Raw genomic sequence first — 143,156 nt, forward strand, 5'->3', positions numbered from 1 at the left:
TCACAAGGGAGAAATCTTAGGAAGAAGTCTTGAGTTCCTTTCGTGGAAAGTAGTTTCAGGATTCAAAGATGATCTGATTTGGAAGGGGGCCAGTTCCTACCTTTATCCTGTAAAAAGGGGCTGGCACGCGACTAAGTCCTGCCCTATGGGTGGGACTAGGAGGGGGGTGGTTACACCCACTTCCTTGGCGGGCTTTTCCCCAGCACAGGGTCTGGAGTGTCCCTGAAACTGGTTCAAGCCAGCCTATGCACAGTGAGCACCGGGGTGCCACGTGCAGTCACCTTCCTCTATAGCCCTGCCTACCTACAATACACAAAATCCTGTCTGGGACGGTGCTGGCACCGCCCCTGGCAGGAAACCCTTTGTCCTTATCTCCTGCTCTGGGAGGACTCCCAGCAGCAGGAGGGCAGACTTGTGTCTCGGTGGCAGCATCCATTTTGTGGAGCTGAGGCTATGGTTGACGTTAGGGGTTACATACATGTCGTGTCCCTCTAGAAGGGTGGAATGCTAACCCCGTCGCCAGAATTGGCGAGGGGTTAGTATTCCAATTCGTATGACACCTTACTCGACATGTTTTGATAAAGCGATACCAGAGTTGGCATATAACCGCGAGGATTATAATGCACTTAAGAGTATATGGTATGCGATATCATGGAAACGGCTAAGGGATGGATCCCGAAAGCCGCAGACAGGCTCAGCTCATGCCAGAGCACCATCTCACACGATTCCAAGCACTCTGCCTTCAGGATTGTTAAGGCCTGCCATAGGAGTGACTGATAGGAGATCTGTGTGTCCATTTTTAGGTTTTGCCTAGCGAAAGCTGCGCTCTGCGCAGCTTTTCGCGCAGGCGAAATCCTGTTGAGAACTGTAGTGTGGCTTTGGTTCGGCCCTCGTCATTGATTGGCTGGCTCCGTAAACGGAGCCTTGCCATTGGACGAGGGGCCTGTCCGTCAATGCCGGACCAGACACGGGGGCGTTCCCGACATTCTTTTCCTTTTGCCGACGTCACGCGACGCCGGGAACGCCCCCGAGTCTGGTCCGGCATTGCCGGCACTTCTACGTCTCTCCTGCCCCGTGTCGCATCTGTCCCCGGAGAAAAGCCGCCACCGAGACTATCATCGGGCTCGGGGCCCGCAACGTTTGTTTCCCCCCTTGGTTTTGGGGTTGCCAGCCTGCCTGCAAGTTCCTAAGGTATTGTTGATATCCCCCGCGGTGCGAGCCGCCCCTTCCCGCTGACTCGCACCGCTCTGTGTCTCTCTGCCTGCCTGCAGCTCCGCGCTGCGAGAGCGCTCCAGCCCCTCCCGCTGGAATCCTTTAGCGGTCGGGTCCAGCAGGCTGCAAACGAAGCCCCCGCCCGCGTGACTGAGGCGGCGCTGGGTCCTTGGGCCTTCCCTCCCCCTGGATAGCCCTGAGGTCGGTGGTTCCCCCCCGAGTGGGTCCTGTAGACCAGGGGGGCCATCCGCTCTACAAGACCCGACCGGGCCGTATTAAACGTGCTATTTGCGTGCCGGGCTATCTTAACTACCATCTTATATAATGATGACGGCTCCACTTGGGTTCTTAACTGTAAAGACCATGGTCTACTCGTATCAATTCATGTGAGTGACTGTCGGTTACGTAGTGGAGGGTCGCGTGACTAACGGCTCAGGGGTAGGGTGGTTACGGGAGGCTGTGTGTCGGGCGTGTATGGCTCGCGGGTATGGTGGGTCGTTTAACCGTGATTAAGCGGGGCAGAGGGCCGTACGACTGGCGGCTCCGTGGTATTTAGCGGTACGGAGAATCTTGTGACTACGGGTAGGGCTGGAACGGCAAGTGATGTGACTGGCGGGTTCGGAGGGTAGTGTGGGTACTGAAAGCCGTGACTGGCTGCTCCGGAGTAGGGCGGGTACGGAGTCGTGTGGCTAGAGGCTCCGAAGTAGGGCCAGTAGGGAGGGTCGTGTGGCTGGAGGCTCCGGGGGATTGCGTCGGGTGCGGGGTCGTGTGACCGGGAGTGGAGTTGGAACGGAGGATGGTGAGCCCGGTGGGTATGGGGGTAATGTGACAGGGATGGGGCGAGTACGGGGGTGGTGTGACTGGCGGCTCCGGGGTTTTGCGGCCCGTCCCGTTAGTCGTGTGAATGGCGGGGGGGTAGGGCGGGTGATCATGATGTGGGCGGTGTTGTAAGATGGCGCCGCCGCCATCTTGTGCAGCCCTGGCTCGAAAGGAAGTGACTGGTACACCAGGGCGTTGAGTGTAGGCCGGGGCAACAATCCGAGCACGGACCGTCCGACCTCTGCCTTGGACCAGCGAACACACATGGAGACCGCACTGCAGACTGGATCCTTCTCAAGAGCCTCAAAGGCTCATTAGAACTCGTCGCTGATACCCTGGGCTGACAGAGCCCCTCTCCACCCCCGCCTTGACCCATGTGACTGATGGTGATGGACATGTTCAGGGAGGCCGCCCTTGAGGGTATTGTGGCACGTGTACTGATTCCATCAAATTCCGCCATTGACACTGAAAGGTTGGGTATCGCTCTCGAGAAATATGTTCACTTAACATTTGCCGTTTGCAGGACTCTTAACGTGATCAGGCAATGTTGGGAACTGACTGCATCATCGTAGTAGAAGGTTGCCGATAAGCACAGTGGTGAATCCCAGGCTAGCTACTAAAAAGTACAATTAAAACCAATGACGTGTTCGTTGCCTTCAGAGTCCGGATCCGATAAAACTCTTAAACAAGTTAAGTTCTCTTATGTAGCTTTCAGCACCCACAAAGCATGAATCTTTTCGAAAAATGCAATGTTTAGACGCAGTGTCTCACTTAGTTTGCCTTCCCTTTTGGCTATCTAGGGCGATTAAAGGGAATAGAAACAACGGATATGACTAAAGGTTACTCAATCTGCCATGTTGTATAAAATGTGCACACGCCTTTACTAATTTTTCATGTTTTAAGGACTGATTCTTTAACAATAAAGAAATAAAAACAAATTGGATTTTTGACCTATTAACTGTTTGCGTGTATTATGTAGCTGAATGTGGCTGTCAATGCCAGTTTAATAACAATTTTTTCTTTCTTGGTTCCAGCAGCTCTGGTTTTTCAGGTGTACCTGAAAAGCAGCGTGTAACAGGTCAGGTTGGACGCCATTTGAATCCTGTTGTGCACATAGGGGCAGGGGATTCTTCTGGGAGTATTTTCCATATGGATTATTAAAGGTAAAGCACTCTGCTTTCTCCCCCACTCCATCTCATTAGCACCGGCTCAAGTGTTAATTGCAACTTTTTTCTTTTTTGGTTTAATTAGTTGGAATGTATCGATCCACCATGAGTCGGTGCACAGGTGTGCCGTCATTAAACTACCACTCTGGTAATCTCGTTGAATAATTTAGTAGAAGTTGTCGAGTGCTATTGGAGACACCTTCCATGATTAACGAATTGAGACAGGTAAAAAGAAATCCTCTTTGACCATTCATACTACTGTACAAAAAAAGCTACTGCAAGCTTGCACTTTTCCCCCCCATTGTTTTTAGGCTTCAGTTCTTAAAAAGCAACATGTAAGGTAAGCACGCCCTTCAAAGGCTACATTTATCCGTAGATTAAATAAGCTGCTGGAAGCACGACAGGCTTGAATTAAAACTCCCGAAACCAGCTGAATGATTGAAACCTGCACAACCCCCTCAATTGAAACGATTACTGTCAAATTATGCAGGAATGCGTTCATCTCAGTTTATTATCATTTAAAAATGTCGGCTTTGGATGATCAACTGCATCTTATTTGATATTTTCACAATAGGTTTTTGCAAATTACCTGGCTGTAGAATTACCAATTTTTTCCCGTATAATTGATACTTATTTTAACCATAAAGTTTGTAGATCATAAGGAAAATTTCACCTGGTTATTCAGCCAAACGCTTTATTCGAAAATTAGCAGGTCTCCTTTAGGTCCTTACTAATTTTTTTAGGATATTAAACTGCCACGATGCGATTAACCCCTTTCCCGGACAAGTATGGGTTACATTTTATGAAGTTAGGCACGTCGTACATTTATCTTTTTATTACCATAACCCCTTGAATTGTGCCGCCCCCCCTTCCATAATATCATTGGCAGTGCCAGTGTGCATATAGTATTAGGGCTGCCGTGTTTACCACTACTCCATGACCTGTAGTTAATGGTTTTCTAGCCCGGTCAAGTTGAACTCTCAGTTTAAGCTTTCATTTTGATGGTTGGATGGTCCCACAGTTACCTAGACCTAAATGGTAAGTGGTAATTTCAGTAGTGGGAAAGGCACCCAGTGGTAGGTGTCCGTTTGCAAAGAGCTGCCTGAAGTTACTGCCGATGGTAACCGTTCGAGGTCGGAATGACTTGTCAGGAGTTCATCAACAATATCATTGCTTCACACCAAATCCGCTTGCAAGTGGTAATCATTCTTTGTCAACAAGAAGCCCTGCTTCTAGAAACGTTCAAAGATGGGAGGGAAACCGGCCTGTTTTTGTAATTAACTTCTTCCTTTAAACTATGCAAATACAATGCAACCGCTCTAAACTCAAACCGAGATGCTTAACCATAAATCTTTTATGTGCATCAGCATGAAATAAGCGGTGCTTGACTTTTTGAAAAAATGTAGGTAATTTGACTAGTCCAAGTGAGGAAGTTTTAAAGCATCCAGAAACACTGCTTGCGTTCAGTGCAGAAATCAAGACGGCATACGTGGCTATTTGAGGCGCTGGTATGATAATAAAGTAATCATTATACAGATCAATTTCCACAAAAATATAGCTGTTAATTAGGGGGATCTTTCAGTCAATACCGTACCTTTAACTAGCCACATGCATTTTGATCGAATTTAAAGATATTGGTATGGCATCAATGAACGATTAAACTCCAATTACTATCTGATAGCTGTGTTCTGGTACTGTGGCAGCAATTAATAAAAAATGCACATTTGTGAGCTTCAAAGGGACAAACCTCAAGCGCATGCAGGTTTGAATGTAATCATTTGCCTTGGACTATTCAAAACTGAAGCCATTCAATTGCAGCTGTCACGTCGTATTGGTCTTATCGGGGGGGATTGAGTTGAATTTGAAAGTGCCTAGTTTTATAGATATTTTTGGGTTACTTGTATGATGCTCTACGCATACCGTTGCATCCAATCATGGCTGCTCCTGTTTTTTAACATCAGTGAACCAAGATGATGATGTTAGGTAGTGGAAACTGTCCAAACTGGGGTGCAGACAGCCCCTCTCACCTTTCAGCCTGGTACCACTGCACCAGCCGCACTACTTCCCTACTGACCGTTCTCCACTTCAGCCCCGTCTAAATTACAATTCCTGCTTGTGACCCTTTTGCCTGCTTGTGCATGTTTTCGTGACCCTGTTGCCTGCTTGTGCCTCCGTGTGCCCCTATTGCCTGCTTGTGCCTCCGTTTTCGTGCCCCTGTTGCCTGCTTGTGCTGTGTGGGTGTGTGTGGAAGGCTCTGTGTGGGTGTGTGGAGGGCTCTGTGTGGGGAGCTTTGTGTGGCTGTGTGTGGGGGGGGCTCTGTGTGGCTGTGTGTGTGGGGGGCTCTGTGTGGGTGTGTGTGGGGGGGCTCTGTGTGTGTTTGTGTGTGTCATTTGCGAGAGATAAAGCTAGTGGCATTGTAAATGACAATGCCATTTATTTATGTTAAAAAAAACATAAATAAAAATAATGTCAAGAGCAATGTCAATAGCTCTAACTTTAACAAAGGCAAAACCATTGCATTGTAAATGCTTGTTTAGGGTTAGATATAGGTATACTATTTCTAAAGCAAAGGGTGATTACACCACCTTGCCCCAGCTGTCAAGCAGCCAGTTGTGTCAGATTTGGATGGCCAGCCAGGGGTGGCATAATACATGCTGCAGCCCCTGGTAGGCCCTGGGTACACCTATGCCCTGGGTACCTAAGGTACACTGTACAGGGACTGATAAGGTGACTCAGTATCCAATTTAGATATGTACCTAAGGTACATGGAATCCATTTTACAGAGAGAGCAGTAGGCCTGGGGCCCTGAATAGCAGGGTCCCAGGTCAACTAAGTCAGAAAACCAGCAAAACACCAGGCAAAAAAGTTGGGGGCAACCATAGTCAGGGATCTACCTTCCTACACTGCTTCTGCCACCTCGAATCTCAGAGCTCCTTTGCTTCCGAGTCCCGGCAGACACTGGGACAGCAGCAGGCTCCGTGTGCAATCATGTTCTGAGCTCAGTGCTTGGATTGGTCTGAGCGGGCTGGTTTGACGCTCCCCTAAGGCACAGGGAGTCTGTGCTGTTGTACAATAGATCTGGGTTATCTGGGTTGGAGAAACCTAAATGAACATGTCTATTTGGACGGCCTAAGACGAACGACCAAACAGACATGCACAGTTAGTGGTGCACATCACTTCGCCCCCTCCCATGGCACAGCCCCGCCCATCCCCACACGCTGGCTCAGCCAGCAGCCAAAAAATAAAACAATATTGTTTGATTTTTCAGCTGCTGGCTGAGCCAGTGGGGCGACGCTCCTCAGGCATACCGAAGGAGTCGCTCCATTGCCCGGTGCAGAGGTGCATTATGGGATAGGTTGCATCTACACCGTGAAAGATTGCTAGTTTGGAATAGTGACTGGTGCACTGGCTGTGGGTCTAGATTTACTTGTTGGTCTTGTCCACAAACATAACCATATTTTGCTACTGCCTTAATTTTGTGCACAAATCTAGCAAAAAAGACCTTTAGGATAAAGGTTCCTGATAATGTCAGAGCGGGGGCCGCTAGTGCTGATTAGAGGGTATATATTTTCCCAAATTGAGGCCCTTGTTTGAAAAGCGACACTTTCAAGTAGGCCTCTCTTCGCAGCACACAAAAAGAAACGGTAGCAAAGGAAGGCTTTATATTCCAGAAGTAGCCGAGCAGACGCCCCCCCTCCTCCCCTCCTCGAAGACAAACAGAAGGCTTTGTGCATCCGGCCTGATTCATCCGGCAGAAGTTCTCTCAGCTCTTCTGAATTTAAAATGCGTTAGTGTCACTGGAGAGATTTACGCGATGACCTCATCCCGGAGACGTCCGCGCGCGCCGATTCCAGTCACTGGTGTCTTGCGTGCAAGGGTCACGCCAGCCGAGGAAACCTTTTGTCTGAATAGGTTTTCTGGCTCACAAAAATATTCGCCATTTTGGCACATTGTCAACTATAGTATACAGCCATGCCACGTAGATGCATTTTTGTACCATAAAGCCAAACATTTTAGGACAAGAGAGTGAGAGATTTTGGAGAGAAAAAAAAAGGTAGAATGTATTTTCACCATTGACTTCTATTGAAGCACAGGCAATCTCATATGTGAGCAGGGGCGTCGCTTCAAGGGGGGGTGCTAGGGGTGTTACACCCCCTCAATAAATATATATCCTAATACATAGTTGGTGCTTTCAGTCGGGTATGGTGAGGTGTCTGTCGGATTTCACCAGGAATTTTTACATAAAGACAAAAACACACAACTCTGTTTTTAAATTCCTCAAAAATGTTGGTTATTTTACAAAATATTGTGTTGTCTCTCACTTAGTGCCTCTACCAATCCGCACTCCTCTCCCTTTCCAATGCTCCTTAGGCTGCTCTCATCCACCCTGCTTATCGTATAATGTGTTTTAACATTATATGCCAGTGTGATTGTTGGAAAATATGAAGCTCACCCCCCCTCTCCCACCCAATCTTACTGACCAAGCTAAGCCCCTGGGTGGGTGACAGCTACATGAAGCCATTTTTGCTTCAAAAATCAGGAGTCTCCTGCCTGAATCAGATCTATCGGAATGTATGTTGTACATGCTTTTTTTGTAACACGTAGGCTGATAGATTCCCACTTTGTACTGCTGATGACTATGTTGTTGGCAGTTTATGGCTTAATCAGTGTGCCAGTGTTGGGCATCGAACAGTATATGTGCTTCATTTCTGCCAGTGATTGCTGGAAGGGAACGCCGCATACGTGTTATCAGACTCGATTCAAGTGAGAAACTCCAGATTAAAAATTACATTATTTTAGCTGCCACTCGCCAAAATGTGCCTTTGCTTCAAAATTTGTCAATGAGGAAAATTAAGTCCCCAGATTTTTTGTGTGAAAATCTCCATCTTTCCAGTTGCAAAACGTTGGCATGAGTGACCACAGCACTCATTTTTGGGGTCTGGATTTACTTATCATCCTCTGACATTGATGTAGAGCAACAGAGAGAAAGATGGAAATGGAAGGGAAAAAAAGCGGAAAAAAGGGAATCAACTGCAATCAAAAATGCAGGGTTTAAAAAAATGTGCAAGAGTGAGGAAAAGAGTCAGAAACTGCAGGTGACAGAAGAACCTGGAGTGAGGTGGCATCAAGGCTAGGCAGCCTTGGCATTCAGCAGCCCAGGCACTTGGCAGCTGTTTCAACAGGCTCTTAAGAAAATCTTCGGACGTCTGTACTTATTTTTATAGAGATCGACAAGCCAGGAAATTCATATGGCGAGCTGAGCCAAAACCAGGCTAGTGGTCTGGCTGGCCTCTAAGACATACTTGCAGCTCTGCGGGTGATATTTCAGGATATTATAGCCTGCAAAGCAACAATCACTTTAGCTGGAGACTTCCAGTATTTTTAACCTAAAAATTGCAAGCACTGATGAGATGCTAATTATTTGTGGTAATTTAAAACACTGAAATTGACATGAATTCTAAGGAGGGCATCTTTTTCTAAGGAGTGTATCTTTTTTTTTTTAGGGAAGAGATGTGGTGCAGCGGCCAGGACGGCTGACTTCGGAACACGGAGGCTCACGGTTCGATCCCCAGGGGCAGGTTAGCCCAGCACCTTGTGACTCTGGGCAATAGCTCGCTTAATCTTCCCGACGCCCCGCAGTGCCAGGACACCTCTCCAGAGGTAGCTGTGCACTTTACAAATGCTGGCATTTCATATTTCAAAGAAGCATTGGTTCGAGAGGAGAACTTTTCAATAGCTGTAATCTCAGAATGCAGGCTGGCCAGAGCACTCTGTTCAGTGTCAGAGCATCAGAACTGAAGAGGCACACACCTTTGAATATAGAAGGAAGGTGGAGCAGTGGGTGAAGAAGGGAGGCTGGGGAGATGGGCACATGTAAACCCTCCCCTTCCGAGGGTTCGAGGGCTTGTATTACAAACAGGGTACACTTTCTCAGTACGTGCCATGGCGCACCTTTAAACTGGTGCACCGGGCACAAACAGGGACAGTGCACCATATTTTGATGAATGGGCTGCCCTCAGGTCAGCCAAGAGCTCACGCTGCCCTGGGGCAGTGCATTCTAGTGAAATACAGAGTGGCTACTTCAACGCTGCTCCGTGTTTATCTGTGCAGGCGGCAACCCTTATGCACTTTGAAGAGGGACTAGAGATCTCCTTGCAGGTGGGTACAGCGAGAAACTGTACCTGCATGTAGGGGGATGTCTGGGGTGCCCAGGGGACCTCATTTCACTCCTCAAGAAGGCTGCCCTTATGGGGCTCACTTACAGTGCACCATCTATTGGTGGTGCAGTATCAGTGCAATCAGTGCAACTCCTAAGACTCTGCACCCACTTCTAATGGCAGAGACAAAATTCTTCCCTCGTTTGAATGGGGCCACGCACCCATGCACATGAGGGCATGCCCTCTCACAACAGCCTTAGGCTACATGTGCGCCAACGCTACCAGTATTACAGAAGAGGCTGCACAAGCATCCGTGACCCCTTCTGTAATACCAAAGTGCCCCAGAAGCGCACACAGAGGATGCACACGCCTGGGATATTTTCCATAATACAGCCCCAGGTCTCCATATTCCCCATTCTACCTGTCGTTCTGTCTCTCCTCCCAATCTCCATCCCTCTCTTATCTTCTCCCTCACTACCCTTTATGCCCTCATCCCTATCCCTTCCCGTCTCTCTCTTCTTCTTTCTCTCTCTCTCCTCTGCTCTCTCCTCTTCTGTCTCTCACTCATTCTAAGCTCCTTCCTCCCTTCCCTTCTGACATCCTTGTTTCTAACCCCTTTGTTTTCCTCTTCCCTTGCCCCTTTTGCTCTCCTTTCTGTCTGATCCTCAACTCCTCTTTCCTCTTGTCACTTTATCCTCTCTCCTCTTTCACCCTCTCCTTTTCTTTCATCCCTTTCCTCTCCTCTGTTTCTTCCTTATCTTCTATCCCTTCTCCCACCACCTCCGAAAAGTAAACACTATGCCAGGATCCAGACAGGCTCTGTGTATGGAAAAATCTGAAAGGGCACACTCAAAACAAACCGCATTTGGCGCAGGGCACACTGGCTCCCTTCCCACCTCTAGGCACCGGTGCCACTACACCGGCTGCACCACTGCTAGCCACAAGCCTGAAGGGTGGGGTTACACTCTCCAAATGAGAGTCAATTGAGATGTGTGCCTGCTTTCTGCCTTTTTGTTTATAAAATGCTGGAATCAGAGCATGACGCTTGCTTGGCATAAACAGTATATACAATCTAGTCTTTTGTGCCTATTACATACTTTTAGTTACATTTCGTGCTTTTGCTACTATTTGGTTTCCTTGTAATCTCCCTGCAGAGAAAACAATTACACGAAATTCATGCAATAAAGGTGAATCACATCTGGGAATCAATAATAGTATTAAACACAGACCAGATTGGGTCTTGGTACCCAAACATTGGGGACCAGTTCACAAAGATGTTGCTGGGAGTAGATGTGACGTACTCTCTTAATACTCCTGGCTTACTCCTGAGTTATAGCTGGGAACCAAACTGAGGCGGCATGGTGGGCAAAAAACAATGGATTTGGGATGCGGCCCAGAGCAATCGACAGTGGCTGAGATTAATCCAAGCATTCCATCCATCACTTTGTTTATTGATTCCCTGAGTGTGCGGTAAGCCAGGAACACTTGGTGAGGCACTTCCTCTGGACTTTCAGTTGGCGGCGGCTGCTGGCGTGCCCATTGACCAGTCAGTACAGTAGTTGATGTGTAGGTGTTTTGTTTGTTTATATTATGAGTGCTTTATATGTGCTGATACTGTCAGGTAGTCAGTACCTTCTGTAGTTTATTTTGAGAGCGAGAGTTCCTGCACTTCTCAGAAGAGGTGCAACACTTTTAATTGGATTAGCGGCACTTCTCAGAAACAAAGAAGTCCTCTGATTTAGGGTACCTGCACTTCTATTTCTTCCAATCCAGACCCTATATGTTGTTGATGGGCGCTATGCTGCTCGTGGAATAACCTCTACTATAACATATCCTGGACATAGTTTCAGTATGTTTTATTAATATCATCCATTTGCTCAAATCGCTTAGTCCAGTGGTGGCTGGCACAGGTAAGAGCGGTTGGGCAGGGCGATCGGGCAAGGGGAAGTCAATAGACAACGGGCTAGATAAGATTAAATAAAAATAAAAAAACTCTTACCTTGCGCTTACTGCACCGCTGAGTTCGTGAAGCGGCGAGCGCAAGGTAAGTGGTCTTATTTATTTATTTATTTAATTCTACCTATCCCGTCGTCTGTCGACTTCCCCCCCTGCTCTTACCTGTGCCGGCCGCCACTAGCCTATACCCTGTCCTCACTGGCCTAACGCAAAAGGAGACTTATCGCTCACCAATATTCATAGGCCTTAGGCTGAACTGGGGTACCCCTGAAGGGTGGGTGCCCCCCAGCCCTGCTGGGACTGCAGGGACCTTTGTTACACCCCGGTGTGACCTTGCATTTCATTTCTGTTATTCATGTTTAAATTGCCTTGTCACTGGGAGAACCTTCTAAGAGCTCCGAATACATCAGGAGTCGCCATATGGTAAAAATGCGATGGGGATTTCAGCTCCTTGCATCAGTCGAGGCCACGTGGCCCAGTCCTGGCGCGCGCGCCATCAGGCATCCCTCGGTCTCAAAATAAAAGTCACAGGGCGCAAATGGCCATTTCTTTCTGCCGCATCACGGCTAAACATACTTTGTCACACGTCCTTTCGGCGGATCCCTCGGATTCCGGCCGCCTCGCGCCCTCCACGCCCTCGGATCCGGTTTCGCGCGCTCCGGCCACGTGGGCGCCCGCGGATGGGACCAGGCCCGGCCGGCTGCTGGGGCTGCTTGTGGGGTCGCCATGGAAACCCCATCAGCCCGGGATTCAGGCGGACACATGGCCTAAGCTGTCGATTTATGCTCCCTCTCTTCTCTAGTCAGCTGTTTGCGGCCCAAAGAGACTGCACCGAGAGGAAGTCTCTGCTCCATATGAAAGAGCTTTTTAAAATTCATATGTGGGATAGTGTTTCTGCCACACCCTGCTAGCTCACCAAAAGAGCATACTAGAGGGGGGACACATTCCCCCATTGCAGCACTTAATTGGTGCTGGCGGTTGCAGCAGGGACATCTTAAGGATTTTGTGGGCCCTGGGCCAAACGTATTTGGGGGTTCCCTGTTTGGAACAGCTTTTAATTTATGATCCAATTTCAGCTCTTTCATACCCTCTTTAGCCAGGCCACTGACAGTGCACAGGCACACTCCTACACATTCTAAACTTGTTTACATGTAATATTCAGGGATAGTGATGTGTTTTCAATATTGTAACACAGCAGCAGCTCACTAATATTACTGCAAATAATCTCTGTGACACCCTCCCATTTTTCATATGTGAGATCCTGTTTGGTCTAAAAAAAACTTTTTTTATGGATGCTGCATGAAACATAAACACACAGGGGCAGATTTACAAGCCCCTTGCGCCACTTTTGTATCACTTTTCCCATGTTAAAAGTGAAGCAAAAGTGGCGTGAGGACCTTGTAAATCTGCCCCACTTCGTGCAAAATGTATGTAATAGACTCTCACACATCACCCACATTCAAAATAAATTAAAGCAGAATAGTCTGTTCAAGAATTATTCAAGGTCATCAGGACAAGACTCTCTGCAGGACAGAGCTGGCTCTGTAAGGGGGCCCCTGAAGTTTGGGTCAGTGGGCCAGAGTCCACTTTGCCCATGCTTTAAAACGTCTCTGGCATGCAGGTGGCGGGCACCAACACTCATTTTTTGGACTAGGACTCTTTTTTCTTCATCTTACTTTGACCCAGAAAAAAAAGAGAAAAGGTGGGCAGAAAATATGGGAAAACAGCAAGAAAGGGAAAACATAAGAATGAAAATCAACCCCCAAGAGTGAGCTAAAGAGGCAGGAAGTGAAAAGTGGTGGACGAGAGAGGCGTGGGGTGGATTCACAACCAGGCAGTCTTGACAGCTGGTCACCTCGACTGGCATTTGTAATCACTGGCAGCAAGCTCCAAAGAACACATTTGGGCCTATGCACTTATTTATGTATTCATTTATTTTTACAAATTAAGCCCAACTTTACCCTGAGTATGCTGCCCACAAGCTACTTCAAAATGAGACTGAAACTTAAAGAAAGCAATAGCAAAGTGGGCTGATATAAAGCACCTGTCTAGGTACATGGTTAATTATTTACAAAATCTAGCTAAAGTTGTCTCCTGCCGAGATCTAAAAAGGGGACCTTGCATAGATCATGGTGATAGACGTGAAAAAAGCACACCCACAACAGATGTCAGGAATTCTCAGATTCCTTATTGTAACCCCAAAAAGGTAAGCACCTAAGACTTAATCCATCTTCGTAAAGTTTCATCTCACAACACCTTGCAACTATGCATATGAACCCCTAACAAAGGTATGAACTAAGAAAGGACCCTGATCACTGAGAGAGCAACATGGCCACCTGTCTCTTAAAAAACTCAATCTGTGTGCATTCTGCAAGTCACAAGTTCCCATCTGTGCAGTGTTAACTCCAGCCTCTTCTCCTTCCAGGATGTAAAGTGAATATCACTGATTGCGGTAAAAGGAACACCTTTCATCATTGAAAAGAAATACATTATATATCAGTGTTTAAAGAAGGATGAGGAGAATGTTTGGTGTGTAATATGGGACAAGAGTGAAATCAAGACACCACTTAATCTTTGACCTGGGCACCCTGGACTTCGCTGGACTTTGCTCTGGGGCCAGAGACTGCAACTGGGAAGACTCCTTCTGCTCATGGTCTCGTCGCCCTGCTCGTCTGCTGCAACGTCTGTGCCTGTGCTCAATACAGGAACCTTCCAAGGTCTGTGGACATCCAAGACACCTGAAGGTATCTCCCTTGAAGTGAAGGAGTCACTTTCCTGCATCTGCAGGCACTTCAATGAAGCTGACCGGTCTGCTGATCCTGGGCTCCCATGGACTCCGAAAGGCTCAGCAACATAGGTGGTGGTACTTCACATCCCTTGTGGCCTGCCCTGTCCTCTCACCAAGTTTGAGGCCCAGTGTCCCTCGTCGGAGCCACAGAAACCGAACCCCTGTGCGTGGCGTCGACTTGCCGTTGCACAGGCTTGTTAACTTCCTTCCTCCAAAATCTTCAGCCTCCAAGTAGACCGAACCGCAAGCATCTCCTGTGACCAAGATCTTCATCCTCACCGCATCGCTTGCACCGTGGGGCAGCATCTTCAGTGAGCTGCTCAAGGTCCACTTGCAGCTTCAGTGCCTCCGACCTGTGGGGCCTCTTGAGGGTTTTCTTTGATTTCAGTGAGCTCCCCTGATTGCTTGTGGCTTGCCCTGACTCCCCCGCTTTTGGTAAGTCTCCTGGACCTTGCTGCTCCCGACACTGCACCTTTTTTTGCTTTCCATACTGGTTGCATTTGCCATGGCTGGTTGGTGTTCTTGCCGGACACCGACCCCTTAGCTCTCGACATCGGATGTGGAATAGCTCTTGAATGGCTCCTGGTCTTCCACAGCGTTGCTTGGTCTGCACAGCTGCAGCTTAAAGGTCACCATCAGCTCTCCTGCAACACCCAACATCGGTTGGCATTCGTCTTCTGTGCCTCCTGGTCAATCCATGGTGGTATAGACTCTGTCCCCTCTGCTTTCAGGTACTTCTCATCCTGAATCCACCTTTGGGTTCCACAGGACACTTTCACCTTCTCCAGCAGCAGCATCTTCCTGAAGTCATCTATTGAGTTTGACGGCGGTTTCTGAACCCACTTCACACCTATGCACCCGGCTTTCCAGGTGTAGGTATCCTGGTTCCTAGGGTATCCACGGGTGGGATGGCTCTCCAACCTTCTGTCTTCCACAGGGTTTCTTCACGGTCCACTGGGAAGGGTCCTTCTTTAAAATTGCAACTGCGACTTACCCATTGACTTGAATTGAGCATGCAGTTGTGTTTCCACACTGCACATGGCTTCCATGGGTTTCCTGGGTACTTACATTGGATGGTTCCAGCACTTCTACATCTTCTGGGTATAGTCTTGATTTGGGTCGTGGTTCGCTTTCCACTATTTTAGTATATGGTTTGGTCTCCCCCTGGCAACCACTGTGTATTCATACTACTTACCTGCATCATTTGCAAAGTATTGTGTTTATCTCCGGATATTTGTATGTGTTAGTGAGTATCTTATAATAAATATATCTGTTTTATAAATACACTGCGTGGTTCTTTTTCACTTAATCATTATCAATAAGATTACACTCTGGTAACACCAGCAGTTTTATACTCCTTCTGGACTAAACCTTAAGGCTGCTCTCCACAGCTACCACTTAGAGAGCTTTCTATGGTTGTCTAAGACCACTAAAATCACCATAAGGGTCGTCTGGATTGGTGCAGGCTGCCCACTTAAATAAGTGTGCACCATATATCAATCTAGCTTCTCACACCACATCAATAAACCACATCGTGTATTGACTTGCAGAGCCTAAAGCAGACACCCCTGACAGCACACCATTAATACACACAATGAAAGAAGTATGATAAAAGCAGTGTATAAATAATTCCAAGCAAGTCAGCAAACCATTACGAAGTGAGTGATGTTGAGATGATGGATGCATTACAGACAAGCACTGGTAAAACCAAAAGCTCTGGCTTACATTTTTAGTTCTGCCTAAAATATTGAAGAAAAGCCTGCTGCTGTGAAAAACAAAACAAAAACCATTGCTTTTGGAATGCAATGAATGTATGAGATATAGAATATAATGTGGGATTATGCAGTCTACTTTTGAGTTGTAAAATAGTCCCCCGCACATTGCAATGCAAGCACTCCATAAGAGATTAAATGATACTCCAAACAGCTAATAATATGAGATGATAGAGTGACAATACACTGGGTCAAGCCAAACCCCACTATCTTCTTGACTATTTTATGGTTTAAATGTATTTCTTTTTTTTATGAACAAGATACGCACATACCCTCTAGTGAAAGGTTGTTTAGTAGATAGTACTTTCTACCAGTATGTATGCAGTTTTGTTCAAAGCTGAAGAAAAAGGATTAAGGTGCCCTCACCATCACATGGTCGCCAATATTTTATGATTAATAACTACAAAACTCTTAAACCGGTGGCTTATCTAGACACCATGTTCTATATTTGTATGAAAAAACAACTAATGACATTGCGTTTTGGCAAATTTCCAACTTTAGCAGATGAACCATCTTGGAGGCATATTGAGTCAAAGGAATGTCGTCTCTGTGGTCACGAAAAGGAAGACTTAATTCATCTAATATGCCATTGCAAGAAGCTGCAACCCAAGCGTGTCGTCTTTCTGAAGAAAGCCTTCCTGGACAGAAGCATACGTTCATGTAGAACCGCCATTATTGGAGGCCTGGATCCAACTGACCCCCAAATCAACTGCAGAATGATAACGTTTTTGCAAGCTCACGAAAAACAATTGAAAGCAAGCGAGTCCTTACCAAGATAATCTCAATTAGGATGAAGGTTAAAAAAAAAAATTATTGCTATTTCAGATCCTTCAGACTTGTGGTTAAAAAGACAAAAAGTCTCTTACCAATACTGTGAAATATGTAAATACTGATTTATGAATTGCTTTTATACATTTTATGCTGAGTTCACGAAATGAAAGGAAATCTTATGAAAACTTGTTTTAAGCTAATGTTTGCTGAATGTCGTTTTATGTAAATCGTTACGGTTTTTATTAACTATACAATAAACAAATTATTATTATTATTACTGGTCGCCAATATTAGTTAATAATGTGTATGCTGCACTCCTAATTTTCGACGGGGTGATATACCAGTGTATAGCAGTTTTGATTAGAGTCTCATTGGCTGTAGAGGCTCTTGGTTTTTTGTTTGTTCTGGTAAAGATTTCTCTCCATTCTGATTCAGCTAATGTTCTTAATTCTTTTTCCGATGGAAGGATACATAATTTATAAAGTTTTGCTATTAGTTTTCTCTCATTCTGATTCTAATTCTAACCCTTGCTTTAGCGCTGCGTGCATAACGCTCCTCCTGCCTTGTAAATTTTAAAATATTGCTTTACTTCGTTTTTTATCTAGTTTGCGCCGAGCGCTTTGCGCTTTTAACATTATTTTGTTAGTACCGCTTAGGGGGAAATAAGGGAGCTCTCACCTGCACTGTAACTGCTGCACACCCACATTTTGTGGGACAGAAGGGACTCGGGGGCACTATAGTTTCATCGCGCCGGTTTCGAGCGCCATTTTGGAGTGGGGAGAAGGTCCTTCCACTCTGAGCGCCATCTTGGGTGAGGGAGAGACACTCGCCCTGCCAGGACCCACGCATTGGAGGAGGAGGTAATAATAGTAGGACTTCCCTCCTCGTCCTAGTCTGATTCTAACCCTTGCTTTAGCGCTGCGTGCATAACGCTCCTCCTGCCTTGTAAATTTTAAAATATTGCTTTACTTCGTTTTTTATCTAGTTTGCGCCGAGCGCTTCGCGCTTTTAACATTATATTGTTAGTACCGCTTAGGGGGAAATAGGGGAGCTCTCACCTGCACTGTAACTGCTGCACACCCACATTTTGTGGGACAGAAGGGACTCGGGGGCACTACAGTTTCATCGCGCCGGTTTCGAGCGCCATTTTGGAGTGGGGAGAAGGTCCTTCCACTCTGAGCGCCATCTTGGGTGAGGGAGAGACACTCACCCTGCCAGGACCCACGCGACACCCCGTCGGCCATATAAGATGGCCGCTAGATACGTGCGCAGCGACGGTGCGCAGCGGGGGCGCCGTAGGGGCGCCGGAGGTGCGCCAGAGGTAAGCCCGTTTGCGCCCGTTCGCGCAACGGACGCGCTTAGGGCCGCTACCTCTGGCCCCTCTGACCCATTTCGCACAGTTTATACTCGGGCTGAGCTACTTAGACTCAGACCATGTCAGGACCCGGTCAGGCCTTTAATCTCTAGGCCAATTTCTTGTGGCCTGCTTAATGTCAGATCCCTATGTAAGCACTACACGGAAATAGCATTCCTCATTGATTCGGAAAAACTCGATGTCCTCTTTCTCACAGAAACGTGGACGCGGGCGGATTGTGAGGTCGAGTTGGGCTTAGCCTGCCCTTCAGGCTATAAAATCAACCATACTCCGCGCCCACTCAATCGAGGAGGGGGAATCGGGTACATCTATAGAGACTCGCTGACCCTCTCCCAGCTAAAGATCCGTGAAGTACCAGGATTTGAACTGATGGGTTTTTCAGTTAAACAGCAGGAGGTGATCTGCTGCTCGGGTGTTTTATGTTATCGCCCCCCGGGACCGGCACCCTCCATATCTCTTCTCATTGATCTGATTTATGAACTCTCTAGCTCCCACTCCAAGCTATTGGTTCTTGGAGATTTTAATCTGTGGGCAGGTAGCTCGCTGGACAAGGCTTTTTTTTCCCTTAGTCAAGCCTGTACAGATATCAATTTAGAACAGCTGGTGAACGCTTCCACGCATCAAAAAGGCCACATCCTGGACTTAGTGTTTGCGGACCCACAGTGGGTATCATTAGTCGACATCAAGTGCCAGTATTGGACAGACCACTCGTTGATTATGTTCTCCCTCTGCTCTGAGAACCTCACCTCGCGTAAGGCCGGACTTCCCCTAGCTAAGCTAGAGAGACCTTGGTCCCGAATCCTTAAAACCTCTCCATTACCGAACATCCTAGGTAAGGATTTTAAGCTCGGCAACACAGCTGAAGAGAGTTATACCCTCTTCTGCCAGTCCATATCGAGCTCGCTGGATCAGCTGGCACCCCTTCGGAAGTCACGAGGAAGGGTGAACCGAGCCAGTCCATGGTACACGAGTGAATTACGCCAGCTTAAACTTGACTGTAAATGCGCAGAAAGGGTCTGGAGGAAACAGTATTTAGACTCTGAGAAGATGGTGTTTAGGTCTGCTATGCAAAAATACAAGGCTCAAATCAAGATGGCTAAGGCGACCTTTCTTGAGTCTACCTTGAATCAGGCTCCAGATAAGGCCCAGGCCCTCTTTAAAATCGTTAGAGACCTTGCCCACCCTATGTGTGTGGCTAGCGCAGTCCCGGCATCGCAAATTCTTTGTGACTCACTTGCGGATGCCTTTGAGGAGAAAATCTGTAAAATCTTAGCGGGTCTGCAGGATCCAGTTAATTCCACCACTGAGGCGGGAGCTCCGGAGGAGATGGCCAGTCGACCCCCGCAGAGGGTCGCTCACCTCTGTGTGGAAGCTCCGGCCACGCCCTCCAGTCGACCCCGTCCAGCGGATCAGCCCTCCAGCTTGGGAGCTTCGGCGTTGGAAGCCAGTCGATCCCAGCGGAGTAACTCCCCTTCCCCTCTTTTGGATTCGGCCCTCAGCTTGGGAGCTCCGGCGATGGAGGCCAGTCGATCCCAGCTGAGTGGCTCTTCCCCCTCAGCTTTGGAGTTGGCCCTCAGTCTGGGTGCTCCGGCCAGTGAGGCCAGTCGACCCCAGCTGAGTAGCTTCCCCTCTCCCTCCTTGGACTCGGCTCTCTGCTTGGGAGCTCCGGCGATTGTGGCCAGTCGACCCCAGCTGAGTAGCTTTTCTCCTTCCCCTCTGGAGCCGGCTATCAGCTTGGGAGCTCCGGCGACTGTGGCCAGTCGACCCCAGCTGAGTAGCCTTTCTCCTCCCTCTCTGGATCTGGCTATCAGCTTGGGAGCTCCGGCGTCTGTGGCCAGTCGACCCCAGCTGAGTGGCCTTTCTCCTTCCTCTCTGGATTTGGCTATCAGCTTGGGAGCTCCGGCGACTGTGGCCAGTGGACCCCAGCTGAGTAGCTTTTCTCCTCCCTCTCTGGATCTGGCTATCAGCTTGGGAGCTCCGGCGACTGTGGCCATTCGACCCCAGCTGAGTAGCTTTTCTCCTCCCTCTCTGGATCTGGCTATCAGCTTGGGAGCTCCGGCGTCTGTGGCCAGTCGACCCCAGCTGAGTAGCCTCTCTCCTCCCTCTCTGGATCCGGCTATCAGCTTGGGAGCTCCGGCGTCTGTGGCCAGTCGACCCCAGCTGAGTAGCCTCTCTCCTCCCTCTTTGGATCCGGCTATCAGCTTGGGAGCTCCGGCGATTGTGGCCAGTCGACCCCAGCTGAGTAGTTTTCCCCTCCCTTCTCTGGAGGAGTTTGGCAGTTTAGCCCTCACGATTTCATCTGGCTCGCCTCTGGATCCTCTTCCTGCAAAATTATGGAAGGTGTTCCAAGAGGATCTCTTTCAGCCCTTGCATGCCATCTGCTGCCAGTCGTTTGAAACAGGGACTGTACCAGGCTGTTGGAAGAAGGCAGTGGTTTCTCCGCTCTTAAAAAAACCTACGCTCGACCCTGGGTGCCTCTCTAACTACCGGCCAATTTCCCTGCTTCCTTTTCCGGTTAAAATCATGGAAAAGTTGGTTACCCGCACTCTGTCCGGCTTCTTAGAAGGGAACACCTGGTTGGATGAGACGCAATTCGGTTTTCGCCCTGCTCATGGGACGGAATCCGCGTTGGTGACCGTACTAGACAATCTGCGGGCGCGTGTCGACAGTGGTCGGGCAGCATTTTTGGTGCTGCTCGATATGTCGGCCGCGTTCGACACGGTCAGCCATCCTACCTTGATTTCGAGGTTGGAAGAATGCGGGGTCAAAGACAAGGCCAGGGACTGGTTAGTCTCCTACCTGGACAGCCGTCAGCACCGGGTTTCGATACCTCCCTTCAGCTCAGAGGAGCGGAGAGTGGGACAAGGAGTACCCCAGGGCTCAGCCATCAGCCCTATACTCTTTAATATCTACCTCCGCCCTCTAGTCCAGCTCATTAAATCATTTGGTATCTCCGCATTTAATTATGCGGATGATACCCAGCTGGTCTTTTCCCTGGAGGGACAGGATGCAGTCCCATTGGAGACTTTTCACCGGTGCATGCAGGCTACAGCTGAATGGCTCCGTCTGAATTCGTTACAGTTCAACGGAACCAAGACAGAGGTCTTGTATTGCTCCACTGACCGAGTTCCCCGAGATCTCCCTGTTGATTTTTGGCCCCCATCCTTTTCGGAGACGGTGTCAGCCGCACAATCGGCGCGCAATTTGGGCGTCATTTTTGGGCCCAACCTGCAGCTGGATCTGCACGTGAATAAGACCACCTCAACGTGTATGATGCTGATCCGCATGCTGCGTAAGGTTTTACCCCTTCTCCCTGAGCAAGCCAGACCAGAAGTAGTGCGAAGTACCATCTTAAGTCGACTCGACTACTGCAACGCACTGCTTCTGGAGGCCCCGTTAACACTTATGGCCAAGCTTCAAAGGGTGCAAAATATGGCTGCCAAACTCGCCCTTTCCCGCTCCTACCACAGCTCTTCCACGGCAGCGCTGCAGGAACTCCATTGGCTGCCGGTCCATTTACGCGTACGCTATAAAGCAGCATGTATTGTGTTCAGGGCGATTCATGGCCTGGGCCCAATTCCTCTGCGGCAAATGTTTGCCTGGTACCTTCCATCTCGAGCTCTGCGTTCCTCGTCGTCCAGGCTACTTGTTGTCCCGCGCTTCCAGAGAGTGAGGATGGGTGGTCGTTCGTTCAGAGTAGCGGCGGCCAAACTTTGGAACTCCCTGCCCCTATCCCTGAGAGGTCTTGAGGATCTTTCAGCCTTTAGAAAGGATCTGAAAACTTATCTTTTCCCTAGGGTGGGTTGAGCTATTGCTTTTGCTTGGATCATGGGTCAAAAGCGCCAGGATGCCCTTGGTGGTGACAGGCTGCGCTATATAAGTATACCACAATACCAATACCAATACAATACAATACCAATTCTCTTTTTATAGGATCTCTCGCTTGATCTGAGTTAAAGGTCTACAGGTGTTAGTTTTATTTTGGGTTTTCAAAACCCAATGTCTGATCTGGGTTTATCTAAATCATTCAGCTTCAGGGATATTATACTAGCGATTTAACATCTGAGAAGGATGCTTTGACACATCATCAGGGGTACCAGGCACAATGGGCCCGATACACAGAACTGACTTAAGACAAAATCCTAAACTTACTACTTTTGGTATTCACAGAAGTTAGGATTTTGTCTTAAGTTTGTCTTAAGACGAACTTAAGACAGACTTAAGACAGACTTAAGATAGGATTTTGTCTTAAGTTTGTCTTAAGTCTGTCTTAAGTCTGTCTTAAGTTTGTTTTAAGACAAACTAAAGACAAAATCCTAACTTCTGTGAATACCAAAAGTAGTAAGTTTAGGATTTTGTCTTAAGTTAGTTCTGTGAATCGGCCCCTATATAAATGCAAACCCTTCACTCTTCTATCCTTTGTCAACCCAAATAACAGACTCACATGTCCACCGCTACAATCAATATCATATTTCCATATATTAATGCACCACTAATCTTTTTTGGGTTCTGGAGTAGCGTACTACTCGCCGAAAGGCGCTTTAACACCTCATCAGGGATTGTAAGCGCTATATAAATGAAACTACTATTACAATTTGCAATCTTATCTTGCTCATCTCAACATAACCCCCTTCTTCCTACATCCTTTCTATCTCCATATTTAAAATGTTTGCTTTTCTACTACTTGTGTAAAGTCCAGCTTTCCACTGATGGGTGTCACGGTCACCAGAAAGGACATGAGATCCTTTACTATTGCAACTTTGTCCCACATTCCCAGGGTAACTCTTGTTACTAGAGACTAATATATTCCCCATGTTGTGTTTCCCCAGGAGCCATGGAGTCTCACCTACAGAAACTCTGCTATTAACTAATCCATGAAGTTCCAGAAGTTTCCTGTTCCGGGACGCATCTATTCTATGTAATTGTGCAGCCTGGTAGTATACCACTAAATTGGGGACCATCAGCTTACCTTCCCTGGTACCCTTTTTTTCCGCATCTTGCAGCTGGATAACCTGTGCCTCAACCCAGTCCAATATAATCGTTGAATTGTTTCTGTACTTTATGTAGTACTGTATTTGATGTTGGAATCAGAAGAGTTTGACAAAGGTAAAGGAAGTGCTGAAAAGTAGTCATTTCTATTGTCGCAATTCTCCTGCACCAGGATAGCTCCGCCATGTGCCACAGATGCAATTTTCGAACAATCTGTATCAGTGAATTATAATGTTTTTTTTACAGTTTTGGTCCTGTGAGGGGCCATCTGGATACCTAAGGAAGTGATTCCTGTATTGCACAATTTAAGTATGTGCTTTTCTTTAGGTCTTTATGGCTCGGCAGAATCCAGATGTTTAATATTTGTGATTTAAGTAAATTTACTTTAAAGCCCACAGCCAATCCGTAGCAGTCATGTTTCGCCACAAGCGCTGGCATGGAGCCCGGTGGATATGTCTTTGTTATCTCAAAGTTATCCGCTAACTTATGAGTGTACTTCCGCAGTTTCCCCCCTTGGAAGTTTTTATTACCAATGGTTCTTTCGGCTAGCAGGTTCTTCGTAAGAGCAAAGAACAGAGAGGGACAAAAGTCATCGCTCCCTCTGAGTGTTTTGATCTGGGTTGATGAGTTCACTTTAGTCCTGACCATGGCCAACGGGTTCTTGTAACAACTTGAGACTCAGCTTCAAAATCTGGCTCCCAACCCTCTAAGTATATTTTCAAAAACTAGTAACAATAGGCATTGCCAATAGCTGTGCTGTCAAGCCAGGCCTACGAAGGAGGAACCTCTAGGAGAAGGATACGAGCCCAACAGAGAACAGCTAGACACATCAGGAGACAGAACAAGCAACCCACCACCCCTTATTGATTTGGAGATTTGATTTAATTTGGAGATTTATATAGCGCACGAATGCCCAAGGGCGTCTAGGCACTGGTGCTGAAGGGACCCGGGAAGGTTGCCTATGAAAGAGTAAAAGTATAGTTTTACTTGTCAAAGAACCACGTTTTTAGTAATTTTCCGAAAGATAGCATTGTTGACTGTTTTTTATATCAGCCGGGAGCATGTTCCATGTTTTGACGGTCCCCAGGATGAAACTTTTTCCACTCCAGCGAGCTTTCTTAAACCTGGGGGTCGGTAAAAGTTTGCACTGTGACGATCCTAAGATTCTGGAGGGTACGTACCAGGTCAGGTGTTGCGTCAGGTATTGGGGATCAACACCGTGCAATGCCTTGAATGCTAAGCACTGAAATTGAAATGTTATAATTTTTTCAACTGGGAGCCAATGTACCGTTTCCGGTCCATGGGAAACTGGTTGGAATTTAGGAATATCCAGCAGCAGTCCCGCTGCCGCATTTTGAAGATGCTGCAGCTTAAGTAAGTGCTGCATTTGAATGCCCACATAAAGGGTATAACCATAGTCCAGTCTTGGCTGCCACTCACGATTACCAACTGCTACTGGAACAAGACTATCATAAATATTTAGACCTTCATGCCCATATAATGAAGGAGGATTCCTTGCTTCCTGGCAGGAGAAAAGTTCTCACCCCCAATGGAAACTAAGTAGGAGTCAAATAGATGCATCCATTTTTTTCCACCGTAGTCTGGGTTCTCGACTCTCAGACAGGACCTAACGAGGAGCACCCGCCCGATGATGAAGCATAAAATCCCCAGGGATGTGTGAAGGCAACAAGAAATAATCTTGTTGCCAGTCATTCATAAACTAGTTTAGCTCCTAGCACTTCTTTCTTTCTTTTCTTGACACTAGGTGTGCCTTACCAGGGACAGGTACCCACATTTTTGGTGGCAGCAGTGCAAGCTCTTGGGGCGCTTGAGTGGTTCTGTGACACTCCACAGTCCTTTGTTTTACAGTGCATTGAACTGGCCCTTACAAGAACTTTTTTTGAATACAGGAACCAGCTATACCTTCAAGTGTCAGGGACATCAATGGGGGCTACATTTGCTCCTAGTCTGGCCTGCATTTATGTTGGCCAGTTCGAGGACAATGTGATCCATCATGCCTCCAACCCCTTCAAAGAGATGTTTCTCTTTGGAGGAGGTATATTGATGATGTCCTCTGTATCTGGACTGGATCAGAGGACCTGCTACAAAAATTCCACATTGTGGAAGAGGTGTGGCACAGCGGCCAGGGTGCCTGACTCTGGACTACGGGGTTCACTGTTTGATCCCTGGTGCCGGTGGCAGATTAGCCCAGCACCATGTGACTCTGGGCAATAGCTTGCTTAATCTTCCCGAGGGCCCCCAGCACTGGGACACCACTTCGGAGGTAGCTGTGTGCTTTACAAATACTGGTATTTCATTCGTGACTTAGTGGAACAAAGCAGACAGTTGTTTGCTGTTCACGTGGACTTTCAGTCAGGCTGTCCACCAATGTCAATCAGAAGCCCACGGATAGAAATTCCTTGCTGCATTACCGCTCAATCCATCCTAGAGCGCTGCGCCATAACCTTCCTGGAGGACAGTTTTTGAGGTATCGCCGGAACTGTTCCTCTATGGAAAGGTTCATGGAGCAATCTGAAGAACTGGTGACCAAACTTAGAGATAGGGACTGCCCTGCTATAGTGATTAAGAGAGCCCGTAAATGTGCCTTGGTGTGTAGGTACAGCTTGCCATTCTCAAATTATTTTGTTGACAACTAATGTGTATATTGTTCATTCTAGTCCTGTCGTCAGAGTCCTCATCTCAGGCTTCTGTTTGCTCTAAAAAGTTATAGAAAAGGTTTAACTCACAGTATGGTTTGGTCCTGGATGTTGCCAAGCCTTTGTTCTATTTTCTTGAGTCTGACCACTCCTTCTTAAATTGTTTTCCCTTTGTTTCAGTTTACCTCCCATGAGGCTTTATATAATCCATGCTCCGCTCGTTTTGAAATCCCAATAGGTTGTACTTTCATAAGGCTGACAAAGTATTAAGCCTGGTCAGAATTCACAGAACTCCACGAAGTGATAAAAAAACTCTGCCAAGCTACGTGGAGTTCAGCGAGCCGCTGAGTGATTACTTTGCGATTTTCATACTAATTTTTAGTGCTGGGTGTTTCTCCCGCGCTGTAAAATCAGCATGAATGGCATCTTGCACAGTACCAGAGGATGCTGCTTCTTTCTGCCGCTCGAGTAGAACTACTCGAGTAGCAGCTTCCTCAACGCGAACAGAAGATTTCTCAACGCGAGCAGTAGCGACCATCGACGACCACCCGCAATGAGAAATCTTGCAGAGAAGTGGTCTAGCGTTCCATTTTCCTTGTACGTGCTCACCAACTTACCATTGGCAAGCGAGGAAAACCCTCTGCTACATGGAGCGGAGTTTTTTTTAACTCCGCGAGCTCCGCTGAGTGCAGAGTGTCAAAAACTCTGCAAACGGAATAGAGTTTAACGCCCAGACTTACAAACTAAACCAAGTGCACAGATACTGTTTTTTGTGATAGACAGTAATTTTGAGCAAGGACAAGAAAAAGTGGAGAGAATATAAAAAAAGGAAAAGAGACAAAGTGAAGAGAACATAGAATGAGTGTTGGTTTTTACATAGAAAATTCATATAAACGTATTTTCTACAAGCACTAGATGCTATTTTCATGATTTGTTACCATTAATTAGGCAGTCCCTTAATAAGTCATCCGTGTCCTCCACTACCTACTTTTATTCTGGGTGACTCTCAAAGGCCTACAGTTTTTCGGGATCTACCTATTGGTAAACTCTACACATAAAGTCTTTGAAATTGTGTTCTTTTCATGACCCGTTGGCTTATGTATTCTCTCCTCCCCTTTCCTTATGTTTGGCTTTTTGGGATACTTTCTGGCCTAAAGCTTTCAGTGGATTCCATCCTGGCCACTTGCTAATGTATACCTGAGATCTGAAAGCGGTATGAGAAATAATACGAAGAGACTGCCTAACTAATGAGGACAAATCATGAAAATAGTATTTAATGTTTTCACAAAATACGATTACATGAATTTCCTATGTAAAAACCAAAACAGTTCCTTTGGTCAAATTTACTTTTTCTTATGCTGGTATTTTTTGATCGCTCGTTTCTCTTTATTTAATTGTTGTGATGATTTTTGTAAAATTTCTACATTAGGAATATTATGTCCAATCTTGATTATCAATGTTACTTTCATGTCTCTTATGTTTATCACAACATTTTTATCTGTGCACTTGGTGTACTTTGTCAGCCTTGAGAAAGCCCTAGGCGTGCCAGCCATACGGGCGAAACACGTCAAATTTATCTCTCACATCAGGCTTAAATCCTAATGATCACAATAAATGCATTGGAATACTTCAAGAGGATTTGGACATTTATTCCTCAGAATAATGATTAGTTTTAGGTACAGTCTGTCGCTCTCAAATTATCCTGTGTTTTACTTGGTGGAAATTAGGGACGTATCCACCTGACAGGCTGTCCAACTGTTGCATCAATTTGAAAGGGTCCTGTCTCGTGTATGTAAAGAAAAACCTGGGCGTGACCCCTATTTTGATGAAATTACATTTGTAGTCAAGAAAGAAGAAGCAGGAACATAGCTGGTGTGATTTGCTGAGAAGATGTTCCAGGTCTCACTTAACTTTCTGGTGACAACAGCGTATTAGTCCTAGGCCTTCCTCCAAAGAATGATTTTGACCGAACATCCACCATTGTAGCTCATTTCCTAGATCAGTGGGTCTGTGGTCCGCGGACCTCGGGGGTCAACTTAGGGCATCCAAGGCTGTATAGAAAATTAAATAATATTAGCAGTCTAATAAAGTATACATAGATAAACCGGAAAATTGAAAATTTTAAAACATTCCAGAAATTTGAAACAATTTGAAATTGGAGGATAAAAATTAGGTTGGTATCCTTTGCTTGATGCCTTGGAGCTAAGCAAGTACAGCAAACACAATATAGTATGGGTGAATGATGGCCTCAATTGAAGCTCTGGGAAAAAGATAGCATGCATTTAGAGCAAAAAGACAAAGTGATATGCTAGAATTTAGCATATTGCTCGTCCTTTAGAATTAAATACCTAGGGCCTCATTTACTACAAAATGACGCGATTTTGCGGTGTAGAGCGGCGTCATTTTAAAAGCACAGGAATGCATCGTATTAACAACAATACGGCGCATCTATGTGCTTTACCCTGTGCTGGCACACAATTGACTGCCATGCGCCAGCGCAGGCACCCTTGCATCAGCGGCGTAGCTAGGGGGGGCGTGGGGGGCGGTCCGTCCTGGGCGGCACTATTTTGAGGGCGGCGGTCGCTGTACCGTACTTATAATGAATAAACCCTTAACTAAGGACACAGGCCTCCTCACGAGGGGAGGGGGCCCGTCAGGGGGTCAGCAGCGGTCAGACGAGCAGCGTCGTGCAGGCTCAGCTTCATGGCAGCTAAGTGGCAGCAGGGTGTAACTAAGAAAACAAGAGACAGGAATGTGCCATTAGGGCGACGCGGTGGCTGAAAGATCACTGTTCAGGGGGCTACCAAGGCGGAATGAAACGGCTGGAGAGGGTGGGCGATGAGACGCCATGGGGCGCGATTTACATAGCTCCCTATGCGCGCGCTGTGGGGAGATGAACGTGTCCCGTATGCCACAAAGAACCATTCCTCGCCCGTCCGCACGCAATACCTCTCCTGCTGCCTGGCTCAAATTAGGAAAGGCTGGCAGGTCTCCAGATAGGCCACAGGAAAATTAGGCTTATGCCCTGAGGTATTGGGTTTCTTTTAGAATACAGGGTGAAAACGCAAGGTGAAGGTACACAACGTATGGCTTTCTCCCTACACCCCAGCCAAGTATACGGTGAAAGGAAGGCGGGCTCCTTCCGTGCTGAGGTCACTCAGTCAGCTGACAGCTCTGTGTAGACCTCCAATGCCCCATCATCAATGACGTACCAAGCATAGCATGTGACCGATTCAACAAAAAACCAGGCCCTCTGATATCCCACTGGTCGAGATTAAAATCCAGCCACGACCTGGGTACAGTGGGCTTTGGGCACCCCTGGAACCGGTGGCCCAGCACCTACTGCCCTAACCACAGCAATGATGCCTCTCCTCTCTTTACCCCTTCACTCTTTCTTCCCTACCACCTTCCACTTCCATGTAATCCCCTCCCTCCATTTCCTTTTTGCACCAACGTCTACTCTTTCTGTGTTCTTCTTCCTCCGTTCTCTCCATCATCCTTATTTCTACATTTGTTCATGTTGCCTCTCTAGTCCCTTCTTCTGTGTCTTATCCCTTTCTCTCTCTCCATTTCCTCTCATTTCCACCCCTCACCGTCCCCTTTTACCCTCACTTATTACCCGGTTCTCTATTTTTCCTTTATTCCTTCCTACCTCCTTTCTCTCACCTCAATGTCTCGCATTTTCTTTCTCTCTCTGCCCTCTGTATTTGTTCTCCATCTCTCACGCTATGATCGATTACCCTCCTTCCTCCAGCTTTTGATTATTTATATCTTTTTTCGATTCATCTCCCATCCCATCGCTTTCAATATTATGTCCCTGCTTTCCTTTTCAGTCCTTTATTCTCGCGGTCCCAGCTTTTCTTTTTTACTCAGCTTAGTATCTCCTTTCTCCATCTCTCACTGGTATCTGGTATATTGTGCTTTAAGTCATAGACTCGGACCTCGTAGCACTTGAAATACATAAGGTGTTAACCACCACTCCTTACCAACCACCACCAGGAATCTATTCCTTTACGGTCTGGCTACACGCATCTGTAGTGACTGAATTAATCAATAAAATATCATAATGCAAACAAATGCATTTCCTACCGATTACTTTAACTTGGATTTATCTTTAAAAATACAGTGTGCCTTTATTTTATATGCTGTTACCTGAAGGTGAAGACAATCGAAACTTGGGACAGAATAAACATATTTTGTCCTTCCAGCTTTGTTTTGAACTTACTGCCCCTCCCAACCCTCTTCCCCATCATCCGGCCTGGTACTGCTCCAACTGTAGAACTCAAGTTAGTCTTGTGATCAGGTGCAAAGGAATCACCTATAGTATCCGGAAGGTGCTGCCAGGGGAATTGTGGTCAAACCCAGTGTGGTGGACCGGTCTGCAGACATTGCTGAGGTCATGGACGGGGCAGACAGGGGACAAGGGTCCTGAACAAGCTATGATGTTATGAGTGAGATGTCACACACAGGGCAGGTAGAACTGATGTAAGTTTTGGGTTTCCTTCTGCTTTTCCTTCAGCAGCATAGTTCGTGGGGGTGGTCCACCCAGGGCGGCACTATTTTGGGGATGCTGGCTGTATAGCCCTGGACAGTGTCATATCTGTGCATGTAACTTGCATGATCGAGGTAATTATTAGCGGCGATACTATGTTTCTCTCGGAGCTCTTTCAGGTGCTCGCTGTCCTTTTTCCCCAGCACCCCACCAGGGAGGCGGCAAACTGAAGGATAGTCCCGGGCGCCACAAGCTCTAGCTACACCTCTGCCTTGCATTATGTTGCAAGGGTGTCTGTGGTGCGGGGATGATTGTTATTGTGCAGGAAGGGATAAGTTCCTTCACAAAAACAATAATTGATGGCATTTTCCTTTTTCTATGCGGGCTTCAGAATGCAGCACGAATAGAAAGAGGAAAAACAAGGAGTAATAAAAGTATGTCTCCTCGTTGCGCCACTCCTACACCTCCCCTGGGGAGGCGTAGGATTCTGATGCATCCCGAGCTTTACAAAACGTTGTAAATCTGGGAATGTGTCTGGTTCCATAGATGCTGCGAGGGGACAACCACAGCTACATCCATGCAATGCCCCTTTCACCCAGAGTAATGCGTGAAAGGGGCCCGTATTTACAAGGCAATGAAAGTCACGCAGGGTGACTTTGCATGGCCTTGTAAATATGGGCAAGAATATTGCACCTAAGGTGTGTTAAAAAAAAAAGTGGTGCACGGGCAGCGCAATGGGCTTGTCAATTGGGCCCCAAATTTAGAAAAGCACAGACCTTCCAATTAAAATGTACATTTCTATGTTGCCATATTTATTTGTGAATTAAATAAAACATTTCATAATTTGTGCATTTATTTCTGTATTGTGTATTGTTTTGAAGGTCAGATTGTAGAAATTGCTCAGGCCGGGGTCTGTAGCTTCCAGTAATGACTCAGTGGGGGTCTCCAGATTGCAGTAATGATGCACTGAGGGTCCTGGAATTCCATTAATGATTCAGTGGTGATTCCCAAGAGTGAAAAGGATAAGAACTGCTTCCCTAGATTGCAGGACAAAACCAAAAGTTCTCACTGATGAATGAAGGATGAAGATGAAGATGCAGTTCAGTGACTGACATCTCTATCTTGGCAATGTTGAAAAAAAAGAGTTCCTTTTATGGGGGTTATTAAACTGATACAAGACAAAGATATGAAATGTGCAACAATCTTCCAAGCAAAAAGAAAAATGTGGGTTGAAGAGGAAATTAAAGGGTTCAAAAACATGCTTTAAGTGTCATCCCCAGGCCGTCTTCCTATTAAACACTGATTATATATGAGATAAAGTACCGCCTGCTTTACATTATAAGGATATTGCAAGTCGCCGAGAAGTTCCATGACCATAGAGAGGAATGAGTCCGAAGGCCGACGTACTTTATAAGTTTCAGGAACTCAGTATCATGTACTGCAGGGGTACTTTATTCTTTTTAATACATTGCCACATCATTACCTTTCCCACAAACCACTTAAATCCTTGGTGCATCGCATTTTCATTTGATTGCAAACACGAAGATTAAAATTACAATTTCTTGTGCAAAATTAAACACATCAAAAAGCTGTTTGTTGTTGCATAAAGACATTAGAAGCTGTTTCATGCAAGTCAGTTTTTTAAAGAAAGGCACAGTAGAAACATGCAAAGAGATTTTACATTTTCTATAATTACCCAAGGAGGGCAAAAATAAACATGTTGCCATAAATATCTGCTTCCTGCTTGTCACTGTACAGTTCGAAAAATAGAGCAGAAGAAACAAAAACAACGCTTCGTCTTCTTTCTTTAAACTGCTGCTTTAATTATGCTCTGTGACCTGGCCTGCCTTTCCCCTCCGCTTCTGGCAGCACACATGATGACATCAGAACTTAAATGTAATAAGTTATTACAGTTGAGTTCTTAGCCATTTCTTTATAATTGGCGGGGAAACATCGTTTTCCAACGGAACCGCTACAACGCGGTACCGTTACGACGCAGTTTTAACAACGAAAGTCGTTACAACGACTTTCGCTGGAGGGTGCTCTAGGATAGGGGATAGTTTAATTTACTATCCAACACCTTCCCTACTATCCACGGGGACTGGTGTTGGAATAGTGAATTAAACTATTCACTATCAGCGCCCCCCCAACGCAAGTCATTGTAACGACTTGCGTTGTTAAAACTGCGTCGTAAAGGGACGCGTTGTAACGGTACGCGTTGTACCGACATACATCCAATTGACGATAGGGTGCGTCACAAGTCACCGATTATGAACAAATTAGAAACATGCTGTATACAGGGATTGCAGAATTCCACGTATTATAAGATTATAATAAAATGAATTGCTCAACCACAGGACCAGACAAGCTTTATGGAAATGACAATGCGCTGGAATAACATCAGGCATCTTCTGACAGTGCAGGCGGCCCATCTACATAGCGAAGGTGAAGTAGTAACAATGATCGTCAACGCGGAAACCAGCTAGTGATTGCGCACCACATGGCGCTACATACAAGATATGGTGAAAAAGAGTGGGTTTCCACCCCAGTTACGTAATTTCCCTAAGATTTTACAAATGTTCCCATTGTCTCATGTGAGGGTAAACAGAGCGCTGTCATGGGCGTAGCCATCTGAGGTGCAGCCGGAGCATTGGCACTGGGGCACCAAAGGTCAGAGGGGTACCAGTGTACCCTGCATCAGTAGTTATTTTGGAGGGTACCTTGTCAGCACCCAGGGACCTGGCTTTGTGTTTACTCTTTGAGAAGGGATAGGGGTACAGAGGGAGATAAAGATGAAGTAAGAGGAAGAGGATAGAGAAGAGTATGTGAAAGGGAGGATTGAGAAGGGGATGGAGGTAAGGAAAGGCAGGTAGCATGGGGAACGTAGCGGTCCATGAGTAGGGGTGCAGATATTATGGGTACATCATGTGCAGTGACACCGTGGTCCAGGGATGTGTATGACTCACTGCACCCAAATCATACATTTAGTTTAAACTCACCTGGGGGCTCATTATCCTTGCTTGCATTAGGGCCCACACATCTATGCTTGGTGACTGGCCGCTTTGAGGAGATGGATCGACAGGGATGCACGCTCTCGACGGTTCTGTATGCAACGGCTACATATTCAACGTAATCGTCAAACCATGGATGCTAGCCCTTATGAAACTGGGCTCATGTTGCCATTGGTGTGTGTATGTGCATAAGCCATCTCAAGCAAGTCCAAGATAGTGGATTGCAAAATTCACTTTTTGGGATTGACCTGATGTAATTGAACCTGCTCCGGCCTAATTTTAAAACAGAAAGGCAAATTGTCATACTTGCTTCAGAACACATGAGACTATATTTTCTATTGACAAGCAAAAGAAATGTTTCAGGTGTGAGAACTTTATTCCTTCCCTAGATGTAGGGCAAATATTTTGATGTCTTTGCCCAACATGAGCACTAAGCTTATGCAGGCGTACCAACTACTAAGAGATTAGGAGGGCAGCAGTTTTGCTGGTCTGGGTGAGAAGTGAATGTGAAAAACTTAGTGGATATGAATCTCTTGCTTGGAACCAGTGTGAGGTTTTAAAGACAATGATAATGATATTTAATTAGTTTTTTAAATGGCCACAGGTTGCTTTTTGGAAAGTGCTATAAAAACCGTTGAGCATCCTTGAGAGGTGTATTTTCATGATGGATAAACTGAAACTCCCGCCACTGATAATGTGGTGCAATTACAAAGGGAATAATGGCAATTATGGAAAAGTATTAGGTAATTCTTCATAACACAGCATCATATCACCCATAATGCAATGGGCAAGTTGAACGTTTAAACAATGTTATGCAGTATAGGGTCAAAAAGACTTTATATAGATGGAAATCATGGGTGACCGTGTTGTAAGAGAGAATCTGTTAGAATTAGAAGCGGGACAATGCATATAGATTAAAAGCAAAACATTTGCCATTGTTTCCAATCAACTGTGTAATGTAATTGCTGTCAAACACATGAGGCCCGAAGAGCAAATTGGTCCTCCAATACCTGCTGCAAGGCTCTGTGGAAGCATCAGTGTCTACTATAATGTCATTCTGATATTCTTTTGGTTACGAGGGCCTTTTGTTAGATCTGGGTTTTAATGGAAGAAAAACACTGAAATAATAAAACATCTCGCCACACATTCATATACAGACAACAGCACTGTCTCTCTTGTATGTGATGTGAGTGGGAGATCCATATCTGAGACGGTCCACAGCTCACATCCTCTCTGCTCTCTTGAAATTTGCCAAGGGGTCTCTATTCCACTTTGGGACCCAGTATGGTGAGCATTATTGCCAATAAGTTTGGCTATTACGGTCATCTGATACACGGCACCTGTAATGCCTGGAGCACACTACACAAAACATTCCTTAATGATTTGGAGGATCAGATGTCGCAACTGACTATTGTAATGCTTTCATTTGTGATCAAATGTGGCTGCTGATTACAGCAGTGATTTTGTCCAGGGTGCAAATTCCGAGCTGGAAGTCACAGGTGTTGCGGATTCACAGTGTAAACAAGGATTGGCAAAGCGAAATTGTTTGGTCATGGCAAGCAAGCAACAGGTTTTTATACTTTATTTTGAAAGCATGTGAAATATCCAAAACAACTGGCAAAAATGTATAAAGATAAAGGAGTGGTGCAGCATTGGAAGCGTACCAGCCCCGGCAATGGCGAAAGGAAGTGCACTTCTTTTTATGGTGGCCATGCACCTATGATCAGGTTAAATGTCGTCACAGTGCAAAACAGCCAATGGATGAAGTGGGCTAATCCTTGTGTTCCAGAATCCTCTGGGCACATTACACTCCAGGCACTATTCAAGGAAACCGCTCATCGCTGGGCTGGATCTTTATATATTCTTTTACTTATCTTAGTTACGAGTCATACATTGATACTTTCTTAAGCCCTGACAGTCATATGACATAGTACGCTTTGGCTGGAGAGTGAGCATTGATTGGAAGTCTATAAAAGAAGACTGCTGAAGTGTTATATGTGGATCTGCACGGAACGCGGTTAATAAGAAAGTAAGTCACTAATTCTTACTGTGACAACAATAACTCTGCATTCTAGAAGGCCTGATAACTAATCCATATGTGTCTTGATTTAATCCACTTAGATTTTAATAACGTTTAAGCTGCTCCCGGGGAAGAAGGAAAGCCTGCAGTAGACTAGATTAAGTTCTGACATTAGGTGAGTTAGATCAATACGGGATTATAGTAAAAATAATCCAAACCAGGAGCTATAAGGATCGAGTATGGGTGTTTCTTGGTTAGTTGTTTTGACCACTAATTAAAATATGTTTGTATGTGGTCCTAACTAGGAGCCAACCAGTCTTTGACATTCCTCAGGTGGGAATTGGATTCACACAGCGATTTCCGAAATAGATTCCCCATCATCGCGAGGGGTTCATGAGTAAGTAAGCTTGCACCTATATTGGCATCATAGTAGGTTTGCAACCTTTAGCAAAGATTGAGTTGGGTGGATCCTTGATTTTCCTGACCACTAACTAAATGATAAATGTAGTTGTATACTAGGTGCGAATCAATCCATGGTATTTTCTAATTGGGAATTGGATCAATATAGCAATATCCCCTAACAGTTTTTCCACCATTGGAAGTGGTTTATTAGTAAGTAAGCTTTTACCTATATAGGGGTACCAAAGTATGTTTGCATTCGGAGGGTGAATGTAACTATGAGAGCGGAATTGGTTATTTTTTCTGAACAGTTTGCCATGCAGGCGTGTCGGGTGCTGCTGGGACCAAGCTGACTGTTGTGTTGGTATCAAAAAATCACGGATTTTACCCTTTTTCTTTTTTAAACTATGAAGTAGTTGGTTAAAGTTCTATATATGTTTTTTATAATATTTTCGTTGTTTAATACATGTGTTTATGTTGTAGATGTTTTTATTCAACAAGAGTACCCTATTCTGTAGTCTTGAGAAAGATGATTCAACCAGATAAACCATTGAAACGTGTCAACGTCAGTTTACCATAAATTCGCCAATCTTTTGTTACCCTAGATGTTGATGGGATGCAGCACGTCAAGGTTCATTTGAACAATTTGTAAAGACGGTTATGGTTCTTTATGACAAAGCTTAATGTCTGTTTTAACTCTCATGTTGTGTTTTTAATATTGTCTTATATTGTGTATGATAATATTGTATTCAAGACGAAAAAATCTTTTTTTGTTATATGTATGAAATGATCTTTTAACTCTTTGAAATATTTTTTATAAATTGGACTTACAGACGTAGGATCTGTAGATTTTTGTGTCAATTCATTGTGACAGTTGATTTGAGCAGTGACCCTCATGGATGGATGTTGGGCGATTGAGTTTTGTGTTTGGTGAAGTGGTTATGAGTAGCGCTTAATAAGTACTCCCAGAGGACACCGCCTTGTGTTTTTCAATTATCATTATTCCCGAATTTTGGCTCAATGAAACATTCTGTCACTGATCAAAGGGAGTGTCTAACTAGAAAAACTTGAAATCACATCTGGGATCCTAGTTCAACGAAACATGTCCACACTTGGTGTACAGACAATTGATATGGAGCCGGCTGGTTTTGAAACATGGACATTTTAGCAGAAGAGAAAATGATTAAAATGATCCCTGGGACCTTCTAAATTCAGGTCTTGCAATCCACTTTTGGTCCCAATACACCGTTGTTCATGTTTGCACCTACCTGTAGGACCAAACTGGAAACCTAAACCAGCCCTGGCGAAAATGTTCAAACCAGGCCCACAATGCTGGAAGTGGTGCCTAGACTGGTACGTGTTGGCTTTCATCGGATCATGTCAGTCCATCCAGCTCCGAATGCGCTAAATTTCAGCCTACCAGGAAAATGTCGGTGTGGAAGCGGTCCTTAACTTGGGGCTTAAATTTGTCCCTTGTAAACAGACCGATTATACAAAGCTTAAACTAGAAGCAATTGAGTTCTGCAGAAAGATCAGGCTTAAAGCCTTTTTTGCTAATCAACAACTAGCAGCAAATACTGAGGTAACTGGACTTAAAAATAAATCAAAATGTGTTCCCTCTCAGAATATCCCCAAACAAATATATGCCTTCGAGCAGACAATATTGTCATCCATAATAAAATGGAAAAAAACAAGAAGTATGTACAACAAAACATTAGCACGAAACAACGAGCGGCTATTAAAAGTTTGAAAGATGACACTTCTGTGATTATCAAACAGGCCGACAAAGGCGGAGCGGTGGTGATCTGGCCCCGCGAGATGTATTTAAATGAGGAATGGAAACAGGTACATAATAATACCTGGTATAGATAGGTTCAAGCAGACCCAGTCCAGCAAATACAGGAGATGATATCTGAAATCCTACATATAGGCAAAGAAGAAAGATTTTTGGGCCCTAAAGAATTTGACTTTTCAGTGAAAAAAATTCCCAGAACTCCGATTTTATATTTCTTGCCAAAAATTCATAAAAACCTCAATGAACCCCCCGGTAGGCCCATAGTCTCGGGGTGTGACTCTTGCCTAGAACCCATCTCAAAATACATAGACTTCTTCCTGAAGCCATTCTTGAAATAGGTACATTTGTATCTAAGGGATACCACAGACTTCCTTACGAAGGTGGAAGGGACTGCTTTTGATGAACAAACTGAAATAATGGTAACTATGGACGTTACATAGCTGTATACGCAGATCTCCCAAGACGAGGCGTTGGAAGTGATAGAACTATATCTCGATAGTAGAGAGAGACCCCATAGAGTTCCAACATCATTTATCTTAAAATTGGCCGAAATTGCCCTAAAAAAGAATTATTTCAAGTTTGAGGATCAATTTTTTATGCAGGTCAAAGGTACCGCTATGGGGTGTCCTTATGCCCCTGAAATGGCAGTACTGTACATGGCCCAATAGGGGAGAATGTTTGTGGAAACTAACAACCCCTTTAAAAATCAGATCAAACAACGGCTATGCTATATTGACGACATCTGGCTCCTGTGGCAAGGGAGCCAGGTGGAGTTACTAGCGTTCCATGAATGGTTAGATTCCAGACATGAGGATATCAAATTCTCCATACAATACAGTAAAACAACAATGACATTTCTTGATGTAGAGATTACATGTACAGTCAGTCAGTTGAAGGCATCTCTATACAAAAAAGAGACGGACAAGAATACAATTTTACACCATAAGAGCGCGCATCCAAGGAGTTTAAAATCAAACCTCCCTTATGGTCAACTCCTAAGAATTGGGAGAAATTGTACAGAAGTCAGGGATTATGAGAAACACGCGCACACATTTTGTAATGAGATGGCACAAAGGGAATACCCGAAAAAACGTCTAAGACATTCAATGAAAAGAGCGAGATTTACACCACGAGAATGCCTACTTCAGGTCAAATAGAACAGGAATTAGACAAACTGGTTTGTGTCACTACTTTTGGACCAGAGACACACAAAGTTAGACAGATGATACTTAAAAATTGGCACCTCCCTGAAGACCTAGAATTCCCCTTCCCAAAACTAATCTTTGCTTTAAAAAGAATCAAATTATAGGACAGCAGCTAGTTCGGGCTGACAGCACATTGCCAAACCAAAAAGCGACCTACTATCCAAATGGAATTTAAAACCATTGAAAGGTCACCACAAATGTGGCAATTGTGTGGCCTGTCCTAATACCATTGAAGGAAATGAATTCAACCACCAAGGCACTAAATGGAAACATTTGAGTTTCTCAAATTGTAAGACCAAAAACGTGGTATATGCCATAATATGCCCTTGTCAGAAAATCTACATAGGGAAGACAAATCAACAAGTGAATACAAGAATCACGCAACATAGCTGACGGATTAAGAAAAAGATCTCCACAGCCCCGATGGTAGAACATTTTATTGATAAATTCCACCGTGAAAATGAATTCAAATGTGCAGTTTTATTTACTATGAACATAACGAAACGTTCCCTTGATTTTGATTAAGTTTTACTTCAAAAAGAGGCGTACTTGATTTTGAAATTCAATAGTGCACAAACAGGGCTTAATAATTTGTCTGAAATATCAAGAATATGAATCACACATGTCTGTTGTGTAGTGCGACAGTGTAAAAAGAGCGTAGCTCGCCATAAGAATCATTGGAGCTACATTGATTCACCCTTTTAAAACTCACACCACATTTCAGCTAATTGGACAATGGGGTTCGATCTGAAAATGCCCGCTGATATTGTTTTGTAAGCAGCCATTTGTTCACTGGATTATTAAATGGTACACAATCCAGTTTTACCCAATAGGAAATATAACGAAGTAAAAGAAGTTCGAGACACACACATAACATCTTTGAGCCAAATACAACCGCTTTACAGATCACAGACTACGATTCCCATAATTCAACCGAGTAGCCTAAAAGGGGTCAAAAGTCAATTTCCAAAATGTCCGCTCTAAGCGTTTGAGAAGCAGCGAACCGCCCTGGGCACGACAGAAAGGTAATTCTTTACACCGAGCTAATTTTCTTCACCGAGCTGGCACTAAATGTAAGCCCAGGTTGGCATTATTAGTTACTCAAACAAACTTTTTTTCGCATTAGGAATCGTGGCAATAAAGAACACGACCCTCGTACACAATGCGATTTGCAACAATACTTACAGAAGGTAGGCGTGAGCATTGTGCGTCTTGAAAGACTCGGGGGAAGATGGAAAAACAATGTAGCAAGTAAGAGCTTTACAAATGTATCTTTCTTTCGCTAGCATATTGTTTTTAATCGACCGCAGCAAAGAAAAGAAATTTGACTTTTGAAATTCAAATACAGTAAGCGCGGCACAACAACCCATGAGGTACGTGTCACATTTTTGCATTCACTATTAAGAGCCTTGAAGTAACTTAGGGAAATTGGTACTAAATGAGAGCTTTTTTGATTCCTTGGTAGATGAACAAAACAAGGAATGTCGTCCAAGCTTGATGCTTTAAAGCAGCGATCACTGCTAGATGAAGTGGATTAAAACACTTGAGGTAGGCGCACAGCTCTGGGACAAACAATTAATTGACCAGACACCATTCCTATAAATGTTTTTTAAAGAAACATTTGCATGTTTTTTAGGAACTCAATCAGGTGGCCTCAAAATCTGGAAGTGAACCGAACAGTCATAATAGAGCCTGCAGCAAAACCAGGAAGGCTCCACTGCAATAAACTCAGGTATAACATCGAGTCCCACATAAAGTTAGTGTTAGGTATTGAAGAGAAGGCAGCTTCTTCAAATTGTAAATACATTTTTTTTACATCTTGTACAGAAAATAGAAACGCCCTGAAGAGAATCCGGGTAATCAGTTTCCTGGATTCGAAACGCGCTGCGGCGGTGCTCATCTCTGCAATCAGATTAGGAATCTGATTGCAGAGACGAGACCCACCACGACCCGATATCCTAAAGGTCTTGGCCACACAGAAACACCCTTCTGTGTTTGTTTTTCCCTTATCCAATCATGCCGTATCCCACGGCTTTGCTTACACCCGTTGACCGGGTTGGAACTATCGCCGGTTTTTAGCTCCCATACACCACGCCTGTGCAGCCCTGAAGAGTCACAGGTATCCCCCTGTTGGCGAAACACGTGTCGGCTGGCGTTGTATGTTCATGAAGATAATGTCTACATAAACAACGTGTTTATCACACAACCGGTGTCATCTTGATTTTCTGTAAATCGCTCAGTATTATTACTGTTTATCCTCACATGGGTGCACAGTACCTGTTAAACATCCTCATTCATGTTAGCTATATGATAACATTCATGTAAAATCGATTTAAGTACTTTCTTGGAAAATGGTGCAGGTGTCAGTAATGCAAAAAAAAAATGCCCAAGGCAAACCAAACACATTCTAAATGCTCTGTAAATCTAAAAGTTGGATGTAAAAAAGGGAAAGCATTGGCAGACACAAATATATATTAAGAATTAATACCTTTTTGAAAAAAGAAAGGTGTCCTATAAAGGGAACTTCACTGGATTATATTCAATAAAAGCTCTAGGTCACTGACTAACCTGAATAGCAATTTTGGAAGAGTAGCTATCTGTGTTTGATCACCTGCGTGATGGTAGAGCATACACGGCTCATTATGTGATATGTTGTGTAGAGGTATTTACCCACACTCTATCAATTTAGAGTATCTCCTAAATTGATGAAGGACCATCAAAGTTAGCATTTGTAGGTATTTTATTATAAGTCATAGTAGTGAGGCAAAAGAAGAAAAGGGAAAGGGAGCAAAATATGTCCGCCATCTGCTAGGAATGGACTGACTCACCAGAAATGATGCGTGGACCATCTATGGAAAAGCATTGCTTTAAATTTATCACCTCAATCAATGCTCATCCACATACACGAGTATTTAATTTCCAATTTTTTCACGGTGCCATTTTTCCCATCAAAAGTGTTACCTTTTTTTGTTTTGAATGGATGTTGATCACTTTCAAGACAGAAGAGTAAAAAAGCAAAGAAATGTGAAGCACAAAATGTTGATTGATTTAATATTCTATAATCAAGGCACAGAATAAACAGATCACTGTATATGCTCTGACTAGATCTTTGTCAGTCATAAGGCCAGGAGAATGTAGCATTCCACAATATGGTGAAGATGTGGCTGGAATCAAAGAAATGTTTCTGCAAAATGAGCATTGCAAGAGTGCAGTTGTGTCCATAATTTGTCCACATATGCGTGAGCCAACAAGGATTTTCAGGATAACCACTGTCTATGCAGCCATTTACCATTTGGATGATTCATTCCATGTAAATATACCTGATGCTGATATCTTGAATATCTAACATTACTACGGGCCTTGTGGATAAAAACTGGATATCCTCATATAAACAGTAATCACCACAAATGCGCATGGGTCCATTAGTCTTTGGAATAAGCACTGTATGTCATTCTGGCAAACTTCCTGTTGCCACTATTTCCAGTCCATGAACTAAAAATGACCAAACAGATTTATATCCATGATTAAGATGCAATAAATAAAATAAGTAGTTTCCAAATTTTGCAGCAAACCATTGGTTTCAATGAAGAAATGTAGAGTTGTTCTCATAGCAGGAAACGCCCAGGCAGCTTATAAATACTTCAGTGTTGATACATTAAACAGAGTATGGTAGAACGTTCACTCATTTCTGTGAAAGAAGGTTGGTGAAGCAAGAATATCAGTGTGCAACATTATATCATAGCTTTCTTCAAACAGAAAAATGAGCCACGAAAACTCCATCAAATATAATGTACAATTATGCTCAGATTTTGCATTTCTCGTACTGGAATCGAAAAAAAAAAAGTGTAAGTTATAAGAAAGACAAAAAACTCATGAAACTGATGCAGGAATATTATAATCAATTGTGAAAGAGTAAAAAAGATGTATCATTTTAAAAATGAAATCACATTTCCATAAAAAATAAATAAACATCAAATAAACATAACCCTGCAATATCACCATGATCTTTCAATAAATCACAGGGATCTGAACTATTATTTTGAATTGATCTTTTAGTTTTGATCCAATAAAAAATGTTAGTCAAGACATTCAAATAAAAAATAGCAACTGCAGTACCGTCAAAACGATGGGTGTCTCTCTAGAAATTATAGTTTTTATGTGAAAGTAAGCGGCAAGCAAAAGAAATAGGATGGAGTTTGTTCCATTGACGATAAAAACATATCACATAATGGCAAATGATGTATGGAGACCATTGACTGTTTAGGTCTCTGATTCAGAAGGTTTAATTTAGAGTGTATTAATCTGGAAAGGTTCAGAGCCATCTTAAACGTCATTGAAATAATCATTCAGATTTCAAAAAAACTTCTAGATTTGGATCTTATTTAATATTTGGAATTATATCTACAGGTGTCTATACCCATGTGTCTCATTTCTAATCCCCTAATGTTTTCCTTCCTCCTCCATTATGAATCTTTCTTTCAGCCAGATTCTTTTCCAGAACCCAAAGTGGATCATCGTTTCACTGATGCTTTCCTTCTGGATCCTGATTCTTTTTGATTGCTAGTGCAAATTCATTTTATGTCAAACAGGATAAGTGTGAATGTTTTTCATGAGCAAATACAGATTCCAAGTATCAGTTGTTTTATCAGTTTACAAAATATCTCTCTTTCGCTCAACAAAAAATTGACTCAATGTTCACATCTGTATAAGTTGATTGAATGAGGTGCATATTTCTTGGTTAAAAATGAATGTTGAAAACTGATAAAAAAGATAGTTTTCTCTAGTATGTAAATATTTGGACTGTATTTCAGATTGTCATTACACTCAGTGAATGTTGGATTGATTATTCAAGGAATAATATTGTGTCCTTTCTCTTACCCACATATCAAAATGCAGTATGATTGGATGAACGTTTTAATCGTCATCTGAAGACCATGCTTCAACATTATGTTTTAAACCTTTTGCATCTGATATTTTTTCAAATGTGTCTTTTTGTTGCTGATCTGCTGCTATGTGGAGTTGTCCATCCTCAAAAGATAGTGTGTTGGAGATGGTTTGAAAAAAGTCATCCATGTTCTTCTCTTTAGCGGAATTGGCATTTCCATTTCGATCTTCTACGGGCGTTGGACCTTCCTCTGAGGACATCATGTGTTCCTCTTTCAGTCTTGCATTTTCCTTTTCATTTGATGGTCCAAGTAGTTGCTGAAAAAGACTCTGGCTCATAGCTGCCTTGGAAAAGGAGAACTCCTTTTCATCAGATTCTTGTATTAACTTGTTCTGCTCTAATGAGTCACTGTCAGGTTGAATTTGTATGCCACTTTCTATGTTTTCTTCACTATCTTGATTAATGAAGTCTACGTCTTGACATTCATCAATGCTCGAGTGGCCATTTTGCATTTCTCTCTTAATCTCCGGCAGGTCATTTATGTCAGTCACACTGAATAATCCATTAGGATCATCACTGCTTTCTTCCAAGAAAGGAGATTTTTCTGTGAAACGTAAAGGGTTCAACAAGAAATGTTCAGGATTTATGGGAAACAACTCTTTAAATTGATCTCTCATAGGTTCATCACTTAAAACATCTGCTGAGCCAATGCTCTGCTCACTTGTTCCTGTGTGTGTCTCAGAAGACCAGTCTTCAGCTTGTGATGGATGTTCAACATTTTTAGGGAGGTCTGAAATGTCAGCAACATATTGTATTTCTTCTTGGGTGGATATCACTTGTTCTGACTCCTTCACTGGCACAGAGTCTTCCCCGAATCCATATTCTAGTGAGTCTGTCAAGGCATGCACTGCAAGGCTCTCATTAGTTTCACAAGCAACTCTTTCTATTTCTGAGCCACAGCTACTAAGGACTTCATCTTCAGAACCATATGCTGCTTTTGTCACATTTGGGGATTCTTCGTCAGAGGAAACAGAGTCGTCACTCTCTATACTTCTAATTTCTGGATTTTGGCTAAAACCGAGTGGTTGGTCATCTTCTAAACTTCTGATCTCCTCACTGAAACACGTAGAAATGTCCTTGGAATCAACAGTTGCAACACTACTAGCACTGCTAAGTCCATGCTCACTCCCAGTCACACCTTCTAAGACATATAAAGAATCTGAGGAGAGGATGGTATTTTCTTCAGACTTTGGGATAAATTCTGCATCCTCATAATCAAACCTTTGTTTGTATATGTCTCTCATTTCACTTGCTTCAATTACTTGTTCAATGCGTTCATGTGATTCAAATTCACTTCCTTCAATAACTTGCTTGCCATCTTCCTGTGATACAGCCTCACTCTCGTTAGTTATTTGTTGGGTGTGTTCAAGGGATCCTTGTTCACTTTTTTCAATTACTTTGTGGACATGTTCTTGTAGTTCATCTTCACTTCCTTCAATAACTTGCTGTTCATTTTTATGTGACTCATCCTCACTTTTGTTAGTTACTTGTTGGACATGTTCAAGTTCATTTCCTTCAATCAACTGTTCAACATGCTTATGCGATTCAAATCCCCTTCCTTCATTAAATTGTTGATCATGTTCACCCGATTCTTCCTTGCTCTCTTTAGTTATTTGTTGAATGGCGTCATTTAATACCTGTTCACTTCCTTCAATTACTTGTTCGATGTATTCATCCTCATTGTCTTTAAATACTTGATTGATATGTTCACGTGGTCCATCTTCACTTTCTTTAATTACATGCTCAACATGGTCATGGGATTCAACTTTACTTTCTTCAATTACTTTATTAATATGTTCATGCGGTTCAAATTCATTTTCATTAATTGCTTTGTTAATTTCTTCATCTAATTGAGCTTGAGTCACCTCTTTAATTACCTGTTCAACGTGTTCATGTGATTCCAAATCTACATTCTCAAGCTGATGATCATCCTTTTCTGATGGTGTGAATTCATTTATTGGTGTTTGAGTTAAAGGTTCTGTATCATCTCTGTCATCACTTTCAAACTTTTCTTGGTACTTTCTTTGTTCTACGCTTTCTACAATGGCATTTTCAGATGCTACAGCGATATCATCAAGACTTTCTTCTTCTTGCTTTGACATTGCAACTGTACTTGTTATCATTTCTGATCCAAACTCTTCAGTTTCTGTTTCACTACTTTTAAAAGTTTCCTGGTCTGTAGCTTCCATTTCATTGTCTATAACAGCATAACATCCTTCATTGACCTCTTTGGCATTCTCAAGTGATTCAATAACTACACCTTCAGCATTCCCCTTAGAGGACTCCAATAATGTGTCTGCATTTAAAGATATTTCCGATGTAAGTTTTTCATGCTCTGTTTCTTCGGAGTAAAGGCTGTCTTGTACCTCTGTAAGATTAACTTTGTTAAGAGATTCACTTTCTTCACTTATGTCTTCATCTTCCTCATTTGATTCAATAGCTACATCCTGGTTTGATATTGTACCTGTATGTGATGGTGAGTCTTGTTCCATTCGTTCCTCGCATTCAAATGCTTGCTGATCCACTTTGTTCATATCTTGTGTTGTGAGGGTTTCACTTTTATCATATTCTTCAACTAAGTGCTCAGGTAATTCATCAGCTAGGTCCTCAAAGTACTCCTCACTCTGCTTTGATGCAGTGACGGCAAGTCCTGATTCAAGGACTTGTGTCTTTGCTTCACCATATTCAAACTTTTCTTGATGCAGCTCTTCCATCTCGCTTACTAGGATAGCTTCACTTTCTTCCATTGCCTCTTTAGCACAAGTCAATGATTCTTCAGTTACTTCTTCAAAGTGCTCCTCAACTTGCTTTAACATTGTGTCTGCATTTGTTGGGGTTGCGGTTTTATAAGTAGTTATTTCTGTAGGCTCACATTCATCCAATATTTCTTGGTCATTTCGAACTTGTGCTGAGAGAGCACTTTGCTGAAAATCATCTATCAACCCTTTGTCTTCTGAATCAATAACTTGTTGGTTGGAAATAGTCAACACACTTGCTTCTAGACTTTCTAAACTTTTCTCCAAAAGAATGTCCACCTTCTGTGTGTCATTTTCTGTTTCTGTGGTTGTTTGGTTTAAGTTGGCCTCTTCTGACTGTGGCGTGCCTGTCAAGGAAAATGAAAGCTCATTTTCAGATGGAACGCATTTGATGCTAGTTTCTTCATCATGGCAAGCATCTCCTTCTTTGTGAATGTGTGACAACACTTCTGGGGAATCCTGTACATCCAAATTCAGGATTCTTGTCTCATCAACTTGATTGGGAACTGGTGTAGTATCTGGGAACGGTTCCTCCAACCCATATAATTTGTCATTTTCTATTTTGTTTGTGTCTACGTTGCATGTTTCATTTTGGGACAAATCTTGTAAAAACACATTCTGTGAGTCAACTGAATTTTCTGAATATTGAGTTTGCATGTGATAAGCTTCTGGTTCACTGTTAAACCTTTCCAACATTTCCTGTTCTTCATCAGACTCCTGCTGTTCAACACCAGGGCCTCCAACCTCATGAGGATCAGGGTAGACTCTTGTCTCATCCTCGAAGAAACTGTGATTTGAGATTTCTTCAGATTCAGTGGCAAATATATTTGCTTCTTCATTCTGCTCTTCACCTGTACCCGAAGTATGTTCTGGTACAACTTTTTGAACAAGGTCTTTGTTAAAGTCCATATCTTGCTCACTCAAATCCATTGCCTGATCCACATTCAAGAATTCTGTTTCCTTTTCAACATGAGTCAATGTTTCTAAAGATTCCTGTGTCTCCAAATCTAGCCCTTCTGTATCTTCATCGTAGGTTGGCAGTGGTGTAGTGTCTTCTATGGTATCCTCCAACAGACATTCTTTGTTCTCCACACCTAATTTGTATACATCACTTGTTTCACTATCGAATATTTTCTGTGATATCCCATGTTGTGTGTCAATATAATCTCCAGAAGATGTATATTCACTTTGTGTTTGATATACCCCAGGTGACTTCTCCCAGCTTTCTAACCTTACTTGTTCTTCAGCTGTTTCCAGGAGTTCACTACCTGAGGGAATTTCAGTGATCTGCTCATCAAAAGGTTCAGCAATTGCTCCATAGTCATCCTCTCCGGTTTCGCTGTATGATGTTTCTTTACATAGTAGGTTTCTGTCTTCCAGTTGCAATTCATTTGCATCCAATAATTCATCTGATGCATCTTTTTGAAAAAGGGCGTTTTCAAATTCCATATCTTGGCCGAGTGGGCTCTGCTCATTTGGATTTTGAATCTTTATGTCCACTTCAGTGTTTGTGGTAAGGTCAGACAGATCTGATTCTAATTTGCTTTCCAATTCAGGACTACTTTCTTTCTTTTCAGTACTTGCAATGTCATTGCTCCATGTTGGTTCTTCAGATATATCCTCATTAAGAGTTTCGGTCTTGCAATGGTCTTCATTACTCTCAATCTTGCTGGTGAAGTCGCTTTCGTCTGGGTAGGGCCCTCTTTGACTGATAACTTCGTCTTCTTGTTCCACCCCCATGGCTGGCAGGAAAGAGATACTTTCCTTGACTTCCAGATCCTCAGGACTGATATTATCTTGCTCAAAAGTACTTTTGATCACAACTTCAGTTTCCTTTTCTAAATCACTCACTCTTGCATTTACGTTCTCTTCTTGCATAGCATTTTCAGTTGCTGTAAGGGTTTCGTGCTTCCACATACCATGCTCACTGTCTCTGTTCACCTCTTCTTCAGTTCCAAATTCACCCATGTCTGTGTTTTCAATTTGGGCAACATTTTCTCTCAAACCTAAATTCTCATTAACTCTCACACTAAGAATCTCATACTCTGTTACCATGTCCATCCCTTCATCATTTTCTTGATCTTCAGTCAGGTCTTCTGTATCAGTTAACATGTCTTCCTCTCTTTCTCCATGCTCAAGCATTAGCTGGTCTGCCACTTGCCCCTGGGTGTCACTAGGAATGATTTCTGTAAGTTCTGCATCTTCAGTAGATAGTGATTCAGTCTTAAAAAACATACTCTCCTGAACATCAGACACAACGTCGTAATCTTCTGTGTCCTCTGCAGCACTGGCAAGGTCCTGCAGGTTCTCCTCTTCAGTCATTTGTAAAATTCTTGTTTCTGTAGCCATGGTATCTGGTCCTAGACTATCAAATTCTTCAGCTTTATGTGTTGGCTCATCAAAAAGGTTTTTCTGAATAGTCACGTTAATATCCTCACTATTTTCTTGGGTCGGTGTTTGCAATAGTGCCTCCTCACGCGTTTCTTCTTCCACACATGGGATTTTGACTGCACTTGGAATGTCAGAGGCTTGGATCTCTCCCTCTAATCTCAGTTCATCTAGATCATCCTCTGTACCTATCAAAAGAGTACTTGTGACATCATTCTGCTTCACAGTATCTTTATCATCAGTTGCTTCTTCTAGATATAGTGCTTGCTCAGAGGAAAGATAAATCTGGGCTTTGTTCTCTACCTCTTCACAAGGTTCAGATGTCTCCTCCTTTTCCTCTTCCTTTATTCGGGTATCCATGTGGGGAGGGCCATGACTATCAGATTCCAATGGATGAGAGTCAACAGAAGGGATGTCGAAAGTGACACCCATGCCTTTGAGAAGACTGGGTTCAGTTTTATTCACGTATATTTTACCTGCATCAATATCTGTAACTTCAATTTTTTCTTCTGTCGCTTCTAATGTTTCTGTAAGTAACTCATGTGTGAAGTCTAGTTCTGGGATTGTAGGTTCTTCATTTCTGTGATGTTCCTCAGCAATGAAATCATTATCTGTTTGTTTCCTATGTAGTTCCTCTCTGACTATCTCCTCTGATTCTTTCTTATCATGTATTTTCTCATTATCCTGTTCCTTTCGCTTGATGTGGGAATCGGAAACTATATTGGTGTGTACAGAGATGTCAGACTTCAGTTCTTCAGAGGGACGTTCAATGGATTTAGATAAACCTGATGATATTGATTTTGACAAAGTTTCCACTTTGATGTCTTCAGAAGGCTTATTGTTCCTCAGTTTGGACTCTGTTGTAAGCTTTGCGGGACCAGCACCATTGGTATATGATAGGTTTTGAGACTGGACGAGGTTGGTTCTTGGAACCTCAACACTGATCGAATGCGGGCTTTTTGATAGTGTGGTCTTTTTCACATTTAGGAAACTGGACTGATTCTTTGGCAGGAATGCTTTATTTTCACCGTGTAGCACTGGTGAGCTGTACCGTGAATCCCTGGTGGCATATTTCCGGACATCAGGAGTCATTTCAAGGAATGGACTGCTACTATAATCCGATTTGGAATCTGAAAAACAAAATGTATAATGAAACAGTGTTTGTACTGAAATTCTAAATCACATTTCATTGTCACATGCTTCCCACTTTACTGACAATCACAAAACAAACAACTGGAGACACTACAACAGTATCAGCGTGTCACTTTTGGCCATTTCAGAGCACTGTGAGGCAATGGCAAGTGTGGCTTAGATTGCTGAAGTGAATATTGAGGAAACAGAAAAGCAGAGAGGAAGATATGAAAGTAAATATGAAGGCAGATGGGACAGGGCAAAAGTGGAAATATGAAGAAAGAGAAACAGTGTGTGATAAAGAAGCACAAGGGGTAAATGGAAATTGAGGTTATGAAAATGGTTGGAGAAGGTCACAGAAACCTGAGGAATGCAAGGAAATGGAGAAGTTTGGGTAGAGGGAGAATGTAAGTAAGGAAGAAGTATAACATAAGAGTCAGCATGTGGGGAAAGATCAGGAAATGTGGGGAAAGAGAAGGAAATGTGGCGAAAGTAGAATAACTATCTATATGTAAAGAAATATGAGGGAGCGGCCTCAGGTGGAAGATTCAAAATTATTTTAATGTCAAGAAAAGCATAAATAATAGGAAATAAAGGAGAAATGCCAGTACAATTTAGGAGAAGCAGTTAAGGGAATACACATAATTAATGCTAATATTGTGGTGAGTGGGTGGAAAGGATTTGGTGCAGGGGTGGGAGTATACATTAGGAGAACAGCTGTGCGTCAGAATATCTTAAAGCAGGAGAAAGGGAAGTACAAATTGGGAAAGGAAACTAAGTGACTATACAAATGTTATGCTAACAAAATAGGGAGAGTGAGTGGAGAACATACAGTGAAGGAATGGAAGTACAAATTAGGGAACAGTTCAATTTTGGAATATCTTCATCAATATTGTTGACAGAAATATCACTCAATTTAGTGTAAATTTTCTCTAATTAGCTACAATAGGGTGATATTTTGGAAAATGATACTTAGGCCATCATATTTCTGTTAGATTATGTTTTTGTTGTGATATTAGGTATGGTCCCACATTTAGGAGTGTAAGATTAAAGTAAATTGGGGCAAAAGTGTTAGACTCGGAGAGCAGGACATGGCATGGTGGGAATAGAAATAAAGAAGGCAAGTGAAACATAAATTAGAATACACAGAAAATGCAGAAAAGTTTACGGATAACAGAATATTTCCTTGCAGCCCAGATACTTTGCTTATACTGGTCTGGATTATAAATGAACATGTGGAAAAAAAATACATTTAAAACTCTTGACATTTCAAGGAAGCATAACTCACAAAGAGGTTTGAGCCTTTCCCTAAAATACTGGTGTAAACTACTGGCCTCCTTGAATGCACGACAACTTACTAGGAAGAGCGAAAAGGAGGATCTTGAACCTCCCTTAAGTGAATGTAAAATATTATTTCACCAAGAAACAAGACTTAGGGGCCGATTAGGATGGCGGACGGACTTGCGTCCGTCCGCCACCCTTGAGGAGGAGGGAACGTCCGCAGGGGCTGCGGCGTTCCCTCCGTGCTGATTAGGATGTGACCGCCAGGGTGGTGGTCACATCCTCTATATTTAACATTGCGGCGGGTGCAGCTTCAAGCTGCACCCGCCGCAATGTTAAAAAAGCATGTGTTACATTTACATGCACAAAGCGGCAGGCACCGCACGGTGCCTGCTGCTTTGTGCACGCAAATGCAGGGGGGTACCATAGGTACCCCCCATGTGCACCCCCCACCCCCCATTCACCCAGGGGGCCCGCAACGGGCCCCCAAAGTGAATGTCCGTATGCTTTTCCATGGCGGAAAAGCCGCCGTGGAAAAGCAGTTTTACACAACCATCATAATATGGCGGACGGTGTCTCATAGACACCGCCTGCCATGTTATAGCTTTTCCGCCGCGGTCGGAAGCCGACCACAGCGGAAAAGCGGCGGACGGAATTCCAGACCCACCAGCCATCCTAATTTGGCGGTGGGTCTTTGGTGACTCCGCAGAGGATTTTCCGTCTCCTCCGGGCCGGAGGTGGCTTCCGCCGGCCCGGAGGAGGCGGAAAATCCTCCATCCTAATCGGCCCCTAAGTATGTTGCTAACCCTCAGTGGATGTTCAATCTTTACAAGGTTGACAACAACAGGGGGTGGACATTCACCCATCGAAACGAGTCTGCACTCTTAGTTCCAGTACAAGTACATTAAAACACATTTTCGTTGAGTAGCAGGACCCATATTCTGTGACATAATTGACTTAGAAGGCAGTAAATGGAGCACAAAGGTATAGCACCTTCTTGATGGGTCTGCATCTCAGAGAATAAGGGCCATCTTGGGTCTGTCACTTTCCTGAAGAACATTTGATAAATATAAGACACATTTCCAGAAACATCCCTGTTCCCGAGAGAATTTAAATGCCAAGATCCTCTCCTCATACAAGAATCAGGAATCATCATTTGATTTTCTCTATGAAGCAATAGGAGGTGAAAACGGTGAGCGATACGAATATTATCCAATAGTGTTACAAGGCTCTGTTAAAGGAATCTGAAAAAACATTTTCCAAAAGATAGACTTGTATGATGTACTTGTAGATACTGAAAAATCAATTGCCTGATCAATCACATTTGTCTATTTGTGAAAGATATCGACAGATGTGAGAACTTTTGAAGGCCTTCCAAGGGACGGGAGTGTTCACCTCCGCGTAATGAGCGGAGTTCATGTGGGGTCTATAGGTCAAGTGAATTGAAGACAAAAAGAAGATTGAGTAAGATGAACAAACTGCTGAAGAAGCAGCAGTCTCTAGAAGAATAAGGACAGTTAAGTAGCGTAGTTTTAAGCCTGGACTTTTTCTCAAGAGGAAGTTAGAGCACAAAACCTGTTGTCGATCCCATCCATGGAGATAGGGCGATTATAGAAGGCCCTCATTGATGTGAAATGCAGTGTCAGCAAATGAGTAGAAACATGTTGCATGCATAATGAAGAACAATGGATTCTAATAACCCTTTTTACTATAAAAATATAAACAAAAAAATAAAAATTTTAATATGGAAAAAACAAGGCTGGCAAAACATGGGGCGTGGAAGTCGATGCACGAGGCACATAGGATAGGAGATACCATGACATCTAATCCTAGTCTCAGATGGTATCTAGACCTTATTCAACATGTATCTGATGTAGGAGGACTAGTCCCAGTTTCACATGCCCTTTACGCTGTACCCTCTATAGATGAATTAACAAAGACTTATACCGACTAGATTTAGATTTTCTTCAGCTAAAGGCTATTGTATAAGAGCAAGAAATATGATTAATAGAAATATTATATTTGCCATGGTTACTGCATCTGCACCATGAAAGGTTCAGAGTCAGTGGAGGCAGAAGGGCCTTATTGTAGGACAGATGGATGAATGATTAATAGAATTATTGCTTTCATATAGACATGACATCAGGGTAGACCATGTCCAGATAGCAGCGTTTACCGAAGTAGGTGGACGGCAGCGAGTCGCTGGGTAGTAAATGACATGCAGCGTGAAGACTAAGCCTTGCTGCTTATCTATGGTGCATATCCAAATACCGGTATGATATTGGGCTCCGGTTGAGCTACTAGGAGCTTTTTACGACACGGTATGAAACCGTACGTTTTTTACAAAGAAAAAAAACTTCACAATTTTTGATTTTCTTTTCACATTCATATCCTCACGGCGCGGACGTGCCTTAGCGAGCATGGACCCCCGGGGGATTACACTTAATTGGTCCTGATGAAAGCTGCGCCAAAAAGGGCATATTGACAGCAGAAACATGTTGACCTCGTTCTTTAGGAAACAGTGATTTTTACATTAAACATCACAGTCTCCCCACCTGTTTTTAACGTGACCAACAGACCTACGAATAAAGTTTTTTGAGGCACTGTTGGGCTCTTTTAACTTTTCACTCAACTCACTGAGCACACACCACCGACATCACAATCAACCTGCTCCGCTGCAATCGCAGGCGTTGAAGCACACAGGGGAGATGTTCGGTCTCCCTCGTGGGAACCCCATGATGAAGCATGTCATCACTAGGGTGAGTGAGGGTACTTTTTACAAATAGAATTATTCCTCTTACCAATAGAGTTGTCTGCCTTTTTCTATTTATTTGTTTTCTCACCAGCACACAGTGATTCGACTGATTGTCACTCTTTTGTTGTTGATATATCAGGGTAGACCATTCAGCCCAGCCAGTGACATGAGTGGGGAACAGGTTTGGCTGAGACAGCTCAAAGTCCAGTCACTGTATGGAAACTGCACTAGCATAGTGCGTGCTTGTGTGTTGATCTATTGTGAAATACTCCATTGACCAATTTCTGACTATACCCTTTTTAGTAAGAACATTTCATCAAATTGATTAAATGAAAATGCTGGCCAGAGTCTGTGGTTACTTAGGTATTGAAAACAGCTAGGAATTTCATCTGTCTAGTGACTTCCAAAGATGTTTAAATTGTTACTTACAATTTTTGAGCCACCTGAAGACATGGCTCCTTTTAGAAAGAGCTTCCGGCTAATCACCTTTTACGTAAAGACATCCATAAGAGATAAATAATGCAGTTCAGAGGTAGTGATAACCTACTTTTTTGACTTAGTTATGTTTTCCTATGTTGATTTCTTCTACTGAAGAACTTTCTCCATGATTTAATTGAGTATTTCGGAATGGTCTTTTTTTTTGTGCAGCTTCCAGTCGCAGTGGTAGACGGGCGTGTAAGATTCACATCCCAAAATGGAGCCAACATTTTGCATGCATGTCAAAGTATGCGTTCACAGGGAGAGAGTTTAGAGAGCATGAGAAATACTTTAGCTCTGGAAAGCCACTGGGGCAAGCTTTATTCTTCATCTTCCCCTGTTCCCTACATTTGCATACATTGGTGAGATCATACATTTTGAGATTGGTGTGTGTCCCAGTTAGTTTATCCTAGACCGAAATGCTCTCCAAAATTTCACGTCCAATAGTTCTCACAGGGAGCAACAGCCTTTGTTGAAACAGTTGGAACAAAAACATCTTAATAATTCCCAATCTACCTAAGCCAGGTTTTCATAATTTCATTTTGTATATTATATAAGTGTCCCAGATGCTTGCTGGTTAATGCACTGGTGCTGAATCTTGAGGTCTGTGTTTCATTCTGCTTTCCACAATGGAGTGGAGAAGTGTGGCTCAGGGGTTAGAGGCAGCAGACCCGGAAGCTGAGATCGGGCCTGGACCAGGGTTCAATTCCCCGCCTCGGCGGGTCTTGGGCTAAAAATTCCACGGACTTGATAATTCTCGCCCCGGTGCCTCCTCGACTCACGGGTTCACACTCTGCGACTCTGGGCAATAGCTTGCTTAATCTCCACAATGGCCCCTCGCGGCGGGATGCCTGACTTTCACCTTGTGGAAACCTTCTATCTCACAGGGGAATACCAGGAAGGGTTCCCTAAGCAAGCGCCGGGAAACCCACTGCGGGTAGCTGTGCGCTATATAAGCTCAACTACATACATACATACATACATTTGACCAAAAATATGGACTCTTGGAGAAATCCCTTCCCTTTCTTGTGCCTCAGTGTCCTTGACTTGTCCCTAACTTGTAAAACTGAGCGTGCTATCAATGCACTAAACACTGGGATAAAACTCAACACAAATAATATTTTTAGGTAATGTTTTTGGCAGCAGCACTAAAATGGCAAAGACCTTATACACCTAAAATATGTCACATAAACCTCTTGCAAAGTGTTGGGGTGATTAGAAGTGGTCACAGAGGTAGAACACCGCCCACAATTAATATTCCCCACTGCCTTGCAGGAATCTTTAAGCTTTCACAGCAACCGTTCACAAGCAACAGAATTCTCCATCTAAAATAACCTTTTGCGAGGGGTTTCCCAATAAAATCTTCTTTTAAAAATATGTGTACTCACACAATTTCTATTTTTTAGTTGCAAATTTGGAAAGAATCTGGAAATTACTAATTGACAACAAAATTCACAAATCAGAGAAAGAAATTCATCAGATACAGCCTCTTCATCAAGAACAGGGGATCATCTTACCTCTGAAGGGAGAGGCCTGTTTGCTGTCGGTGAAGGGCATTAGCAGTCTGGTGCTCTCAGCTTCAAGAAGTGTCCTGTGAGACAGAAACAGAGGAAAGATTAGGAAGGACAGAGGAGAAAGTGCATTTTCCATCATTGATCATGCCTATTCCCAAATCTCAGCAATTCAGTCAACACTCTACAGTTGTAATTTATTTTCCACTTTGATGTCAGATGAATGCATGTGATGAAACAATTTTTTATAGGATAAGAGACCTCTTTAGCACTTAATTAACTCCTTGAATTGAGCTGTAAAGCAAATAAATGTAGAATTTCTCAGAGATGCTCTTTGAGCAGAAAGATACGATTAGCGGACGTGACAACCGTCAGATTCTTTGACTACCTGATGGCATCAGGGACAAATCCTTGCATGACGTTTGACATGGAGTACAACATGTGACATACAGGAGCCTGGAACCCTGATGACATCACGACAAATGATAAAACTGTGGTTGATGAAAAGTCCTTCACTGAGGATAACATTGACATGATAGCAACAAAGATTCATGTAAGCTAAGGTTTTTTTTGGTTACCGACCCTTCTTGTACGATGATATTGCCATTATATCATGGATCTGCTTTCACGTGTCAAGATCTTTGTCGTTGCACAACAGGACCACAGCCATCTTATACCCAGATAATGCCTGCATACGCTTGGGCGCGTTTATTTTGCTAGTGTAGGTCAGTGGTCGCCCCATCCTACCTTTGACCTATTGGCATATTATGCAAGGATTAAAATCACTTTAAGGCATGGGTGCTACAATTATTTGCCAAGGTGTCATGTCTCATCAGTGCAAATACTTCATGGGATAAGCATGTTGGAATGACAGGTCTGATGGTCTCTGCCATTTTGTACCAAGGTGCAGAAATTATGTGGTACGCGGGCTCGTGTCCGCATCTGCCTCCGCCTGACCCACTCGTGTTTTTAGGGTTCCAGTTTGGTGGTAAGAAAGACTAGGGCCTGACCAGACCGGGAGAGAGCAAGAGGTCTTGTCTCTCTGCTTTTCTACCTTCTCTCTGGTGAAAGAGTGGTAAAGATGGATGGGCAGAGGAAAAGCATTTATTGCTCGCCTCCCAGCAGAACAGGAGGCTATGAGTGGGAGGAACATACCGTACATATTTTTAACCTATATTATACCCCTCAGGAGTGGCCCCTGCAGGTAACAGCAGTGGGGCAGGGTGGGGGGGATTCGACATATGATGACAAGGGAATTTTTGTATTTCTTTATTTTTCCCATGTTGTCTTATGTCGAATCCCCCCCACCCTGCCCCACTGCTCTTACCTGCAAAGGCCGCTCCTGACACCTCTACATTCATGGCTCTTCATTGGCTGCAGATGGTTCTCAGCAGCAAACCACTAAAAATTGTGCGATTACAATAAAGAAATAAACAATTGAAGACAGCAGGTGATTATTAAAGAGCCCCAGCTACCCTCTCCAGCATCGCCTCCCCTTTAACAAAAAGTCCCAGGGGTAGCCACAAAGATAGCAAAAGCAGTCTTAAAGATTGCAATTGAAACCTCAAAGAGCCTCCAATTGATGTTTATTTATCTTGCTGCTTGTAAGTGGCTCATGTGAACATTAGCTCCAAGAAAATTATTTGTTCCTGGCTGCAATCTTGCATTAATATTGACTATTGCCTTTTGCATATTTTGCATAATTTTGTGTTTTTATGATTTTAAAGGGGTTTTTTTGCATGTGGGAGACTGGTTTGAATAGCAGCTATCTCAAGTTGTATACACAAGTTTATTAAAAGTTGTCTACCATAGAATGTCGGTAATTGACCAGATTGCCAATATGCATATATAGACTTTTTTAGAACGTGTAGTCAATTTTGTCAAGAGCCTTGCTATGTGACATTACATAATCAATTGATCAGTGAACCATCCACAGTGCCTTCAATCTATTTGCTTGAGTTCTGTGTGAAAATCCATATCTCTTTAAACATATTTGGTTCTAAAAAGGGTTTTACTTCCAGCTGCTTACTGCCTTTTGCTTTTAATGAAAAACACGACAAGGGAGGCGCTTTCACATGTTCTATGATTGCCCTGTGATTGGTCCCTTTTGGACAAAAGTGGGAAAGACATTGGATAGTGTTTTAAAAGTAAACATTGGATTGAATTGGGTGAGGGTAATATTTGGGTTGGATTCGGAAACTACTAATGAGCTCAGTGAGGAACAGATCGCCTTATTTTTCACTCTAATTATTATTGCTCACAGAGAAATGTGTATGCTGTGGAAAGATCCAGCCCCCCCACTGCATGATAAATGGCTACAGTCTGTTCTAAAAACTGTACGGCTAGAGTTGGGGGCTATACATAATAGAAATACCATAGTTTGGCACCCACTTTGGGAATGGGCACTCGAGCAGAGGTTGGTATCCGATTCCGAGATTGTCCAATGATTACACCGGGCCCCGGGATAAAGGGGTAGCCAGGTCGGCTTCGGGTGCAGCAAGGACTCCGACCCTGGGCGCACAAGAGAGAACAAAGGGTTGCTGGTGTCTTTCTTTTGCAAGTGCCAATGGTGAGATGAGGACAATAAAAAAAAAAAAGGGAGGCGCTTTCCTTATTTTAAAAAAAATCATATTACACAATTATCTTATGCAGGTCAAATGATCAACACAATCTGAGCGATCTTTAGTGTGCAGCTGAAAAAAATTAATACTGCTTACTAGGCCTGGGCGGTAAATTCTGTTCCGCTCGTGAAATTTGCGGAATTTGGGTATTCGCGTTCCGCGGAGAACACGAAATTGCCAACAATTACGCGATCCGCGGCTTCGCAGAATTTTTTGCTTGTTTGTACTTTCCCCAAGCACGCAAACAGCATTCGCAAACAGGAAAAAAAGCATCACAAATGGGCGTAACAAGCAATTCCTCGTGTTTACGGAACTTTTGCGTACATGCAAAGTTTTTTTACAGTTTCGCAGAGCTTTGCTTAGCGCGACTACGCAAATTCCGCCCACCCCTACTGCATACACGTAATATTAAACAAAACGTATACCCAATTTTAATAGTGTTTCTAGTTTTCCATATGTAGCACATACACATGTATAAAGCAAGTCCTGTTTTCTATAAGCAGGTTAAGACAAAGATGACTTAACACCTCCTGTATTCTGGGGTTTGCATCTCTTGTTTTCCTATGAAGCTGTGCCAGAAATGTTACATCAGATATCAAAATCTTGAATCAATAAAAAAAAATTAAAACACACTTCAGCAGCATGTTGTAATACTTAATCAATATCATTAACTCCAAATGATCCCTGGTTTGAACTAACAAAAGACAAAATCCTGAGTTTTGTAGACGATGAGGGTAATATTGAACAAGCTTTCATAAGATGTTTTACTTTATTTAGAGATTGCTAGTAAGGGGGCATTCAGCTCAAATTACTGAATGCCACATATGTCAAATTCATAAGATTCCTCAATTTTAAATGAGGGTCTACTGCTGAGTTTTTGACATCAGAGCCTCAACTGGGTCCACTATTAGAAGCATCATGCTAGGTTCTCAACCACCGCATGTCCACAATCTCCAACAGGTTTGTAAGATCTTTACGTGTTAATGCAGGACTTCCGAAGTTGATAGGAACATTAAAAAATTCAAATGTCCCACATGTGTTAGAAAACCCTGCCAACACATAAGTGATATTCTTTTTTGGTTTTTCAGAAGAAAAAAAACAGAAAATTCTGGCTTTATTTATGAAAAATTGTCAATAGGCAGCAATGTGACATTGCCGTGTGACTCGAGGTACTCTCACACACTTGTTGAGAGCTCTTTCAATAACAATTCCCCACTCTTACAGCAGGGTATTCTTAAAAGAATTTCCCCCTGAGTTCTAAATGAGATCCATTATTCAGTAGATGTGGAAATTGGTTATTGAGAAGGCAAAGCCAAAACAGACGTTGAGGATACTCATATCAACTTATAGGACATCACGGAACTCAACAACCCTAAACAAGTGGCAAACATAATAGAAAAGAAGTTAGATAGCGACAATGCAAAACTGGTGGCCTGTGTAAAACTACTGGAACATACCACTGAAGCTTATTATAAAGACATTACACTCTGCCTTAGATCAATTAATTCATCAATCGCAGGATTAGTACATTTGGAGTTGGGATTGGGAGTATCCTGTCCCAAACTTTTATCTGGGTCCTTCTTTAGATGCTTCACAGGTTCATTGGTTAGTTGCAGGCTGTGTATTTAATTTGTCCTGTGTTTGCAGGTGCCGGAGATCCCCGCACATTTTTTGGAAACCAGGACCTATTATTTTTCACCAGGCTTTAATCTAGAGCAAGATAGAAAGGAACAACATGGACAAAGAAGGTGACAAAGGGAGATAGCATAACAGTGAAAAGGGAGAAAGCGGAGATGAAAATTGATGTGCGAGAGTATGATAAAGAGGGATGGTGGAAATAAGGGCTAAGAGATGGGATCCAGACGAGGGAACCTTTGTATTTACCAAGTACAACATTTAGCAATGCTGGTGGTGGGTCCTAATATAAACATCTTTAAGATCTTAATTTACTAAATTCCTTGAAATCCTGAGGTTACTATCCTAGTAGGATATACCGTTTGCAAGCCATGGGCATCCCACCACCATCATTTTTACACTAATTATGACCCATGAAAACTAAGTATGGGCGATTGAGTGTCAGTGCTATCACTGCTGTGCATATCAGTACTGCTAATAATAATGCACTGGCAAGAATCTGATTGGATATGAGCTGAACCGACCCTATTTAAATATTTGCCATGCGTAGGCTTCCAAAATGAACTCACGTGGAAATCTTCAGGCTTCCAACTAGGAGAGCTGATCAAACTTTGTGACAGTGGAAATATGGAACTCGCCTGATTGAGAAGTATGTTTCATCAAGATCAAATTTACAGCTTGAATCCCACAATCGAGACAAATTCCTCAACTATAGGTTTCTGACCCGCTACCTTTTCCATTTAGTTGATCGTGTCACAGGCTGAGTGCAGACAAGTTTTACTCAATTTCTAATCATAAGTCTCTACAACTCTTATTTCTTTCTTCTTTCTTGTTAGAGACGTCCATTTTCCTTGTCTGATTTTGAACTACCGTAATCAAATTTCTGGCTATTACTATTATATAATTATGTTTCTTAATAATGTTAACAGAAGCATTCCTATTGTTATTAGTGATAATATTATTATCAGTAATAGTATTAAATCAGTTGTCATGTGAGAGCGGTAGTGTAACAGAATGGTATAATGGTATCCTTTTTACTCTCATGACTAAATACATATATATATTTATATATTTATATACATATATATATATATATATATATATATATATATATATATATATATATATATATATATATATAGTTGTTTATGCAACTAATTATTGATAGATGCTTCTCGAATTAATATTGACATATTAAGAGAGGATGTGGCTTAACGGCTAGAGTGGTCATTCTTGGAGCTAGGGAACTGGGTTCAAGACTCAGCAGGGACGCTTAACATCCTGTGATTCTGTGCAAATCACTTAATCTCCCCATGCCTAACAAAAATGAATGTGTCCATCTGTAATCCAATTGCTGCTCATCTAAAGTGCTTTCATACCTTCTGGTCTAGTTTGCGCTATATAATACTCCAAAAATAAAGAAAAACATGTCTATAAAGACAACTGAATAACTGCAGGCCAAACATTGATAGGATAGGGGGTACAGTTGGCCTACTCCCAGGTAGTGACTATTTACCTGCAAAGATCATGAAAACATTGTTGCATTGTGGGTTTCTAAAAGGGATCATGAGTCATCTCAAACCAAAACGGATGTATGACGTTACAATGCATACTTTTACAACGTATGCCTTTACAACAAAAAATTTACAACGCAACATCCTTTACAATGCATTCCATTACAACGCATGCCATTACAACGAATTTCCAAAAACTACCATTACAACGCATTCCATTACAACACATACTACCTTTACAATGCATACCATTACAACGCATACCATTACATTGCATGTATAGTAAGTATTGGATAGTGTAGGGGTAAAAAATACTATTCTAACTCCAGGGGGTGCAACAGTAGGGTAAGTGTTGGATAGTGTAAGGGTACTATGCGGTGTGATGGTATGCGTTGTAATGGTATGCGTTGTAATGACATGCGTTGTGATGGTATGCGTTGTAATGACTGCGTTGTAATGACATGCGTTGTAATGGATCTTGAATTGTAAAAGTTGCGTTGTAAAGGTTATTTCCCACCAAAACTTATACTTCAAAGAAAAAAGCTGTGTCCTTCACCCAACACTAGGTGGCAGGAGTGGGCAAAAGCATATGATGTGCAGCTGCACATGCTACACACAGCTGTACTTGAAGAACAGCCTCTGCTCACGTCGCAAAGTAAAGGGCTTGACGGCAGACAAGTAGTCACCAAGAAGGTTCTACACCAAGCAATGTGATCACTGCACACTACAACCGGAGCAGCGTTGAGAGACACTGCATCGGGCAAGGCAATGCGGAATTACCTTAGTGGCAGATGCAGTAGCATATCAAAGAGGATGAGATGGAACATTCATACGTACCCATTAACTATACACCAGAACTGATGTGACAACAATGTTGGCTTGTGGACCTCTTTGCTCTTGGTGGTCTGAGGCTGTTGTTCTCTTAGCCCAGTGGCAACTTTAACTTACTTAATCCCTTTATTATCATTTTGATTTTCTGCTACAAATGAACTGTTGTTGAATACAATGACTTTTCTTGTCTGAAAGACTAGGGGCCCTATTAGGATGGCGGACGGACGCAGGTCCGTCCACCACCCCCGAGGAAGAGGGACCGTCCGCATCGGCAGCGGCGGTCCCTCCATGGAAATTAGGATGTGACCGCCACCCTGGCGGTCACATCCCCTATATTTAACATTGCGGCGGATGCTGCTTCAAGCAGCACCCGCCGCAAGGTTAAAATGTGCATGTTGACCTTTGCATGCATGAAGCGGCAGGCAACACGTGGTGCCTGCCACTTCGTGCACGCAAAGGTCAACATGCACATGTGCAACCCCCCACCCCCCCTTCACCCCTGGGGGCCCGCAACGGTCCCCCAAAGAAAAGACCATAGGCCTTTCCACGGCGGAAATGCCGCAGTGGAAAGGCATAGGACCGCCGCCATCCTAATATGCCTGGCGGTGTCTGATAGACACCGCCAGCCATGTTAGAGCTTTTCCGCCGCGGTCGGAAGGCGACCGCGGCAGAAGAGCTGCGGACGGAAAAAATATCCCCCAGACATCCTAATCTGACGGGGAGTATTTTTTCAGTCCGCAGCGGTTAATCCGCATCCTCCGGGCCGGCGGTGGCTTCCACCGGCCCGGAGGATGCGGATTATCCGCGAACATAACCGGCCCCTTAGTTCTGCAGTGGAGAAATGTAGGATAAAAAAATATACATATACTGAGTTATTTGGATTGACCCGTCTGCTTCTACATTACTTATTGTGGATTGTGGTCAAGGCTAGTTCTACTGATAATGCATCGCACTTGTGGATCTTTGCTTGTGCTGAGGTTTCGGCTTTAAGTTTTACTGTTTTAAGACTTCATATTTTTACTGCTCTTCCTATGCATGAAGAATTTGGGGCTCGTGTAGAATTGGAGGCAGGCCATCGAACAACCATCATGGTGTAGAGAGCTCCTACTGTTGTATAGCTCCTATATATCCATATTTCGTGTTAAGTTAGCATAGGTACATTTCAGATTTAAACGCCATTTTTCCTTTCTTGCAACTTCTGCACACGACCCTTAATTGTTGACTTAGCTTTCAACCTAGTGGTTTGCCGTGGTGAATGTGAGAATAATATGTTATTGCTCTGATATCTGCTTTGTTTAATAAAACATGTCTGCACGGAGAGTGCTGAAGTTTCAGGAGCAACACGATATGGAATTGTTATGAGGTCTGATCTCCACGCCTTCATAGTCATAACACAAGTGCAGCCTTTGCCAACTTGGGCTTGAGGCGGGATTGATATTGCTTTGCACGAGAATTGTTAACACACTTGATGCGGTGCACATGCAGAGAGAGCTGGTGTATGCTGATGTGATTCCTTCATGCTAGGACACTAAGGTATGGGCCCGCCCTAAAACAACCCAAAGAGACCTTCTTAGATAATAATATAATATATGTGTTAGGGAGGGTGAGATATAAGTGTTGTTAACTCTTATTCATTACAGCATGTTAACATGCTGTCACCATTCGCTTTTTATGTCTTAGTAACTATGCTGATAATTTTGCTACTGATAATAAGTATACTTGTATTATCAAAGATACTGCGCCTGAGAAGACGGCATTAGTAAATAAACATTTCAAATGCACATGTGTCTTCTTTACTCCATGTTCTGGTTTGTAATGATAATATAACGAAAGAGTGTTCATGAGTCCCACGTACCCTGAGGTACTGTAAGTTCATGTTCTGGTTTGTCTAAACATTGGGTGTTTGATATGTCCAATGAGACACTGTAGCTAGCTCGGTAAGGGGTGAGTTGGTTGCTAAGGTAAGTTTTGGGACATCCTAATTTGCCGAGGTTCCACTCCTCTGTGCACAGTTCTGTGTGAGTACAGAAACCCTGCAACATGGCGCCCAACGGTTTCGGTGGTCTTATATCATGACACTCGAGTAGTTTATCATTCATGCCTTAACCCCTTCACATCCGTTTCCGGAAAACGGGGTGTTGGTGAAACCTACCTATTTTTTGAAATAGGTCTTTATTCAAGCTTGATTCTTCCTTAAACGGTTTCTTTGAATTACTACCCAGTTGTGCTACAAAGTATTCTTTGTGTTTTCTTGTTTCCAATTCTGTGATGGCGGCAGCGGTGGCTATTGCGCAGCATAGTCGCGTAGCGATACGCAACCATCTTCAGACGTACCAGGTCCCAGTAGATGGGATGGCTGTGATTTTCGTGGTGAGTGCGGATCCGGCGTTTCCTTACGAGTTGTTTTACTCTTGGGTTACGTTTCCGGCTGTGGACGCTAATTCTGGTTTGTACCACTCCTACACCGCCTCGGATGTCCCGGCTGAATATACGCCATACAGGGCATTGGAAATACCTATTGATCATTGGCAGCATCGAGTTTGGTTTGATGGCGCCCTCCCCCACTCTTTGTCCCGTGCGAGGTTAGGTCCACTCTCAATTCCAGGTACTAATTGGCCTGCGTTGGGTGGCTTTACCCCGCACCCGAATCACGGGGCTTGTACCCTGGCAGAAATTCGCCGGCTACATGTAGTTTCCATTTCCGTGATTCGTGCATTAGTGCAATACATCGGTCGACATCTTCCTGGTGGTCCCCAGGGGGGTGCGGCCGCTCCCTTGGAACGAGGCGGAATGCGTCTCAATCCAGTGATGGTAAATTCGGTTTTTGGTGCGCGTCCTGTTGACAACGATGACTTCCCATTCTGGCTAGCAGAGAAGTTTGATCAACTGGAAGCGGTTTTTCCGAATTCCACTCCTGCTGATAAACATAGAATGTTGACGATTACTCTCCCGAAGGATATTACTCCTGAACTTGCTGACTGTGACAGCTGGGGAAAAACATTTGCGGCAGTTTATACAAGGTGCTTCGGCACCCCGTCTATGACTGCCCTGCCTGAAATCGTTCGACGTGTTCAGAATGATCACGGTCCAGAGGCAGCGGTTGAATTGGGTATGCGCCTGTGTGGTTCTTTTGAGATTGTAAGTGATCTCATTCTCTCCAATGTTAAAGGAGATGCAGTTAACTTTCAGGTGTCGAATGCTTTGGCTGCTCTGCCCGATGCCGACAAACCCCGCCAGTTAGCAAAGATTGTGGTGGCCGCTTATAAAACGATTGGCCGCACGAGTAGAGGTCTGAAATATTTTCCAGTGAAGGAGAAAAAACAACCACAGGGGCAGTCTGCAGTGACAGATGCCCAGCCAAAGTCCAAGAAACAAAATTGGCCTAAAAAACAGACACAGGGGAAGCAGACAATGCAGACTCAGGGTTCTTTTCCTGCAATAGAAGCTCCTGCGCCATCCGAAAAAGTTTATGATTTGCGCGACCGCGCGATGATTAAATCACCTGATCGTTTTCAGGTTTCTGATCAACGCTCTCCTCGTTCCTTTCAGGACGCATCGGCACAGAAAACCGGTGGAGGAGGAGGGGGTGGACGTGGACGTGGTGGCCAACAAGGACGTGGTCAGTCCCGCCAGACGGACGGCGCAGTGAAGCAGGAGGATTCTACGCCTAGGCGTCCGCAGTTTGCGAAAAAGAAAGTCGCAGCCTTAACAGCGCATCGATATGCCACAGATAGTGAGAACGCGGCTTCGGAATCTGACGTGGGCTCTGACCTTGCTGGACAGCGCGGCGGAGATAACAATAGTCAGAGAGGCGCTGCGTCCACTACTGAGGGTGACAGCGACTGATGTCTACGTTGTGATAGAAACAGCGGATACGAGACTTGCTCCCCCTGAAAGACTATATGAAATCGTCCTGTTAATTGAAGGTGACATACAGCGTACCGTTAAAGGTGTATTTTGGGAGAATCTGTCTTCCACATATGATATTTTACTTTCGGAGGCTGACTGGCCCCCACCTTTTGTGCTCGCGGCGCCGCGAGGGGAGGAGGTAATCCTACCCAGTTTCGCGAACACTGTCTCGAAAGAGCATGCGCAGCATTTTGCAGAAGAGTGGGCTCGGGCTCTCGCGCCGGCTCTGTACCGTAACCAATGTGGTTGGGATAAATTGTCGCCTTGCCACGAAATTCCGTTGCGGTCTCAGCCGCAGCCTCAACCTCAATATCCCATTCGACGTGAAGCAAAATCTTCCGTCGCAGTAATCCTTGAACAATTGGAATATCAGGGAGTTATTGAAACGTGTGTGTCACCGATGAATAATCCCCTTTTTACTGTGAATAAACCTGACGGATCATATCGTTTGGTTTTGGATTACCGGCATTTGAACTCGCATTGCCGTAACTGTGCAGTACAGAATACCCACGGCTCTGCCCTAGTGGATAGTCTCGTGCGTAAGCGTTTCAAGACAACGCTTGACATATCCAATGGTTTTTATGCCCACAGATTGGACAGCTTTAGCTCCCAATGGACCAGTTTTACAAGCGCTGGAGTCCAAAAGCAATTCCGGCGTCTTCCAATGGGCTACAAGAATAGTCCTGGTGTATTTACCGCTCGAATTGTCTCTATTCTGGAGGCACTCGACCCTGATGCTTTTTCGTATGTGGATGATATATATCTCACAGACGACGATATTTGGGAGCATCTGTGTCGTGTGAATTCTCTTGTTTGCAACTTCGCAGACATGGGTTACAAATTCAACTTTGCAAAATCGCACATTGCTGAACATACAGTGTTGTTTTTGGGCTATGAGCTCAACAATGAAGGTAGAGGTTTGGCTCCTCACTTCTTGGAGAAGTGCGCACAATTGCGCGCACCAACAACACTGAAGAAATTACAATCCTTACTGGGCTTTTTGAATTTCGGCAGAACTTACATTCCGGAATATGCCCAACGTGTCAAGCCTCTGTATGCTTTGATACAACCAACTTTCTCAAAATCATGCTGGCTGCCTGAGCATTCAGCCATTTTGCAATCCTTGCAGGCTGATCTGCTCGCTTCTAAATATTTACTGACTCGTGATAACCACACCAACCTGGTAATAAGAATAATTCCTGGGACGGTGGGTTTCACCTACCTCACTTTTAATGAAGGTGACACAGTACCTATTGCTTACAAGTCACACTTGTACACCTCGGCTGAGATGCGGTTTCCCACCATAGAAAAGGTTTTAACTGCTGTACAGATGGCAATTCTGAAAGAACGTGCTCTGTCACAGGGGAAACGCATGCTAGTGGTAACACCCTGTCCTCATTTGGAGGCAGTCACGAAAGCCAGTGTACCAAATTCAAAGGCTTTGCACCCTCGGTGGATTCAGTGGGCTGCGTCATTGTCATCCGCAGATGTCATGTTTATTTTTGACGCCTCCTTACGGTCACAGGAGTACTTGCAGTATGAATTCGTTCATCCTGCTCCTCTGGCGATGCGACCTTTGGAGGACTTCCATTGCATCATTTACACTGATGGGTCGGCGCAGGTTGCGCATGGCTCTAAACATGCCTACGTTTCCGCATGCGCCATTGTGGTCGGTGCTATGTTGAATGACGAGTTCATTTCCAGGGAGGTACACACGTTGCCCCTGGGCGATTGCACTGCACAATTAGCAGAGCTTCGTGCTCTATTACTAGCTTTGGAGTACGCAGATCAAAGTGTTACTACTCTAATTGTAAGTGATTCTTACTACTGTGTCCAGTCTTACAATGAAAACTTGTTCTTTTGGATTCAAAATGACTTTCGTGATTCCAAGGGTAGCACAATAAAACATAAAATGATCTGGGTTCGAGTGGCAGAGCTTAAGGCTATGTTGCCACTCGTTTATGTGATTCATACTCTCGGTCATCAGCGCGTGGGAGTACACGCTCTTGGCAACTCGCTTGCTGATGAAGCGGCGAAATCAGCAGTATCTACATACTTAGTTGCAGCGGTTACTAGGTCTAAAACCAAGATTGATAGCGACATCTTGGCAGCGGTTGCTGCCTCTGAGAAGGGAAGTAAACATCCTTCGGGATTCCCTTCGAAGTATAAATACCACTTAAGTCCCGAAAAGGTTCCTTTTGTGACAATTCCTGATGTTGGGGAACGGCTGATTCCCAACTCGGATCGCAGAACAGACTTGATTACAGCGGCTCATGAAGGTGTGGCGTCTGCGCATGCGGGCGTCTCAGCCACTGTAACGCAACTACAACAACGTTTCTGGTGGCGGGGACTGTACAAACAGACGCGTGATTATGTCCTTCTTTGTGACATATGCCAGCAGATTAAACCTTCAACTGCTACGCGTCCGCCTCAGACTCAGTTGTACATTTCTAATAAACCACTAGGCTGTGTTTATTTAGATCACTGCGGTCCATTTTCATCTGATACTGCGTATAAATACATCTTAGTAGCAGTTGACTCATGCACACGCTTTGTGTGGTTATGGCCACATCGCAGCGCTGATTCCCGGACTGTCATCAGAGATTTGCGTATCTTTATAGGGATTTTTGCCTGTGGTACCTTCCATTCGGATCAGGGTCCGGCTTTCGCCTCTAAGGCGTATAAGGATGCCATGACTTCGATGGGGGTCCAAGTCAAGTTTTCGTCACCCTACAGACCCGAGGGTAATAGTGTAGTTGAACGAATGAACCGTGATTTAAAGCAATCTTTGACAGCCCGAGTTATAGGCACTGGCAGAAACTGGCTGGCCCACCTCTATGGCGTGCAGCGTGCTCTTAATAATCTCCCTAGAAGGTCTCTGGGTGGGCGGACCCCATACGAAATGCTCTTTGGCATCAAGATGTTCGTCCCTGACCTTGACGGTCTAGACTCAGTGGTTCGCGCCACTTCCTTTGACGCAGATGAACATTGCAATATTTTACAGAATCTACAAAAGACGAGAGACACTCTTGCAAAGGAACATTTGCCCTCCACATCGGATGATGCGTTGCAGATCCCGGTAGTTGGCTGGCTACCCCAAGTTGGAGAACTGGTTCGAGAGAAGATCGACAACAAGAAAGAGTTTGGTCCCTCCTATCGAGCTCCAGTCCCAGTGCTTGGAGTGAAGGGCACAAGAACAGTCATTCTACCACCACTTCCAGGTCGTAAGGAAAACAGGTTTATTTCTATTGACAATGTCAAGATACACAGAGTGGCCGATTCTTCTTAGCATGACACCGGCTGTTTCCTGTCCTTCCATTGTGAGAAATTCAATTATGCCCACTGCTTCTAATAATGAACCTGAGGTGGCCATCGAATTACCTGCTATTTCCAGTCCATTATTGAATAACTTACCAGGAACTAATCTTGATGAGACAGACTATACATACCCCACTGATTTGTCCATGCCTGACCTGCAAGCTCGTTTAGCCACGGAATCCAGATTTTCATTTGACTCTGCTTCCCTTGCCTCGAAAAAACCCTCTAAAATTGCAGTATATGCCAGCCTGTTTAAAAAACATTTTTTGATACCTCCTTGGATATACATTTGGCTGGTCCTTTTTTCAGTTTACCTTTTTATGTCAATTGGTTTTGTGTTTTATTTTTTTCGGATTATGAATGGACACTATGTCGAGGAGAGAACTTGCATTACTCATTTAAATGGAACTTTGGCCCCACTTTCCTCTTCACATTCTACACACAGATTAAAAAGAGACTTGTCTTTGGTTAACATCACAGCATGGCCTGTTCTGGATGGAATCGCGTGGGATGCAGTTCGTTTTCAGATTCATGGCCCAACGGAAGTCGTTAATGTTCCTAATGTACTAAGAGTTAATATGGGGGATGTGGTGAAACAAAACATTCGTTCTGATGATTGGGATTTTAATGCTGTGGAAAGTTTGTTTTCTGATTTGAAATATTATGCTGCTTTTGATGCTGAGGATTTATATTTAGAATCTGCTAATTATGGTGAATTGTTCTGTTACCAACATTATGGCAATCACTTCTTACACAAGACATCTTCCCGTAGGGATGCGGTTAATTTTACTCAGTGGGAACATTGCCCAGCACCAAAACAAGGGAGTTCAGAAACGTTTCTTAAAAAGTATACTTATTTCACTGACTTTAATCAGTCCAATCCCGAGTCATTTTATTTTAAATTTAACAAACAGCCACTGTCCAAGGTTCGACTTACAAATACAAAATTGTTGTATTCAAAGGCCTTCCTGGATAAATTAGTTGCTGGAGGGTATGAGTTATGGAAGGATACCATAGACCTTAAATCAGTTTGGGGCTCAAGGGCCTGGCAGGTACAAGGCACTGAGGCTTTGCACCGTGCATGTCTCATCCCAAATCATATGTGGTTTTTAAATGAAACCATTTCCCAGACCACGTGCTTTGGATTGGCTACATCTAAAAGGTTAAACACCCCGTCTTTCCCGGAGTTGGAGGAATATGAGAATTGGAGTAATTTTACTAAATTGTCCATTAGAGAAATACAGGCTCTGCTTCTGAATTCCTCCTTTAACATTTCCAGTATGAATCCCAAGGGTTGGCTGCTTTGGCACCGTAGTGCTGATGCTTGCCAAAAAAGATTTTTAAATATAACTGACGGTTTTAAGACTGTTAGATCTGATCCCCGTTTTGATTTGAGTCATACTGTCACCTCTTACTCTGTTGGCAAGTTGTGTCAAGCTTGGCTGAAACATTCAACTTTACCTGCGGTTAAGTATCACCTTTCCAAACTGAATGCAGACGTGGATTTGAATGATTTCATTAAGGGCCCAGCTAGTGGCAGGTCGAAACGCTGGTTATATGGTGTTTACAATGAAATTTGGAAACTCTCACAAATTGAGGCTGCTTCACGCCTTAGGGCTATTGATCAGGCAAATCTTGAGAAAGTTCTTGCAGTTGTTGACAATAGCATTAACGTGCTTTCCTCAAGAATTTACACATTGGATAATATTGTGTCGTCTGTTGTTGATATTGTACATGATGAAGTATCTGTATTATACCATGGTCAAAATCAATTACGTTCAATCATGCAGTTTGCGTGGACACTTCAGACTCTGAAAATGGGTAAAGTTCCCTGGGGATACATGAACGTTTCTTCTTTATTTGCACCGTTTAATTTGACAGACAAACAACGCTTGCTTTCAATGCGTGATGCTTCCTTTTCCATGCTACATATTGAAAGGTTGGAATCTTTACCTTTTTCTGTGGCAGAATCCACCGCTGCTACGTGGCTTATCCACGGTTTAATAACACTGCCTTTTGCTTTATATAAGTTTTCAAATTGTATGAAATATGTGCCAATAGGTCGTTTTGAACCCTTAGGTAGCGGTTTTCTTCATGAGGTCTGGTCACTCCCATACACATACAGATGTTTCAAGGATGACCAAGAGGTTTATCTAACAGGGGATGAGTGCACTGAGACGCCAGATCATTCTTTAATGTGCAGACACATACAGTTACACGGTTCATGTAATAAGGACCGCCCGAATATGGCTTGCGTTTTACAGGGCACGCCAGTTCCTGCTATCATCCCCACGTTTAAGTTGTTAGAGAATGGTAGTTATTTAATGCTCAATAATGAAAACTGTTGTGGTTTAATTAAAGGTATAGCTTTCATAGTAACAGTTAGTGAGCGAGTTATTTGCTGCAGAAATGTTCTTTATCCTCCCACACGTGAACATAGGGAGTCTTCCATTTGGCCACAGATACCGACCTTGGGAGCAGAATTCAGCGGCATGGCTAGAATAAGAGCTCTATTGTCCCAGAAAGAGGTGGCCTTGAGCTCGGCCCGTGAAACTTTCGTGCTTCACATTGCTAACACCCGCACGGAGGTTCAGGCTCTTTTAAACACTGATTTGCCCTTGCATTTCGGAGCCATGGTCCGTTCTATCTTTAACGCATCCTCCACAACGGGCCTAGCACATTTTTTTAAAGTTGTTAGCGGTGGTCTCGTGACTTCCTTTGAGAAGATTTTTGGAGTCATCCCTGCTTTCTTCCATTCTATTTTTTCTTCCTTATTTGGAGGGTTCCCGTTTTTACTTGCTTTAGCGGCAGGCGCATTGGTGGTTTTCTGCCTTTTTAAATATGGATGCCCTTCCTGTGCAAGACCACGCACAGCTACTACTGACGCGGTTTCGCAACCGCATGCTTGATTATTATGGCACACTGCCGTTGGCGACTCTAAGCACGGCGTTTGGATTATCTTTTCGGTTCTCCTATTTCACCTGTGTCCAGCCTGTATTTCGCTGCCTGACCTGTGATTTCCTTTGGGCCATTGATTTGTGTCTCTGCGGACCAGCATCTTCTGACGTCGATTTTGATCAACTGATGAGTCCTATCATTGCTCACGAGTTGGTTTGTTCTGACGAAAGGATTATGGCCTTGGCGGTGGCACATGGACTAATGGGTCCCTGGGATGTGTTGTCGGCAGCGCGAAATTTCTTGGAACAAAGTTTTCTTGAAAACCCACCGAGCTGTCCTCTGATGGTTATAGAGGATCCGGTGCTGGAAGATCACGTATGTTCCTTTCATCTTTTAAACTGGATGGCTGAACTGTTTTCGGATGAGGACAGTGACTTCCTCCTTGAGGCTGTTGCAGCTTACTTTTCATATACGGTCTTATCATAGACACTGCCTCAGATTGGCATGCTGATTGATAGCATTTCCTTGATTTTATTGACTTTTGGTCAAGACATTTTATTTTTGCTTGCCTATTGGCTTGAGCCACATTATATTTGTGGGCTAATTTTTAGCATTAGTTTTTATAATTGAATTTTTATTCATGCTCGTTTTTAAATGGATTCTGCTCTCATGTGATGGCACTTCTGTTACCTTATTTAGTCCGTTCTCGGATCATGGGGGGGTGTTGTATAGCTCCTATATATCCATATTTCGTGTTAAGTTAGCATAGGTACATTTCAGATTTAAACGCCATTTTTCCTTTCTTGCAACTTCTGCACACGACCCTTAATTGTTGACTTAGCTTTCAACCTAGTGGTTTGCCGTGGTGAATGTGAGAATAATATGTTATTGCTCTGATATCTGCTTTGTTTAATAAAACATGTCTGCACGGAGAGTGCTGAAGTTTCAGGAGCAACACGATATGGAATTGTTATGAGGTCTGATCTCCACGCCTTCATAGTCATAACACAAGTGCAGCCTTTGCCAACTTGGGCTTGAGGCGGGATTGATATTGCTTTGCACGAGAATTGTTAACACACTTGATGCGGTGCACATGCAGAGAGAGCTGGTGTATGCTGATGTGATTCCTTCATGCTAGGACACTAAGGTATGGGCCCGCCCTAAAACAACCCAAAGAGACCTTCTTAGATAATAATATAATATATGTGTTAGGGAGGGTGAGATATAAGTGTTGTTAACTCTTATTCATTACAGCATGTTAACATGCTGTCACCATTCGCTTTTTATGTCTTAGTAACTATGCTGATAATTTTGCTACTGATAATAAGTATACTTGTATTATCAAAGATACTGCGCCTGAGAAGACGGCATTAGTAAATAAACATTTCAAATGCACATGTGTCTTCTTTACTCCATGTTCTGGTTTGTAATGATAATATAACGAAAGAGTGTTCATGAGTCCCACGTACCCTGAGGTACTGTAAGTTCATGTTCTGGTTTGTCTAAACATTGGGTGTTTGATATGTCCAATGAGACACTGTAGCTAGCTCGGTAAGGGGTGAGTTGGTTGCTAAGGTAAGTTTTGGGACATCCTAATTTGCCGAGGTTCCACTCCTCTGTGCACAGTTCTGTGTGAGTACAGAAACCCTGCAACACTACCCCTTTCCAGCAGCGACGCCATGTTTAAACTTGGAAGCCAAGCAGGCAAACTTCCCGTCCCCGCCCCACGCTGCTCCCAAACACTTTGCCAGGGCTCCCTGTAGGGGGTCTGGGTGAACCCTGACCATTGACTATGACCTGTGGCACGGGGGACCTTTCCGGACATTGAATTTCAGTGTCAAAGGACAGGATCTCATTGCCCAGGTATCAAAGCTCAGTGTCAGGGGAAACATCCTTTACGACGCAACTTTTACCACGCAGTACCTTTACAACACAGGATTTACAACGCAAGTCATTACAACGACTTGCGCTGGAGGGCGCTGTAGGATAGGGAATAGTTTAATTTACTATCCAAAACCTTCCCTACTATCCACGGGGACTGGAGTTGGAATAGTAAATTAAACTATTCCACTATCCAGCGGCCACCAACGCAAGTCGTTGTAACGACTTGCGTTGTAAAACCTGCGTTGTAAAGGCATGCGTGGTAAAAGCATGCGTTGTAATGACATACATCCAGTGTCAGAGCCCAAAACCTCACTAAATGGATACAGGCTTTCAACACTATGAGACTGATCAATGGCAGTGACAGAGTAGGACTTCAGGCATGAGCGCCAAGGTGAACTTCAGAGCCCGGGATCGCAGGACTTGATGAGACTCAAGTTCATAAAAAAAGAAAAGAGTAACTAGATGTAACATGAGACAGCTATCCAGGAAAAAAATCCCCTCGTGGACCGAAAGGAGGTTACGGACTACTGGAATGGACTTGGTGCCCAACCCAAAATGGCTGCCTGAATACCGTAAAAGAGGACCACCGCCCCGAATGTGCTTCCTGCCATCTCACCAAACAAAAAATATGGCTGCCAAAATGTGTGGGCTGCCGGCCATCACCGTCAGGCTGTTGATTGAAAGGATTTGGCTGCACATCAATAAAAGACAGCTGGCCATAGAAGTTCTCGGCTCATCAAAAGGGGCTCGGGCTCACCGAAAGGGGGTTTTGCTGCCTACGGACAGGGCTCGATAGTCAATAAGAAGCGGGGATTTGTGACCCATGAGAGACCAGTTAACGTATAGGAGGTGGTTGCAGGCTCTCAAGTGGGGCTTCTGCTCACCAAAAGGAATTTTACTTTCTTTTTTTTTTTTCTTTTGCTAAACCGATCATGGTGGTCACAAAAACAGTATCTGCTGCCAATGGAACGGAGTTCACTGCTCAGCTACGAATAGGACACGTTACAACGCAAACTTTTACAATGCATGTCTTTACAATGCAGTTTTTACATCGCAACATCCATTACAACTCATGATTTTACATTGCATGCCATCACAACGCATTTTTAGAAACTACACTTACAACACATTCTATTACAACACATACCATTACAATGCATACCATTACTGCGCATAACACTTTTAGGGCAACAGTAGTGTAAGTGTTGGATAGCATAGGGGTAAAAATCACTATTCCCACTCCAGTGAGTGCAACAGTAGGGTAAGTGTTGGATAGGGTAGGGGTAAAAATTACTATTTCCCATTACTTACCTTATAATGCATTGTAATGGCATGCGTTGTAGTTGCATGTGCGGTAATGGCATGCGTTTTAGTGACTTGCACTGTAATGGCTGCGTTGTAATGGCATGCGATGTAAAGGATGTTGCGTTGTAATGACTGCGTTGTAAAGGTAGTGCGTTGTAATGACTGCGTTGTAATGGTTGTTTCCCCTCAGCTGCAAATAATGGAAGTTTTCTACACGGAGGTGGGCGAGTAAAGGCAATGTGGAGAGCAAACCAATTCATAGGTCAAAGAAAAGGGAAAAACAAGCAGATCACCACTGCACCCTTAAAGCACCACCTACTCTAAGGCCGGATACTGGGGGCGTAGAACCAGAACGAGAGGGGCTGTCCCTTGGAGGGCAATGAGTCAAGATGTCCACTGGACCATAACCAGAACCACTGAAATTATGTGGCAGGATGGATGGTAAAATAAGCAGCCATGTCCACTTGACCATAATCAGGACCACTGGAATTATGCGGCAGGATGGGTGGTAAAATAAGCAGCTATGTCCACTTGACCATAATCAGGACCACTGGAATTATGTGGCAGGATGGGTGGTAAAATAAGCAGCTATGTCCACTTGACCATAATCAGGACCACTGGAATTATGCGGCAGGATGGATGGTAAAATAAGCAGCCATGTCCACTTGACCATAATCAGGACCACTGGAATTATGCGGCAGGATGGATGGTAAAATAAGCAGCCATGTCCACTTGACCATAATCAGGACCACTGGAACTATGCGGCAGGATGGATGGTAAAATAGGCAGCCATGTCCACTTGACCATAATCAAGACCACTGGAATTATGCGGCAGGAGGGATGGTAAAATAAGCAGCCATGTCCACTTGACCATAATCAGGACCACTGGAATTATGCGGCAGGATGGATGGTGAAATAAGCAGCCATGTTCACTTTACCATAATCAGGACCACTGGAATTATGCGGCAGGATGGATGGTAAAATAAGCAGCCATGTCCACTTGACCATAATCAGGACCACTGGAATTATGCGGCAGGATGGATGGTAAAATAAGCAGCCAGGAAGAACAAATTTACATTGACCTTGATGCACAACCTTGTTTTTCCAGTGGTCCTGACCATGATGCAGAGATGAAGTGGCCTTCTTAGCCAGAATGTCATCTTTGGAGTGTGCATCTTCAATGAAAGAGCTGAGCGAAATGTCTCCTCTTGATGACGTAGCAAGCACAGCAGGGGGGAAGATCTCATCACCGCAGCTCGGGGTGGCCTGCTAGACCCCAACAGAGGCTTTCTTTTAGTACCCAACCAAAGGGACAGCAGAAGCCCATTTACCACGCTTTCAGTAGGGTCAAGGCACCCTTTCGGCCCAGAGCCTTCAAGGCTTCCTTCTTGTGAATGGAACTCACACACAGTTGCGGACTTGGGGTGGTGCGACCGGTGCCACGGCACTGGGCGTCAAGATATGGGTGCGCCATGTGCACTATCACCAAAATGAGTGCCTTTCATTTCTACAACGTCATTCGTCATAAAAGTAAACAACGGACAACAGCGCTCACACTGTTCTGAACCAACTTCAAAGAGCGGTACGCAAAACACATTTGGACCTTGGGTTGAGACCTCACTCATAACAGGCTATGGGGCAGATTTACAAGAAAGTGACGCATTTGTAGAGATGCGTCAATTTCCCTGTGCCACTCTGAAAAACACTTGCGCCACCATGGATGCGCCGTATTTACAATATGGCGTACCATGGCGCAAGGATTGACAGATGCGTCAGAAATTCTGACGCATCTGTTGGGGCCAAAGTCATGCATTGCCAGTGGCGTCCCAGAAGTGGCGCAGTGAAATGTTGTAGCTTTCACTGCGTCACTTCTACAAGGCTTTTTTTGCGTGGGAACGCCCACCCTGCATACATTATACCTGACGCAGGTATAATGTGACGCAGGGCTTTACAACGTGACGCATCTCCCTAGATGAGTCACGTTGTAAATGGGCTGCATTTTTATGCCGCCGCTGCGTCTCGAAAAGTGATGCAACGGTGGCGCAAAAATTACAAAAGGGGCTTGTAAATCTGCCCCTTTATATGTGAAACCAGTAAGAGCATTTCCAGGGAATTCTAGAGTGTTCGGGGAGAAATCTCACCAAATATCCCCCCTCACTTTCAGTATCATGGTTAACTGAGCGGTGGTCTTTCCAAAACACTTGCACCTGGCCAATTTGGAAAGTTTCAAGTTATCATCTTCAAAAAGATGAAAGGCTGAGTTGACCTGGCCACAATTCAAACCGGAGACCTAAAGGTCAAAGTGCAGATGGAAATATGGCCTTGTGCTTAACGCAACAAGCCACGCGGCTGGAAAAATTAAGGGACATGTTCTCCCTATTTTTATAGTAGCCATATTTTGATATTTATGGTCTCTGGAAAGGATTACATTTCTGCACAAGGGAACAGCTGTGAACGGATTCCAAGCAGCGCTCTATAGAAGTCTAAAAGGCTATTTGGAAAGTCCCAGGCACTTTTAACTTTTTTCGAAATCCCACAGGCCTATCCTTTTCATTTTTTTTTTCTTTCTTTTTTTTTTTTTTGCAGACAATCACCTCGCTGGCTCACCTCCCCCGCATGACTCATTCACACACCGCCCCTGCTTGTGCTCCCAGGCCCTTGAGATGTGTCACTCTCCCCCATAATGGGATTAATGCCCGGTGACACCAAAGGCCGGCTGACATAATGACCGGTCCTGGCGCGGGCCGTTCCCAAAACCCTTCCTCAAACCCGGCGCCATTCTCATGCAAATCAGCCAACGTCCTGCCTTTGTGCGGCGCCATCTGGAGCGCCGCGGCGCGGGGGACGTGTGTGTTTTAATAAAAAAGAGGCGGAGGGGAGGCAAAGTTTTAAGAAAGTTCCCATGGAGAGGAAGGAATGAAGGATGAAGAAAGGGGTGGGGGGCAAGCGCGAAGTGTGGGGACACACAAGGCATGGGGCTGTGCCTGCAGAAAGAGTTCAGACTTTTCTTTCTTTTTTTTTTTTAAATCCCTTTAATTCGTTTCTCTTTTTTTCTCTCCCCCACACGGAGGAAACTTTTTAAACTGATTTGTTTCCTGAATGGACTGATCCTGTACGCAGGGCCTATTTCCCTGTGGGCCGCTTCCGTCGCCTTTGATGCTTTGGTTTCACAGTTTCACTAATCATATTTAAACACACACATTAATCACCAAGGGCCATATGTATCATGCAAATTCGCAATCGCAAAGGCCGAAATTCGCAGAATTTCGTCCTTTGCGATTGCGAATTTGCTAAATGGAATGTATGAAGCAACAGCCTGATTCATCAATCTCCCGTTTTGCGAGCCCCTAATAGCGATTCATAAGGAATCGCTATTAAGGACTTGCAAAACGGGATTCATGTAGGAATTGCAAAAAATATTGCGATTCCTACATGTTCCTTATTTGCGATTAGCAAATTGCTAATCGCAAATAAGGAATAACTCCCCATTCATTCCTATGGGCCTACAGGCCTACAGGCCCATAGGAATGAATGGGGAGTTATTCCTTATTTGCGAGTAGCAATTTGCTAATCGCAAATAAGGATGCGATTTCAAGGGTGCCAGGGGTGTCCAAAGGACACCCTGTAGCACCCCTGAAATGTAATCTACATTGGTGTTGCGCAAAGGACATGTGTGTGTGTAACATGCAACTTAGAAAAATGCATTTAAATGCAATTTTCTAAGTTTTTGCTATTTACCACGAGGTCTGACCTCTCGGTAAATAGCGGCCCAAAATTGCAATTTCGCAATTTTAAAATGATTCATGAATTGCATTTAAGGAATCTCAAATAGAGATTCCTTAAATGCAATTCTTCGCAAATGTGCGAATTCTTTAATAGCGAATTTACGGCCTGATTCATCAACGGGCCGTTTTGCGAGCCCCTAATAGCGATTCATAGCGAATCGCTATTGAGGACTCGCAAAACGGTATTCATGTAGGAATTGCTAAATAAATAGCGATTCCTACACATTCCTTATTTGCGAGTAACAATTTGCTACTCGCAAATAAGGAATAACTCCCCATTCATTCCTATGGGCCAAAAGGCCCATAGGAATGAATGGGGAGTATCCCTTATTTGCGAGTAGCAATTTGCTACTCGCAAATAAGATAGCGATTTTAAGGGTGCCACGGGTGTCCAAAGGACACCCTGTAGCACCCCTTAAATGCACATTTGAACAGGTGTTGCGCACCCACATGTCCAAAGGACATGTGTGTGTGTAACATGCAAAAGAAAAAAATGCACTAAAGTGCTTTTTACACTATTTTCGCAATTTACCACCAAGTCAGACTTGGTGGTAAATTGAGACCAAATATTGCGATTTCTAATTGGTTGAAGAATTGCATTTAAGGAATCTCTATTAGAGATTCCTTAAATCCAATTCCTCGCAAATATGCGATTTCGGTAATAGTGATTTTTGCATTTGGGATGATGAATCCCAAATGCAAAAATCGCACTTGCAAAGGGCCAGATTCTCAGAATCTGGCCCTTTGCGAGCGCAAATCAGCTTGATGAATCAGGCTGTTAGCATTTGGGATGATGAATCCCAAATGCAAAAATTGCACTCGCAAAAGGCAAGATTCTGAGAATCTTGCCCTTTGCAAGTGCAATTTAGCTAGATGAATAAGGGCCATATGTATCATCAAACTATTTTGCATTTCCTAAATAGCGAATTTTAAGGAATCGCTATTTAGGAAATGCAAAACGGTATGTATGTACAAAATCCCTTTTCAATAGCGAATCCTTAGCATTCCTAATTTGCGATTAGCAAATTGCTAATCGCAAATTACCCATTCATTTCCATGGGCCAGGAGGCCCATAGGAATGAAAGTGCAATTTGCGATTAGCAATTTGCTAATCGCAAATTAGGAATTTTTCCAAGGGTGCAGGGGTGTCTCAAGAACACCCTGCTGCACCCCTGAAAAAGACATTTGGGGGCATATGGCGCACATACATGCCCTAAGGGCATGTATGGGCGTCATATGGCACCTTTTGTTTTTTGGAAAAAAGCTTTTTGAAAAGAATTCGCAAATTACCACCAACTAGAAGTTGGTGGTAATTTGCGAATCCTTAATGGCATTTTTTGCATATTTTTTGTTTGATACATTGCATTTAAGGAATCGCAAAATGTGCGATTCCTTAAGTGCAATCGCAAAATAAGGAATAGCAAATTTTGCTATTCCTTATTTTGCATCAAACATGTTTGATACATACCATTTGTCTAATTAGCATTCGCAAAGGCCGAAATTCGCAGAATTTAGGCCTTTGCGAATGCTAATTAGCTTGATACATATGGCCCTAAGGCTGATAAACTGGTACAAAATAAGGAATCACAAAATTTGCGATTCCTTATTTTGCAATTGCATTTAAGGAATCGCAAATTTTGTGATTCCTTAAATGCAATGTATGTAGCAAAAAAAATTAGCAAAATGCCCTTAAGGAATCGCAAATTACTACCAACTTCTAGTTGGTGGTAAGTTGCGAATTCCTAGAAAAATTCACATTTTTGCATTTTTCAAAGTGCCATGTGATGCACATACATGTCCTTAGGGCATGTATGTGCGCCACATGTGCACCCATGCATATTTCAGGGGTGCAACAGGTTGTCCTTTGGACACCCCTGCACCCTTGAAATTATTCTCCATTTGCGATTAGCAAATTGCGAATCGCAAATTGAGAATAACTTCCCATTCATTTCTATGGGCCTCCTGGCCCATAGAAATGAATGAGAAAGTATTCCTTTAATGCGATTCGCAATTTGCTAATCACAATTAAGGAATCGCAAGAAAAAAGCGATTTTGTACATACATACCCATTTGCGATTCTCAAACAGCGAATGGGTATCTTGATACATATGGCCCCAACATCACAAAAAGAAGAAAAATCCCGTTTTCTCCCATGTAACCAAGAGAATATGCCAGTTAGTTCGCTCACTTCAGAGGTCTGCACGGAGCGCTGAGTATTGTAGCCTGGTTGTTCTCACAAAAGAAAGAATATTCCAAAATGGCCCAGTTACTTACCGGTAATCTTCATTACTCCGAGTGTTGACTTTCTAGCCACACAAGCTCACTTCCTAACTCTGGTGGCGAGGAAGACTTACGAGGAGGTAATGCCCCGGTTACTTACCAGTAATCTTCATTACTCAGGGTATTGACTTCCTCCCACATGAGTTACGAAGTGAGCTTTTTACGGCAGTTACTTTTTCGCCAGTTACGGCTTGGCCACCGTGACCAAGCCGTAACTGGCGAAACGCGTCGGTAGGCAGTTGCCACTTTTGCCTTAATAAACATCTTTCAGCATCCAGAAGTATCCTGCGTTGTTTTCTTCCGAAGAGGGGAAACTTTGTAAGCAATTACTTTGGGTGACCGGCACCCGCGCAGGATCGCAGCAGAGGTAGACGCCGGGAGCAACCGGAGAACTGTGTACGTAATATATATATATATATATATATATATATATATATATATATATATATATATATATATATGAACAAAAACACCCAACTCCCACATGGAATCCACGGAAAGCAGGCACGGACACGAAGTGGCATTGGATTCAGCATTTATTTCAGTGCAGGTCGCCCTCAATCATGAGCACAAGGAGAGACACGTTTCAGCCTTCAAGAGGCTTTTGTCAATCGAGTTTGGCAATGCATAGTTCATACATTAAATAGCCCATCCCACTAGCCCTGTTGGTAAACATGGAAGACATACTATGGTGTGTGTATTCCCATATTAGCTTAAATACAACATGCTCACGTTGCCTAAAAATCTTAATAAACATAAATGTAGGAAAGACGCAACATACTAATATAAACTGCACAGTGCATTAACCAAAGTTGCAAAGTTACCTAGTAAAACAGACAAAATATACGATGAAGCATGTATAACAGTAAAACCACTGCTCAGTGGGATGCATGCGGGCATTAAAACTGTTCAGCCAAACTAACACCCAGTGTTGCCAATATGTTCTAAAATTGTCAAAAATAGTTTTAAAACTGCTGCCGCACATACTCATAGTAGTCCATATACATATATATATATATATATATATATATATATATATATATATATATATATATATATATATATATATATATATATATATATAATATCCCACAAGAAAATTCAAGTATCTTAACAATGTGAAAAACAAGACCTCCAAACGAAATACAGGTGAAGCAGCTCTTTTAATTTCAGCAGGTAAGTTCCAGTGATAAAGCATTACGAATTTCAAGCCCCCATGCTCTTAATGATATGCACAAAAGAGGGTCAGTTACGGTTTTAAATACACTGCCAGTGAAGAAGGACTTGGAGTACAAATGCCATGTTAGTTAAAATGTCACTGTTAGCACGAGTATCAATGTTTACCAAAGGCATAGAGCCATCCAATGTATCTGGGAGGAGGCTGATAAACAAGTGGAAAAGAAGAGGACCCATCACCATGGAAGCCACAAGTGGGGGTGGACAAAGGGAGTGCTGCTGCCTGAGTGATTGATGGGACCTTTAATGAACAGAGGTCTGCTGGCACTTGTGTGTCCCAGAACTCATTAACTCTGAGAAGGGCCTGAACCTAGACTATTCTGACTCCCACATTTGCAGTTTTTCATCCCTGCTTGGTCTCTTTGTTACTTTTCTCCTATTTTTCACTTCCTACTGCTTTCTTCCTCTTCTACCTATCTCTATCTTGCTCTCGATCAAAGTCTGATGGTAAAAAAAAAAAAAAAAAAGTTCAATGACCACCTGCAGCCACCACTGTCACAAATAAAGCACACACAAAAGTCTAATGTGATATCAGATCTTCTGGCCCCACATCCAACAATCACTCACCCCAACAGACTATAGAATTTTATACAGCGAATAACGCTGCATCAGGACAGGAGGATGACTACCAGGTAACAATACAACCAGATCTTGATATACTGAGACAACAGGTAAAAATGCACTCTGAACAAAGAGCAAGCAATACCTTCCTTTCACCATCTAAAACACAAACACCCTACTCTCTGAACCCATTCCCCACCGCGCCCACCATGTCGCACCTTGGTGTTTCTTTAGATCAACTTTTCCTTTTATTTCCTTTCACGTAGTCACCCTTATTTTTTGTGACCAACCAAAAAGATGGTCATGCCAGTGAGGATTTGCTTTTGATTCCCTGAAAAACGGGACCTACATACCAATAGCAAACAGAATGTGCCCAATGATAAAACAAGCATTGGCAAAGCCAACAGGCCAAAGGCTGCCAGCCTTCTGGCATTGGCAAAGCTTGCTTTTTTCATACTTTTTGCAAAACTCTATTGTTAGGGAGCGCTCATCAATCTAAAAAAAAATATTGGCTAAAACTATGAAATTGTTTTTTAAGTCTCAAAAAGCAGACTTTGTCATAGTGGTCCTTGGCAGTTAATAGGTGTACTTTGAGAGTGGATGCGCTCCTTTAGAAAAGGCAGGATTTCGTCACTCACAGTGGGTGGGCTGAACCATTACCCATTTGGTATGCTGCAGTGGGCGGAAGAATAATGTGACCAATGGATGAAGAGGTTAGGCTGAAAGGGTAATTTGGGAGCCGCCGCCCGTGCAGGTAAGAGCATTGGGGCCGGGTGAGGGGGAGGATTTCGACGGATGACAACAAGGGAAAATTAAATAAATAATTAATTTTCTTTCGGCGTCTATCACTAACAGCCAGTTGGTAAAACAAATTCCAAGGAACCTGCATCTTCCACATGAAACGCGCTTGATCTGTCATCACTGAGAAGAGCAATGAGCTTCCTCCTTCAAACATTACAATGAGGCATGCTTAAAATGATCCAGAAAATGGACTTGTAAAACTTTGCATAAAGTACTTTTAGATAGCTCGATTGATCGATCGATCGATCGATAGATAGATAGATAGATAGATGCTGTGTAATACAATTTGACACCATTTTGAAATAGTGCATTATTCTTTAAATTGGCTACAACAGGGGGGAGTGCAAAAGAAAGTTGTGAATTTGTTTTTGTTTAATCTGTTTAATTGATTATTAAAATAAGTGTTTCTTTATGTTGCGGGGGCACAAAAAACATAAAATGTTAATGATTTAAAAAGATGTTCTCCAAACTAGAAGTGCTGTTGTCAGAAGGAATTACACTGCATATACAAGTCCCATTTACTCGAATATGTATCAAATGTACATTTCTGAAATCTTCCCACAAGTCAATCTATTGTGAACTTTCTTCTCCTTTGTCTGCAGGTGATGGACCAGACTCAGGTGGTGAAGTGTGTTGGTAGGTAGCGAGATCCCAGTTTTAAGAGGTTCATGACAATGGAAGGCAATGGGGATGTAGTGATGGAATGCGTGAGTTCGCATAGCATGAATCAGGGGATTTTGTGGTAAAGCTTGAGGGATCCAGGGAATCAGAAGAGAAGAAGAATTGCCTGGGGGTGTCATCTGGTTGCATCAGGTACAAGATTGTTTCATGGGGGTGATCAAATGACATGAGATGTGGTGTGGCGACTAGACTTGTGGTCTGCTCCGATATTGACACTTTGAGGGCCGTACAACTGGATTGATGGCTGTGGTTGGAGACTGGTAGGTGGGGTTCTGGTGCAACCAAATGGTTCAGGGTGCAATATAATGGATAGTGGTGTAATCTGACAGCAGGACTAGTTGCCTGATGTTATGAGAGAAGAGTTACAGGCAAGACCAATAAATAAAAGACAATAAGGGGGTATGGATTCTAGAGGTGCTGTGTGTTGATACGTTTCAGCACTCCATTCATCATCTCCTTGTGTTTGCTGTGTGTTGATGAGTAGGTGGTGGTAAAATCTGGTGGAATAAAACACCAGCAGGTATAAAGGCCTGATCACGTAAGATAAGTTTCTGGTGTGTGTAGGGTCATGAGCCTGGAAAGGAACTCCGTTGGATGGAGATGACTTTTCATGGCTGGAGGCCTAAACTGGTAGCTGAAGGGACAGTCTAATGAAAGTATGAATTTCTAAGAAACCTGGGGTCTGGTTTTGTAGCAGGAGGTGAGATCCATTGGCTGTTGGCTGATTATGTTGTCTGGTGGCTAGAAGTGGGGTTTGGACCAAAATCCAAGGATGGGATGGGGCATGGGCACGCTGGTGGCTGAAATGGCGATTTGGTGGCTTGGGCACCACCTGAAGCTTTCATTGAAGTCTAGAGGTTGAAAGCATGACCGGGTGGCTTATGTGTTGCGAAGAAATAGCACAGGATTCCTTTTGGTGGCACTTAGGCTCGCATTCTGAGGTCATTGATGATACGATGCAGTGTTCTTGTATTCTGAATTAACAACTCAACAGGGGTCAGTAATTCCAAGACGCCGAATAGTTCAGCATTCCAAGTTATATCCTGAAAAGGTTCTTAGCAATGGAGAATTACCAGGTGAAATCAGTGTTTGTGAACCTGGTATGTGCAATTATTCCTGAAAATGGGAAGACAAAGGCAAGGCTCAAAGGACTCTTACCTGTAAGTGGCCACCTCCAGGCTGAGGGACATTTTCAAGTGCATGAGCTGCTGTCGGTCTTCAAGGACGTGTGCGATCTGAACCCTCAAGCCCTGCTTCTCCTTCTCCAAGGATTCAATGTCCAACTAGGAGTGAACGAAACAAGACAAAAAGAAGCGACTGCATGAGACTTCTGGATCTAAAACATATGTCTACCTTGATTTCCATGTACCTGGAGTGTTCGCGATAAGGAGACACAGCTTGCAAACATGGCAAGGTAAAGCATTTGAGGAGAAAGGGAATATACATAAAAGATTATCCCAAATACACAATAGAATCAACATGATTTAAATTAGATTCTAAAACAAATTCTGAGGAGAGATTTAAAATGCAGCCACATTTGGCCAGTGGTCAATTACAGGGAAACTTCCAGTAAACATAAAGTTCCATCCCCCTTTCCGGAGTACCCAGGATTTGGTTTCCATCTTCTAAAGTACAAGGGAAGAGAGAAATGACGTTTAAAGATAATGCGTACCATGGCTGCAACCATCTGAGCAAACCACCATTTTTACTGTATCCGTCTTTCCTGATGGCGGCTAGAGCTCACTCAAAGCCACTAGGCCTAGGGATTGAAGAGTCTAATGGGTTTAAATTTGGCGCGGAAATTGAACCACAAAAACTGGTGGTGATCCCACCCACCACACCTGATTTTCCACCGCCTCATTTAAAGTAAGGGAACATCTGGGTTTCCTATGAAGGAATCTTAGTTGGCTCAGCCACCTGAAACCCTTGACCTGGCAGCCCTTCCCTTACAGAACCAGTGATTCATAGAGGCTGTTCCACTGCCCTGTATGGGACATAGAGACTGCCACTGGGAAACTAAACCATAGGGGAAACAAATATTGCCCCCGACCGGCAGAGAGACCTTCCTGAGTATCACGGCCACTGTTTGTTTCTCCAACATTTTCCAACTTGGGGAGGTTTGTTTGAGAAAATTATAAAACACTCAGAGTAGGCCAAAATATGGTGTTCAATAAACATTCCGCATTCAACTACAAATTCTATAGCCATTGAGAAAATAAATTAGTCCAACCAGTGTCTAGCTAGTATATATCAGCACTTGTTTCCCAGGTGTGAACTCCAATGCCTAACCTAATCTAATGTTAGTCAAACAGTGATAAAGGGGAAAAGGTAATGGATAAAAATAATAAAGAAATAAAGGTGAAAGACAGAAAGAAGACAAGTCTACAATAGTGGAGCCTCTTTAAAAGTGATGTCATTAAATCTATTGACCACACTTTGAGGGATAGTTCAACATGTTTCAACGTTTGCGTTTCTTTTTCTGGTCTTAAGCAAAAATATATTCGGGAAATATCCTGTAAAAGCCACAAATGGTGAGATCAATTACTTTATTTGTTTAAAAAAAGTTTCCCATGGAACATTTTTGAGAATATAAAAAAATAATTACAAAAGCACAAATGAAAATATTGTTAATATCCTTTCAAGTTTCCAGAACATATCCTTAAGACTGTCACCAATCCCTGCAGATTTTCCTCTAAACTTTGAGTCTTTGTAAATTCCGAATCAAGCTGATGATGCTACATCAAGAAGGAATTTTCCAGGTTGTTGGAAATTTCAGGACACCGAATGATCGATACCCAAAGTGTCTAGTTTTTTGAAAATCACAGGGTCTGGAAATCATTTTAAATTAGTTTATTTCCTTCCTATAGGGTTAGGGTCCATTGTATTATTTTCAAATCCGTGTAGGTTATTATCATTATCGCCTTTAAGAAAACTTAAATTATGCTTTTTAGCTCATACATTTGAGGTGCCCTGAAAAGAGTTATCCTTTAGTGTTAACTTTTCATAGGAATTATGGACAAACAGAAAATTTACTCTCATTAGCCTGATGCAAAAATATAAAATGGTCAAGTGCCAGAAATAGAGTTTGTGGTCAGATTGGCCCAAGGGTCTTCACGGATGCTCTCTCCCAGTTCTTCGAGTAAGAATGGGTCGCATTGAGAACGGCCTTTGTGGTCGAGGCCGATAATGTCTTGAATGCCGCTCTCAGTGACGTCAACGCAGTGCCTATTTCTGGTCCATGATTCCTTTAGAGAGCTGGAGGCCAACAGATTAGGCCGAGACTGATGACAAGCCGAGGATGTGTTACTAGCCAAGCGCCTAGGTCATAACCGCTTTGAGTGGCTACTATCCAAGGGATCAGTGTTGTGTCAGAGATACAATGGGGCTCTGGGCCTCCAGGCGCCAGCCCGATAAACACTGAGAAAATGATCTCAAAATAACCACAATCAAGTGTGAGTTAAGATCTGCTACACTGAGTAACTTGTTTTCAGAAATAAGAGTCAGTTAAGCAACTAAATGTAAGACATGTCTAAGAGAGTATTTTAATTAATTTGTAAAACCTAACAAGTTCATATCTTGTTTAAAAAAATTAGAAGAAAAATCTACATTAATGTGAAGTGGTCTAGTATATTGGTGTCCAAGATAGGTCCAGGTGGGCTGGAATCCTGGCAGACACTCAGGATGTTCATGTAGTTTGAGTTACTTACAATTACTGTAAATGGAACTCACATACATTGTTAGCGGTGACCCTGAAAAGCTGGTACGCATCTGACACTCTTAGATCTATGTGGATGCCTTCTTTCGAGATCCTGGCTCTGGAAGCATATCAACTACTTAACCCTGACATGCCCTAAACCGGTCAAAACATGCCTGTGATGGTTCAATAACTCTGAGGGATGATGACTGTTTGTCAAATTTAGAGTGACACTGCCTTTAGATTGCAATGTTATTGTGAGCTTTGATTTGGAAAGGTTGAATGTAAATTGTGGGCAATTTGCAATTTTGTGTTTGTATTTTAGTGGATTTGTGAAGCGCTTTTGACAAAGTTGAATACCTAAATTACATAAATGTGGCAATTAATTACAAATAAAATGAGTGAGTGGTGGGTAGCACCCTTCAACGTGTAGGGTCACAGCGGGGTGAGAAGAGCTATATAAATAAATTACAAAACAATATTGTAGAATAGAGTTAATGCAGAGCATCAGAGTGGAGAAGCAAGAAAGTGTTCATTGAAAAGGCTGTGTGAAGGGAAAAGAGACAGAGTGGACTGACTGGTCAGGGAAGGAGCGAGTGGCGAAATGGGAAAAAAGTGAAAACTAGATTGGGCTTAAGAAAAGCAAGGAATAGCACAATAATTGAAAAGCAGATGGAGATTAAAAGAAGAGGTATGCATTTAAAAAAGTGAGGCTGGATGTGTAATTAGATAATGGTCACACTTAGAGGTAAAAAGGGGACCTTAAGAGAAGGGGGACACCAGAGAGATGCTATTTAATGCGCTCGGTGTAGGGAAGTCTGAAAAGAGCTCAGTAAAAGACAGACAAGAGGAGGTGAAGATTATCCTATTCAGGAAAACCAATAAATAGGGAGAAAATGCAACCAACATGAGACAAATAGGATTGGTGTCACTACAACGCATGCTTTTACCACGCATGCCTTTACAACGCGGTTTTTACCACGCAGTCCATTACAACGCATAGTGCTTTGGGGCGCTGGATAGTGAATTATTTAATTTACTATTCCAACTCCAGTCCCCGTGGATAGCAGGGAAGGTGTTGGATAGTATATTAAATACATTCCCTATCCTAGAGCGCCCCCCAGCGCATTGCGTTGTAATGGTTTGCGTGGTAAAAGTTGCGATGTAATGGTAGTGCGTTGTAAAAAATTCGTTGTAACCGTGCTACACCGACAAATAGGAATAAGAATTTGGGTGTTTGGAAAATAATGATGATGCATTTTTCAAAATGTTGAATAATTTATATTTACAAGCCTTTTCTGGCGCATTGTTTGGTTGAATGTTTATGGTATTAAATAGGATTTCACTTTTCCACTGAATTATATTTTTTGAAAATACTATTATCAGTTCCCTATGACTATTTGTTCATCTATTCCACTGCCGGATGCAGGACAAAGGGCTTCTCTCTTGTAACTGCCCTAAGAGGCACTCAGATTAATTTTACAACGTGGCCTGCAGAACTCTGACCTTTCAAAGCCGTATATGCCCTCCAGGCCCTATGAAACAGGCGCCATTAGCTAATGCATTTGCTAATTTACTCCCACGAGCTCCCCTTACAATGGTGAGCCAGTAAATGGCATTTACAAAAATTTTTAAAAAAACGTAAGTACTTTTTTTGCTGACCTGCTGTGTTTCAGACCCTACAATCAGCCCTCATGAGCGCCTAATTTCAATTAAGCAGGTGACCACCTGGCTTGCAGACATTTAGCACGTGAAGGGTTAAACGTGTGCCTCGTTATCCCCGTGGAGGCGATCGAACCGCTGTGAGGCTGCCTCGGTGGTACCCAGCTGCAGCATCACTGGTGGGCGGAGAACAGATGCGCCCGGAAAAATTGAATTAGGAGCCATAACCGAATTAGCCCTTTTAGCCATGGAAGGAAGTAACAGGCTGTGATGGATTGCACTGTCTGTGGTTGCAGAAGGGAGCAGGCTAGAGTTTATTTATTTACTTCCCTCTTGCCTAGCGCCAAGCATTTCTGCCCGAAGCCACTTCAAGGAGCTAGCTTTTAAATATGAGTGGATATTTGTCCTAAAAGTTCATGAGGTCGCTTAGTGGGGAAAGGAGTCTATTCGTCCCACTGTTGGTCTCATGAATATCAATATACAAAAGGGAGCAGGATAGCAGAAGAGGCATCATGCACCCTTTGACCCGTGATGTCATCGCAGGATTGACCTCTTGTCTGATCCTATATCCATCAGCAGCCGATTCACATCTAATGGGTTTGGAAATTAACAAGGAGCGGTCACCACAGACCATGAATATTGGTTTTAATACAATGCCGCTGATGCCTACTTGACCCCTAAGCCCAGTGGGAGCCCGGCCCGTGACGGGGTACTCTAGGGCACGCATCACGTACCCTTCGTTGATGTTCTTGCTTGGTCTTTCCTAGAGTTATGGCGCCTCCCCTCGAGGCTTTCGAAGGGAAGGTTGTCGGGTTGGGCTAAGAGCACTCAAGAGTCGTGGTTGTGGTCCTTGAACTCCAAAGGCAGCTCCTCCATCTTGTAACCACAGATTACATGCATGTGGACCAGTGCTTAATTTGAGCCGGTGGTTTCCAGTACTCGGCACCAGCACTTAATTGGCAACACCAGGACTTATGACAGTCTACCACATGGTGGCGCTGTGTAGCTAATTTAGGGATGAGGACAACAACAGTTGTTTATTCGTTCAATATTCAGTAAACACAACTCATACCTGCAGCCCAAGCCATTCTTATAGGATTCGGGGCATGGAATAGTCGGATTTGTCACACTCGTAGGAGTATGATGGTTAATGGTTGTGTTTGGACTGTCACTGGCAGTGCTAGCAGGCGCAATAGGTGCTCCAAGCTGCAGTTGCCTCCTGACGAGGGTCCTGGCACTTATTGTTTTTACAAATTAAGCCCTGAGGATCAACTTGAAAGGCCCTGGTGGTACATGATTTGTGGCAGGCTTAGTGTATATTGATACCTAAAATATTGATCTACGTAAATACCTGACCTAAATATCGGACACTAAAATAGCATGAAAGTCACTACATATAGGTGGGTATAGGTTTACTATTCTCAACTCCACTTCAATGCATGTTGACAATCTTCTAGGTACACAGACGTGGAGGTATGGAAAAATCAATATTTTTGTTGTCGATATTCTTACAGCTCCGACTTGGCAGGTATCCAACACACATTGCTCATACTGTGAGGGATTGTGAAACTTGATACTGTCTCCACGGGTTTTAATGATGTAAGTGACTTTAATGTGGCGTCTTGTGTTCTGCTTGTCCATCAACTCTCAAGGTGAGGAAAGTGGATATTCAATGTTTGATTCTGATCTTTTTCAAAGACGAAGAGTGGTTTTGGAGATGGTATTGATCGTTGGCCCTCGCTTCGCAGGCTTTCTATGTAAACTGATAATAACAAGGACATGGTATACCTATAGGGAGTAGATATAGGTAAATATGAGAGCTATGGTACATGATGGCAGAGAAGAGAGAAAGCTTAGATTCTATCTGGCACCACGGTCACGGCTACATGTTGTCGCCCTGGTCAAACCCCATCATCTTTTGGTGTCTTAGTTCCATCATCTGTAAAAATGTGTTACAGTGGTATTAAGTTGTAAATAAAAAGTGCTTAATGCATATGCTTATGGGTCACTATCAAGTGCATTCATCTCTAGCAAAAGTTGGATATAGGTGTCTCTATCATGAAAAAATTCTTAGGTAAAAGTCAAGGTGGACATTATCGGGATAAAGGAGACAACAGCATAGGACGGACTGGTTCCATCTGATGTTGGCTATTTGAAGAGCGCAACTTATGCTGTAGTATATTATTTTGAACTAAAATCGCAGAACGATGAGGAGGAGAGGTTGTCAAGTGTCAGGGTATCCGATGAAGAACAAAGAGATCCCAATTCTACTTTAGACATCTCAACTGAAGTAAATCGTTTTTTTCCAGATAAATCATTCAAAGGGTGAATCCTTCAGTTGTGTACTTTCAGTCGCAAACAGTATTACCGGATATTGCGTTGCTTCTTGGTCGTTATCCGGGGGTGTCCCATCCCGTTCCATCAGTTTAGGCATCCACACAGGTACCGTACTGATGAGGACTCAATTTCTTTTTTACTGGCTCATGAAAGAGTCATCCTAAAATATGTTTAGCTGAGTCCACAAAGTCTGCTTGAAAGCCAGAACCACAGTTCTGTGGCGTTCTGGGAATTGGCTCCTATTTGTGAAGGTCTGCGTTTTCAGTAGTTACACATAGGTTGAACTAATCGTATAGATTCCCCTGGTAGGAAACATCTCTCAGATCCACTTTAAATTTTACTGCAAACTGTCTCTTCACTTTTAGTCTACTTAATATGAACTGTCATAACACTGCTACCCGCTAAATTGCGGTGACAGTGATCCCCAGTTGGCTTAAGGGAGGAACCGTCATGTGGCCAAAGAAGGGCTTGGAAGCCTTGGTCAACAACTTGGCATGACCAACCTATCTCATCGAAACATCTCCCACGCCATGTACATCAAAAGGTATGCAGACCTCTAGCATTGACAGATAGCTGGGGAGGCAGAGGCAGAGAGCCTGGAGACCTAAATACAAGTGGGTCATTAAATTCCAAAATGGGTGGTGATTCCTGCCACAGTGGGTAATAGTAATGTTTTATTAACAGTGCTTAGAAACAGCAGAAGTGTAGTATGAAGCAAAACAAGTTATTAGCATATGTAAGCAAAACGAGCATTTGACCTGCCTGCATGGAGTGGGGATTTCATTAATTGTAAGTGGGTCGGCGGTGTTATTGTCGCCAACCACCTGATGAGGTCTCTTTGAGCCTAGCAACCCAGGTGAAGACTTTTTGGACGATGCATCAAGAAGGGCTAAGAACTGTGTCAGAGCAACCATCTTCTTATGAATACCTGGAACCATGATTATGGCCTAAGCGTCAGGAATACCTGATCTATTCAGAGATGAAGTGCTGATGTCATGAAGAAGTCTCATCCAGTTGTCCATCAAGCCGAAACATCAATAGTGTTAGGCTGCTTCACTTGATGGGTTCTTGCAATCATTCAAATCCTCTTTTCTTCTCTCTAGCTTCTGATATCACTGTCGCAGCAGATCAGCATCTTCACTCCTCAAGACTTCTACTTCATACAACACAAACTATAACCTGATTATATTCCCCATAGGCCAAGTCTATGTCACTCTAAGAAAACGTACGTTCTGAGCTCTCAGTTCCTCATACAATTCATGTTTCTTGATGTGCATGTTGGTACTTGCTGTCCTGTATTGAGAATAGAAATAACCACATTCCCGTACCAAAATGCAAAGAGAAAATCCCAAGCCGGATGTGGACATGTGGAACTTGAGAGCTCTGTAAGGTACTCATGCTCTGATCCCCCATATAGGTTTAAGTCATGGGAGCTTTATGCAAGCAAGCATACTATGGGGGGAGATTTCCACAGTTTGACACACAGAGTGACCTGGCTGAAGGGTCCAAGATGGCTGAGTGCATGACATCATGACCATCAACGGCACCTCCTCAAGAGCAGAGGAGCGTCGCCCCGCCTGCTGCGAGTGCAGAAGACACACACAAATAAATAAAATGGCATGGCAATACCATTTTATTGCCATGACATTTTATTTCTCCGCCTGCTCGAGTGAGTGAGGGCAGGGGCTGGGCTGAATCTTGCGGTAGCAGGATTACAACTGCCACTGAAGTGCGCATGTCGGGTTGACCGGCTGACTTGCTACAGCCAGTCCGACATGTGTACTGTAGACCCAGCCACCCCTGGCTGTGAAACAGGCAGCGGATTTCTGACACAGGCCCTCAGCCTCAAATTGAGCACTGGGTTAGCTTGCTCCCACCAATCCTGGAGCTGCTCTCATGCTGATGAGAGCAGCTCCAGGATTGGATAGATTGGTGTTCCACTGGGTAGGAAGTAAGTCCTTTCACTCCTGTTTGTGGATGCCAAGGATGAAGGGCCACACCAGGAGAGACGCATCGGGGAAACCACGTGTGTGGTGAGGAGTTTGGCACCATCGTGCCTCACCATATGTTAATATAGCTATCCACCCCTGATCATGACGCTGCCAATGTCCAGGCTTGACCTTTGACTGAGCTCACAGAACTAAAACAAAGAGGATCAGGGAACAGGAGATCACTAGAAGACAGACCAGAAGCAAAGGTTGGATTGTATTCGAGATGTTTCAGGACTGTAGTGGGGGAAAAAGAAGAGCCCGGATTGGATCGCGCACCTCACGATTTTTCATGGTTGGGAATTTTTGTGCCTTGTATTGGGGTCTTAGATGTGTGTTTTTTCCTGTCTGGTTTCCGGGTCCTGAAGCACCAGTTCAGATTCTTTCACTCGACTGTGCTGAGGTATATCATGGTTTATTTTTCCATAATCGTGTGCCCGATAGGGTTATCGTGGACAAAACAAATTTCAATGTTCAAGACCAAAGAACATTGTAATCTGGGTATTCGCGAGATTTTTGTTTTTTAAAGTCACTGGATTTGGTTTCTTAATATTCTCTGCTGGTCAAAATTGAGGAAACCCTAAGAAACATATGACCATCTGTGGTTTAAGACATCAGAGCTACAAGGACAGCACGTTAGGTGCTGGTAACCAGGTAAACTCCCCTAACCCTTGGGATTCAACAGGTAAGCCATCCATCGAATGACAAGGAGCAGGCGGCCCAAGTGGGCTAGGTGGGTGACATGGAAGAAAGGATGCATTGTTCTAGCTTCATACCTTCATGTGTACATGACCGACCAATCCGGTAGGTGTCGCTAACATGCCTACTAGTTTTAATATCTTAATATGCAAGAGTGACCGAAAGGTCCGGTCCCAAAGGATTTACCAGGATATTTAGTTTCACCAAGTCACAAGGTTACACTCAGGGTCTGTTAGGGACACTGGGACGCTATTCTTCTAATGCAACTAGGCCGCTCATGACACCAAGGGCATGTTGAGAGTCAGATGCCACGAAGAAAACCTACAATAGAGCTTTTTCTGGCATCGCCCCTCGAATTTGGAACTCTCTCCCGCCTGAATTAAGAATGATCCCTTCAACTACATCTTTCAAGAAAGAAGTCAAAATTTGTATTCATGAACAAATTTCTAGAATAGTCCTACAGAAGTCCTTTCTACGAGCATATGTTCTCTTATCCTTTATGCATATAGACTATGTTTATTGTTTTGTATTTTTTTACCTTCGTTCACTTGTAAAGCGCTTTGATACCCGTGAGGGTCATGTTCGGCTTCTATAAAAAAATTCGAAGAAGTAAGTATAGGTTCTTGTGCGAAGAAGGACATGTGACCATCCACATTGAACATTATGAGGCCGGGTCGAGTAGTGGTAGGTTACCTTGGGTACCACTCGGCCACCAGAGTATACGGAAGGTTCAGTTGCATAGATGGTGATACCATCCATAGCAGGTGCTCAGTAATATAAAAGTGATATCTTGAAAAATGTAATCCGATCTGATCTCCAACTGTGATGACCTGAAGACAACTTTGAGCAGAAATAGAGTTTCTACCTACTTGCCTCCGTTGACACAGGGTGCATAGAAAGGAGAGGGTTATAGACTGAAACATAACAAAGGAGAAAGTGAAATAATGAACAGAAGGTGGGGAAGTAAGAGGGAGGGACAGGGTGGGGCACGGGATGAGAGTTGTTGGGAAGAGGCAGTCAGGGACCAAGGATGTTTGTTTAGAGGCATGATCCAAAGCCATTCAGTTCTGATATGCCATTGTAAGCAAGGCTTATCACCATCCTTCAATCAACAGGATAATACTATGTTCTGTTAATATTTATTAGACGCAACTCCTCTTTTCATTGAATTGCTGCTGCATTGGTATTCTCCCACTGTTGCAGCAGTGCATCTTCCAGACCTGAAACAGGAGCAGAGATTCTCCAACATCCTAGGCTTAGTCCAAGTCTTGAGTGGACCAGGAACTAACCAGACTCCTCCTCTGAGCTGAGATTCAGAGCAGAACAAATAGAAGGAGCCGGTTAAGTAATGACAGCCCTATCCAGTGAGTGACAGCAAATATATGAGACTGGACGGACGACAGTGTCTACACCTAGGAGTTCAACAGGATCCAGCCACAGGTAAAAGAACAGAGGACATGAATATGACATTAGTTCGCACAAATCACTGCCCTTGAGTGTACAGCGGTCCTATTGAACCATGGGTGGAAAAAGGGAAGAATCCCTCATTGCTCTGAGCCACAAGACCATTGTGATGACAAATCAGTGACAAGCAAGAAAACAAAGAATGGAGGTAGGATGCCACAAAAGACCATACAGGAAGGACTCCAACCTCAACAGAGAATATATAGATACCTCTGGTCCCACTCTAGGTGGAGTGTCTTCTGGACCTGCTAACATCCTCCACGCTAGGCCCTAAGCAGCTGTGCCATATTCAAGCCTAGCATCTTCCATGTTAGGTTCTAAGCAGCTGTGCATTAACCATAGGTTAGCATCCTCCATGCTAGGCCCTAAGTGCTGTGCAATACCCATAGGCTAGCATCCTCCATGTTAGGTTCTAAGCATCTGTGCATTAACCATAGGCTAGCATCCTCCATGTTAGGTTCTAAGCAGCTGTGCATTAACCATAGGCTAGCATCCTCCATGCTAGGCCCTGAGCAGCTGTGCATTAACCATAGGCTAGCATCCTCCGTGTTAGGTTCTAAGCATCTGTGCATTAACCATAGGCTAGCATCCTCCATGTTAGGTTCTAAGCAGCTGTGCATTAACCATAGGCTAGCATCCTCCATACTAGGATCTAAGCAACTGTGCATTAACCATAGGCTAGCATTCTCTATACTGTGATCTAAGAAGCTGTGCATTAACCATAGGCTAGCATCCTCCATGCTAGGGCCTAAGCAGCTGCGCATTAGACGTAGGCTAGCATCCTCCATACTAGGCTCTAAGCTGCTGTGCATTAACCATAGGCTAGCATCCTCCATGTTAGGTTCTAAGCAGCTGTGCATTAGACGTAGGCTAGCATCCTCCATACTAGGCTCTAAGCTGCTGTGCATTAACCATAGGCTAGCATCCTCCATACTAGGCTCTAAGCTGCTGTGCATTAACCATAGGCGAGCATCCTCCATACTAGGCTCTAAGCAGCTGTGCATTAACCATAGGCGAGCATCCTCCATACTAGGCTCTAAGCAGCTGTGCATTAACCATAGGCTAGCATCCTCCATGTTAGGTTCTAAGCAGCTGTGCATTAACCATAGGCTAGCATCCTCCATACAAGGCTCTAAGCTGCTGTGCATTAGACGTAGGCTAGTATCCTCCATACTAGGCTCTAAGCAGCTGTGCATTCGACGTAGGCTAGCATCCTCCATACTAGGCTCTAAGCAGCTGTGCATTAACCATAGGCTAGCATCCTCCATACTAGGCTCTAAACTGCTGTGCATTAACCATAGGCTAGCATCCTCCATGTTAGGTTCTAAGCATCTGTGCATTAACCATAGGCTAGCATCCTCCATGCTAGGCCCTGGGCAGCTGTACCATATTCAAAGGCTAGCATCCTCCATGCTAGGCTGTAAGCAGCTGTGCAATATTCAACGTCTAGCATACTCCATGCTAGTCCCTAAGCAGCTGTGCATTAACCGTAGGCTAGCATCCTCAATGCTAGGCTCTAAGTAGCTGTGCAATAATCAAAGTCTAGCATCTTCCATGCTCAGCCATAAGCAGCTGTGTATTACCCATAGATTAGCATCCTCCATGCTAGGCTCCAAGCAGCTGTGCATTAGACATAGGCTAGCATCGTCCATGTTAGGCTCTAAGCAGCTGTGCCATATTCAAGCCTAGCATCCTCCATGCTAGGCTCTAAGCAGTTGTGCATTAACCATAGGCTAGCATCCTCCGTTTTAGGTTCTAAGCATCTGTGCATTAACCGTAGGCTAGCATCCTCCATGCTAGGCTCTAAGCAGCTGTACATTAGACGTAGGCTAGCATCCTCCATGCTAGGCTCTAAGCAGCTGTGCATTAGACGTAGGCTAGCATCCTCCATGCTAGGCCCTAAGCAGCTGTGCATTACCCATAGACTAGCATCCTCCATGCTACGCCCTAAGCAGCTGTGCAATAATCAAAGTCTAGCATCCTCCCTGCTAGGCTCTAAGCAGCTGTGCAATAATCAAAGTCTAGCATCCTCCATGCTAGGCTCTAAGCAGCTGTGCAATAATCTAAGTCTAGCATCCTCCCTGCTAGGCACTAAGCAGCTGTGCAATAATCAAAGTCAAGCATCCTCCATGCTCAGCCCTAAGCAGCTGTGCATTAGACGTAGGCTAGCATCCTCCATGCTAGGCTCTAAGCAGCTGTGCATTAGACGTAGGCTAGCATCCTCCATGCTAGGCTCTAAGCAGCTGTGCATTAACCATAGGCTAGCATCCTCCATGCTAGGGCCTAAGCAGCTGTGCATTAACCACAGGCTAGCATCCTCCATGCTATGCTCTAAGCAGCTGTGCATTAGACGCAGGGTAGCATCCTCCATGCTAGGCTCTAAGCAGCTGTGCATTAACCATAGGCTAGCATCCTCCATGCTAGGGCCCAAGCAGCTGTGCATTAACCATAGGCTAGCATCCTCCATGCTCAGCCCTAAGCAGCTGTGCATTACCATAGATTAGCATCCTCCATGTTAGGTTCTAAGCAGCTGTGCCATATTCAAGCCTAGCATCCTCCATGCTAGGCTCTAAGCAGCTGTGCATTAGACGTAGGCTAGCATCCTCCATGCTAGGCTCTAAGCAGCGGTGCATTAGACGTAGGCTAGCATCCTCCATGCTAGGCCCTAAGCAGCTGTGCATTAGACGTAGGCTAGCATCCTCCATGCTAGGCTCTAAGCAGCGGTGCATTAGACGTAGGCTAGCATCCTCCCTGCTAGGCTCTAAGCAGCTGTGCATTACCCATAGGCTAGCATCCTCCATGTTAGGTTCTAAGCAGCTGTGCATGAACCATAGGCAGCACCCTCCATGCTAGGCCCTGAGCAGCTGTGCATTAACCGTAGGCTAGCATCCCTCATGCTAGGCTCTAAGCAGCTGTGCACTAGACGTAGGCTACCATCCTCCATGCTAGGCTCTAAGCAGCTGTGCATTAGACGTAGGCTAGCATCCTCCATGCTAGGCCCTAAGCAGCTGTGCATTACCCATAGACTAGCATCCTCCATGCTAAGCCCTAAGCTGCTGTGCATGAACCATAGGCTAGCATCCTCCATGCTAGGCTCTAAGCAACTATGCATTAGACATAGGCTAGCATCGTCCATGTTAGGCTCTAAGCAGCTGTGCCATATTCAAACCTAGCATCCTCCATGCTAGGCTCTAAGCACTTGTGCATTAACCATAGGCTAACATCCTCCATGTTAGGTTCTAAGCATCTGTGCATTAACCGTAGGCTAGCATCCTCCATGCTAGGCTCTAAGCAGCTGTACATCAGACGTAGGCTAGCATCCTCCATGCTAGGCTCTAAGCAGCTGTGCATTAGACGTAGGCTAGCATCCTCCATGCTAGGCCCTAAGCAGCTGTGCATTACCCATAGACTAGCATCCTCCATGCTAAGCCCTAAGCTGCTGTGCATGAACCATAGGCTAGCATCCTCCATGCTAGGCCCTAAGCAGCTGTGCATGAACCATAGGCTAGCATCCTCCATGCTAGGCCCTAAGCAGCTGTGCATTACCCATAGACTAGCATCCTCCATGCTCAGCCCTAAGTAGCTGTGCATTACCCATAGGCTAGCATCCTCCATGCTAGGCTCTAAGCAGCTGTGCTTTAGACGTAGGCTAACCTCCTCCCTGCTAGGCTCTAAGCAGCTGTACAATAATCAAAGTCTAGCATCCTCCCTGCTAGGCTCTAAGTAGCTGTGCAATAATCAAAGTCTAGCATCTTCCATGCTCAGCCATAAGCAGCTGTGCATTTCCCATAGATTAGCATCCTCCATGCTAGGCTCTAAGCAGCTGTACATTAGACGTAGGCTAGCATCCTCCATGCTAGGCTCTAAGCAGCTGTGCATTAGACGTAGGCTAGCATCCTCCATGCTAGGCCCTAAGCAGCTGTGCATTACCCATAGACTAGCATCCTCCATGCTACGCCCTAAGCAGCTGTGCAATAATCAAAGTCTAGCATCCTCCCTGCTAGGCTCTAAGCAGCTGTGCAATAATCAAAGTCTAGCATCCTCCATGCTAGGCTCTAAGCAGCTGTGCAATAATCTAAGTCTAGCATCCTCCCTGCTAGGCACTAAGCAGCTGTGCAATAATCAAAGTCAAGCATCCTCCATGCTCAGCCCTAAGCAGCTGTGCATTAGACGTAGGCTAGCATCCTCCATGCTAGGCTCTAAGCAGCTGTGCATTAGACGTAGGCTAGCATCCTCCATGCTAGGCTCTAAGCAGCTGTGCATTAACCATAGGCTAGCATCCTCCATGCTAGGGCCTAAGCAGCTGTGCATTAACGACAGGCTAGCATCCTCCATGCTAGGCTCTAAGCATCTGTGCATTAGACGCAGGGTAGCATCCTCCATGCTAGGCTCTAAGCAGCTGTGCATTAACCATAGGCTAGCATCCTCCATGCTAGGGCCCAAGCAGCTGTGCATTAACCATAGGCTAGCATCCTCCATGCTCAGCCCTAAGCAGCTGTGCATTACCATAGATTAGCATCCTCCATGTTAGTTTCTAAGCAGCTGTGCCATATTCAAGCCTAGCATCCTCCATGCTAGGCTCTAAGCAGCTGTGCATTCGACGTAGGCTAGCATCCTCCATGCTAGGCTCTAAGCAGCGGTGCATTAGACGTAGGCTAGCATCCTCCATGCTAGGCCCTAAGCAGCTGTGCATTAGACGTAGGCTAGCATCCTCCATGCTAGGCTCTAAGCAGCGGTGCATTAGACGTAGGCTAGCATCCTCCCTGCTAGGCTCTAAGCAGCTGTGCATTACCCATAGGCTAGCATCCTCCATGTTAGGTTCTAAGCAGCTGTGCATGAACCATAGGCAGCATCCTCCATGCTAGGCCCTGAGCAGCTGTGCATTAACCGTAGGCTAGCATCCCTCATGCTAGGCTCTAAGCAGCTGTGCACTAGACGTAGGCTACCATCCTCCATGCTAGGCTCTAAGCAGCTGTGCATTAGACGTAGGCTAGCATCCTCCATGCTAGGCCCTAAGCAGCTGTGCATTACCCATAGACTAGCATCCTCCATGCTAAGCCCTAAGCTGCTGTGCATGAACCATAGGCTAGCATCCTCCATGCTAGGCTCTAAGCAACTGTGCATTAGACATAGGCTAGCATCGTCCATGTTAGGCTCTAAGCAGCTGTGCCATATTCAAACCTAGCATCCTCCATGCTAGGCTCTAAGCAGTTGTGCATTAACCATAGGCTAACATCCTCCATGTTAGGTTCTAAGCATCTGTGCATTAACCGTAGGCTAGCATCCTCCATGCTAGGCTCTAAGCAGCGGTGCATTAGACGTAGGCTAGCATCCTCCCTGCTAGGCTCTAAGCAGCTGTGCATTACCCATAGGCTAGCATCCTCCATGTTAGGTTCTAAGCAGCTGTGCATGAACCATAGGCAGCATCCTCCATGCTAGGCCCTGAGCAGCTGTGCATTAACCGTAGGCTAGCATCCCTCATGCTAGGCTCTAAGCAGCTGTGCACTAGACGTAGGCTACCATCCTCCATGCTAGGCTCTAAGCAGCTGTGCATTAGACGTAGGCTAGCATCCTCCATGCTAGGCCCTAAGCAGCTGTGCATTACCCATAGACTAGCATCCTCCATGCTAAGCCCTAAGCTGCTGTGCATGAACCATAGGCTAGCATCCTCCATGCTAGGCTCTAAGCAACTGTGCAATAGACATAAGCTAGCATCGTCCATGTTAGGCTCTAAGCAGCTGTGCCATATTCAAACCTAGCATCCTCCATGCTAGGCTCTAAGCAGTTGTGCATTAACCATAGGCTAACATCCTCCATGTTAGGTTCTAAGCATCTGTGCATTAACCGTAGGCTAGCATCCTCCATGCTAGGCTCTAAGCAGCTGTGCATTAGACGTAGGCTAGCATCCTCCATGCTAGGCCCTAAGCAGCTGTGCATTACCCATAGACTAGCATCCTCCATGCTAAGCCCTAAGCTGCTGTGCATGAACCATAGGCTAGCATCCTCCATGCTAGGCCCTAAGCAGCTGTGCATGAACCATAGGCTAGCATCCTCCATGCTAGGCCCTAAGCAATTGTGCATTACCCATAGACTAGCATCCTCCATGCTCAGCCCTAAGTAGCTGTGCATTACCCATAGGCTAGCATCCTCCATGCTAGGCTCTAAGCAGCTGTGCTTTAGACGTAGGCTAACCTCCTCCCTGCTAGGCTCTAAGCAGCTGTGCAATAATCAAAGTCTAGCATCCTCCATGCTAGGCTCTAAGCAGCTGTGCAATAATCTAAGTCAAGCATCCTCCATGCTCAGCCCTAAGCAGCTGTGCATTAGACGTAGGCTAGCATCCTCCATGCTAGGCTCTAAGCAGCTGTGCATTAGACGTAGGCTAGCATCCTCCATGCTAGGCTCTAAGCAGCTGTGCATTAACCATAGGCTAGCAACCTCCATGCTAGGGCCTAAGCAGCTGTGCATCAACCGTAGGCTAGCATCCTCCATGCTAGGCTATAAGCAGCTGTGCATTAACCATAGGCTAGCATCCTCCATGCTAGGGCCTAAGCAGCTGTGCATTAACCGTAGGCTAGCATCCTCCATGCTAGGCTCTAAGCAGCTGTGCATTAGACGCAGGGTAGCATCCTCCATGCTAGGCTCTAAGCAGCTGTGCATTAACCATAGGCTAGCATCCTCCATGCTAGGGCCTAAGCAGCTGTGCATTACCCATAGATTAGCATCCTCCATGCTAGGCTCTAAGCAGCTGTACATTAGACGTAGGCTAGCATCCTCCATGCTAGGCTCTAAGCAGCTGTGCATTAGACGTAGGCTAGCATCCTCCATGCTAGGCCCTAAGCAGCTGTGCATTACCCATAGACTAGCATCCTCCATGCTACGCCCTAAGCAGCTGTGCAATAATCAAAGTCTAGCATCCTCCCTGCTAGGCTCTAAGCAGCTGTGCAATAATCTAAGTCTAGCATCCTCCCTGCTAGGCTCTAAGCAGCTGTGCAATAATCTAAGTCTAGCATCCTCCATGTTCAGCCCTAAGCAGCTGTGCATTAGACGTAGGCTAGCATCCTCCATGCTAGGCTCTAAGCAGCTGTGCATTAGACGTAGGCTAGCATCCTCCATGCTAGGCTCTAAGCAGCTGTGCATTAACCATAGGCTAGCATCCTCCATGCTAGGGCCTAAGCAGCTGTGCATTAACCACAGGCTAGCATCCTCCATGCTAGGCTCTAAGCAGCTGTGCATTAGACGCAGGGTAGCATCCTCCATGCTAGGCTCTAAGCAGCTGTGCATTAACCATAGGCTAGCATCCTCCATGCTAGGGCCCAAGCAGCTGTGCATTAACCATAGGCTAGCATCCTCCATGCTCAGCCCTAAGCAGCTGTGCATTACCATAGATTAGCATCCTCCATGTTAGGTTCTAAGCAGCTGTGCCATATTCAAGCCTAGCATCCTCCATGCTAGGCTCTAAGCAGCTGTGCATTAGACGTAGGCTAGCATCCTCCATGCTAGGCTCTAAGCAGCGGTGCATTAGACGTAGGCTAGCATCCTCCATGCTAGGCCCTAAGCAGCTGTGCATTAGACGTAGGCTAGCATCCTCCATGCTAGGCTCTAAGCAGCGGTGCATTAGACGTAGGCTAGCATCCTCCCTGCTAGGCTCTAAGCAGCTGTGCATTACCCATAGGCTAGCATCCTCCATGTTAGGTTCTAAGCAGCTGTGCATGAACCATAGGCAGCATCCTCCATGCTAGGCCCTGAGCAGCTGTGCATTAACCGTAGGCTAGCATCCCTCATGCTAGGCTCTAAGCAGCTGTGCACTAGACGTAGGCTACCATCTTCCATGCTAGGCTCTAAGCAGCTGTGCATTAGACGTAGGCTAGCATCCTCCATGCTAGGCCCTAAGCAGCTGTGCATTACCCATAGACTAGCATCCTCCATGCTAAGCCCTAAGCTGCTGTGCATGAACCATAGGCTAGCATCCTCCATGCTAGGCTCTAAGCAACTGTGCATTAGACATAGGCTAGCATCGTCCATGTTAGGCTCTAAGCAGCTGTGCCATATTCAAACCTAGCATCCTCCATGCTAGGCTCTAAGCAGTTGTGCATTAACCATAGGCTAACATCCTCCATGTTAGGTTCTAAGCATCTGTGCATTAACCGTAGGCTAGCATCCTCCATGCTAGGCCCTAATCAGCTGTGCATTACCCATAGACTAGCATCCTCCATGCTAAGCCCTAAGCTGCTGTGCATGAACCATAGGCTAGCATCCTCCATGCTAGGCCCTAAGCAGCTGTGCATGATCCATAGGCTAGCATCCTCCATGCTAGGCCCTAAGCAATTGTGCATTACCCATAGACTAGCATCCTCCATGCTCAGCCCTAAGTAGCTGTGCATTACCCATAGGCTAGCATCCTCCATGCTAGGCTCTAAGCAGCTGTGCTTTAGACGTAGGCTAACCTCCTCCCTGCTAGGCTCTAAGCAGCTGTACAATAATCAAAGTCTAGCATCCTCCCTGCTAGGCTCTAAGCAGCTGTGCAATAATCAAAGTCTAGCATCCTCCCTGCTAGGCTCTAAGCAGCTGTGCAATAATCAAAGTCTAGCATCCTCCATGCTAGGCTCTAAGCAGCTGTGCAATAATCTAAGTCTAGCATCCTCCCTGCTAGGCACTAAGCAGCAGTGCAATAATCAAAGTCAAGCATCCTCCATGCTCAGCCCTAAGCAGCTGTGCATTAGACGTAGGCTAGCATCCTCCATGCTAGGCTCTAAGCAGCTGTGCATTAGACGTAGGCTAGCATCCTCCATGCTAGGCTCTAAGCAGCTGTGCATTAACCATAGGCTAGCATCCTCCATGTTAGGTTCTAAGCATCTGTGCATGAACCATAGGCTAGCATCCTCCATGCTAGGCTCTAAGCAGTTGTGCATTAACCATAGGCTAGCATCCTCCATGCTAGGTTCTAAGCAGCTGTGCATGAACCATAGGCAGCATCCTCCATGCCAGGCTCTAAGCAGCTGTGCATTAACCGTAGGCTAGCATCCTCCATGCCAGGCCCTAGGCAGCGGTGCATTAGACGTAGGCTAGCATCCTCCATGCTAGGCTCTAAGCAGCTGTGCATTACCCATAGGCTAGCATCCTCCATGTTAGGTTCTAAGCATCTGTGCATTAACCATAGGCTAGCATCCTCCATGTTAGGTTCTAAGCAGCTGTGCATTAACCATAGGCTAGCATCCTCCATACTGGGATCTAAGCAGCTGTGCATTAACCGTAGGCTAGCATCCTCCATGTTAGGTTCTAAGCAGCTGTGCATTAACCATAGGCTAGCATCCTCCATACTGGGATCTAAGCAGCTGTGCATTAACCGTAGGCTAGCATCCTCCATACTGGGATCTAAGCAGCTGTGCATTAACCGTAGGCTAGCATCCTCCATGTTAGGTTCTAAGCAGCTGTGCATTAGACGTAGGCTAGCATCCTCCATGCTAGGCTCTAAGCAGCTGTGCATTAGACGTAGGCTAGCATCCTCCATGCTAGGCTCTAAGCAGCTGTGCATTAGAAGTAGGCTAGCATCCTCCATGCTAGGCCCTGAGCAGCTGTGCATTAACCGTAGGCTAGCATCCTCCATGCTAGGCTCTAAGCAGCTGTGCATTACCCATAGGCTAGCATCCTCCATGTTAGGTTCTAAGCATCTGTGCATTAACCATAGGCTAGCATCCTCCATGTTAGGTTCTAAGCAGCTGTGCATTAACCATAGGCTAGCATCCTCCATACTGGGATCTAAGCAGCTGTGCATTAACCGTAGGCTAGCATCCTCCATGTTAGGTTCTAAGCAGCTGTGCATTAACCATAGGCTAGCATCCTCCATACTGGGATCTAAGCAGCTGTGCATTAACCGTAGGCTAGAATCCTCCATACTGGGATCTAAGCAGCTGTGCATTAACCGTAGGCTAGCATCCTCCATGTTAGGTTCTAAGCAGCTGTGCATTAGACGTAGGCTAGCATCCTCCATGCTAGGCTCTAAGCAGCTGTGCATTAGACGTAGGCTAGCATCCTCCATGCTAGGCTCTAAGCAGCTGTGCATTAGAAGTAGGCTAGCATCCTCCATGCTAGGCCCTGAGCAGCTGTGCATTAACCGTAGGCTAGCATCCTCCATGCTAGGCTCTAAGCAGCTGTGCAATAATCATAGGTCCTCTTCACCTACCTTTGGGTTGATTTTTGCTATTCTCCCAAACCTTTCTTCCTGTACTTCTTCCAAGTCCACCCCACACTCTTATCCTCCACCCTAATGTAACATTACACGAATGCAAATACGTGTGGTGCATGTTATGTAGCATATAAACTGTACTATGTTTCTTTATTTAAGGTGCTAGGCACCATTCAGTAACTAGTACCTAAATGTCGACGCATATTCGAATTTTGTTCTTGTGAACTGTATAGTTACACTCTTCATCAGTTGTAGTAAATATACTCTCCCTCCTGAATAAATATAAAGTTCAAAAGTACAAAATATAAGTACAAAATAGTTTACAATACTTTTCAGAGGCAGGTACTGGAAGACTGAAAAGACCACGGCCCAGACTTACCACGATTTTGCTTCGGGTTGCCCCTTTCCTTTTTTACAAAGCCCCAACGCAAAATCTATTTTTGGTATTTACGAAGATACGGGAAGCGCGAATTTCGTGTCTTTGCTTGGTTTTGTAAAAAGAAAAATACCCCAAGGAAGCTTATAGAACTGCCTTGCAGTACTTTCCGTCTGGATACATTACATGGGTGTTCCTGTGCATTCACACACGTTTTCTGATGTAAACCCATATTTACTAAAGTCAGTAAACCTGGGTGTGTCCCAAAATGGTGCACCTACCCAAGGCTGGAGTAACAAGGAAAAATATCCTTATCCTTATTTCCCTTATGGTACTTCCTCTTTGCATGTGTCCATTCCTAAACAAAAACTATTCTGACCACAACACAGGCACTTTTCCATTGTGGTGCCATGGTGCCTTCATTGGCGCTTGGCAGCCATTAGTGCAGCAACGGTTTCTTCGTGAGGGCGAAAAGGCATCACCCCCCACCCACTGTGGCGCTAAACGTGGAAAATAAAATGACAATTATATGATTTCATTGCCTTTTTACTTTTAAAGTTTAGCAGCGCAGCAGCCTGCAGCCGGGATTAGTGGGGGTGTCTCCTCTACTGCTGATTGGTAGCAGAAGAGGACTAGCGAGCAGGATGGACCCTCCAAAGTGCGCATGTCACTTTGGCCGGCTCTCTTGAGTCGGCCAAAGTGACATGCGCACCTTGCAGCTCTCCACTCAGCTGTCTTAGACAGTTGGGTGGAGGCAAAACATGGTCCTAAAGGGTCTGAAAGAGCGTCCAGGCAGTACGCTCCATCCAATCCTGGTGCTACTCTCATGCTGGTGAGAGTAGCGTCAGGATTGGTTAGTGGAACTTCCTGGAGTCTGGAGCTCGCGGAGCAGACAGAAGAGGGACCGAAGAGGACGTCGGACATGCAGCAGGCAAGGTAACTGGGTTTAGTTTTTGGGTCTCGCGCCTAGCGTTGCAGTGCGCAGCAGTGCGCGTGCAACGTGAGACCTCTTTCTGCTCTCTCCCTTTGATGCAATGCAGCGCTGCAACTCCCCTTGCTGTGCTGCATTGCAATAAAGTTTAGTAAATCTGCCTCGTCATGTTTGCCACCTGATGAGCAATTGCACCACACAGGAAGAGCATCTTGAAATTACTGACAAAGTTATTTTAGGACAGACAATCACCCCATAAAATGGGGCTCTTTCTGGTTCTGCCTGCCTTCAGTTCTAGCTGTCTGCTGCAAACGCTAATGTGATCAATACATGGCCACAGCACTTTGCGGATGATTACACTGTGCTGCTTACTTTAGGTAAGTAGTTCCTTGCTGCATACGTCACAAGCACACATTTATCAGCAGCAGAAGTAACTTTTCAGTCCTGGCAGGAGCATCGCACCAGAGGCTTATAGTCGCCACGCTCCATTCCAGTGGCAGCAGCTCTCCCAGTGGTGTAATACAGGCCCCCGCGGTGCGCGAGCCCCCTCAGCACTGTTCTCTGGACGGAGAGCTCCTGATGTCGTCCGGAGGGGGGGCCTCCACCTACCTTTCACAGGCTCCCCTCAAGTTTCATTACGCCAGTGAGCTCTCCCCAGGTGACACTCCTCACAACGTGCAGGGAAAACAGGTTGGCTTTGCCAATACTGTTTCCTGGTGGGGCTGGTAGACAGGGCCACGCGCCTGTGGTCATTGAAATCAATACTGCCTCTATGGCTACTGCACGCTAATGAATGGACCCTCAGGCCCCACTGACACCTCAGTGAAGAGTGTGAACTGCTATAACTTTCCTCTTGTGAATGTTTTTGTGACGGTTCAGTCTCCCCTTCAAAACGAGCAGCGACCGCTGCATAATGGCGAGGTCAGGCCGCAGCTACACCACCTCTAGGAAAACCCCTAAAAAATGCGCTTTTATTGGTAGATTGGGAGAGCTCCAGTGGACAAATGTTATTTGACATGGAATACCAAGCGGTATAAGTTACAATACGTTTTGTTATCCCTTTCTTTTTCATCAAGGGTGGGGCAGAGACGACACGCCCTCTAATACTCCTCTTCCTTCTATTTGATTTTACCATCTTATTTTTTTGCAGTTTTATACAGCACAAACTCGACCCGAAGGTATTGGAGCGCTTTACATGAGCCCTAGTTACTTTCCACATGGGTACATTCATTTTTGTTAGGTACGGGGAGATTACTGATTTGCCCTGAATCACAGGATGTTGAGCCACCGCCAGACTCGAACCTGGTACCCCTGCTTCAAAGTCAGCAGCTCTGGCCCTTACGTCACACCCCCTCGTCAGTTTATCAGTAGGGGTAACAGGAAAGGCAGCTCCCTTCTCAAACTGGCCTTGACCTTGATGGGCCGGGTGACCCTCTCCCGCCAGTAATATCAGTCTGAGGCAGTGTGATCTACAATATTTACATCGCCTACAGTAGGTAATGCACACAGGCATCACGGATTTAAATACAAATATATTACCTGGTAGCATTCTACATCTGCCAAATGTGTGAGTGAAGTCAAGCAGGGGACAATGCAGGGACGAAGGGAGGAAGTAGAGGTGGAAAAGAGCCTGCAGAACTGAGGCAGAGACAGGAAGTGGAGGGAGATGGAAGACAGAGGCGTGAGGTGGATGCTAAACTAAGCACGCGCCCGGCATCCTTGGCCTGCTTAACACTGACAATGGCGGGTCTTGATTCCACCGCAGGCTGCTTTCCTGCACCAATCCTGGCTTCCTTTCTCTTTAACGACCTCCACAAACTGGCACACAGGCCCGGACAGGCCATAGCGGGCACCGGGCAATCCCCCGGGCAAAATCGGCCCTGTACCAAAATCGGCCGAAAACCGGCCCCGGCAAAGAGCTCGGCGGCACCTCCAACACCCCCTAGTGGGGAGGGGGGGGCGGCCGAGCACTTTGGGCTGCCCCCCCCCCCCCAGGGCCGGTTGTGGTTCCCAGTCCGGCCCTGCTGGCATCGTAGCATGGACCCCAAATGTACCCAACTACGCAGAACTTCAAGTCCAGGTGCTAGTATTCCCAAATTATCCTCGATCAATATAGCACTGGCCGCTTAAATTATGCGACAGGGAGCACCAAATTATGCGACAGGATTGACTAAATTATGCGGCACGGGAAAACAAATTATGCTGCATAATGCAGCACAGTTTTTGATACTATTGCTTCAGCCAGCGTGCTGCTGTGTTCCTTAATCACTGTAAGTGCCTAAAGCCAATTGGGTGTGGCAATTCAAGATGCTATGAAAAGTTTTAATTAAATTTAGTTTATTGTAAGAGCAGCTAATGTGCACCAGATGGGTGGCTAGACAGGGAGAGTAACTAATAGGCCATGTGTGGAAAATGCACAAAAAAAATCCATGTGAAGCTATTTCTTCCTCTTTTGATGCACATGCCACGTGTGCCTGTATAGTGGCAAAACCACCTGGGCACCTAAGCACTGTGGTAGCATCTGTCTGCCCAATGACACTTACAGGGCCAGCATCCAAAGGAATAAAGTGACAATCTACACTGCTAGGACAGGTCAGTGCCCACATCGAGTTAAATGTCAAAAGAGCTGTACATCATACATAGTAGGCGTTGGGTTAGCCCTGTTTATCTATTGGTCTGTTAAACTGTCACTCACATTTTGATACCGCCCACCCCAGCATTCAGTTTAGCTATGTATTGAGGGTAGAGTAATTAAAAGTCAATAGTACCTTTTCTTTGTGGCAGTGTTTAATTTGAGCCAGTGGCTTCCGGTGCTGGGCACCAGAGCTTATTTGTCAACACTGCCACTTGTGACAGTCTGCCATAAGGTGGCGCTGTCTAATTTAGAGAGCACACCAACAGTTAATTATTAAATCAAAATACATTAAAAATGACAATAACCTGCGGTCCAAGCCATTCTTATAGCTTTTGGGGCCTGGAATAGTTGGTTAGTCGGTGTATTTTTTACTGTCATTGGCAGCGCTGGCTAAAGCAATGTGTAATGCAAACTGCAGTGGCCTCCTGACGAGAGCCCTGGAACTTCATTTTTAAGCACTGTCTGGCAGTAAGAATCCTATTTTCCTGTGATGAGCATTCACACTAAAAAGGATTTTAGTGCTTGTTCAAATTGCACCCACCGTCCAGGAATCACTGGTACTATTTTATTAACATAATATGGAAGTTTTTTTCACATTTTATTGCAAGCATTGTCTACCGCACTTATGCAGCTGCATGTTTTCTTTTTAGGGCTCGCCTGCTGATGCGCTTCAGCGCATAGCTGGCGAAGCTCTATAGGGGCTTATCCAGTGTTTAACCACCACTGGCGATTCCACTGGCGATTCCTTCAAGTGCATGTGCTTTTTAGGTCATTGCGCTTGCGCAAGCCCTAAAAAGCGCGTGCACAATGCCACCAGCCGCCTGCCTGCCTGCCTCGCATTACCACATCAAAGGCAGCCCTCCGAGCGCATTTCTCACCCCCTAATTATTCACGGCCGGCCGGCAGGCACATCAAAGGCTGCTGCTGCCGTGACTCGCATTTCTCCTCCCTCCTCCCCTATCACTGCCCAGGCCGGCCTTACTTTCTCTTTACACGGGCGCCCATTCCTGAATCACTTGAAATCTCTCCACATTATTTGCATTTTGTTAATTAAAAAAATTAACTACAACACAGCGTTGCACATTTTTCTCGACTTCGGAAGGATGAGTCCCAATCTCATTTGTACAAAGTGTTGTAATGGGATTATTGGAGAGTTAGAGAAACGTGCTCACAATACTTTTACGCGATGCTTGCTTCATTCGGCATTATGCTCAGTAGTGGATCGGATACTTTAATTTATCATGTAGGTCTCCGCTGCCAAAGAAATTCCACATGCCCGACGGCGTCTCTATCAGCCACACATGAGGCAAGGTTAATGTTTATATTTTACCGGACATAAGACTGTATCAACATGTACATGTTGCTGCGCTATGTTTACTGCGCTTTTCAAATAATTTGCTGCGTTTTAACAGAGTGCATCCAAAATATAAGCTGTATGTCTCACTGCTTGTTAAATTTTCAATTCTTCTCTACCTTTCCAGAAATTTTCGTTAAGTTGTCTTAAGTGCCATCAATTGGTCACCATCACCGCCCAGGCCGGCCGTACTTTCTCTTTACACGGGCGCCCATTCCTGAATCACTTGAAATCTCTCCACATTATTTGCATTTTGTTAATTAAAAAAATTAACTACAACACAGCGTTGCACATTTTTCTCGACTTCGGAAGGATGAGTCCCAATCTCATTTGTGCAAAGTGTTGTAATGGGATTATTGGAGAGTTAGAGAAACGTGCTCACAAGTTACATTTTTATGCAAATCATCTGAGTAAATAAACAATAGCATGGTGCCGTTTGCGTCCTTGACTTGATCTGGTTTTTATTTTTATTTTGCTATTATTCTCACAAAGGCTAAGAAGGTCTGCCTTCTTTAGTATTAAGTGCTATACGTCGCATAAGCAACAGCTAACCATTCACTCACCCACGCAACGCCACTCACCCACGCAACGCCACTCACCCACGCAACGCCACTCACCCACGCAACGCCACTCACCCACGCAACGCCACTCACCCACGCAACGCCACTCACACACGCAACGCCACTCACACACGCAACGCCACTCACACACGCAACGCCACTCACACACGCAACGCCACACACACACGCAATGCCACACACACACGCAACGCCACACACACACGCAACACCACTCACACACGCAATGCCACTCACACATGCAACGCCACTCACACATGCAACGCCACTCACACATGCAACGCCACTCACACATGCAACGCCACTCACACACGCAACGCCACTCACACACGCAACGCCACTCAACCACGCAACGCCACTCACCCACGCAACGCCACTCACCCACGCAACGCCACTCACCCACGCAACGCCACTCACACACGCAACGCCACTCACACACGCAACGCCACTCACACACGCAACGCCACTCACACACGCAACGCCACTCACACACGCAACGCCACTCACACACGCAACGCCACACACACACGCAACGCCACACACACACGCAACGCCACTCACACACGCAACGCCACTCACACACGCAACGCCACTCACAAACGCAACGCCACTCACACACGCAACGCCACTCACACACGCAACGCCACTCACACACGCAACGCCACTCACACACGCAACGCCACTCAACCACGCAACGCCACTCACCCACGCAACGCCACTCAACCACGCAACGCCACTCACCCACGCAACGCCACTCACCCACGCAACGCCACTCACCCACGCAACGCCACTCACCCACGCAACGCCACTCAGCCACGCAACGCCACTCAGCCACGCAACGCCACTCAGCCACGCAACGCCACTCAGCCACGCAACGCCACTCAGCCACGCAACGCCACTCAGCCACGCAACGCCACTCACACACGCAACGCAACTCACACACGCAACGCCACACACACACGCAACGCCACACACACACGCAACGCCACTCACACACGCAACGCCACTCACACACGCAACGCCACTCACACACGCAACGCCACTCACACATGCAACGCCACTCACACACGCAACGCCACTCACCCACGCAACGCCACTCACCCACGCAACGCCACTCACCCACGCAACGCCACTCACCCACGCAACGCCACTCACCCACGCAACGCCACTCACCCACGCAACGCCACTCACCCACGCAACGCCACTCACACACGCAACGCCACTCACACACGCAACGCCACTCACACACGCAACGCCACTCACACACGCAACGCCACTCACACACGCAACGCCACTCACCCACGCAACGCCACTCACCCACGCAACGCCACTCACCCACGCAACGCCACTCACCCACGCAACGCCACTCACCCACGCAACGCCACTCACCCACGCAACGCCACTCACCCACGCAACGCCACTCAGCCACGCAACGCCACTCAGCCACGCAACGCCACTCAGCCACGCAACGCCACTCAGCCACGCAACGCCACTCATCCATTTGCAAAACGAAAAATGTCAAACTCTTCTATTGCGAGACCTATTGCATTTTCAATGCTTGTTTTTTTAGGTATTTTTGTGGCTTTCACTCACAAATTAAAAATATTACCCATCACACCAACATGCCAGGCCAGACCCAAGTGCTTGTTTTGCAGCTGTTTCGAGGTCCATACTTGGACAGCACCGCCCAGCATCTGGCATCAAGGACGTCCTTCCACGCCCTCCACTCACTGGGCACCACACCCACTCCTGGCTGGGGCAGGCGGCATGCTGCCTATGCATCATTGTAAATCTATAGGCACTGCACAGGGACAAAGAAGCACTGTCACTCTGCAAATACTCGAGTTATATGGAATGGAATGCCAATTGCATCGAACTCAATGGAAAGGCGGAAATCCACAGAGGGGGCGTGTGGGGGCAGAGGTCAGGGTACAGGCATGACATTTAAAGGGAAACCAACATCTACTCTTGAAAATTGCACAGAGGCTGGGTCACTATTACTCTCGGCTGGAGGTCTAGTGAAAGTGAGGTGGGCCATGATGCAAGAAGGAAAGAAGACTTATTGACTCCGATGGGGTAGGGAAAGACATCCACAGTCAGGGAGAGGTGTGTTCTCGAACTGCTGGGACCTGGTGCCATTGCACCTGCTGCACTAATGATAGCACAAGCCCAGGCACTCTTCTTTTGGGGCTTTAGTGCAAGAAGGAAATGGGCCCTCCTAGCCCCAATGAGGTAGTGCGCGACAGCCATGATGAGGGCGCAGCGGGCCCTCACACTGCTAGGACCAGGTGCCACTGCACATGCTGCACTGTTGATAGCCCTGCCCATGCACTGCACTTTCGGTGCCTCAGCCAGGGAACGGGACAGGCACAGAAGGCCTTTATGGTGTTGGGTAGCGCTGGAGGAGGCCATATTCCAGGAGGCGCTTCTCAAAGTTGCAGTGTCTGAATGCACTAATCCTCTATGGGTCCCAGAGTAGCGTGCTACTCGCCGAAAAAGCACTTTGGCGCCTCGTCAGGAGTAGCAAGCGCTATATAAATGCAATTACAATACAATACAATACAATACAAATCAAGGACCCTCCCAGCAAACTCTGGGGAGGTCCTAACACTTCCCTGAGGATGAATCCTCTCAGATATGTATTGACCTTGGGACGAAGGGGGGTTGGTTGAGAGGTCAGGGGCCCTCCTGTACCACATGTTAACTGAGGGCCGGTTTTAGATCTTGGAGGACGGTTACTCTGTCACAACGGTGAAGGATATTCCGTCCCCCGAAATATAAATCCCATTATATCCTATGAGATTCGTATGCGGCTGCCAGTATACCCGTCTCGGAAGTAACCTGTCGGCCAAGACCTAAATCAGGCCCTTGACTGGTAAACAAGGCAAACATCCAAAATGTTAAATGGGCTTTCTGAATACTTGTGAGTAGTGGTCAGTGCTGTACTGTAATTCCATTTGCATAGCGCTTCGCGGCCTTGATAAGCCGCTGGCGCTTGTTAGCAGTGCGCTTCACACTGGCGAGTGCCTGCTTGGAAGGGTGTGGTCCTAGCAGCGTGATCTGCGTGGGTAGTGTTTTTGTGTCGTGCGTGTGTTTCCAGAGTGGGGGTCTTTCATTGTCTTGGGGCGCAGCGCATAATTTATATTGTGTTAACCTGTGACTGCCTGTGGGCCAGAAGTGTGACCTTGCAACGCGGTGCACCTGTCACTCGCCAGGCATCCGAGCTACGGATTAGCGACTCGACAAAATGTGTGAGCTGAGGCAGGGTAGGCACTACGGAAAATACAGAGTTGGGTTGTGTTCTTCCTGCAGAAATGGAGGGGGTTCCTCCTCCGTGCCCTCATCGCTTCGAGGCGCTTCACATAGGCAACTCAAGGCTCCCAGCGGGTGTATGATACAACTCCTGAGAGTGCTGTTAGTACACCACCCATAGCTAAGTGAACGGCTGCTATTGGGAGCTTTACAGCGTGGCTTGGGTACACATCAGAGATGCTTTAATGCCCTCAAAAGCAGCGTTAACTTTTGAATTTCACTGAGATTATTCCTTGGGCCTTTTTTACAAGCCCCTTGCGCCACCAATGTATCACTTTTAATCAGTGCTTAATTTGAGCCAGTGGTTTCCGGTGCTCAGCACCAGCACTTTATTGTCAACACCTGGGCTTGTACCAGTCTGCCACATGGTGGCGCTGCTAAAAATGGCTATTGACTGTCGCACAAGCCATTCTTATAGCTTTGGGGGCCGTGCGTAGGTGAATTGTCACAGGTGTAGGAGTGTGATGGTTAGTAGTTGTGTTGTTACTGCCATTGGCAGCGCTGGCGGGGTCAATGTGTGGTGCAAGCTGCAGTGGGCTCCTGGCGAGAGCCCTGGCACTTATGTTTTTTTTACAAATTAAGCACTGATTTTAATATGGGAAAAGGTGACATACCGGCGGCACAAGGGACTTGTAAATAAGCCCCAAAGTGCCACGGGCAGGGGCAGCGAGCATCCGGGTTCCGGTTCTGCTTTCACAAGCCGCTGTAAGTGGGGAGTTTAAGAGCTCCTAGAAGTTTATCAGGCTATCATTATAGCTGGCACGTGCCTGACTTTGACCCAGCCCTACCAACACTTTAAAGACACCAGACAGAAAGGAATTCAGCCCTTTTACAAATAATGAAGTGGCACTCTCTGGCCTCCACTCTTATGTCGGCCACCTATACACTGTGTAGGCCTAGAAGGAGGATGCCCAGCGCATGCCCTGTCTGCCACCCTGGGTAGGGCAGGATTTGGCACAGATGCCCATACCCAGTGCATGCATTATTTGCCATGCAGGAGGTGAGGTATGGTGGTTAAAGTTACATAATGTGAAACGACTATAAAACCTGACTTCTAAACTTGCTGCCCATCGTCAACACAGCTGTGTGATCCTGGGCACACCCTTCTATTGCCCCAACCCCTCGTGGGCCATAATCTGAAGCTCATAAAAGCAGGCTAAGTGGGATCTACAGAAACAAGGCGCATTTCCGCTGAAAGAAGCAGCTGTGTCCAATATTCTGACGTGGCCTTTTGGGCCCCGTGAGACTGGGGCCTGCTTACATTAAGTCCCCTCCTCCCATGCATTTCACAGCCAGCACCAATTTCAGAAGCATGCTCCCTCAGAGAGCAGGGATGGATTCATTAAAGAGACAGAGACAGGAAGTGCACAGGCAGGGGAGGCAGATGGGCGCTCGGCTCCATCAGGGCATGTCAGGGGTCAGGGGAGCATTCTCAGGGGGTCATCCCATTAGGGAAACTAAATATTTTAATATTTAACTGAGCATGGGAAGCAAGCATCGACTCTTGAGGAGGAAGGCATACTTTCTTCCTGCGGGACAATAACATATGTCTTCGTGTGGTCAGATGACTCCAAGTCACTGTAGCCCCATGTTCCTAGTACTGGACTTTCACTGAACAAGCAAATGCATTCTGGGACTTGTAGTCTTTTGTCACTGCTTCTGTTCTAGCGCAATAAACTGCCCGTGTGATAATTTGAAGTCGTATTATATAAATGTTGGACTTAACTCTAGCTATGTTTAAGACTATTTAGTCTTAAACTACACACAGACCAATCTCTTTGGTAGGCCAACTCCTATGTCAGGAAATCACAGCGTGGCGTATGTGGTATGGAAGTAGAGGCTGTTTATTTGACAGTAGCGCTGGGACACCCCCGTGGAAGCACCCATGCGCTTTATAAATTGTTCATTTATAAATTGTATGTTCTTAATGCATTACACTTCTGTTAAAACCGTAGCTAGTCGACTTGTTTAAAAAATGTAAACACTAATTTAAATGTATTGCCATGTGCACCGTTTGATGAACTTTGTGGATAATGTTTTAAGGTGAAAATTGTTATAATTTATTTACATTGCTTTAGAATATGTAAAAATGTTTGCTATTGAAAAGAATTGTTCGTGGCATTTTTAAAAAAACCCGCATATAATCGACCGTTTGTATATATATAACTTTTAAAAAACAATAATTTGTGAAGAGCGAGTTCGGGTCTGAAAACATGGAGTTAGGTGTCGAATTATGCCCTTTAAACGTGGCCACGCTGCAACAGCTGTGCAGATCTTTCTAACGCAGTGCTCTCGGATAGGCACCCGGCTGTAGAGCACAGAAGCCACACCCTGAATCTGCCTGCAGGCTGCCTTTATCTCAAGGGCGATGCACGCGGCGGGTACCGCTGTCCAAGAAACACCCCCACAAAGAGGCGACGCTGGGATCTCACACCCGGACCCTTGATCGTCGCGCAGGCGGGAGATGTAGGGGGGAGAAGAGGGGAGTATGGGGCAAAAACACCGCTAGGAAAGAGATCAAGCTTTAAAGAAGAGGTGATTTCACATGGGCGGGGTCGCTATGCGACTAGGGAGGCGAGATGCCACGGAACGAGAGCTGACACATCCAAATTCTAAATCCTGCCAGACCCAAATGTGTGATCTTGTGCTAGTCACAGAAGTTTCTGACACTCGGCTCCTTACCTGATAACATTTGTAGCGCCCCGCTATAAGCTATCAACAGCACTTTATTGAAGCATTTTATCCGAAAGGGGGTATAGATACGAACAGTCGAGAAGTAGGATTTCACCAGGGATTCATTACTCAGATTTTCATCATGAGCTACTTTGCTTGAAGGCAACCAGAAAACCACATTTTCTCTCTCTCTCTCTCTGTCTGTCTGTCTGTGTATGTATATATATATATATATATCCTGTCCATAACATTGGTCGTTAACCTTTACAGCTCATAATTTGCCCAGGATCACACATTGCGACTAAGCGGCGCACGCAGGATTAGAGGCCAGATCTGCCCGCCGGTGGTGTATCCGGGGCTCACCCCTCTACCCCACCGGTGAGGAGCTGAGTGCCCGCACCCACCTGGCACTGCTCGAGGTCCCCCCGCTGGTCCTGCCACTCCCGGGCGAGGCGCTGCTCCAGCAGCTCCTTGCGCATCTTCAGGCCGGCCAGCTCCTTCTCCAGCGCCTGCAGCTGCGCCTGGCTCTGGCGGCTCTCCTCGGTCGCCTTCCAGAGCCTGTCCTTGGACTCGGCCAGGGTGGCCTCCAGCGAGGAGGCCTGGCTCTTGTAGCTCTCCACGGCCCCCCTCCACACCTCGGAGAGCCGCTGGGAGTAGTCCTCCAGCTCCAGGGGCGCCAGGGCCACCGGGGCCACCCTGAAGCTGTCCATGCCCTGGGACAGGCTGGCCACCTCCTGCTCGAGTTCCGCCCTGTCCGCCTCGTGCGCCTCGGCTAGCGCCTCGAGTTCGCTCTCCAGCTGGGCGGCCTTCTCCTTCAGCCATATCTGGGCCCTGCGTTCCTCCTCTAGCGCCTTCTTGTTCTCGGCTAGCTCCTTCTTGGCGTCCTCTTGCGCCTCCCTCTCCCGCTGGCATCTCCTCTTCACCAGCTCCACCTCGTCTGCCAGGCTGTCCCGCTCCAGCTCCACCTCATACTTATCTCGGAAGCTAGCGTCCAGCTCGTCCCTCAAGGCGCTAACCTCGTCCTCAAACTGGCTCCTCCACGACCTCTCGGCCCGAGACCCCTTCAGGCTCTCGATCTCGCCCCTCAGGAGCTCGTTCTCCTCCTCCAGCGCCTTGACGCGGCAGAGGTAGGCTTCCAGGCGCTTGTTGAGGCCCCACATCTGCTGGGACTCCTGGCCGGCGGCCGGGCTGCGCAGGTAGCTCGCCATCCTCTGGCTGGGCAGCAGTGGCGGGTCTGGTCCTTTTAGACACTCAGCGAGAGCCCCCGAGGCGCAGGAGGGGTGGACAGGGATGCCCGAGTGTGAGAGCAGAGCTGAGAGAGGCCGGGAGACAGCAGGGCAGAGCTATTCATACCCGGCGGCTCAGCTGCGAGGGGCAGGCCTCCCAGACAAGGGAAAGTGTTAACCCTTTGGGGCGTGCGTCCTGAGAGCTCTGTGACAGGACTGGCCGGCCGAGGGGGCTGCCGAAGAGGGATTGTGAGGGATTAGAAAGTATGAGGGAAACCACAAGCTGAGTCACTGTAGATTGTATTTATGTAGCGCCCACTGCTCCTGGCCGGTCATTAAAGCGCTTTCAGCTGTTTGACTAACTGATGCAAACTAGCGCATCCCGACTCTGTGGGCTGTTTTAAGGTTAATGCCACTGGAACGTTTTAAGACTTGGACAAAGTGCACAATTGCTCATGATCTCCACCCCCCCCCCCCTCCAAAGGTATCTTTCTGTCTCCTTATCGCATCTCTGCCTGTTGCTTTATCTCAATCCTTTCCTTGGTAGGTCAAAGCATATAGACATCTTGGGGACATTCAGAAAGATTCAGACATCTTGGGGACATTATTGCAGACATCACTGGCAAGGCATTCCGCCCATTGCTGACCATTGGCTTTGTGGTTTGTAACTCACATTTCCTTGCTTTCTATTTGCTGGCTTTATTTGCTTTAGGCTGTCCAGCTTGAGTTCACCCCTTCCCTTGCCCAAACCTTGTTTACTGTATCCTTCAGCAATCTAAATTTCTGTAAACAGGCCCTTAAATAATATTCCTAGCTTGTCACCTATCCTGTGCATTTAAACAGAAATGAAAAATGTCAGGCTCCATGTTCCAAGGGAGCTATGTGTTTACTTTTCTTTCTGTGACTTCAAGGTGAGAGCATTTACAGGAAAGCAAGAGGAACGCAGATTACTCTCCCCGTGGAGCCCGCTCACGCTCCTCATGTGCTCCAGGTTACAAGGCCGCAACATATCCCTTAAATCAGGCCTGCAAGGAGGAGGTTCACACACATTCTGTGGCAACACATTTTACAGTCAGTGAGTCCACATATCAAACCCTTTTAATAATAACACTCATTGGCAAGCAAAAAGATGTAGCCGACACCACTACACTTAACGAGCTACGGCCTCAGTATGTGCAACATGTGCAGAAGCACTGTGCTAAAACAAACATAGACAACACAGATTACTGTTTTCCAGAAAACTACAAACAGGAGCCCAGAAACCAACTACATTATTTACACTACAGCCTTAAGCATCCTGCCTATGTCAAAACATAGTTTTTGTGCTATTTGGGGCCTGATTCTGATGCGGTTAGGAAATCTTCCCGATCTAATCAGTTTGGAAATGCTTCCCGACCGTCTCGCATCGGGAAAGTCCGACCGACCGAGTATGATGCATCCGCTTGCTTCCAGATACGATTTGGTTGGACTCCCACTGACTTCTATGGAAGCCTATGTTCCTAACCACATCATAATCTTGCCCTCGGTCGGGAAGACACATTCCCGATCTTATTTGGAAGGAGCAAATGCCGTTAGGAGGCCTTCCTAACCGCATCGTAATCGGGCCCTAAGTGGAAATGCTTTCCTTACCGGATCGGAATCGGGCCCTTGGTGTGTGTGCGTGTTGTCAACAATGAAATAGGTGAACATGTTCCACTGAAATATCAATGGCCTACCACCAGGGTAGGCTGATGTCTGGTGCAACACTCTACGCCACTTCACTTTATGCATCTCTATTCTACTCTGTATGTTATGTTATGTTATGTTATTTATTCTTTTATATAGCGCAACGGTTACTCAAAAAGAGTGTCCCGGCGCTTTAGGTAAAGGGGGCTGCTTCGCAATAACATAACACAGTAAAAAGAGAGTACAGAACAGACGAATAAAAGCAAGGGCTACTAAAAATACCTACTGGGTGAACAACCAAGTTTTAAGACCTCTCCTGAAGTCAAGAAGACTCGAAGCCCCCCTGAGCAGAAGCGGAAGCGAGTTCCACATCTGTGGGGCCAGAAGGCCGAAAGAACGGCCACCCAGGCGCGCTCTCTTCACTCGTGGCACAACCGCCAAGAGTAAGGATTCAGACCTCAAAGAGCGGGCCGGATGGTAAAAGGCCAGTCTCTTTTGGAGGTACTTTGCTCCCACCGCATGGAGGGCCTTATAGGCCAAAGTCATAGCCTTAAAGGCGATCCGTTTGCCGATGGGCAACCAATGCAGCGTCCGCAATAGACCCGCAACACCGGCACGTCTATTTAGACCATAAATGGCCCTGGCCGCCGCATTCTGCGCGACTTGAAGCCGCTGCAGCAAGTACTCTGGAAGGCCCAGGTACAGAATGTTGGCATAATCCAACCTGGAGCCTATCAGAGCCTGCACAGTCACCTTCCTGTGTTCCTCCGACAGAAGAGGCAAGAACCTCCGCAGCATCTTTAATAAACCGAAACAGGTACCGGTCACCCCAAGGATCTGGGCTTTCATCGTCAGCCCCTTATCCATCTTGACCCCCAAGTTCTTAGCCATAGGGGAAGAGCAAGACGGAGGAAACATATCGACGGGCCACCAGGCCTGCCAGGCCGGCTCCGAGTCACACCCGAAGAAGAGTACCTCAGACTTATCGGAATTGCACTTGAGGCTGTTCTGTTGGAACCATGCGAACACAGCCCCAAGGCAATCCCGGATACTCTCCCCGTCAAAGTCTGCCCCTCTCTTACAAGAAAAGAGGAGCTGGGTGTCGTCGGCATATGATACGATCCGGGCACCGAACGACTCCGCCACCGCCGCCAGAGGGGTCATAAAGATGTTAAAGAGGGTCGGGCTCAGAATAGAGCCCTGAGGGACCCCGACTCCCAAAGGCGGCATCACGGCGGTGTCAGACGATGTCCAGACCGTTTGCCGGCGGCCGGCTAGAAAGGAGGCAAACCAGCTGAGCACCGTCCCCCGAAGACCAATCTCATAGAGTCTTGCGAGAAGGCCATCATGGGGGACGGTGTCAAAAGCCGCCGACAAGTCCAACAACACCAGCATGACTTTGCCCCCGGTATCCAACACCCCTTTAATGGTTTCAGAAACCTCAAGGAGCGCGGTCTCGGTGCTCCGGTTTGAACCGAAGCCGGACTGGGTGTCGTGCAAGATCTCGTGGGTCTCCAAAAAGTTGGAGAGCACCGACTGAACATGTTTCTCCAGTATTTTTACGAGGGCCGGCAATAAGGAGATAGGCCTATAATTGGCTGGGGCCTTCAGGTCGAGACCCGGTTTTTTAAGCAACGGGATGACCATTGCCTGTTTCCAAGCTGGCGGCACCACTCCCTGACTCAGCGAAAGATTCAGAAGAGGGTTGGCCAGTGGATTAATCACTTCCGCCATCTTACCCAGAAGCTTAGCTGGGCAGGGGTCAAGTGGAGACCTAGATTTCAAATTGCCCATAAGCACTAAGGAGGCAGAGGCAGGCAAAGATGGAAACACAGCCAATATAGCACCGTGCGAGGCCAGAGGAAATCTGTCAACCACAGGTATAAACGGACCAGCGGGTGCTCCAGAAGAAAAAGAATCCTGTATAAGTTTTATCTTGCTTGTGAAAAAACAAGCAAGGTCCGCCGCCCAGGATTCTACGGGCACCTCTTCAGATGTAGTGGTCCGAGGAGAAATAAATTCTCTAACAATGGTGAAAATCTCCTTGCAGGAATTGGAGGCCGCTTCGATTCTCCCAGCAAGATAGGCCTTTTTTTCAAGGCGGATGTCCCGGTGGTACGCCTTGACCACTGCCCTATAGGCCGACCGGTCCACGCTATCATAGTGTGCCCTCCAGGCCCTTTCGGCTACCTTACACTGCTGCCGCTTAGCCCGCAGTGCAGTGGTAAACCAGGGGGCCGAAACCCGCTTCGGTGTCAAGCGGGGGGGCAACACCGGGGCCAGGTCGTTAAGCCTGTCAGAAAGCCAAGCTTGCAGGGACTCCAAATCCCTCTCCAGCTCACCGGAGAGAGGACAAGGATGATCCAAAGCGGCCTGAGCCAGCATCTCCGGAGTCACTCTATTGAGCGCTCTGAACGCCCGACCCCGTTGCTGTGGGGCAGAGATAGACAACCTGGAAGCGCCACTGATCGCAAATTTGGCCAGCCAATGATCAGACCACAAAACCGGGAGAATCTCTTCCACCACCAGAACAGAAGTAGAAAAGACCTGGTCCAGGGTGTGACCCTTAACGTGCGTCGGCCCATGCAAATAGGGGAGAAGGCCCAGCGGGGTCATGGCCTCGGAGAGCTTACTAGCAGCGGGGTCGGACGGATCATCCATCCGAACGTTGAAGTCCCCAGCTACTATACAATGTTCAGCTCTCAGGGCCAGTCCCAGCAGAACCGAGTCAAGGTCTTCAAAGAACGTTCCAGGCGGGCCAGGAGGTCGATAGACTAGTAGTCCCTTCACTGATTGGTGCGGCGCTAGCACGATTGAAAACGCCAGCGATTCAGAGCCGCGGATATCCTCCGCAGGCAGGATGGTACACAGCGTGCCCTTCTTCACCACCAGTGCGACCCCTCCGCCCCTACCCTTGGCTCTATCCTTCCTGAAGATGTTATACTCAGGCGGGATAGCCAACGTCACGTCAGGGTTGGAAGAATCTCCCCACCAAGTCTCGGTCAGCATTAGACAGAGTGGCTTCTCTGTGTCGAGAAGCTCAAAGATGTCCTGCGCATGACTGCACGCTGATCTGGTGTTTAAGAGCATGCAGGAATACTCAGCTCCAGCTATGTTACTAATGGGGGCCGATGACAGCGCACGGTTGGGGCGCCAACCACAACAGGGGCAGCGAGACTTACCTCTATAACGCCCGGGGAAAACAGAGCAACAGCAGCTCTCCCGATGATTTAGAGAGCGCAGCTCTTCAAACGAGTAGCGCAAAGTTAGTGCAACGGATTTGCACATGCTGGATAGCAGAGCCCCACCCGCCGACCGAAACGCCGCCGGGACGCTGACGGGCGCACCACTCTACTCTATGCCCCTGCACTCTTCACCACACCACTGTGCACCAGTCCAGTCTAGGCCACTCTGCTATACTCTGCACCACTCCATTCTATGCCACTCTACTCTGCAACACTGCACTCTATGTCACAGAACTCTATGGGCCCCATTAGGATGTCGGGCGGATCGCCACCGCCATGCAGGCGGTGGCGATCCGCCCGACATCTTCCCCGCCCGCCACCCATTTCCCCCCGCCATATTACTATGGCGGGGGGACCGCGGCGACCGGAAAGACCGTCTGCCGCTTTTTCGCCCGGTCAAGGAGATGACCAGTCGGAAAAGGGTTTCATATGGTGGTGGTGTCTGTTAGACACCGCCATCCATATTAGGGTGACGGCGGGGACATGCTTTTCTGTGGCGCCATTGCTGCCACGGAAAGGCATGCAGGAATGTCCCAGGGACTCCGGAGGGGTGTGGGGTGCACATTGGGGGTACCTATGGTACCCCCATGCACTTCACTGTACAACGTGACAGTCACTGCACGGTGCCTCTCAAGTTGTGCATTGAAGTGCAAAATGTGCATTTTTAGCATTTTGGCGGGCGGTGCTGAACAATGTTAAAAATGCGGCAACCTAATGGCCCCCACTGGATCGCCACCCTTATGACGGGCGGTCCCATTTTACATCGGGATGGCGGACTGACAAAGTTCGCCCGCCATCCTAATGGGCCCCTATGTGTCTGCTCCCTATGCCACTATTCTATGCCACTGCACTCTATTCTACCCTGCACCACACCATTCTACGCACTTCGCTCTGCTCTGAAACAGTCTCCTCTACACCATTGCACTCTATGCCACACTACTCCACTCTGCACCCTCTACGCCATGCCCCTCCACTCTGCATCATTCTGCTCTATGCCACTGCCCTCTACACCATTGCCTTCTACACCACTGCCCTCTATGCCACTACTCTATGCCACTGCACTCTATCCTACATTGCTCCACTTTACCCTGCACCACTCCCCTCTACGCCACTTCACTCTACTCTGAAACAATCTACTCTATTCCACTGCACTCTTTGCCACACCATTCCACTCTGTGCTACTCTACGCCACGCCGCTCCACTCTGCACCACTCTACTCTATGCCACTGCCCTCTACCCCACTTTACAGTAAACCAATGTGCTCTATGCCAAATAATCTGCACCACAGCACTCCACGCCACTATCCTCTACTTTGCAACACTCTATGCCACTGTACGTTATGCCACTCTATTCAACTCTGCAGCATTCTACTCTGCAGCACTCTACTCTGCGCTACTCTACTCCACTCTCCTCTGCACCACTCTACTTTGCGCCATTCTACTCTGCACCACTCTATGCCACTGTACTCTGCACAACTCCTTACAGCTCTTTTCTATGCAACTCTACTCTGTGTAACTCTACTCTATGCAACTCTACTTTATGCAACTCTACACCACACCACTGCATTCTATGCCATTCTACTCTGCAAGCCTGCACTCTAAGCTGCTCTACTCTGCCAGACTGTACTCAACACACCTGACCTCCATGCCTCGCTACTCTGCATCACTGCAAGCTGTGCCACTCTACACCTATGCCATTCTACTCTGTGCTACTCTACTCTGAAACACTCTACTATGCACCACTCTATGCCACTTCACTATACTTTACACCCCTGCACTCTCCCCTGCACCCCTCCACTCTACCCCAAACCACTCTACTCTATGCCACTTAACTCTACTCTGAAACAATCTACTCTATGCCACTGAACTCTACTCTACGTCACTCTACTCTACACCAATCTATTCTACGCCATTGCACTCTAAGTCAATGCACTATACACCACTTTACTTCTGTGCCACTGCACTCTACACCAATCTACTCTGCATCAGTGTACAGTTCGCTGATAGAATATCGATGACAAAAACATTGATGATCAAAATATCAAAAACTAAATAAAGACTACAAAAATATCGACTCCCATACCTACACAGGTACGTACAAAAATATTGAAAGAAAAATATAAATGTAAAAAACATAGATGTAAAAAATATTGATTTAAATATATATAAAATACAATAATATATTACATATTATTATTTATTTTAAGAAAATAAATTAAATGTAATACACATTTGGACAAAATACAACAAAGAAACTTAATTAAAAAAAGATAAACACACAAACATAATAATTTATACATATATATATTTACTTTAAAATAATTGATAAACTATTATCTTTAATTTGTTTTAAAACTTTAAAATTATATAACAAATAATATAGATATATATCAATAATTTAAAAAATAAAAACATTCTATAAGGAATTAAAACATTAAACTATTGAAAATATTCAAACCTACATTTTCAAATAAATCAGTGCAGCAGTAGGGAAAGTGTTGGATAGCAAAATAATTCAATTTACTAATCCAACTCTAGTGAGTGCAACAGTAGGGAAAGTGTTAGATAGCGCAGGGATAAAAATTACTATTACCATTCCAATGAAAGCAACAAGCACTGAATGCAACTGTTGGATAGCGGAGCGGTAAAATATCTATTCCCACTCCAGTGAATGCAACTGTAGGGAAAGTGTTGGATAGCAGAGGGGTAAACATTACTATTCCCACTGCAGTGAGTGCAACTGTAGAGAAAGTGTTGGAAAGCTGAGGTGTAAAAATTACTATTTCAACTCCAGTGAGTGCAACAGTAGGGAAAGTGTTGGATAGCGGAGGGGTAAAAATGACTATTCCTATCCAAGCAGTGCAACAGTAGGGAAAGTGTTGGATAGTGGAGGGGAAAAATTACTATTCCCACTCCAGTGAGTGCAACAGTAGGGAAAGTGTTGGATAGCAGAGGGGAAAACATTGTTACTCCCACTCCAGTCAGTGCAACAGTAGGGAAAGTGTTGGATAGCGGAGAGGTAAAAATAACTATTCCCACTCCAGTGAGTGCAACAATAGGGAAAGTATTGGATAGCGGAAGGATAATAATTACTATTCCAATCCCAACAGTGCAACAGTAGGGAACGTGTTGGATAGTGGAGGGGTAAAAATTACTATTCCCACTCCAGTGAGAGCAACAGTAGGGAAAGTGTTAGATAGCAGAGGGGAAAACATTATTACTCCCACTCCAGTCAGTGCAACAGTAGGGAAAGTGTTGGATAGCAAAGAGACAAAAATTACTATTCACACTCAAACAGTTAAAACAAAAATAAAGAAACAAAAAATTATAAAAATCATAAAAATAAAAATTAATAATTAGAAAGGAAAAATCTAATATATTAAATATATAAATAGGAAAAAATATTATAATATTAATTACATATAAAAAAGTTACAAATAATATATAATATAAAATAATAAATACATTTATAAAAAAAAATTTTAACTAGAAAATATTTACAAACAAATAAATGAATTTATGCATACATGTATTTGTTGTATAACACCACACCAATAACAAAACACTTCAACAATTTTAATTACATTTCCCCTCAAAATTAACATAATTAATAATCAACTTAAAAAATATTATTAATACAAAACAATAATAACCGTTACTTGACTACACACACTTTAACACTATGATATCCACAACACACAACTAAATTAAACTCTAAAATAATAAAACACAATGAAAACTTATTTATAAACTAAAAACTATTACTATTAACAACTAATAATAAAGTAATTAAAATGTAGTTAATACCCACCCTTTACCCCTTTAAAAGTAAAAACAGAAGACAAAATATTAAACAATTACCCAAAATACATATCAAATAATTAACATTAATTAACAACTATATAATAATTAATTAAATACAAATTACTTCCCACCCTTTACACTTAGAAACACCAAAACACACACCTAAAATTAATTACACAATTACCAATAATAATTACCAATTCATTAATTACAATTAATTTCCATCCAATTATTAATTCTTCAAATAAAATAAACGACCTTCCTCCCTTAACACATATAAACACCACAACACACACCTAAAATTAATTACACAGTTACCATAATTAATTACCGTTTAATAACAGCCAATTATTAATTTATCAATGAAAAATAAATTACTGCCCACACTTTACCCCTTTAAATGTAAAAACAACAGACAAAAAAATTAAACAAGTACCCAAAATACATATCAAATAATTAACATTATTTAACAACTATATATTAATTAATTAAATACAAATGAGTTCCCACCCTTTACACCTATAAACACCAAAACACACACCTAAAATTAATTACACAATTACCATAATTAATTACCAATTAATTTAAAAAAATCCATCCAAATATTAATTAATCAATTAAAAATAAATTACTTCCCACCCCTAACACCTATAAGCACCACAACACACACCTAAAATTAATTACACAATACCATAATTATTTACCAATTAATTCATTTAAATTAATTAACAACAAATGATTAATTAATAATAAATTACTTTACACATTTAACACTATAAAATCTCAATTAAAAAAATATGAATAAATAAATAAATAAAATCTATAAATGTAATATAACTAAATTACTTCCCACCCTATTCCCCTATAAACCCACAACTCGCTACGGAACTAAAAAGGCACAATTGTACAGCAACAAAAATTAAGAACTACAAAAAATGTAACATATTAAAAATACAAACAGTTCTTATACAAAAAACATACAACACAGACATATAACATATATACTAAAATATATAACATTAATAAACGATATATTTTTTTGTAAAATAATAAACAATATTTTTAACAACTATATTTTTTCAAACTATATTAAACACTTTGATATTTTTAAGTTCGCTATTACTTACCTTAAGTCGATATTCTTGACCACCAGAATCTTGCTGTCAATATTTCTGATGCGGAGAAATGTTGGTTCTGTCGGGTATGGAATTGCTTTTTTTCTTGTTAAATAAGAAACATGAGTGAAAGATACAGGTATTCAAACATTTGTGTCCTACCAGTTAATGCGAAAAATAGGCAAGAAAACAACACAGAGACACACCAATCATAAATAAATCAAAGAATTATATTAAAGAAAAGAATCACTTTATTCTTTTTTACATTGTATAAATGACACAAAGGGGCTGTCACAAGTAATAAACAAAAACAAAAACGGCGCAGGTGCTGGAGTGACAAAGTGCAAACAAGTGCTTGTTGTGAATAAGATATATACAGTGTAGTATTGCTGGTTTAAAAGATCATTCAAATGTCATCCATCCCTAGATACATGAATCTCTGTTCCGCTGGGGAGTTGAATTTCCTTTTGACGTGGAGCACAGAGAGTAGGGCCAGGATTGTGACTAGCGCGTCGACGTTTCAACCCAAAAGTGTGCTGAATGCTAGTATTCATGGAGGGTCTTCCTCAGGATGAAAGGAACACAGGGACAGCCCGGTAAAAGGATAATTGTAACTTCATCAGCGTATGATCCACTGTGAGTCAGATTCATGGAGGTAATGAATCATGTGGGGTCCTGATGTTGGTGATTAACAACCAAGACATGTTTGTCTACGACTGTGATGAATCACATCAAAGGGCGGCCCGGTAGGCAAGTTCTCCTGTCGCTGCTCGACAACTGAAATGTCGATATTTCTGACTCAGGATATTTGTAACTCGATATTTGTGCAACTCAATATTTTTCATTCAATATCTGTCCCTGCACCCCAGTGTACTTCACTCCACTTCACTCTAGGCCACTCCACTCTATGATGCTCTAATCCACTAAACTCCACTCCACTTTTTGACACTCTACTCCACCCTATGCCACTCTACCACACTACTCCACTCTATGACGTTCTATGCAACTCCCTCTATGCCACTCCATGCCACTTTGCTCAACTCTATTCCATGACACACTGCTCCACTCTATGCCACTCCTCTCCACGCCACTGCACCATGCTCTATGCCACTCCACTCCACTATCTATCCAACTCCTCTCTGCCCTATGCCATTCTACTCTACAACACTCTGATCCAGTCTACACAATACCCTCTGTGCCATTCCACTCTGCTCTACACCACTCCATGGCACTCTATGCCACTCAACAACACTCTACTTCGCTCTGACACTCTAGGTCACTCAACTCGACTCCATTCTACACCTTTCCACTCTACCCCACCCATGACACTCCACTCCATGCAAGATACCCACTTCACACCACTCTATGCCACTCCACATCACTGCACATTACACTCCACTCTACTCCACTTTACACCACTCCATTCCATGTCACTCTTCTTTACCCCACTAACTTTTGGCCTGGCTGAACAGCAGCCACGCTGGTGTGCAACATGGCTAAAACATATGGGCAAAGACAATAGCTCTTGCATAGGCGAGACCTATTGATTTTGCCAATGCTTGTCACTATGTCTCTCACACAGTGTCATCCTAAGGATTTTTTGGGGATCCCAGAGCAAGACCTATTTCAGCCATTTTTTGTGTGTGCCCCCCCCTCCTTTCTGAAAGTTTGAGTATAATTCAGTATTGTTTGGCATCACGATAGCTTAAATAATCAGAAAATGTGTAATAAAATGTAAAGTAATTCCGACCAAGGGGCCCCAAAATAGGTCTTGCCCTGGGTCCCAAATTCCTTTAGATTACACTACCAACTGTAAAGTTCATGGCTGCCGAATGGCCTCACACCATGTGTAACACTTTCAGTCAATTTTGTTTTTTTAAAATACAGTTTTTTCTGAGCCTATAAACCAGCTTCACTAACCAACCCCAGGGCCGGACTGGCCATAGCGGGCACTGGGCAATCCCCCGGTGCGCCGCACGGGTGGGGGCTGACTTTGGGCCCCTGGGGGGCCGTTTTTGTTACAATAGAGCCACCCAATAATCCCCTAGGGACTGGGTATCGTCAATAACAATAGCAAAAGTGTCCCTAAAGGAATCCTTCATATAACAGTTTTGGCGTTTATTAGTGTCATATCCATGAACACTTAATTTGTAACAATCACAGGAGCTTAAATGACAACGACAGTTTATCAAAAAAGATCACGTTTTTTTAATACATAGATTTTAGTAAATTATTTTTTGCAACAAAAACTACCAGTCATTTCAAAGAATATTGTGTGGTAGGACAAAGAACACCTTTCGCATTATACATGGATTTTATAAATAGCCATGTTCAGATGATTATTGCACAAACTCAATCGGTCTACAAAACCAAATTAAATGATTTGAGCAAAAACGGTGTTCATACGTCGACGTTTCGGTCCCTGGTGGTCGCACGGATCCTTAGGACCATCTTCAGGACAAATAGTTGCACGATAACATATATTTCAGTTGTCAACTGAATCACACTATGCAAGATGGACCAACCAATCAGCCATGTGTATAGGTTTGAAATGTGACGTGTATTGGTCTGAAATGTGACCTGACAAACGGGAGCGGTAGAACTCGTCCCGGAACGCCTGACTGAAAAGCGGGTTTTCCGCCGTAGAAAAGCATGTGGAGTCTGAGTATGGGGGCCCGTTGCGGGCCCCCAGGGGTGTTGGGGGGTGGGGGGTGCACATGGGGGGGTACCTATGGTACCCCCCTGCCTTTGCATGCGCGAAGCGGCAGGCACCACGCGGTGCCTGCCGCTTCGTGCATGCAAAGGAAAACATGCACGTTTAACATTGCGGCGGGTGCTGCTTGAAGCAGCATCCGCCGCAATGGTAAATATAGGGGATGTGACCGCCAGGGTGGCGGTCACATCCTAATTCCGAGGGAGGGAACTCCGCAGCCCTTGCGGACGGTCCCTCCACCTCGGGGATGGCGGACGGACGCTGGTCCGTCCGCCATCCTAATCGGGCCCTAAGTAAGCAAAAAAATTCTCACAGTGTACACTCCTAACTCAAAGTAGTACACTCAAAGGAAGTCCTACAGTGCCAGAAGTGAAACACCCCATGCTAATTATTTTTTACAGATCTATGCAGCAGAAGTTGGATGCATACTATATGTCTGTGGTCCTGCTAGAGTCACAGTACAGGGTGAGTGTGCACCATAATTTGATTTTGATTTTAAATTTATAAAGCGCAACGAATGCCCGGAGGCGTCTTGGCGCTAACAGCTAAAAGGTCGAATCAAGATGGAAGCGGGCGCATTAGAGGTCTGCTCTGAAAAGCCAGGTTTTTAGAGATAATTCTCTGACCTGCAAGAGTGCAGTAGGGGGTGAGTGTGATTAATACCCCAGGTGCCGCAAGGATGTACAGTAGAAGTTCCTGGTACTGCATGAGTGCTCAGCCAAGCGTATGAGGTCATAGAATTTTGGTGAGTGACTGTGAGGGTGGACAGGCAGTTGGAGAGTCTGGGTTGAATAGAGAGGCAGTTACTCCTGGCAGTGTATTCTACTAAGTAACCCAAACAAATAGCCTCATGCCATGGGTAACACTTTCAGACAATTTTATGTTTATAGCATGCTGGTGTTCCTGAGCCTATATTTACAATCTTAAAATCAGAACTATAAGTCCCAGAATGCAAAGTGCTAGTGGGGCAAAGGTCAGAACTTGGTTGATGGGGTCACTCAAACAGGACCACCTGGCATCTATTGAAGTGCTTATAATAAAAGTGGATGATTAAGTTTATAAAGTGTGAAATATTCAACACACTGCAAAAGGTGTGCAGGGTAAAATTGAGTCCAGAGCACACATCCTTCCTGAGTTGGGCAGTACCTAATTCATACAGGTGGTTGTGTTTGTCCCTCCCCTCGGAGCACAGCTTTTTTACCTTTCTATTGACTAAATGATTTGTATCCTTCCACCAGCACTCACTTTTGGGGACCGGGACTTATTATTCATCATTGCTGAGAAGAAAGATGATAAAGAGAGGACACTATTGACGAAGGGTAAAGAAGGGATGAAAAAGCCCGACAAGCACTAGCTAAAGACAGTGGCGTAGCTATCAACAATGCAGCATGTGTAGTGGCATTGAGGCATGAGGGGCACACTGCCCCTCACAAAAAAATTGTTTTACTACTTAAGCTGAAAGTGGGAAGATCTTTTACTGGTTTCCATTAGGGCCCATAATACTCTTGCTCAGACTCTGTAAGAAGACAGCAAGTGTAGGGGGGTGGAAGAAAGAATGTAGGAAATCCACCTTTTATGCATGGTCAACCCAGATTTTTCACCTATTGCTGAACCGTATATTTTTCGCTCTCTTTAGAGCTTAGTGTGTTTTACCCTTGCTAACCTGTAGTAAAATGCCTGTGCTTCCCCTTTTAACATGGCTGAATGGGCATACTCCTAATCATATATTTAACTTGTCTATAAGTTCCTAGTATGTAGTAAAAAATGGATCCTGGACCTGAAAGTTAAATGTCATGAGTGTACTTTAGCACCTAATGTGCTATAAACTAGGAGAGCTGTGCAAACATGGCTTCAGGTCTACCCCGTGTAGCCTGGCTGTAGCAGTGTAAAAACTGCAATTTAACCTGTCAATATAAACACTTTTGGCAGGTCAAAACTGCTATTTTAATTATTAATAGTCCACTCCTAATTAGGCTTTGTAGCTCACAATGTAGGGTGCATGGTATTTAAAAGTAGGACATGTAGAAATGTAATGTTAACACGTCCTTACAGTTACTAGCAGCTGAAATCTATTTTCACTGTGCAGGCCTGGCTGTCCAATGTGGAAAACCAGAGTCCACATTAAAATCCTAATACTGTATCTCAGGAATGGGAACAGCAAGAAAAATAATTAAACAACCATCCTTAATACTTATCAAAATGCAGTTCAAAGGTAAAGTAGGATTTTAAATAAACATTAAATAAAAGTAACTTTTAGAAAGTTACCTTTTCTCAGCCTGAAGTTCCCGGAGGCTAATCTGCATTGGTTCTCTAGCTTTTTTCTGCCTGTAATTAGCCTTGAATAGGTGTGAGTAGGTGTGAAATGCCACCAAGTATCAAACAAAAGGCTGACTAGAATGGCAGAGATGACTCCTCTGAATATGCAGGGTGGGGGATAAGGGAATACATTTTGGCATTATAGTGTTAAATCCTACCTGAGTGTCAAATACTGCTTGACAGGTCTGCAGGGTTCACGTATACCACTTGAGGCTCTCTTGAAAGGGTAGAGAACAGATGCCAAGACAATTCTTGTGAATCCACTGTCTGACTGCTGAAGGACTTCACTTTTGTCCTACCAAACGTCTGTCTCTGGGTGTATTATGGGTCCAGTGGCTGCCTCAAAATGGATTTTAATGTTAGATGTGGGAGCACACACATTCCCAGCCTACAGATCTCAAGTTTAGTGTGGCCGAAGACTTTCATCATCTTGAAAATGCCTGAAGTGTGTAGGTTTGGAACCAGGAACTTTTACCCCATTGGTTAGGGCATGCCCAGAAGTAATTTCTCCCGCTAGATTGTGTCTGGCAAAAGTGTGCTATCTCCAGGCACCCACTTCAGAACACTTCTTGGACCTGTGAAAGACCAGAAGAGGGCTGGACCTGCTGTCTGTGACCCTAAAGGAGCACTGACGGACGGGACATGCTCCCTCTTGTAAACAGGACTCAAAAGGTAATAAGATTGATCCTTTTATCCTACAGCGATACCACAAACTACAACAGGACCTTTTCCAGAAAGTGTCCAGCTGACCAGTGGCTACTGGACCTTGACTGGTCTCTGCAGTTGGTTGCTGCCTTTCACCCTGTGAGTCTCTAGGTGCCTCCTATGAGGTCCTGGGTTGAGCATTAGAAATGTACTCCTGTGGTGGATTGGGACCTAAAGGACTAAGGGCCAGATGTACGAAATCGCGTGTTTGCAATTTCCTCATAGCAAATGTTAGCGATTCGCAATTAGGAAATCGCAAACTGCGATGTACAGCAGTGTGTTTGACACTGTTAGCGATTGGCAGTGGCTTGTAAATGGACCTGTCTCATTAATATTCACGAGGCAGGTCGCAATTTGTGACCCATTGTGAATGGCTACAATCACAGGGATGGTGACCTGCTGGGGTCAGCTGACCACCATGTTTCTGATTGCTTTTTATGCATTTATGCATTTGTTATGCAGCCTGTTTTCCTCAAAGGGAAAGGGGATGCATAAAAAATAAAAAAACCTTTTCAGTTTTTAAAGAGTAGGCAGTGGTCCATGGAACCCACTGCCTGGTCTTAAAAAATGTTGCCGCCTACATTTACAAAGGGGAAGGGGTCTCTTAGGGAGCTCTTTCCGTTTGAAAATGGGTTACTACCAACATGAAATTGGTGGTAACTGCAAATGTTTGGCAACTGCATTCCCGGTTGCAAAACATTCATACATACCAGTGCTATTTGGTAGTGGGCAAGGACGCCCTAAACACGCCGCTTCCTAATAACAAATCGCAAAATGCTATTCTGTAACAAGTTACCGAGTCACATTTTGCCTTCTGTACATGGCAAAATGCATTTTACTTGTCGTAAGCTGCCCAATGCGTCATTTGCAACCGGTAAAATGCTTCATACATCTGGCCCTAAGTAACTAGGTAAAATCTTTGACAAGGCTGAACTTGGTTGGTGTAGCTGACTTGTGCTCCATCATGGTCAGCCTCAAATTGCGCCAAGATCCTGGTCTACAGAGATAAGTGACTATCATTGGCATTTTGTGCATTTTGGTGCCATTTCTACCTAGAACTTCAAGAATTCATATAATCAGTTCCCCTTATTGGATTTAAACATTTTTGGTGTCAATTGTTTTGTTAAATTTTACTCTATTTTTCTAACTGAGTTTGGGATTTTTATTGTTTTACATTTTGACCTTATCTGTTTTGGTACTGTTTAAATACTTTACACATTACCCTAAGTTAAACTTGTGTGCCCTGTGCCATAGTTACCACAGGGTTGAGTTCAGGTTAATTTAGTGAGTGTTAGGGTTCACCCTGACAAGGTTGTGATTATTACCCACCCCAAATATTAATCAAATGTCTTACAAAGAAGTTAGTGGTTGATCAAAACAAGGCAGCTGTAGTATACATTAACCAGCCATTAGGCAGTGCAGAGGTTGAAGCATGTCAGGAAAACTTAGGGCCCTGCCATTAATGTTGTTTTATAAAGTGAGAACATTTTGCAGAATTTATGGTGGCGCAAAACTATACAAGCAATATATCGATTTTCATTGCCTTTGCGTTTATACAGCATTCCATACCCATTTTGCATTTGTCACCCCAAGTGGGACAGGCATTCCCAGACGTGGGTCCCATGCTCTCCATGCCACTGGAGTCAAGCTATCCTGGCTGATGAAGGGTGAAACCCCGAAACCGGTCCTAGGATGCTTGTTTCCAGTCCAGGGAGGACCTGGCTTGGCAGTTCGGGCTGGACTGTTCCCATGGGGCACAGGGTCAAGACTGATTTGCATATGGTGGGTCAACACTGGGGTGGCATGGTGAGCAGAAAGACAATGGATTTAGGTCCAGAACTCTGTACTGGGGGTGAGTGTTTGACATTGTTCAGCATTCCTTCCATCAATTGTTATTTTTCCATACCCTCATGAGACACTCATGCACTCTCAGTGGACAAGCAGCATGCCACCCTGTTGGTTTTGGACAATCAGTGCAAGATCAGTGGGACAAATATGAACTTTAATGCTCTGCCACCGTGGAATAAAAAATGCCTCAGTGGGCCTATCCTTGCCCATTTATCTGGGGATGTATCTGAAATGCTACGATGAATGTCAACTTTTTGTTTCACTAGTGGAGCAGGTTCAATTTATAGCTATGAAAGTGGATGCAATTTTAATTTTCTACTGGTGTTAATTTTAAAGCACACACATATTATTTGTTAAATGTTATCTACATAATAATTTTCATACAAATGGTTAACTCAATAGCGCTTGTTCTGTTGAATAATTTAGGCAAGTGGTGTGATCAGTTTGCACCTTTGTTTTCACTTGGACATAATTTACCTTTGATATGTAGTAGAATGCATGTCCTGCTATTGTCATACCTTTTTTTAGTTTTAAATATTTTTCAGATTTGTTTAATCGGCACTTAAATTAGCTGGAAGAAACCAGAAACTTTACAGTTAAGTTGTTTGTTTACACTGGAACCCCCTTAGGCACCGAGACATAGTGATGTGATGATTTCACTCACATATTATGGGCCAGAGTGAGCATCAGACCAGTGGTGCTATTTTATTTCCCAAAATATATTTTGTTCTAACAAATATGTGACATTTACGAGGGTCCTGAAGTGGCTGTCACCAAATCGTCTGTATCCCCCAAGAGCAGCACGCTTATCTCCTCCACAGCACCGCCCGCTATTGCTGAGAATGTGGGATAGGCTGAGAGGTCGACGAGCCGACAAGGGCCTTTGTATCCGCAGCCAGGGGCCGACAGCGGTCTACATTCATGGCTAGTAACCGGGCTCTAGTACTGGAACTGGGATGCTGAGGGGTGGGGTGGGGGAGTGACATTTGCAATGCTGCTCTCCTGACCCCCAAGAGTGGATTAAGTGCAGTGCTTAATTTGTAACAAAATAACTGTCAGGACCCTTGTCAGGAGGCCACCACAGCATGCAACACCCTGTGCCACTGCCAGCACTGACTTTGAAGGTACCTGCACAACTACTAACCATCACAATGCCACAAGTGTGACAATTCAAACTGTTTGAGACCCCCAACGCTATAGGACAGCTATTAGTTGTATACTGAATTAATATACAACTGTTGTTCAGCACATCTCTAAACTAAACAAACAGCACCACCATGTGGTAGCAGTCATAAGTGTCGGTGTTGACTATTAAGTGCCTGTGCTGAGCATCGCACACCACCGGCTCAAATTAAGCACTGTTTAAGTGCCATAACATGACATGTGCCCTGGGTGAAGACTGGGGGCCCTGGACCAGAGGCGACATCTGGAGTGGGTGCCATGCCTTAAAGGAGCAGCAAACTAGACGAGCTGCAGTAAAAACTGGGGCATGGCAAGGAAGCTGCATGTGAGGCCCGCCAGTCCACTGCGCTCTCCGCCTGGAGACAGTGCAGGTGACTTTGACAAAAACCGGGAAGACGCGGGGATACGGAGAGCAAGTACAAAAGCCCCGACAGGCGACAGTAAGAACCAGCTCCACCTGAGCTGTGGTTAATGAGCAGGGCACTTGGGATCAGACAGGCAAAATGACAAGTGACAAAGAAGTTAAATGAGCTGAGCAAGCAAAGCTAGACAATCATGCAATGCCAAGGTACCAAGATATGCCTTAGAGCGAGCCTGAGCAGCACGCAGGTGGACACTGAGCTCACCCTTATGATCACAATGGAGGCAATTCAGGGTGTCCAAGGCATATTGGAATCTAAAATGGACTCTGTGACAATCGTAAGTCACACTCCTCTGGCCATATGTGTGTTAAATAGGCGACAGGGTCACAGAACAGGAAGCCTTACTGATGTGCTCCGTGCGGAGATGCAGACCCCTAGAGATCAAGTCAATCATCTCCTGGCGGACACTGAGACATCCGTAGCCAAGCATGAAGACATTAAAGGCTGTTACAGAAGGAATAATATCAGAGTCGTTGGTGCCCAGGAAAGAGCAAAGGAGCCTAGTGCAGACCTGTTTCTGGAGGACTTGATTATGAATACACTGAGGACGAGAGGGCTCTCTAAGTTCTTCCCAAAGTAGCAGGCACACAGGTCCCACATCCCACCGCCTCGATCGGGTTCCCTACCTTGTACTATTATTGTCCATATCTTCAACCACCAGGATCGAGAAGTAATATTGTAAGCTGCCCGACAAAGCCCGCCCATTAAATATGAAAATGCCACTATCAGTATTTTTCAGGATTTCACACTACGCGTGCTGTGGCTTAGTTGCAGCTTCAATGAGGTCAAGAAGGTGCTGAGGCAGAGGAACCTCAACTAGTCAATGGTGTTCCCAGCGAAATTAAGTGTTGTGGCAGAGAGAAAGTCATGGTACTTTGCATCCACTACTGAGGCCTGGGACTGGCTTGAGGGACGAACGCCTGGCAATGGCAGACAATCACAACAAAGGCGTCTCGTACTGCTACGCAATGCTGTGCGGGACAATGAGAAATTCCATCGGAAGTCCAGAGACAGTAACATGCTGTGGACCGCGCCCGAGGGGGTCGGGGGGGACTCTGGCTGCGGAGGCTAGATTGCACCAGAATGAAGATGCCCATTAGTGTGTAGAGCACCAGCCTCCTAGTGGAGTCTACTAGGGTGAATAAAAATGGTATACAGTCAAAATATCGAGTTAAAAATATAGAATTGCAGTAATATCGAATTAAAAATATAGAATGGACAAAATATCGAATGGACAGAATATAGACATCAAAAATATCGAATTTGAGGTAAGTAAGTTGATATCGATTTAAATAAATTTAGAAAGTCAAAATATCGAAGTATATAATATAGGTATTAAATATATCGATTTTTTAATAATATCGAATTTTTTAAAGTGTTTTTTATGTTAGTATATGTGTGAAAAGTGTATATTTATTTTATAATTTATTTTAAGTAATGAATTTTATGGTATTTAATTTATGCGTAATTTAATTCTGTAGTGGGTTGTGGGTTTATAGGGGAATAGGGTGGGAAGTAATTTAATTATAATTATTTAAATGATTTAATTTATTTATTGTTATTTATCTTGAATTAATTGTTAATTAATTTTTAATTGGTAATTAATTAAATTATTATTGGTAATTAATTTTTATTATTGCTTAATGATAAATATGTTAATTTTATTAATTTATTTTCTGTAGCGGGTTGTGGGTTTATAGGGGAATAGGGTGGGAAGTAATTTAATTATAATTGATTACATTTTTTAATTTATTTATTGGTATTTATCTTGAATTAATTGTTAATTGATTTTTAATTGGTAATTAATTAAATTATAATTGGTAATTCATTTTTATTAATTGCTTAATTGATGATTATATTAATGTTATTAATTTATTTTCTGTAGCGGGTTGTGGGTTTATAGGGGAATAGGGTGGGAAGTAATGTAATTATAATTGATTAAATGTTTTAATTTATTTATTGGTATTTATCTTGAGTTAATTGTTAATTAATATTTAATTGATATTTAATTAAATTATAATTGGTAATTAATTTGTATTAATTGATTAATTGATAATTATGTTAATTTTATTAATTTATTTTCTGTAGCGGGTTGTGGGTTTATAGGGAAATAGGGTGGGAAGTAATTGTAATTAATCACATTGTTTTATTTATTTATTTGTATTTATTTTGAATTAATTGTTAATTAGTTTTTCAATTGCTAATTAGTTAATTGTTAATTGGTAATTCATTTGTATTAATAGGTAATGATTTGTAATAAATAATTTTTATTTGTATTTTTAATTGATTAATTATTATATTATATTAAATTGGTAAATATTTTTAATTAATTTGTAATTGGTATTAATATTTAATTAATTTTAATTAATATGTGAAGTATTTACTTTCCCTTCTGTTGCACTCTCTGGAGTGGGAATAGTAATTTTTACCCCCACGCTATCCAACGCTTTCCCTACTGTTGTACTCTCTGGAGTGGGAATAGTAATTTTTACCCCTACGCTATCCAACGCTTTCCCTACTGTTGCACTCATTGGAGTGGGAATAGTCATTTTTACCCCTACGCTAACCAACGCTTTCCCTACCGTTGCACTCTCTGGAGTGAGAATAGTAATTTTTACCCCTACGCTATCCAACGCTTTCCTTACTGTTGCACTTACTGGAGTGGGAATAGTAATTTTTGCCCCTACGCTATCCAACGCTTTCCCTACTGTTGCACTCTCTGGAGTGAGAATAGTAATGTTTACCCCTACGCTATCCAACGCTTTCCTTACTGTTGCACTCACTAGAGTGGGAATAGTAATTTTTGCTCCTACGCTATCCAACGCTTTCCCTACTGTTGCACTCTCTGGAGTGAGAATAGTAATTTTTACCCCTACGCTATCCAATGCTTTCCTTACTGTTGCACTCACTGGAGTGGGAATAGTAATTTTTGCCCCTACGCTATCCAACGCTTTCCCTACTGTTGCACTCTCTGGAGTGAGAATAGTAATTTTTACCCCTACGCTATCCAACGCTTTCCTTACTGTTGCACTCACTGGAGTGGGAAAAGTAATTTTTGCCCCTACGCTATCCAACGCTTTCCCTACTGTTGCACTCACGGGAGTGGGAATAGTCATTTTTATCCCTATGCTATCCAACGCGTTCCCTACTGTTGCGCTCTCTGGAGTGGGAATAGTAATGTTTACCCCTACGCTATCCAACGCTTTCCCTACTGTTGCACACTCTGGAGTGGGATTAGTAATTTGTACCCCTACGCTATCCAACGCTTTCCATACTGTTGCACTCATTGTAGTGGGAATAGTAATTTTCACCTCTACGCTATCCAATGCTTTCCCTACTGTTGCACTCTCTGGAGTGAGAATAGTAATTTTTACCCCTACGCTATCCAACGCTTTCCCTACTGTTGCACTCACTGGAGTAGAAATAGTAATTTTTGCCCCTACGCTATCCAACGCTTTCCCTACTGTTGCACTCTCTGAAGTGGGAATAGTAATGTTTACCCCTACGCTATCCAACGCTTTCCCTACTGTTGCACTCTCTGAAGTGGGAATAGTAATTTTTACCCCTACGCTATCCAACGCTTTCCCTACGGTTGCACTCTCTGGAGTGGGTATAGTAATTCTTACCCTCCCCCTATCCAATGCTTTCCCTACTGTTGCACTCACTGGAGTGGGAATAGTAATTTGTCCCCTCCCACTATCCAACGCTTTCCCTACTGTTGCACTCTCTGGAGTGGGAATAGTAATTTTTACCCCTACGCTATCCAACGCTTTCCCTACTGTTGCACTCTCTGGAGTGGGAATAGTAATTTTTACCCCTACGCTATCCAACGCTTTCCCTACTGTTGCCCTCTCTGAAGTGGGAATAGTAATTTTTACCCCTATGCTATCCAACGCTTTCCCTACTGTTGCACTCTCTGTAGTGGGAATAGTAATTTTTACC

At 44.6% G+C, this 143,156-nt stretch overlaps 1 protein-coding gene across 1 annotated transcript; it reads right to left on the reverse strand.

Moving 5' to 3' along the window:
• Positions 1-41,610: 41,610 nt before the first annotated feature.
• Positions 41,611-120,289, reverse strand: NES (nestin). The gene is made up of 4 exons (XM_078669836.1): positions 119,379-120,289; positions 86,247-86,371; positions 55,836-55,909; positions 41,611-49,804 (listed from the first exon to the last, which is right to left on the reverse strand). The coding sequence occupies exons 1-4, from the start codon at positions 120,180-120,182 to the stop codon at positions 43,500-43,502; spliced, it is 7,308 nt and encodes a 2,435-aa protein (XP_078525962.1). The 5' UTR covers positions 120,183-120,289; the 3' UTR covers positions 41,611-43,499.
• Positions 120,290-143,156: the final 22,867 nt, after the last annotated feature.

The sequence above is a fragment of the Lissotriton helveticus genome, chromosome 12 (assembly GCF_964261635.1).
Source record: "Lissotriton helveticus chromosome 12, aLisHel1.1, whole genome shotgun sequence".
Taxonomy (NCBI): domain Eukaryota; kingdom Metazoa; phylum Chordata; class Amphibia; order Caudata; family Salamandridae; genus Lissotriton; species Lissotriton helveticus.

Bases quoted from the DNA above. Each gene is read 5' to 3' on its own strand.
- NES (XM_078669836.1), bottom strand. From the start codon at position 120,182: ATGGCGAGCTACCTGCGCAGCCCGGCCGCCGGCCAGGAGTCCCAGCAG. The intron at 86,372-119,378 runs GTGGGTGCGGGC...GTTCACTCCTAG, and splicing joins GGGACCTCGAGCAGTGCCAG to TTGGACATTGAATCCTTGGA. The intron at 55,910-86,246 runs GTAAGAGTCCTT...TCTGTCTCACAG, and splicing joins CTGGAGGTGGCCACTTACAG to GACACTTCTTGAAGCTGAGA.